This window comes from Mauremys reevesii, linkage group 4 (genome assembly GCF_016161935.1).
Source record: "Mauremys reevesii isolate NIE-2019 linkage group 4, ASM1616193v1, whole genome shotgun sequence".
Classification (NCBI taxonomy): domain Eukaryota; kingdom Metazoa; phylum Chordata; order Testudines; family Geoemydidae; genus Mauremys; species Mauremys reevesii.
Genome location: NC_052626.1, coordinates 79,464,618 through 79,577,065, shown reverse-complemented (window position 1 = coordinate 79,577,065; position 112,448 = coordinate 79,464,618). Strand labels below are relative to the sequence as shown.

Below are 112,448 nucleotides of genomic sequence, written 5' to 3'. Positions count from 1 at the left end.
TGGGTCTTTTAAGAGAACAAGGCAATTTTTCAGTGAAAAATACTCTGAAAATTTTCTACCAGATCTACATTACATTAAAAAAAAAAAAAACAAGATTCACATGTGGCTCAAATAAGCATGTGCACTGATGTCAAAGGGAGTTCTTTGTGAGGCTTGAGATCACAATAAGCAATAGGGACAAGGCCACAGTACAATTTGGAAGGGACATGTGACATTTGCCCTATGGATGTTTATGGTGTAAGCTAATTCACCTTGTCTGATTCCAAGCAGAGATGGCTCTGAACCAACACAACAGTCTAGACTTGAAAATGCACACATTCTGAGGGATTCAAGAATCCAAGCCCAGATACAAATCTCTCAGTGGTTATGTCTCTTGTGATAGAGTAATGACAGGACTCAGCTATAATGAACAAATTCTTTATTGAAGCTTTTGGATACAGACAGAATCTGTGGTTCTCCCTGGCTCTCCAGTTCCCAGACATAGCTTTTGTTGCCCAGAATCACCAAAAGTCCCTAAGACATGTCTATATTGCAATGGGACCTGCCCCTGTACAAAGCTGTTATGCAGGGGAGATTAAGTGGTTTATCTCTCTGTTAATGGGATAGTCATTTCCATTCCAAGAGTGGAGGAATGCAAAGCGATGGCCGTACCTCATTAATTTTCAGCTTGTGGTTCCAGAGCTGGTGAGACTTGTCAGGGCATTGAAGATGTTCTTCCAGGAACCCACACTGGAGTCATATTTCAGGCAGACCAAACAGAATGCGGATTACTGGAATACTCTTCCCTGATACCTGATGCACACAAGGTGCTAAAGGGAGCACTGAGCAAACATACTGGATCTGCCGGCATCTATCTCAGCCAGCCAGGAAGGAAGGGAGGAGAAACACACCACATTCCTTCCCAGACACAAAGGAGATGAGTGAGAGGACATCCTTTGTCAAAAAAAGCCACCGACACACAAAATAATTCTCTTTGGGAGGCACCATTGGTCAGTAGTTGGAGCAGGAGAGTTGGGCTCTCTTTCTGTTGGGTCTCTTTAAATAGTTTGTGAGTCCTCTAATGACCCTTTCTGTCTACTGTATTTCAGAAGGCACCAGAACCCTGCAAGAGCAGCAATACATATAGGTAGTTGTCAGGAGACCAGCTTGTAGATGGTCAGACCTAGTGGTCAGAGTCCAAATGCCAGCACCAAGGGTCAATATAACAACATAAGACCAGCCATACTGGGTCAGATCAATGGTCCAACTAGCCCAGTATCCTGTCTTCCGACAGTGGCCAATGCCAGGTGCTCCAGAGGAAATGAACAGAACAGGTAATCATCAAGTGATCCATCCCCTGTCTCCCATTCCCAGCTTCTGGCAAACAGAGGCTAGGGACACCATCCCTGCCTAGCCTGGCTAATAGCTATCAAGACAGAATTGGAGTTAAGAATAAGAGCCAAGCATCAGAAAAGATTACCAGGAGTCAGAGAAGGCAGGATCAGGGTTGGTTCTGAGACAGGAACAAGGCTGGGTGAAGGCCCGCAGGATCTGAGCTAGAGCTGTGGAGGAGCAGACCAGGGGGAAGAGAGTCTATGGACACATATGTTGAGCACCCAGCAAGCTACTGCTGCTGCTGAGCTTAAGAACTGGCCTGCTACCTTCTGCAGCCAATCAGGCAGGGTGTCAGGAGTACTGAGTGGGTGCAGCTGCAGGGCCTTACTCCTGAAAATGGCTAGGTCTTGTGAGTAATATAGTTTTAATAAACACTGTGATTTGGACATCAACGTGGCCATGGGGTTCTTTCATATTATACTTGTTGTGTAAAGAGAAAAAGACCCAACATGTGCCTCAGTGTGACCTTGGGTAAGTCATTTAGGCTTTTTGTGCCTCAGTCTCCCAATCTGTAAAATGGGAATAATGATACCTTTGTAAAGCGCTTTGAAAGCTTAGGATGGAAAATGCTACATATTTGCAAAGTACTCTTGCTGTTCCTGTAACCCACAAAATAATACTAGTGCAGTGCTCATCCTAGGAATGGGAATATTCAGGATTCTGAAATCCCAGTCAGAGTTTATTCTGACACTTTATTTCAAATTTAGTTTAAAATACCATATTCAGTGCAACCTCCAACTTCTAATGATTTATGAGGCACTGTGGCCCATAGGGGCTGTCCATAAATTACATAACACCCTTTTTGGTGATTTTTTGTGACCCAACCGTTGTAACACCAAAACAAAATGGGCAAAATTAAGGACCTACCCACCCCCTCCTGCATTAGGTAATTTATAGACAGCCCTATAGGTTGTGTCTACACTTGGAGCTGGAAGTGTAAATTGCATTTCAAGGAACATACCCCTGCTAGCTTTGATTGAGCTTGCCCACTAAAAATAGAGTATAGTCCTGGCAGGACGGGTTAGCCACCTTAAAAATGTGCCTAGCACCTTGGATAGGTATGTACTAGGGAAGGCGATCTTCCCCAGCAGGTACACTCTATTTTTAGCATGCTAGTTTGATCAGAGCGCAGACATGTCTCCTCGAGAGGAAATTTAATCTCCTGCTCAAATGTAGACATACCAATTGCTGCCAGATGCCCACCTTGTGACATAAAGTGATGCTGAAACACTGTTCACCACTTGGTGGTGCCAGCTGCATGGGGAAAACAAATACCCATCTGGCTTAACACTGCACACGCTACTGCAGCAATTAGGCTTTGGCTGGGAATTAACCACAGCCGATGCCTAGGCTACTGCAATTCAGGATGAATGAAAACATTTACAAGCTGACTTCTTGAGAAGCAAAGAATTAAACTTCATGCATAAGAACTCAAATGGTTACTGCGATAATTGAGCTATTTCCTAGAGTACCTGATAGTCTGTGCTAAAATCCCTGCAGGGAGACAGAGCAGGCATCCAGCCATCTAGGTGATGTTCTGAGTAAACACCTCAGAGACAGATTTGCTAATTTTCTTACCAAACAGCCCCTCCAACAATCTCCATTGTTAGTGAACTGCATCTGTGCTGCTTCATGTAAGGAAGGAAAGCATAGCCTGTGTCGGTGGAGAGAGATTCTGATTGATACCTGCTATTGCAGCCTGACTTGGAGGGCTTTTGAAATGTTTTCTCCAAGAGCTAGTGGGCGAATAGTTCCACTCAGGTAGGTTACAAGGAAGTCCCGGCAGAAGCGGGATTGGAGAGGCAGCTGGGCCCACCAGAGGCACTCTAGTTAAGGTTCCAACATTTACAGAAATTAACAGTTCAGTTGTGAGATTTCCACTTTCCTGCTGACACTTGGCAGGGACTGTCTTAGGGCTAGTCTACACTTGCGGCGCGGTCGGCGGTGTTCGACGTTTTTTCGAGTTTCTCGATCTAATATAGATCTGGCGTCGAGTTCGAAACTGAAGCCTCTAGTTCGAACTCCGCACCCCGCAGCTGGAGTTAGCAGAGAGAGCTTGGAGACGCGGAGTTCGGTTCCGCGCGCGCCTGATGCCTGACGGTAGTGAACTAGGGTAGTTCGATTCAGCAGCTACGCTATTCACGCTAGCTGAATTTGCACTACTAGTCACCCCCCATTCTTAGTGTAGACCAGGCCTTAGTCTGGGAATAAGCTCTGTGTTTTCTTTTTCACTATGGACCCAATCCTGAAATCCCTGCTAATTTGTTACTCAAGCAGAAATCTAGTGATGTCCTGGCTCCCCCAAACTTCCACTCATTTCAGTGAGAATTTTGCCCGGGTCCAAATTTGAGTCAGGTTATCAGGCCTTGGCTCTGCATTTGGTTTGGATCATTGTGAACAATTTGCTCTGCAGTGGCTCATTAAACCCATTTACTGGGACACGATTAGCATCCATTATGGTACCTGGTGCAAGTTGAACCACTGACTCAGGAGTAGCTGCACTTCTATAGGCCTCATCACTCTTGAAGCAAGTACTCTTTTCTTAAGGGGCACTGGAGTTGGGAAATAGGGAACCCTCCCACCTCTTTCCCCATTAGCAAGAAAGGTGCTACTGTGTCTTGTATGAGAAGATTTAGATAAATAACATTTTAGCGAGCACAGTCTAATCAGAGAGAGGCAAAGTGATCCAGAGGAAAGGGCACCTGACTGTGAATCAGGAAACCTAGGTGTCTCCCTGGCTCTGTCTGCTCTGTGATCTGGGCAAGTCACTTTACCTCTAAGTGCCTCATTTTTCCCATCTGTAAAATGAAAACGGTGATATTTACTCTCATTTATAAAATGCTTTTAGATCTCTGGATGACAAGTGCTATAGAAAAGCTAGGTATTCATAGCTAGAGAAGGAGGTGGGGGTGTTAGACTCTTGGGACCTAATGGCAGTTGTGACACTTTCTCACTATTTGATCTAGAGTACTTTTTTAAGGGCCCAATTCCCGAAAGTGGGTGCCTAAGCAAGATGTCTGAATCCCTTGTTTGGATATATCATTTAATCAGGGATATGTGAACAAAATATGGGATTTTGGGAGTAGATATAACTTTTGCCACCTCTTCTGATTGCTTTCCTCAGTCTGTCAGCATCACTGCAATCTTATCTTGATTCAGCCTCAGCCAGCTAGTCCTCATCCCTGCCCCAGACACCATATAAAGCACTTGATTGCATTAACTGGGAATGATATGGAGACATGGGGCTGTTGGTCTTCAGCATAATGAAAGCATGATAGCCCATGTTTCCTTACTAACCCTCAAACTGTCCCATATTCCTGTTGAATGAGGGTATGTGCAGGGAGGGGGAGAAGGAAGACAAGCTGGAATCTTGTGGAAACACAGTGAGAGCACTCTATGAAAGACGAGGAATTTGCATGTGCAGTCAGGGATGTAGGTGTTTATGTAGTTATGGAAGGAATCACAAGGTAGTGTGTTACACTGAAGCTATGTCTACGCTTGGAGCTGGGGGTGTCATTCTCAGCTTGCCAGACATACATGCACTAGATCTTCTCAAGGTAGCACACTAAAAATAGCAATGTAGCAGAAGTAGCATGGCCAGTGGTGAGTGTGTGTGTGTGTGTGTGGGGGGGGGGTGTTGCACTCAGGGTGGCTAGCTTGTGTTGTTGCTTGCCACTGCCCATGCTGTCACAGCTACAGTACAATTTTTAGCATGCTAGATTGAGCAGAGCTAGCATGGGTACATCTGCATAAGATGGGAATCAAACACCAGCTCCAAGTGTAGATGTAGTCTTAGGCTACGTCTACACTACCCGCCGTATCGGCGGGTAGCGATCGATTTTTCAGGGATCGATATATCGCGTCTCATCTAGACGCGATATATCGATCCCCGAACGCGCTTCTATCGATTCCGGAACTCCACCGCCCCGAACGGCGGTGGCGGCGTCGATATGGAGAGCCCCGGACATCGATCCCGCGCCGTGAGGACGGGTAAGTTATCGATATAAGATACTTCGACTTCAGCTACGTTATTCACGTAGCTGAAGTTGCGTATCTTATATCGATTTTTCCCCTTAGTGTAGACCAGCCCTGTGTCTGCTAACATCCTGTTTTTAGCACATGAGCAAAAGTTCAGTATTGGGAAGACTAACTGGGTGGTTAGATTTTGTTATGCAAGGTTCTGTGTAGGGGACTGGCCCTTGAAGAGCTTACTGTGTGAGCAACAGGAGAGTTTGCTCTCCTCTTTGCTTGTCAGAGTCAATTCTTGAGGCAAAGCTTCTTCCTGGGAACTGGTTATGGTTTGGGGGATGAGATTCCTAAAAAGGGGGATTGTCTGCATGCTTTTTGTGACCACCTCTGTTCCAGACCTGATGTATATCACAGAATCATATATAGGGCTGGAAGGGATCTTGAGAAGTCATCAAGTCCAGCCCCCTGTGCTGTGGCAGGAACAAGTAAACCTAGATCATTGCTAAGGCCTTGGCTACATTTGCAAGTTACAGTGCATTAAATCAGCTCCGGGTGCCCTAACTCCTGAGGTGTCCACACTGGCAAGGCACTTAGAGTGCCTGGACTCTGCAGCTGGCAGGCCCCCGGTAATCCACCTCCACAAGAAGCGCAGAGCTTGCTGCGCCCTCGCTGAAACTCTGGGGTGTCAGTGTGGACGACATATTGCATTACTGTGCTGTGATTGGCCTCCGGAAATGTCCCATAATCCCTTGAAGTCAAGTGGCCACTCTGGTCATTGTTTTGAACTCAGCTGCAGGCATGCGGATATCCCCTTTCAAAGCTCCGTTTCTGACAGCCGACATGCTTATCTGCTCTGGGACAAAGCAAACCATTACTGTGGAATGCTCCTGCTGCAGAGGCAGGCATTTGTGCATGTGTGTGCCTGTGTGTATGAGAGAGTGAGAGAGAGAGAGAGAGAGAAAGAGAGAGAAAGGCAGGGGTGGGGGCTGATGTCGGGGTTTCTCCCTTCCCCCTGCAGCTGTCTGAACTTACAAGACAGCATACTGACACACTCTGCCCCCCAAAACACACTGTCTCTCCCCCCACATACACACAACACATTCCCTGTCACAGTCCCCCTCTCCCCCATTTGAAAAGCACGCTGCAGCTACTTGCACACTGGGATAGCTACCACACTGCACTTCTCTCTGTGGCATTGCAAGAGCTGCTAATGTGGCCACACCACTGAGCTTGCAGCTGACAGTGTGAACACATGGCAGCGTTTTCCTTGCTGCAGTCTCCGAGGGCTGGTTTAACTCCCAGCATCTGCAAATGTAGCCATGCCCTAATAGGTGTGTGTTCAATTTGTTTTTAAAAGCTTCCAATGATGTGGACTCCATGACCTCCCTTGGAAGCCTATTCCAAAGTGTAACTACCCTTCTAGTTAGAAAGTTTTTTCCTAATATATAACCTAAATCTCCCTTGTTGCAGATTAAGCCCCTCACTTCTTGTCCTACCTTCAGGAGACATGGAGAACAATCGATCCCCAACCTCTTTATAACAGCCCTTAACATACTCGAAGACTATCAGGTCCCCTGCCTCAGTCCTCTTTTCTTAAGACTAAACATGCCCAGTTTTTTCAACCTTTCCTCATAGGTCAGATTTTTTAAACCAGGTGTTCTCTAACATCATTGCACCGCGACCCCCTTCTGACAACAAAAATTGCTACACGATCCCAGGGGCGGGGACCAAAACCTGAGCCCGCCCAAGCTCCATCACCCCGGGTAAGGGGGGGTCAAAGCCAAAGCCCAACTGCCCTGGGGCAGGGGGAATGCTGAAGCCCAATGGCTTCAGCCCCAGCCAAGGGGGCCTGCAAGCTGAGCCCTACTGCCCAAGGCTGACACCCTCAGCCTCTGGCCCCAGCAAGTCTAAGCCAGCCCTGGTGACCCCAATAAATGGGACTGTGACCCACTTTGAGGACCCAACCCATAGTTTGAGAACCGCTGTTCTAAACCTTTTATCATTTTCTTGTTCTCCTCTGGATTCTTTCCGATTTGTCCACATCCTTCCTAAATTTGTGGTACCCAGAACTGGACACAATACCTCAGCTGGGGCCTCACCAATGTCGAGTAGAGTGAGCCAACTACCTCCTATGTCTTACATACAACACTTCAGCTAATACACCCCAGAATCATGTTAGCCTTTTTTGCAGCTGCCTCACATTGCTGCCTCACATTTCAGTTTATGGTCCACTCTAACCCCCAGATCCTTTTCAGCAGTACTATCACCTCACCAGTTATTCCCCATTTTGTAGCTGTGCATTTGATTTTTCCTTCCCAAGTGAAGTGCTTTGCACTTGCCTTTATTAAAATTCAGCTTGTTGAATTCAGACCACGTGAACAAGTGAAACAAGTTACACAGAGAATATACCTAGAATCTACATCACTGATTTATCTTCCAGTGGGTAGCTGACCTGCAAGACCCTGGCCATCTGCATTCATCAGAGGGGTAACACTATTGTTAGAATGGGACATTACACTGGTGTCAGAAGAAAGGGCAACAATATGATTCATATTGTCAGCACAAAATTCCAGAAACAAAAATGGAAGCGTGGTTATGTCTGGATTGATAATGTAGGCTTAAATGTCAGGGTCCTTAAAAGGGATTAATCCTGTGGAAAAGGGTGGCATGACTGGGTCCCACATTCTTCTCTCCAATGTGTAACCAAGTGCAGAAATTAGCTCTGGAGCTATAGACATAAAAAAGCAAATACAAAAGTTTAGTCACGTAAAGGTGCAGGCACTCTCCTGGAATGGCTCTGCATGGAATTAAAACTCATCTTAGAGGCCAGGGGTCTCTCAAAGGAGGACCTTGTTTTTATTAACTTCATAGTTAAGCCTCATAAGTTACCAGGTGCCACCTGGAGTAGAGACTTCTGTATTGTGTTGTGGTTGATGGTAACTTGTGGTTAGCACCAGAGCGGTACTGGGAGATGGGAGGGACAGGGATAGGGTGAGACAAACAGCACTGCAGTGAGCTTTAAAAATCAGAGGGGAGAGGGGGAGAGAGAGAGAGATCGAGAGAGATCTTGACGTTTGGAACCAACTGAGCAGACGTACAAACGACTCTACAAACTGGCAGTGAGAGAAAGGTAGGCTAACAGTCTTAACTGCAATAACCCAGCTGCTTGTGAGACATACAAGACTTGATTTAACTATTTCCCTGTATTAATGTACATGTCATTAATCTGATTTTATAAACGCTTTCTCCCAACAAGTAGCACCTCACTCCACAAACAGTCTCCCTCATTTCAGTGGGGCTACTCACAGAGTAAGGTATTACTCAGTGTGAGCATGAGCATGACAATCTGACCCTGTTTTAGAAGGACCTGAGATATTCTGAGGTGGCCAGAAAAGGAATTTTCTTTTTCTTTCCAAGCTAAAAAGAGGTAACATTAAACACAGCTGTCAGATCCAGTTAAATTACGAGTGTATTTAATGGTTGGGGCGTGGGGTTCATGATGGAGGATTGTTCAGTGCAGCCCAATTAGAACAACACAGTAAAGGCAAATTTCTAGTGAATGTCAGCGAAATGTTCCCAGCACTCAGGTCTGTGGAGTAGTCTTCCAAGGGAACAGGTGGAAGCTCCATTGCTTAGGAGCTGGAGAATTAGACTAGATAAAGTATTTGATGAATAGACTGTAGGGAACAATCCTGGACTGGCAGAATGGATGATCAGGTGACCTAACAGGGCTTCTTTGTCTCTCATCTCTTTAGGACATATTTGCTGAAAGGAAACAAATGAATTTTTGAACTTTTTCTCAGTAGGGGGTAAGAGCCATCTGCTATATTTGAGCTGCAGTTTGACAGCAAGGCCATGGGCGTGGGCTCAGGTGTGGTACTAAGATGACACACCATACAAGGGTGGGACAAGGAAAGAAGGTATTAGCTACTTTGCACTGGATTTGGAACCTACCTATTTGCTGGCTGGTTCATCACAATAACTAGTGAGCAAACTCAGGGGTGTCATTTCGGAAAAAATATGGTGGTGGGAAGGCCAAAGTTGTATCAGCATATAGAACATTAGGTGTGATTATATTCTATCCTGCAAAGTCTGTGGGGGGCAAAAAGTGGAAAACATAATAGAGCATATAGACCCTTGAAAAGTTTTTTAGGGGCAAACTAAGGTTTGCAACTGCCCCTCGTGGCCCCCAAGCAAATGATACCCCTGAGGAAACCTTAGGGGGCAAAGCTTGTTGGCTGCTCTCCAGCGCTGGAGAGGTGCTGATGATGCAGTTAGAGACACTGGGACATCTCAATGAAAGTCCCTGTAAACAGGTTTCTGCTTTGGCTGCAAAATCACAAGATCCAGGATCATGTTGAGTGTGTGTGTAATCAGTAAACTGGGAATAATAATACTTCCCTATGTCACAGGTATGCTGAAAAGATAAACTGACTAATGTGTATAAGGTGCTCAGATATCCCACTGACAAATGTTTCGGAAAAGACTATAGGCAAGCAACAGCTTTATATGTTACTTGCAGAATAAATATTGGCCATTTAACTGATGAATAAATACTATGCAGTAGCAGGATAATTAAACAGGAAAGTACTATGTGGTTACAGATTCACTACATGATTATGTCGGTCTTTTATAACACAGACAAGGTGGGTGAGGTAATAGCTTTTATTGGACCAACTTCTGCTGGTGAGAGAGAGAGACAAAGCTTTCCAGCCACACAGAGCTCCTGAATAAGGGCTCAGTGTCACCCAAAAGCTTGTCTCTCTCACCAGCAGAAATTGGTCCAATAAAAGCTATTACCTCACCCACCTTGTCTCTCTCATATCCTGGGATCAGCATGGCTACAACTATAATTTTATAGCACAGTTCAGATACCAAATAATTCACAGGTTAATGGGCCAAATCCTAAAACCTTACTCAGGCAAAACTCCCAGCTTCTGCATTTGACCTTATCAAACGAGGTAGTTCAGTATTCCCAGGTAAAACCTTTGGAGGCACCACACAAGTAACTCTATGCTATTTAGTGCACTGCGAAGTACTCTAACATGAAACAGGCAGGTATTATCTCTGGACTGACAATCACCTAAGGAAAAGATATTTTGTAATATTTATTTTTGTCCTGCTGATTTCACCTCTTCTCCTCCCATTTGAATTCTAGCAAGGCAATAGAGCAGCTCAAAGGACTGTAGGAGAATAGGGTAAAACAGTGAATGAAGGACAAGAAGTCATTCAGTCCCTCTACAGGCAGCAGAGTATAGCTCAATAGGCAAACAGGACTTTTGCGGGGCAAGCAGGACACTGCTCTGCTGGTAGGAGATTTCGACAACTAGGTCAGCAGGGTCCACAGCAGGCCATACATCTGCACCGGATAGTAGGTTACAGTTTTATAGAAAACGGGGTACAAACAAGCAGGACAGCAGGCTATAGCCCAAAGGGACAGCAGGGGATGGCAGTGCAGGCGCTCATATTCAGCATTGTAGGCAGCAGGGCATAGCAGTGCAGGCAGATGGATATAGCAATGCAAGCAACTTGTTCTCAGTGGGATGGAATTAAGAGAAGCTGGAAAGAAAACAAACCCTTAATTTTTTTGCCAAGGTCCACTTGAAGGATTTTGAAGTTAAACTCTTAAAGCAAGAGCTGAGCAGGTTGACATGTCACTCTGGATTTGGAACTTAATCAGAGCCAGTAATCCTTTCCAGCTGGACTTTGGAAGATTGTATTGAAATATTGCTCTATTGAAAGGTTATAATTTTTTAAAAGAGATAATCTCAGAAACATAATGCAGGAAGGACAAATAAAAATTTCAGACACTGAAAGGAACGCAGGCATCCTCAGAATAGATACGGTGGTCTAGAGTTTTAGAGAGCATTATAGCTAAGTGAAGATACAGCCTTTATTTGAAACAAACACTGTAAGGTTAAAATAATATATTCTTAAAATACATTTTACTTTGTTTCTGTTATTAACCAATTTCATTTTCAATTTCATTTTCATTACTAGCCAATTTCATTTTCAGGCTCTCATCCACTAGCACAAAGTTGCAATGTTTGAATTGCAAGCCCCTCAGAGGAATATTTATTTGTATAAAATGTCATGTTTCCACAGCAACAACATCAGTGGTGTATTTGATAATAGATTGTTTTTACAAAATCTAAAATTTGACCAGACATTTTCAATTGTCCAAACCATGTAACTCTTCCAAATAAGGTCGCAGCTCAGCAAGGTATTCAAGCACATGCCCGTCTTTAAGCATGTGAGTTGTCCATTTGGGGCAGTAAATTGTCATGGCTCCATTGACGTCAGCTGAGGATCTGTTCCATTGCATTTAAGTCAGTATGTGGTTAAGTGCCTTCTGAACTGGGCCCCTAAATGAGGTCATGATTCTGCACTGGGATCGGCTAGCATGGAATGCCTTTAAAGGAACCACACACTAATGATCCCACTTCAGGATCAGGGCCTAAAAAGTGAAGTGGTGGTAGTGGTGTTGATGACTTAAAAACATGTATGAGAGTTGTATATTTCCACTTTTCAGCCTCCGGTTTAACTCAATTTCATATAAGCAGTGATCATAAGTCATCAGATATCATAGTCCTTACTCACTGAAGTAGTTCCACTGACTTCAGTAGGACTACCTGTGTGAACATGGATATAGGTGTGAGCAGTTAAGGTTGGAGGATTGGATGCTGCTATCTGTTAGTTGTTCACTGTCCTATGGTGTGTGAAGTGAGTTGGTGGTCTCAGTGCAGTTTTTATGGCCACTTGTCCACATCAGGATCAGGGCTGAGGCACATAGGTAGGGCTGTGTGGGGAAGTGTACAGTGCCCCTACCTATGCTGCTTCTGTCCTGTAGATAAACAGATGGACTGCCAGTTTTAGGGATCTCAATCTAGTACCTTTCATGCACACTCAATAGTTTAATCCCATCCCCTTCTGGATAAAATCAGAGTATGCATATTAATCAGTATTACTGTGTATTCTTATTACACCCAAAATGTGTAAGGTGCTTTACTGACATATAAGTAGATAGAACCCTACCCAAAAGAGTTTATAATCTCAATAGGCAACATACAGGCAAAGGAGTGTTTGGGGTCAGGGGAGTGCAGAAAGCATAGTGCAGCTGCTCTTCATGTGCAAGCATCCTTTACACAGGCCTGCCAGCGTACTTACTTCTCAGTACTCTTCTCTCCTGATTCCATCTCCAGCCTGGGCAAAGGCTACCAATTACGTAGTGTTGTACGGCAACTTTGCAGTGTGGGTAAATATCCTCAGTTTACACTGAAGTCACCAAATTGATTTTACTTGTAACCAGAGGTACTTGAAAACTGGTGAAAATCTATTGCATTTGCACACAGTCCCATCCATACTTTAACATCTCTCCCAGCATCTTTAGTAGTACCAAATGTGTGGCTCTCTAAGGATTAACAGTTGTCACACACCAGGGCCACTCACATCTTTAAAGTAAATGTGGCAATAGAATCAAATCTTTTTCATCCAAAAGCCTAGGCTCCTACCACTTGAACTAAAGGAAACTCTCCTTTAGTTGTTAGCAGTATAGAGCCTATGACACACACTAGATCTGTCCAATTCTGTCCAGTAGAGGGCAATGGCACATACACTAGCCATTTCATTACACTATTATTACCCCCAATTTAAGATGGTACTATGCTGTAGCCTGTGTCTGTTTAATTCAATCATGGAATTTCTTTCATGGAAACATTTGCTTATTTTGCAATATGGGTGAAATTTACTCCTGAGTCCTGAGTAGAGTGGCAGCACACTACAAAGCCTAGGCAGCACATAAGCCTCACTTAAACCCTGATTTGAGGGTTTAAATGGATCTGAAGTGGTGCATAGGTCTTTTGTTGGCCCTCTGCACAAGGGTGAATTTTACTGTTTGTGATTGTCCAGATATCTTATTGGCGTGACATAATTTATATCTACAATGGTATTTCAGACTTTGGGAAAAACTTATTGTCAAAGCATCTACCAGTCATTAATGCCTGTAGACTTATGCCTCTTAAAATCCATACATTTGCACTATTGTTCATTTTGGAGTATTTCACTTACCTACAGTGCTCTCTTTCTCCTCCTCAGGTGATCCAGTTCCCACCAGAATGGACGTGCTGACATCACCAAGCATGGGCCTGCACACTATGCCGGAAGAAATCCAGCACCCATATACTAAATTTTCTGAATGGAAGTTCAAGCTTTTTAAAGTGAGATCATTTGAAAAGGCACCTTCTGGAGACAACCAAGAGGCAAATAAAGAGAAAGCAGAGAAGGTGGCCTCTTTGGACAAAGGCACTACAGTGCAGATGGATGCGGCAGTTCCAGTGGCAGAAAAGCCACTTCTGGCAGATACAGACTTAAATCACAATAAGCAGGCTCTCAAAAAAGATGCTGACAACCTGAAAATGCAAGAGAATGCAGCTCATCAAGCAAACCTGCAGCAGCTCTGCCGCATCTGTGGAGTTTCATTTAAAACTGATCGCTACAAGAGAAGTCATCCTGTGCATGGACCAGTGGACAGTGAAACTCAGGGACTTCTGAGAAAGAAAGAGAAAAGAGCAACATCTTGGCCAGATCTTATTGCCAAGATTTTTAAGATTGACGTGCGAGGAGATATCGACACAATACACCCCACTCGGTTTTGTCACAACTGCTGGAGCATCATCCACAGAAAGTTCAGCAACGCCCCATGTGAAGTGTATTTCCCGAGGAACAGCACCATGGATTGGAAGTCCCACTCCCCAAACTGCACTGTTTGTTATACTGCTCGTCGTGGGGTTAAGAGAAAGAACCAGCCATCCAATTTACAGCTGGGCAAAAGGCTCAAGATCATTGCAGAACGTGCCAGAAAAACTAAAAGTGTAAAAAAACAAGTACAGGTGAACAACAAAAATCTTATGAAAAAGATTGCCAACTGCAAGAAGATACATCTTAGCACCAAACTTCTTGCAGTTGACTACCCTGCAGATTTCGTTAAGTCCATCTCTTGCCAGGTCTGTGAGCATATTCTGGCAGACCCAGTGGAAACGACATGTAGCCACTTATTCTGCAGAACCTGCATCCTTAAGTGCCTCAAAGTTATGGGCAGCTATTGTCCCTCCTGCCGATACCCTTGCTTCCCTACTGACCTGGTGAGTCCAGTGAAATCCTTCCTGAACATCCTCAATTCCCTGACTGTGCGATGCCCAGTGAAAGAATGTGATGAGGAGGTTTTGCTGGGCAAATACTGCCATCATCTGTCCAGCCACAAAGAGGTGAAAAGGAAAGAGATTTACACGCACGTAAATAAAGGCGGCCGACCGAGGCAACACTTACTCTCATTGACCAGGAGAGCGCAAAAGCATCGTCTGAGAGAACTCAAGCTTCAAGTCAAAGCTTTTGCTGAGAAAGAAGAAGGAGGTGATATAAAGGCTGTGTGCCTAACTTTGTTCCTGCTGGCTCTGAGAGCAAGAAATGAACACAGACAAGCAGATGAGTTGGAAGCTATAATGCAAGGGAAGGGATCAGGGCTTCACCCAGCTGTTTGCCTGGCAATCCGAGTCAACACCTTTCTCAGCTGTAGCCAGTACCATAAAATGTACAGAACTGTAAAAGCTATAAGTGGGAGGCAGATCTTCCAGCCATTGCATGCTCTCCGCACTGCTGAGAAGGCACTCTTGCCAGGTTATCATCCATTTGAGTGGAAACCCCCTTTGAAAAATGTGTCCACTAATACAGAAGTGGGAATTATAGATGGGCTGTCAGGGCTGCCACACTCAGTTGATGACTACCCAGTAGACACAATTGCCAAGAGGTTTCGATATGATGCAGCCTTGGTTTCTGCCTTAATGGACCTGGAGGAAGACATTTTGGAAGGCATGAAAGCACAAGACCTGGATGACTATTTGAATGGCCCCTTCACTGTGGTGGTGAAGGAGTCTTGTGATGGGATGGGAGATGTCAGTGAGAAGCATGGAAGTGGACCACCTGTCCCTGAGAAGGCAGTTCGATTTTCTTTCACCCTCATGAACATCAGTATAGCTCATGGTAATGAAAATATAAGGATCTTTGAAGAAGTCAAGCCCAATTCAGAGCTGTGTTGCAAGCCCTTGTGCCTTATGCTGGCTGATGAATCAGACCATGAGACTCTGACAGCCATCCTGAGCCCTCTCATAGCAGAAAGAGAGACAATGAAAAGCAGCGTTTTGCTTCTTGAAATGGGAGGCATCCTCAGAACATTCAAATTCATCTTTAGGGGTACAGGTTATGATGAGAAACTTGTCCGTGAAGTGGAAGGCCTTGAAGCCTCAGGCTCTACTTACATCTGCACTCTTTGTGATGCAACTCGCCTGGAAGCATCTCAGAACTTGGTCCTCCACTCCATAACAAGAAGTCATGCTGAAAACCTGGAGCGCTATGAGGTATGGAGGTCCAACCCATATAATGAATCTGTTGATGAGTTACGTGACAGAGTGAAGGGTGTTTCTGCCAAACCTTTCATTGAGACTGTTCCTTCCATAGATGCACTGCATTGTGACATTGGCAATGCGGCTGAGTTCTACAAGATATTCCAGTTTGAGATAGGTGAGGTGTACAAGAAACCTGACATATCTAAAGAAGAGAGGAAAAGGTGGCAGTCGACTCTTGACAAGCACCTTAGGAAGAAGATGAACCTGAAGCCCATAATGAGGATGAATGGAAACTTTGCTAGAAAGCTTATGACCAAAGAGACAGTGGAAGCAGTATGTGAATTAATAAAGTGTGAGGAAAGGCATGAAGCCCTAAGAGAACTGATGGACCTTTACCTTAAGATGAAACCAGTGTGGAGGTCTTCATGCCCAGCCAAAGAGTGCCCAGAATTGCTGTGTCAGTATAGCTTCAACTCACAACGTTTTGCTGAGCTCCTGTCCACAAAGTTCAAGTACAGATATGAGGGCAAGATTACGAATTACTTTCACAAAACTCTTGCTCATGTTCCTGAAATCATTGAAAGAGATGGCTCCATTGGCGCCTGGGCAAGTGAAGGGAATGAGTCTGGGAACAAATTATTTAGGCGTTTCCGAAAAATGAATGCCAGGCAGTCAAAATGCTATGAAATGGAGGATGTCTTGAAGCACCACTGGCTGTATACCTCTAAGTACCTGCAGAAGTTCATGAATGCCCATAATACATTGAAAAGCCAGGGCTTCACAATCGATCCAGGGCAGAGTTTAGAAGACTCTCTGGCATTGGAAGGCACTTTAGAAATAACTGATTCTATGGAATTCTAAACATAACGATCATTTGAATTGGGTTTGCAATTAAGTCTTCCTAGACGGGGTGCAGTAAGGCCTGCAAATATCACTTTTACACTGAGTGTTAAAGGGAATCTGTCCCTGCTCAGAGGAGTTTGGTAAACATCTGGATGGTAGTTTCCAGCAAATGGTAATACAGAGTAACTGGTTGGTGTCATTTTCCAGCCATTTTGTGAGGTAAAAGTGGAAAGAAAGGTGGTCAATTTACTTTGGTCTCAGATTATTGTTTAATAAATAGCCAAAGTGACCCTAAGTTTTTAGACTATGTGATGTGTGTGAAATGAAGAGGATTCAGAAGATTTATGACAGTTGCAAAGAAAGTGAGGATGGTTTTTTTTTTCCTGTTTGCATCATTGCATTTTACTTACTATTTAAGAATAGTTTTTCTTTTTTTAAATTGATGGTCTCTCATTTCTTAAAACATGGAGACATTTAGACAACCATCCTGAAGTACAGAGTCAGTATTTTTTGTATAACACATTGTATAACACATTGATTCAAAGGGTGACCTCACCAACAGTTTAAAATATTGTTATTTTATTTAACATTTATATTGTGGTAGTGCCTAGAGACCAATCAGGTTTGGGGCTCATTGTGCTAGGTACTGTACAAGCACAGAGAAAAATTAGTCAGCATTTTAAAATAATAATTATAACCTAGTCAAATTGTTCTATAATGCAAGCTTGTGCATAGGCTTTGAAATCAGACCTTAAAATGAATTTTTTTTGTCTTTGTACATTGTATACTTTCAAGCTTTGCTACAAACCTTGCTAACAGCTGGCACCTACAAGGAATTTTGTTCAATAGGCAATCTGTATTTCCAAAATTAGATCCCAAATGGTGTATATCATCTTAGCTCCGTTGGGTGAAATCCAGTGAAGACAATGTCACAATTCATATTGACTTCCAGATGCAGAATTTCCCCTATTGACCTTAGTGAAGCAACACATATACAGCAGCCAAGGATCTGGCCTATAGAGATTCCTCAGTTCTGTATATTGCTATTATGCTCTTCTATAGGGTATATTTCACAGACTATGGGAACCTTTTATTGTGTTCCAGTCCTGGCTCTAATATTGACACTGCTGTCTGGAGCATGTCATTTAATTTCTCTGCCTTAGTTTCCATGCCTATAAAATGGAAATAGTTTTTACCTATCTCACAGGTATGTTGTGAGAATTATTTAGTCAATAATGGTGAACTGCTTTGAAAATGAAATAGCTATTTAAATGCTAAGCATTATTACTTCAAGATTTAGAAAGCTCATAAGAACAGTTTACATTGTACTAGGGGCATCATTAAAATGGTGGCAATTTTCCTGTACAGTGATATTGATAGATGCCTTATATACATAATAGAAATACATAATTTAGCACAGCAAACTTGACTCTTACAGGTGATAAACATCCAGTCTTTAATAGTGACCGTGGGTAAAATGATTTTAACATATTCGTTAAATATTTATTAAAAATGTTGTGAAATTTGGCAACCAAATTATTCCTGAACATACTAATTGAATTAATAGCATAGTTTTATGACCCTGATGTGGCAAAGCACTTAAGCACATGCTTAATTTTAAGCATGTGAATTGTCCCATTAAATTCAGTATGACTACTCAGATGCTTAAAGTTAAGCCCGTGCTTAAGTGCCTTGCTGGTTGGGATTCAAAGTTAAATTACAAAATTAATCCGAATTTTTTTTCAGGAAATATAATTCAAAAGTACCTAAATGACTGGGAGTTATGCTCCTAAACACTTATGCACTTTTGAAAATCCCACACTGAATGCTCATTACGCAATGATTAGCTGAGGTATTTTGATATTTGGAGAATTATACATGACACAGGATTAAATGCACAAATAACTACTGCACGTGTTTTTTTAAAGCAATTCAATTCTGCTTTTATTTTCTGTTTTGATATTGCATTTGGCTCATAGGCAATTAAACTGTAAAGAGCTAATTGTTTTTATCTTTTGTAGTAGTTTTTAGTTTTGATTATATACTGTATCTTTTAGAATTTGGTATTTACCATTTATAGACAATTTATAGGGAGAATTAAGTGCTAGTAATTCCTAAATATATTTTGGTGTTATTCTGACTGATTATTTTGATTTTGTTGGATGCAATATCTACTTCTCATAAAATAATTTTATAATTTAGATTTCACACTTCATATCATTTCCTTAAACAAACTTTAAGCATTACATCAGGGTTGCCAATATTTAATACAAGGTTTTTTGGAACTTACATGCTTCCAAATCATTTTTTCAGAAGCACTGCAAAAATGGTGCCTTTTATATATTTTGCAGCATAATTTTCCATTTATAGCATAGTGCTGATTTTGATCATTTTAATTCTTTTTCTTCCCAGATCAATTTTTTAAACTCTTTATAGACTATAACAGATATTTTCAATAATGTATAAATGTCAGTTTTACATAATGTGGCAAACTTTTCTAATAAATTCAGAAACCAACTCAAACAATATTTTTGGTTTGGTTTGGAAATATTTCATCATGCAAATATGTTGTATCCAGTTTTTTTGTATGTTTATGTGCTGTGATTGTAATATACCATGTTTTTTATACTTGAATCCGTTTCAATACCACAGCGCCCAATCTAGCAACCCTCATTCATGGTGAAATTCATCCCTGTGCTGAGGGTCAGCATAAAGCAAATGCAACATTTAAGACTAGTCTTTAAAGTAGGGTTCAAATGGGATTTAAGTAGTGTATGCTAGCCCTCTGGACAGGAGTGAATTTCACCCACAAGTAGTCCTTACTCACACATGTAGTTCCATCCAAGTCAATGGGCCAAAATCTGCTCCTTTTGCGCAAATTATCTCAGTACTTTTACTGAAATTCTCAAATCAAAAAATGACTTCAACAAACTGCTTATGTAAAAGCAAGTAGGTTTTGACTCACTGACTTCAACAGGACTAAGTAAGGATTACTCATGCACTTAAGGATTTACAAGACTGGGCACATACTCTGGGGAAGTTCAGTACACTGAACAGTACATGGACTGGGACTTAGGAGTGCAATGGAATCCAACATATTCTTTTGTGAAATAACAGTGTGGAAGTTACACTATTAAGCCAGCAAAACACATTACAAGTACTAGCAACTATGTACAGTTTGGCTGGCATTCATCAGAAAGGCAATTGTTATTTTTATTTTTTTTAACAAACTTGAATTTAGTTTCATCTCTTTTTTTCCGTTGTTGTCATATTATTTAAATCAAGAGACTTTCTGCTTGAAAGTTTTGAACTCATTAAACCAAACAATTCAAATGCTAAACACCTGCTGCAAGTGAAGCTTTTGTACACAGAGACTAGAAAAACAATACTACAGACACACAGGCATGCATCTGAATGCAAGTGATTCTTGATTGCTAAAAGGTGCACTGTGTTTTCCCTCCATATTTGAGAAATGATCTATCATTAAGCTGTTTGATTTTGAAGTGGCTTTAAATAAGTGGAGACACTTGTATTCATTTTATGCTTTCAAAAATCACATTTTTTCCTACTCTAATAATTAGTATAAATACCTCAGATGATTACTTTGTGGGCAATGGTTTTCTTGTTGTGAAAATTGTATTGAATTCTTGATGTTTTTATACAATCATACTCTATCTTTCTTTGTTTAAAGTTTCTGTAAGAACTTATTAAAGGCATATTCAATTATTGTGCTGTGAAATGTTGTGTAGCAAGCTAGGGTTCTGATTCTGGTCTCATACCATTTTTTTTCCATAAGGATATCTCCATTGATTTTAATGGAATCAGTCCTGATTTATGCTGGAATAAAGGAGTTTAGAACCAGACCCTAGATATTTACAACACCATAATTTCTAATTTGAATAAGATGTTTTCAGTGCATTGTAACACAGCATTTGTCTAAGGTTTTTATTGTTTCTTATTGTATCCCAGTTTCTTTATTTTTAAAATTGGTTTTAAATAAAGTTCTTATAAATAGACTTTGGATTTGTGTGTCTTGGACAGTTTTTTAGCTGTGCAATTTAATGATAATCATTTTGCATTTATTCAGTACCTTTCATTCAAATGATGAGTATTTGTCAACATTTACAGTTGTGGCAGAGCTCTGACCTTGATCCTGTGGGTCCTGCGCTTCTAGGCGGTTTATGCTAGCCTCAGTGGCTCACTGTGACCCTCCCCGTAGCCCTTCTCTCTCTAGGGCCAGAGTTACAGTCTACTGAGCCCTTTTCATCATAGGCTGCAAGGAGGTTGGTGAGAGAACTCCCACAGTCCCTGTTCAGCCTCCTGTCCTGACAGGGACCTGACTTCCCCTTCCAGGAGCTGTTCCTGTAGTGGTGGGTTGTGGGGGAACCCGGGCCCGCCCTCTACTCCGGGTTCCAGCCCAGGGACCCTAATGGTAGCAGCTGTTGGCAGCCAATCTTTCACTGCCAGAGTTGCTACATTTCCCTGGGCCACTTCCCCACAGCTCTCCTGCTTTTCCCTTCTTCACCCTTACCTTAGGGCTCCTTTAACGATGGTTTGAGGGTGTCTTCAGTAACCAGCCGCACTTCCTCTCTTCTGGCTCCCTGGCTTCCCTGCCTGACTGGAGTGAGCCCTTTTTATAGTAACAGCAGGGCCTTAATTAGAGTCAGGTGGTCACATTAACTGAATGGCCTCACCTGACTCTTTGCAGGTTAATTAGAGTCAGGTGTTCTCATTAGCCTGGAGCAGCCCCTGCTCTGGTCAGTCAGGGAACAGAAAACTGTTAATCCAGTGGCCAGTATATCTGCCTTCTGCTATTCTGCTGTACCCAACCGGCCTGGGTCTATCACACATTATAGTAAAGCCAAAGGCCCCAGGCAGGATCTGGTGCCCAGCTGTGGTAGCCGTTACACAAACACATATGAAGATTCCCCATGAAGCCCAAAAGCCCACTCCAGCCCCTCACTCCATAGGACATTACGTGCACTATAGCACAGTTAAAAACTCTTTTACTTTCCTTGGAATCTCCTACTGCTTCATTTAGAAATGACATCTGGTCTCTGTTTAAATTGATCTACCTTGCTCTGACCATGTCCAGCCCTTCTTCAAGTTTCTCCACTGGCTTCCTCACATCCTCTAAATCAAATTCCAGCTTGCCATCCTTGGCTTTAAAGTCAACTGCAAAAATAACTCACCTACCTCTTAGTTCTTGTCTCCTTTCATTGCCTCCACTCCACCCAAGATATACAATCTCTCTCTCTCTCTCTCTCTCTCTCTCTCTCTCTCTCTCTCTCTCTTTGTGCTCATCACAGTGATAGCTCAAAAATGTTTGTGAAACATCTATCAGTTTTGTGAGCACAAATGACAATGTTTAGTCTTTTCACTATCTGCTTTTCTTGTACAATCAGGTAATTAGACATCTAAATGCTATACTTTGCACCTCCAATGTTATACTTTCAATTGACATTTGACACAAAATGGTGGGTGGAAAAATTGAGACCATGTTAAAAAACATAGCCCAGTGAGTCTCCTGAGATTTTGGATTAGCTTAATTCCTTGGCTCGGTTTCACTTTCCACATATAGCATCAGAATCATGGGGGAACTGGAGGATAAAGAGCACTTGTAAGGAGGTAGAGCCCCTTTCATCTCCAGGGCACTGGTTCAAATCCACCTCTTGATATTTGGTGGCCTGGTTAAATTTGACCTGATTTGCAAAGGTTTTGAGCACCAGCACCTCTCAACAACTCTGGTGCTTATTACCATTGAAATCAGGCCAAATTGTTCTTAGTATTGTTTACATCATACAAATATCAACATCTTAAAACTACAGCATTCAGAAAGCAGTAATTGGCCCCCTTGGCAGTCTCAGGAGTGGGACCAAGAAATGAAGATGCTTGGAGTTTGAACTACCTTTTCATCCCAAAAGGTAGTCATTGTGACAGTATAACATGCTAGCTTTGTGTTTATGAGTACACCACAAAGAGGCTAAGGTACCTACTACTGCTATGAGGTAAAGAAGTTTATTGGCTCACGTGGTATAGAGTTCTGTGTGTCCGCTTCCCCATCCCACCCAACAGATATATGTGTGTGTCAGAGATGGAGGTTTATAAACTAATTGGAGCCTATATTTATCAAAAAGTGACTAGTAAGTTTGGGAGTCTCAATTTTTGAGGCCCAAACTGAGATGCCTTAATGGCAATGGGGCCTGATTTTCAGAGGCCTGGTGCTTAGCAATTTCTCAGAAGTCAGTTCCCTTTAAAAGATAATAGAATCATAGAAATGTAGGGCTGGAAGGAACTTTGAGAGGCAATCTAGTCCAGCCCCCCCCCTCCCCCCCGTGCTGAGGCAGGACCAGGTAAACCTAGACCATCCTTGAGAGGTGTTTGTCCAACCTGTTCTTAAAAGCCTCCAATGACAGGGATTCCGCAACCTCCCTTAGAAGCCTATTCCGGAGTTTAAATATCATTATAGTTGGAAAGTTTTTCCTAAAATCTAACCTAAATCTCCCTTGCTGCAGATTAAGCCCATTACTTCTTGTCCTACCTTCAGTGTACAGAGGGAACAATTGATCATCATCTTCTTTATAACAGCCCTTAACATATTTGAAGACTGTTATCAGGTCCCCCCTCAGTCTTCTTTTCTCAAGACTAAACATGCCCAGTGTTTTTAATCTTTCCCCATAGATCAAGTTTTCTAACCCTTTTATCATTTTTATTGCTCCCCTCTGGCCCCTCTCCAATTTGTCCACATCTTTCTTAAATGTCTCAAGTTAGATACCCAATAGTGGAGGTACCCATAATCTCTAGTCATTTTTTTAAAACTATACCTGATTGTTTTGTCTGTAACACATGGATTCTTTACAGAAGATTTATGACAGAGAGATGTGCCTTGGAAGCCTGCATTACCACTATTTATGCTGTACCTGTTCTATAGATAGAAGACATGTCAGACTCCAGGTCCCTTTCATAATCATTAAAATCCACGAATGAGTCTTTTGAAAGCCAATAGCAAAATCATGTCCCTAAAAGGAGATTGGAGATCATGATATTGCCCATACTTGTTACAAAACACAGAGGTCAGATAGATGCAGATGTGAAAGAGGTTTACTTATCTATACATTAATATCTGCTATATTTTATCTTCTTAACCAACCCTCTGTGAAGAAGGAATATTTTCTATTGATTATACATCTTTTGGAACCAATCAGCACTTTTTCACAACACACGTCTGCTTTCCAGTGGCATTGGAGACACCACAAAATCAATTACTGTATATACTTGTTCATTAGCCTGTTCGTTTATAAGCCGACCCCCCCCAAATGGATAGGTAAAAATAGCAAAAACTGTATGACCCTTTCATAAGCCAAACTTATATTTCAGGGGTTGGAAAATGTTGGCTCCCGGTCCATCAGGGTAAGCCACTGGCGGGTCAGGACATTTTGTTTACTTGGAGCATCTGCAGGCATGGAGCCCCTCAGCTCCCTGTGGCTGCAGTTCGCCGTTCCCAGCCAATGGGAGCTGAGGGGCTTCATGCCTGCAGATGCTCCAGGTAAACAAAACAACAATGTATTAGATATTCAATTCAATGATTCCATAGAGTTTAAAATCATCAAATTTTGGTGTAGACCCATTTATAAGCCGACCCCCGCTCTTTGATGCTTCACTTTTTTTACCAAAAATATTTGGCTTATGAACAAGTATATACAGTATATTCTCTAATCTTGAATGCTATGTTAAGCAGTTTCACAATAATGACTAATGACCACTGATCTCTTATTTCAGTCCATCTGGGATATTATATTTTATACTGCTTATGACTTCCTGCAGTAATTGTATTTTCTGATTTGTGATATGATACCTGTTAAGCGGCCTCTCACATCAAAGCTGGACTCATGGTTTTACTTAGCAATTTTCTTCTCTATTTGAAATAAATGCATATTTTAAAAAGGCAACACAAATATACACTGTATTAGTACAATGGACTGGGCCCCTGGCTGGACACGAGATAAGGCCAGCTTCTGTGCTTTTTTCTCAGAAGGCACATCACAGGAGTGGAGGGACACAGGGCAGTGACTAGACAAAAGGTGGCTGTAAGCCATTTTTTGTGCCTGGTAGATTCTAGTCTTCCATATTATATAGTGGTCTGGAAGCTGATGTAGACCCCAGTGTAAATTTCAGCAACCCCAGGGGCTATTCTAACATATTGAAGCTTCTTCATGTCTGTCAATGGGCTGCTATGTAGTTCAGAATAGCCTGAGCACAGAGAACTTTGGACATGACACCTCCTACCATTAATCATTCCTCTGATGTGATCTCATGCTGCAGGATGTGATGGTGGCAGTGTGGCAAAAGTCACCTATGCCACCCCTGTGCTAGAGTTAGTCCCTGGAGATTATCTCTAGCTTGCTTCTTGCTTGCATATATATACCTGCCCCTGGAAATTTCCACTACTTGCATCCGACGAAGTGGGTATTCACCCACGAAAGCTCATGCTCCAAACGTCTGTTAGTCTATAAGGTGCCACAGGATTCTTTACTGCTTTCCCTGGAGATTGTTTCTGACCCTTTATGTCTCCAGAACAGTGTGGCCTTAGCAGAGTAGAATCTGCCCCACAGAATATGGATTTTGGCAGCCAAATTTCTACCAATTTTAAGGGATATTTTTCATGTTATTTGGAAGAATATATTGAGCTTGATTCTGCTATCATTTATGATGGCATGAAAAAGGAGTAACATCATTGAAACCAATGGACTTACACTAGTGTAAAATTAGTGTGAGAGGAGAATCAGGTTGACTCACTTCTGAGTTACGACCCTTTCTGCACTGCAGCCCCCAACACACTTAGAAGCTGGAAACTGACATTTGTTTATTGGAGATCTTTGTTTTCCTCTATTGCTTATGTGCATACTGAATGTTATTGTAGGATTGGACATGAGTGTGGTGCTGCGAGCATTCCTTGGTGACTATAGGGTTGCTCAGGAATGTTTGACTACATATACTGGTTTGTAAGGGTTGCACGTGGCCAGAGCCGCACAGGTTGCTCAAGAGTACTGGTCTGCTCATGTTGTTTTTCTTTTTTATCCAAGGGCCAGACACACGAGTTGGACTATGAACACACTGCTCTAGTATCATAGGCTCACAAGTGTTGATCTGATTATATTGATATTTTTTTTAAAGTGAATTGGAACAGTAATTCTAACAAAAATAAAATAAAATAAATTAAAGACTTACAGGGACTTTACAAACAGGTAATCCAAGACACCACAAAAAGTTAATAAAATATTCGGCCAGTCAACCTTGACAGTGACTTTTGCAATCCAATCTGCCCATTCTGCTTTGAGCACACAACGGTATTAGTTTCCACCCCTCACAATGGCCCATTGGCAAAATGAACCACTATGAGCTAGAAGTCTACATTTCAATACTTTCACAGACTGCAGAGTCACCCTGGGGTGGGGTGGGGGGCGGGTAAAGAAATAGCCGGGTAGCAGTGGACCCAAGGGAAATGATATAAGTCCTGTTCAATGTGAGGAACTCCTTTTGAAGTCAATGGGAATTCTGGGCATGGAGCAGCTGCAGAATCAGGCTCTTTATCAGACTTCACATAGGCATCTCAGACATATATACTATACCAATTATAGTCATTGTTTGCAAATGAAGACAGAGCTATTTCCAACCTGAGATTCACAGTACTTAGCTACCCACATAATAGGTGGAAACAAACGTAAAGGCCATTTTTATTATAAACTTTATTAGTTCATTATACTTTTTAAAATACAAACACAAATGGCAGGCTGAACAAAGTGATCTTTCTTACATGGGGAGGCCTGTCCATGAGACCCACCTTGAAAAATGAAAACAAAACAAGTATTTCGGCACCTAAATAAATGGCCTGATTTTTTGATGAGCTGAGCTTCCACAACTCCAGCTGGTGCTGATCTGTGGCTGCCCAGCACCTCTCAAAATCAAAATTAGGTCCTAAATTAGTCACCCCAAAATAGAGGCTTCCCAAATTAGAGATCCCTTTTGAAAACTGTCTTCATATTTTTGATACAATGGGCCTGAACTAACATGGCTTTCCTCCAATTTAACATCAGCTTAAGTCATCTGATTTTAATTCATTAGACCAGCGTAAAACTGGAGCAATGCAATCATGAGTTAGATCTGATACTTCTAGTTCTACTGATTGAATAGATTGATTTGCAAAAGCAAAATGGGTAACACTGTGCTTCCTGTGGACCAGAGTCTACATCATTATTCACACAGGGTAGTGCTTTACTCTTCAAATAGTTTCTGTAAAGTCAATGGGGGATATTTATGAAGTAATTGTACTATTCTATTTGAGGAATGCTATCTAAATATGATCCTATGTGTTTGTATAGTGCCCAGCACAATGGGGCACTAATCTTGATTGGGACCACTGACAGCTACTACAATACACATAATAAACATTGATTTGTGAGCTACATTAAACTGAAATAATCTAATAATTAAAATTAATAAAATAAAACACCACTAGGAGCTCTAATATTAAATTCAGCTGCAACCATCATTAACTATCCTTGGTTTGTGATTTCTTCATTTAATCCTAGCAGAACCTTAATCATTAGCTCAAATCTACTCAAATAACCTCCGAAGAAAAGATTTTTTCACTGGAGTTGCTATCTTCATGGATGTTTTTCTGCGCAGTGGTTTCATAGGTTGTTTTTTCACAGGCAGAACCTTCTTTGGTGTTTGCAGCCCTCTAGCAAGATCAACATGCTCATTGCAGAAGTACTTGACATTTGCCTCTGAAAGATGTATGAGCATGCGCTCAGACAGGTCCATACACTGAGCATGGACCCAGTGGCCATTTCCATTGGAACAGTAGATCATAGCTGGCTTGTTCAGTTCAGTCGAATAGAAAGGGACCCAAGTGTTGATGTCAATGTCACAGTTGGCAGAGCAGGTGATCCAGTAGCCTGTTTCTGATTCATCTTCTTCATCATCTTCATTATAGGTGTCAATATCATCATCGTCAAAACTATTGGCTTCAGCACTAAAACAGAACTCCTCTGAATCTTCAAATGGTGTGGAGTCCCCTGGGTCTTCTGTAGATGTCTGACTGCAAGTTTGTGCCGCCTCCTCCTCCTCCTCTCTTGCTCCTCCACATCTCAAAATGTAAAAGTAGTTTGCATCTGAAATTAGTTGCCTGTTGTCCCCTGGTATACCAAACAATATGGCCCCATTACCCATATCACTACCAAACCATATCTTGCAGTGTTTAATATCTGGTGTCCAATCTGGGGTCTCCCTTTCCCCAATCTCTATGTTGTTATCTTCTAAAGTGATTGTATTACAAAACATCCTCTTCTGGTTGTCACACTGGTAGCCTCCAACCATGACAAACTCTTTATCACCAGTCTGAGTCACAAGAGCACTGGAGACAGAGATCCCCCCAGGCAAGATGGTGCAGCTCACAGCTGGGCTGCCTAGTGGCAGGTCAATTTTTAGCCTGTATAGGTTGGGGGGTCTGATGTTATTTTCAAGGGAATGACCCCCTAGGATGTAGATGGTATCATTTCTGGCAATGGAGACATGGAAAGAAACTCCATCCTGAAGCTCTGGAAGGATGTATGAGGTACAGCACCCAAACTCAAAATCAACCAAAAACACATGGGGCATACAGTCTACTACACTATTCCATTTTTCTGTGGTTCTTTGTCCAAGAGGGATATATGACCTTCCCCCAAATATAACACTCATGCTTTTACCTCGGCTATGAACTACATTAATGGTATGGCCATATCTGGCTTCAGGAACATCCCCAACTAACTCTTTCTCAGTGCATTTAAAGGTGATTTTTTTGCTAGACTTGCATACTATAGCCATAACATAAATCTTATCAGATAGTTCATTGTTTGGTGTTTTCCCACCATGGATGACATACTGGCATTTCTCAGACTCTGTTCTGCCCCTGAGAGCGCAGACAGCAGGGTAACGGAGAGGGGGAAGATAGCAGGAATCCTTAGAGAAAAATGCAGGCTTCAATTTGAGCTCATTTTTTTTTAAGTCAAGGAGAAAAACTCCAGTGGGGCAAGATCTCTTTGGCCAGCCTTTCTGTCCAAAAAAGAAAATCTGCCCATCAAAATTCAGCAGAGAAAAGCCTGGCTGAATCAAGGATGAATTATTAATAGCTGATATCATCTGCAGGGACATTATGTCCGGTGATTGCGTCATGGTACTGTCAGTATCTGAAAAAAAAAAAAGATACAGAAAGCCATATCAGGCACGCTTTAAACAATGTCAAGGTGATCAGCTAGGCAACTGACTGACTGTGTGACCTTGGACAAGCCATGTCAATTCTGTACCTCAGTTTCCTCACCTATAAAATGGAATAATGATATTTACTCAGCCTTGTAAAATGCTTTGAGATCTACAAATGAAAAGCACAATATAAGAGCTATTAAGGTCTAAATAAGGAATTATGCCAGAACTGGGTGAATATTGTAAAAAAAAATACCCCTTTGAATATTTGACTGCATTTGTGACCCTTTTTCTGTGAACTTACTAGGTAACAAGTATAACAGAGGGAATGGGGGGAGAATGTTCACTGAAAGGGTGAATAATGCAGAATGTTCAAGAAAGGCAAATTCTGAATTACTAATCATGACTATCTGAACCAGAAATCTGATTCTCAGAGTCGTGCCCAGTCAGAGAACAGAAACATACCATGTGACAATTAAAAGTTTGCATTTTGAATATCAACACTACTTATAGGTGAGCTATAGACCAAGAATTAGTCACAGAAATTATTTGGTGCATTTTAAAAAACAAATTAGCTGAGTAAATCACAATCTACAGAAATCTCCCCTCTCCACCTGAATCTCCTGCAAAATAAATTTGTTATGAATTTATTAGCATGGACTCTAACAAGGGTTGCCACCTGTCCAGGTTTTCCCAGGATCATCCTTTCTTTAATATGGCAGCCCTGGGAAATCTAAAAGGGTGCTCAGTACACACTGCCAACTGTCCAGTTTTATGGGTTCAGGATCATCCCAGGTCTCCTGGTTTTTTTGTACTTAGTGCTACCTACCATATCATGGTTCACTACATCAGCTTCTCCTAGATGTAGGTTCAAGTTGTTCTATAATTTAACAAGGCTGAGCATAAATAAAATATTTCCTTAAAATGTATTCATAGGTTGAATTTGGTGTTTGGATAGTAACTCTGGATTGGACTTCATAACTTTTGCATATGTTAAGTAACATTTACTCCATTGCTTGACACTACTCACTTGAGCAAATACCACTTTTGCGGGTAAAGGTGGGAGAACTAGGCCTTCCCTGAGTTTAGCTTGATCTTTAAATGGCCACCATCTATACTAAGTAACTAATCTCAGCCTGTTGCTTGGTTGGTTGCTGAGGTCAGGTTTTGTTGTATTTAATTACTGCTGGTATTTTAAATGTTAATAAAGAGGGACACTTTCCCCTACCTGTTCACATCCCCATCCCCATCCCCATCCCTTGTAGACCTATATTAGAACCATTCTGCACCTACACTGCCTGCCAGCCGGGATTGCTTTTAAAGGGACACTTGGAATCACGCCCCTCCTGGGAACTGGAGTTTTCTCTCTAGTTAGCGTCAATCTCGCAATAGGGAACTGCCCAGCCGAGGGAACTACATTTCCCAGCAGCTGCCTGAGCCCGAGCGCGTTGCCGATTTGCCGTGATCTCCGCCGAGTGGGTTTCAGGTAGGGGAGTTGTCAGCGCTGGGGTGAAGGGTGAAGCTGCAGGCTCGTTAGGTGCGAGCACAGGTCTGGTGAAAGCCGGGAGATGGGAGAGGGGGGAGGCTGCAGACCGATCTGGGCGCGGGAGATGGGGGTGGGTAAATGGGGGAGGCTCCCTCCATGTGTTTGTCAACATCATGTCAGGGGCAGGGGTGGCCGCCGGGCCGCCTCCCAGCTTCAGATCGCAGCGTGCAGCGTCCCGGAGGCAGGGAGGTCCTGTCTGCCCTGGGCTCTGCGTCTGGCTCTGCCGCTGACCTATTCTGTGACTGGGCGCAAGTCACTTCGCTGCCTTTGTGCCTTAGTTTCCCCAGGGTAGTGTACGTGAAGCTATCGCACGGCAGGCTGCACTCCTGGCCAGGCGGAGCGGGTATCTCCCCTCCATTTCTCTCCTTGACGCTCCTAGTACACTCTGGATGCCACAGAGACTGGTTTATTTTCCTTGCCCTATTTTGCACAGTGTACGGGCTGTGAGGGAAGGGGGCAGAGCACAAGGAACCTCCATGTAGGGTCAGCAGTTCTCAACCAGGGTCTGCCCCTCCTGGGGCAGTTCTCAACCAGGGGCACACAAGCAGGTTTCAGGGGGTCTGCCAACCAGGGCCAGTGTTAGACTTACTAGGGCCCAGGGCAGAAAGCCAAAGTCCAGCCTCATCCCTGCACTGGTTTTTATATGCAGAAAAATAGTTGTGACCATGGAGTTTTTATAGCACGTTGGGGGAGGGGGCTCAGAAAGAAAAAGGTTGAGAATCCCTGGTCTGGGTTACAAAAACTTAAAGACCAATATGCTGGTGGGAAAATCCAGTTGTATATGTTTTTCCTTCTTCCCTCTAGTCATGTTGTTTAGAATATGGACTGAGCTTGCAGATGTGCCCCCATCCAGGCATCAGAAAGATACGTGGCAGAATAAATACAATGGTTGGGCTGTGAATTGTAATCCACAAACCCTGTTCAATAATATGGAGTCTGCGAGTGAGGAAACATTTAAGACCAGGCGGTCCAAAAATGTCTCCCTTCTCCATACACACACAAGACCTGATGTACTGTAATATTTCTCAATGAAAATCCAGTTGAACATTGAGAAATTTGAGAATTCACTATAAAAATACTGTAAAAATTATTTAAATGTATGGGCCAAATTCATGTCAGATTTAATGTCACCATGTGGGTGTTATGAAGTCCTAGAGGATCTGTATCCCGTCGTGCCTACTGGATACAGATCTGCACCTTTAAAATCGTATTGTGGGGATTGTGTTAGAACCTAGGGGAGAGCCTGTGTTACCAACATGTCCAGCACAAATGTCTTTGTTTTTTTCAGAAGTAGCCATTGAAAAGCTTGGGATATATAGTTTTCAGATAACTGTTTTTTTCCCTTAACTGTGTCCTCTTTGACTATAAATGCTGTTTGATTGGTCATCTAAGTCACATGATAATGTTTCTGCTCTCCAGTTGGATGACTGAAGCAATTTAAACAGGAGGATAATGAATAACAAACATCGCTATTTAATATGAATTTTCAAATATATAATCATTTGGCTAAAATTCATAAAATGTTTAGTACCCACAGCTGTTTTCACAAATACCTGGTAGGTGTCTGGATAGTAAATTGCAAGTAATGAATGATATGACCCCATGAATCTAGTGAACCAACTAAGCTTCTGGTCACAAACAGATTCGCAAAGCACTTTATTTGCTATTTGAATAGCTTTTATTAGAATGTTAGACTGCTGACTTTCTAAGAGATCAGATCCCAGGGTAACACTGAGTCTTAATTGGTAAATGCTCCCTCTGCTGTTTCTCGAATTCTCCCATCAGTCTGCAATCACTGGTATCTTGGCAGGAACACAGGTGCTTAGTGCAGGGATTAAAAGCTACTTTGCAAGATTACATTTATTTTCCTCTCTGATGATTCTGCCATTGGAGCATTTTCTTCAAAAAGATTAACCCAGGGCCTTCTGAAGGAGCTGGGGCTAACTCCCCACAGCACATACCCAAGACTTGTAGACTGAGAAGCAAATGTGGCTTCTAAATTCTTTAGGATCAGATTCCCATCTGGACCCCCCCAAGACAGCTCTAGTCTAAACTAGCCAACTATTGAAACATGTAGATAACATTTCTCAAAGCTTTCTCTAACTTTGGCATCCAGGGTTTGTTTGGGTAAAACAATAAACATATTAGACCTACCTGGCTGATGGAGGGTTTTTGCTTCCTCCTGAAACCTTTGTTTGTAACGGGGATTCAAAAGTCAGCACTTGTGGAATCCTCTGTGACTGCACAAAGAGGGGCTGTGGCATGGACAAGCAGGCAGGCAGAAGGTATGTATGCTTAGCTTGCAGATGTGCTCCTTAGTACTCCTCTAATGTGGCTAACTGTCTGTGACCGTTTTTTTTTCTTCAGATGGTGCAAAAAGAAATCCATCTTGCACCTTTAGAAGTTTAACCTGTTCATGCCTAGCCAGCTCAGAGTGACAGTAGACATCTGTCATTTAGATTGCAAATTCATTGGGGTAGATGCTATTTTTTATTTGATATTTGTACAGTGACCAACCCAGTGGGGTCCGATTTTTGCTGTGGCTTTTGGATACTACTGTATAAAGTCACTGCTAAATTCAAAGACAACGTTTGGAATTCTAATTTCTACAAACACTTTGATTGGAATAATTTTTTCCCCTAGGAATTCTTAGGCTATAACTAGATTATGACATTGAAACTGAGTAAAAGAAGTAGTAAGTGTGTGCAATCCAATAAGTGAAGGCTTAAGCTCTGATTCAAAGCCCATTGAAGTGAATAGAAACTTTTCCATTGACTTCAAAGGGCTTTGGATCAGGCTCTAAAAGAATATTAGTACACTGCACACTTCTGTGGCTCTTTTAATCAGAGTTCCTCAGAACCCTTTTCACACAAACCATAATTGAGCCTACTAATTCCCCTGAGAATAGATCCCTTTTACAGATGGAGCAACTGGGGTTCAGGGAGGGTAAGTGACTTGCCTATATGATCACTCAGCAACTCAGTGGAAGAAGCAGGAACAGAGTTCACAGCTGCCTCACCAGCTCCCTTCTGTGGTTGGCAAGGGATCATTTCAGCTACCACTGAAATACAGCAGCCTCTGAAGGTGGGACACAGCAGCTGTTTTATGTCACCGAGCAACTCTGCACAACAGTTAAGAACAATCTGGTATCCAATTAGAGTGACCAGATGTCCAGATTTTATAGGGACAGTCCCGATATTCAGGGCTTTGTCTTATATAGGTGCCTATTACTCCCTACCCGCTGTCCCGATTTTTCACATTTGCTGTCTGGTTACCCTATAGCCAATTGAAAGTGCAGTGGGAATTTAAGGGCTTGGCTACACTTGCAAGTTACAGCGCATTAAAGCAGCCCCAGGCACCCTAATTCATTACGCCTCCACACTGGCAAGTCACGTAGAGTGCCCAGACGCCACGGCTGGAGCGCTCCTGGTAATCCACCTCCACGAGAAGCATAACGCTTGCTCAGCCAGGCATGGAGTGCTCTCAGCAAATCTTTCCAGGTGACCATGCCTACGTGTGCCAGGTGATCCCCAGTATGGAGCAATGGCGAGGTCCTGGACCTCATCAGTGTTTAGGGAGAGGAAGCTGTCCAGTCCCAGCTGTGCTCCAGCTGTAGGAATTACGATACCTTCGGGCAGATATCAAGGGACATGATGGAAAGGGGCTATGACCGGGACGCACGACAGTGCAGCGTTAAAGTGAAGGAGCTGTGGAATGCGTACTGCAAAGTGTGTGAGGCAAACTGCCGCTCTGGTGCTGCACCCGCGACCTGCCGTTTCTACAAAGAGCTGGACGCAATACTTGGGGGCGACCCCACTTCCACTCTGAAGACCACCATGGACACTTCAGAGCCCAGTTCAACAAGGCAGGAGGAGGAGGAAAGTGGGAGTGAGGGTGCTGAGGAGGAGGGAGACAGCCCGGCATCCCTAGATGCATGCAGCCAGGAGCTGTTTTCAAGCCAGGAGCATGGTAGTCAGTTGCAGCGGATGGTGCTTGGGGAAGAACCAACACCAGAGGAGGTGCCTGGTAAGCGGCTTTTATTTTGGGAAGGAAGTTGTTCGGTGCGGGCTCTTGGGGCCAGGAGGATTAGGGCTGCATGCGTACCTAGATGCAGAATAGAGCATTGGTGTGATCTCACATCACGGAAACCGGCTTCAGTGAGCTCTTCAAAGGTCTCATGCAGAAGCTGGGCAATCCGCTTGCGCAGGTTCCTTGGCAGAGCTACTGTGCTACTTGTCCCAGTAAGGCTAACATATCTGCGCCACTGTGCTGTGAGGGGTGGCGGGACCATTGCTGCACACAGGCAAGCTGCATATGGGCCAGGGCGGAAGCCGCATTGTAGAAGACCCTCCCTTGCTTCCCAGGTCACCCTCAGCAGCGAGATATCTTCCAGGACGAACTCATCCTGTGGAAAATGTGTGGACAGTGTTCAGTATGGGGCCCCCTGCAGATGTTGGCTCTCCCCAAGGCACAGCACCCAAGAGGACAATACAGCCGTGAAACAATCAGTCCCCCTTGCCCCTGTGCTCACTCACCATTTTGGGGCTCCTGTGGGTTATGTGCGCTCGCTTTGGGATGGGCAATTTCTGCTATTGTGTACAATGGCTGAATCATTGCTCTGACTAGTGTGAACGATGCTGCCTCTGTTAAGTGTTGCATTTTGGCTTTACAGATGCAACCTTGAGATCCCAGCTGTCCTTGTTATCAACGGCCGAAAGACTCCAAAGAATCAGGAAGCAGACGCATAGAAGGTGGGGAGGAATAGCTCAGTGGTTTGAGCATTGGCCTGCTAAACCCAGGGTTATGAGTTCAATCCTTGAGGGGGCCATTTGGGGATTGGTCCTGCTTTGAGCAGAGGGTTGGACTAGATGATCTCCTGAGGTCCCTTCAAACCCTAATAATCTATGATTCTATGAAAGAGGACATGCTGCAATCTCTTAATGAAAATCAAAAAGTGCAGGAGTGAAAGGAGGGTACGCTAGCTGAATGCGGATCGCCGGCACCAAAGCACGGAGCGGCTGCTAAGCATCATGGAGCATCAAGTGGACTTGATACAGGTGCTTGTAGCAATGTAGGTGGAACACTTCTGTGCCCTCCTCCACCCAGGCCTTGTCCCAAAACTCTTTCCCTTCTGCCCCAATGTCACCGCCAACCCACTTTCCACAACATCCGGGTTCTTATCGCCACCAGCTGCTTCCAACACCTGTAGCTTACCTTACCCACTGCACTCAACCCCCATCACCATGCAATTTAGCCAGCCTGAAGTGCAGCTCTCATTGCAAGGCACTCCAGACAGGAAGGCTGAGCATGATAACAGGACATACGCAAATCTGTGATTGTCCTGTTCCCCACCTCACCCTCTTCCCAAACAGCACAGTTGTGTCATGTCCTTTCTGTTTCCCAAGTAGTTGTGTTTCTTTTCAATAAATGCATTTTTTGGCTTTGAAAACATTCTTTATTATTTCATTAAGAAAAAATTCAACCATATCCAAGGAAAGCAACAGGCAAGTCTGTGCATTATATGTAGCAAACACAGATTCCTACTAACCTTGGAACCACTGCACTTCACTTCACTCCCGTGCAGGGCACCAAACATTACTGGTGGCTTTCAGCCTCAAATTGCTCCCTCAATGCATCCCTAATCCTTGCAGCCCCACGCTGGGCCCCTCTAATAACCCTGCTCTCTGACTGTTCAGATTCAGCCTCCAGGTATTGAACCTCCAAGGTCCATGCCTGAGTGAATCTTTCACCCTTCCCTTCACAAATGTTATGAAGGGTACAGCATATGGATATAAGTGTGGGAATGTTGTCATCGGCCAGGTCCAGCTTCCCATACAGATAGCACCAGCAGCCCTTTAAACGGTGAAAAGCACACTCCACAGTCATTCTGCACCGACTCAGCCTGTTGTTGAACCATTCCTTGCTGCTGTCAAGGCTCCCTGTGTAGGGTTTCATGAGCCACAACATTAAAGGGTAAACAGGGTCTCCAAGGATCCCAATGGGCATTTCGACTTCCCCTATGGTGATTTTCTGGTCTGGGAAGAATGTCCCGGCTTGCAGTTTCCTGAACAGGCCTGTGTTCTGAAAGATGCGTGCATCATGCATCTTTCCGGGCCAAGCTGTGTTAATGTCGATGAAATGCTTACGGTGATCCACAAGTTCCTGGAGAACCATAGAGAAATACCCCTTCCGATTTATGTACTCGGAGGCTAGGTGGGCTGTTGTCAGAATTGGAATATGTGTCCCATCTATCGCCTCCCCGCAGTTAGGGAAACCCATTTGTGCAAAGCCAGCCACAATGTCATACACGTTACCCAAAGTCACGGTTCTTCTGAGCAGGATGCAATTAATGGCCCTGCAAACTTGCATCAGCACGATTCCAATGATCGATTTTCCCACTCCAAACTGGTTAGCGACCAATCGGTAGCTGTCTGGAGTGGCCAGCTTCCAGATTGCAATAGCCGCCTGCATCTCCACCGGCAGGACAGCTCTCAATCTTGTGTCTTTGCGCTGTAGGTGGGGGTGAGCTCAGCACACAGTCCCATGAGAAAAGTGGCTTTTCTCATCAAAAGTTCTGCAGCCACTGCTCGTCATCCCAGACTTGCATGACGATGTGATCCCACCACTCAGTGCTTGTTTCCCAAGCCCAAAAGCGGCGTTCCACTGTCATGAGCACGTCCGTGAATGCCACAAGCAATCTCGTGTTGTATGCGTTATGCAAGTCGACGTAATTGTTGGAGTCCTCACTGTCCGTTTGTAGCTTAAACTGTAACTCGACTGCAATTCGTGACGTGCTGGCGAAACCCATTAGCATATTCCTCAGCAGTTCGGGATCCATTCCCTCAGACCGAAAGGGAAGACAGAGCACACAGTACAAAAACCGTTGAAAGATGGTGCCAAATGTGGACGGAAGCACAGGGATTGTTGGGATGTGAAGCGATGCATCACGGGGCAACGGGACAGGACCCAGAATGACCCACACCTCCCTGCCCCCTTCGCAGAAGCCACAGCGCCAGAATGGAAAGAGGTGCTCTGTGGGATAGCTGCCCATAATGCACCACTCCCAATGCCGCTGCAAGTGCCGCAAATGTGGCCACGCCAGTGGGCTTGCAGCTGACAGTGTGAACACACTGCAGCGCTTTCCCTGATGCGGTCTCCAAGGGCTGGTTTAACTCACAGCGTTCTACATCTGCAAGTGTAGCCAAGCCCTCAATGGAAAGAGCCTGAATTGGAATTTGGCCACGACATCAGGGTGAATACACTCTTGTAAAAAGTGCCAGGAGACCTTTAATGACTGTAATGCAAACATAAGGGTGGCTTTATGTCTCATCTGAAATATGGCATCTCCAGCAGCACAGCGTCCTCTAACACCCGTGTTGGTACATTGCTTCAGTGCTGACACTTGGAGACCATCACATTAATAAAGATGGACTTGAACCACAATGTTCAGATCCAGAATTGAACTTCCCCAATAAATTCTGGGCTGTTCAGATCAGGTTCATTTCTATTTCCAGTAGCACCTAGATGATATCTGTCAGTTTCCCATCCAAGTATTGACCCAGCCTGACCCTCTTTAGTTTGTATGATCAGAGGAAAAGTTGGTCTCACTGCAGAAGTGCTGCACAGATTTCAAAAGAAAATTGACAATTTTTTTCTAGTGCCTCACCTCGAATTTTAGATTCATTTTACTCTCCCTGTGTCACTTAGTGTGTCTTGTCCTTAGAAAATGCTTGTCTTTCTGACATAATTAATTTGGCTCAGAGGAAAGGGAGGTTAAACTTTGCCTGCAACAAAATGCTAATCACAAGTAATGCCCTACTGGATGAGAACAGTGGTCTTCTTAGTCCAGTTGCCTTTCTCCAACAGTGATCAGCTCCTTCAAAGGAAGGGGCATGAAATCCTGCAGTAGGTAGTTTTGGAGTCACCTGTTCACAAGGGAAATCAGAAGAATCCTGTTCACAATTATGTGTGCTCAGAACACTCAGATTCCTAACATGAAAATGTTGGATTCTTCTCCTGAATTTGTTTGGCAGTTAAAGGCATCGCACCATACAAAAACTGTATCCATTTAACAGACCATTATTCTTTAAAAATAATATTTTAATAAAATGAATTTAGGTAGCAGGCCTTTAACTAGTCCCTTGCTATCCTGGGCATATTGTTTCAATTGGTTTATTTCTTCTATGGGAATTCATTTGAAATATATCTCTTACATTTAATACAGGATCCTTCATTCCAAATGATCCCAAATTGCTTTACAAATTTCAGAAAACATGCAGTCACCTCTGAGGTGGACCTCATCAGTTGGCTAACCGTGCACTGCAGTTTGTTATGGAGATGTCTTATTCAATTGCAAGAGGGCTGTAGAGCTGACACTGGCTCTGGTGAAAAGTACCATGGGGTCCTTAATGACCTCAGAACAGTGCCCTTTAACACTATACCTTACTGGGCATCAGAGCCATCCCTCGGGTATGGTGAATTGGGGCGACTGCTCTGGGCCCCGCACTTTGGGCTGCTGGTGTGATTGACTGGCGCCGGGCAGGGTTGGTCCTGGAAGTGACGGGTCGGTCCCGGAAGTAACGGATTCGTCACTTCCGCCCCAGGCCCCTCACCCCTGGGCATTCAGCACTGACATGGACTATGTATATACTGCCTGCAGCAGTGAGTCTCAGAGACAGACTTGGGCTCGCGACGCCTGTGCTATAGCACTAAAATTAGCAGTGTAGACATTTGGGCTCAGGTTCTGAAGCCAAGGGAGGGGGGTTGGCCAAGCTCCAGGCCAAGACACAATGTCTGCATAGCTATTTTTAGCTCTGTAGTGTGAGCTGATGAAACCCACCAGCATTTAGTCCCTGAGATCTGAAAAGATCATGGGATTGTGGCTGCTGGTTTTAGAAAAAGAAATTTACCTTTGTAGCCAGTCCAATTCTTTTCTTTTCCTAAATAATCTTTTAAGTAGGCAGCGCTGTCAGAGCCATTAGGCACTAAACTCAGGTAATATTTCCACAATCAAACGAGAGCAATATGGTTGCTTGCAGTTAAAGTTCTTAGATAGCAGGGCATCTGCAAAGAAGAGATTTAGGGCCAAGTATTATAAAAGCACAAGCAAATCCCAGTCAAGTAAATGGGTGCTGCACACATGTGCTTCTAAAGGCCTGCTCCTTCTCCCACTAAAGTCAGCGGGAAACTTCCGGTGACTTCAGTGGGATCAGGCCCCTAGCTCTTGAAAACAGTTTGAACTAAAACAAGAAGCATCCAAGAATCATTTGAAAGTTTTTCTCCTTCATAACTGAAACATCCATGCTTTGAGTTTGTTCATATAGTTCAGTTGATCTGCACCTGCTCATAACCAGAGGCTTAGGGTCTTCTTTAAAGCTCATTCCAGGAGCTGCTGTCTAGCTGCAGGTGGCTGGGGGTTGGGGGAGGAGGTAGGTAGGGTAGGACTGTAACACAAGGGGGGGAGGGAGTTTTTCTGTACAACTGCAGTGCTGCAATCCAACCAACATGACAAACTGCTATAGAGGAATGTAGTTTTTAAAAAGTTGGTGCTCCTGTCTACAGAAAATTAGGGATCCCCAAGCATCACCCCTCTTATACCTCTTTTATTCTCTGTTCTCTTGAGGTACCATGTTGTAGTGACTTTTCTGATATATGGAATCAATTTAAGCTCTTCTTCAACAGGAAGAAAAAAGCTACAACTACAGACAAAACAGGCTTCCATTCAGCTTGAGTTCCATCTTTGTCTCTATTGTTTACCAGGGACTACACCCTGTTTGGAACTATACAGCACACAGGACCATCTAGAGGCTGAATGATATACTGTGAGTAAACATATTACAGGGACTGCCATTCTGGCCAAGGTGGATGGACCACAGCTTTCTGAGGAGTTTGTCACTGAGGTTCTGAAATGTAGGGTACTTATGACCCATCTGTCAATTGCAACATGTTACGAAGCACACTTGCTTAATTTAGACTCACATTTACTTCTGCCCTACAGAGACCTGATGCTAACTCATTGTTTATTGCAATAATAATAATATTGTAGCAAATCCATAGCCACCTAAGACTTCATGGTGACCTTCATGCTGATCACCATTGTGACAGTGGGGACAGAATTCAGACCCTCTTGCTTCAGAAGCATAGACCCCTACTACTAAGGCTAAGTGAGAAATGGCTGTAGGTGTTAGCAGTATAGGGTCTATGAGACACAGATCAGCTGTCCTAATTCTATGCAATAGAGGATAGTAGTACATTAGCCTCATTAATGAAGTCATTACAATATCTATATCCATCTATCTATCTAATAATCTATGGGATTTCTATGGTATTGATGTCAAAGGGGTAAATTGTGACATTACAGTCTGCCCTGTGTAAGGGACAGCATATTGTTGCACAGTCACTGGAGGAGCCTGGGAGGGTCAGTGTTACTCAGAGAGGTACAATCTCCCTTCTGGTCAGCCTGCTGCTCTGGGGAGGGAGTATTGGGTCTCTACCTGCTACAGTGTATGCGTCCCAATTTGCCAGTATAACTATGTAGCCAAGGCTTCATCTATTTCCCACCCTGCCCCGCCCAACTGCATGAGGAATGGAGGTAACAGACTTTCCTGGCTTGCTTCCCCGCCTACACTGCTGCATGCCTGGCTCTCCCTTAGCCCCTATGCTGCCACCCTAGCCAGGCCACAATTCAGCCCAAAGGAAGTTCCTTGCATGGAGGTTTTGCTGGTGCAAGAGCAAAGTTAGTACATTTTACTGATGAAAGGTGCTACAGAAATGTATGTGGCCTATCACTGTCATCTAGGATGGAAGAGAACAGATTTTGGTTTTATAATCTGGGTATCTCAAGGAGATTTGGAAAACAATGATTTGAGTCCGATATAGTTAGTGGAGTGACTGTGTAGGGGAATGAATCAGGCACTATACAATGAAAACAGAGCAGCTGACGTTAAACTAATACAGTTGTGGAGCCTGAGACATTCAGATTTAGATTATAAACTCTTCAGGACAGTGACTCTGTCTTCCTGTATCTCTACATGCATCTAAATACGGCTCTGAATAAATATACTAATGAATTACCTGTTTTTATTGAGGATGATTGTTGGCAGATCCAAATTCCCAGCATTGGAATGTGACTTTCCCCTTTGTATGATAATCAAAAAGACTATACCACATAATGCAGTAGTGGAATATTTATTTCTGAACAGTAGAATTATGTAGGATTTTTCTATGTGCGGTTAGGCACTGCTGCTTTCTCAGTTTATAAGTTTGTAAGTTCATTTTGCTTTCACTGGTTTAAAAAATATAATGACTTTAAAAAATAATAATGAAGTGCTCAAAAATGCTGTATAAAACAAGAAGTCCATGTTTCATAGCTACTATATTTTTCATTGTTTAATGGAATTAATAACTGTGTAATTGAAATCATGCTAATACTCAGCCAACTTGCCTCTGGGATACACTGCAGACATCTCTGGTTTGGTTTAAACAGCTGAGAGGAAGACTACATTTTGGGAAATAAAATTGATTCTGCACAATCTGCTGATGATCAGCAAGCCTTAATGAATGATAGCCTGAAGTAATCTCATTACTGTAACTTGGATGGATGAGCAGGAGAGGAATGCAAATTTTTCTAAAAGAAAAAATTTGGTTTCTGCTTAAACACATCATTTTCAGAAACTCTTATTCTGTTACTATTCATAAGAATGTAAAAACAACCATACTGGGCCAATGGCCCACCTAGCTCAGTATCCTCTCTTCAGACAGTAGCCAATATAGATACTTCAGAGGGAATGAACAGAACAGGGCAATTATCAACTGATCCATCCCCTGTCATCCAGTCCCAGCTTCCGGCAATTGGAAGTTTAGGGAAACCATAGCATGGGGTTGCATCCCTGATCATCTTGGCTAATAGCCATTGAGGGACCTATCCTCCATGAACTTACCTAATTATTTTTTGAACCCAGGTATACTTTCTCTCCAGTGCTTCTAACAAGTGGAAATGATTCAAGAGTCTTTGACATCTTCTTCCCCCAAGGAGAAACTTCATAACTCCTTTGATGTATTGGAGGGACCTCCTCTGGGGAGAAGAAGGATGATATCAGTCACCATGGTCTATTCAAGCCTTGTTCTCATTATTGAGACTGTTACCAACAGCAGACATCAGATCCACTAGGAAGTGGACTAATTCACCAACATCTTTCACATAGGCAGCCAAACAGCTGTCATATGACAGTGCCTTTTGGCTGATATCAACCTGAGCTAGGTTTGAACTGATGACCTAGCAGTCAAAGTTCCCCCAAGCCAAGGGCTCATCAGGCTGATGCAGTTCAGGCACCTCCAAGTCATAGCTAATAGTACCCAAGGGAACGATGTAGCCAGCATCACGTCCAACTGCCTTTGACTGCCCTAGCCCAATGGATCAGGTATCTGTTTTACAGCTGGGTGAGCTGGAGGGGGCCTTTCGCGGTGAGATTGATCAAGACTCAAACCCAGGTCTTTCAGGACTGTCACTGAGCACCTTACTACTAAGCTATCCTCCTTTGAAAGGCTCTATATGCCCCTTGTCTTCCTTCAGTGTGATTCTCTCCTCTGCAAGACAAAAAATTGACTTCAATCCCTGCCAACTTTCTGGTTCTATATTGTCTCTTTTCCTCTAGCTTTGGGTGGAGGTACCACAGTGTAACGAATCCTTAAAAAGTCGCATTCTGAGAAATATGGCCACATCAAACGTAGAAATCCTGAAGGATTCTCAAGCATTAGGAGATCCAGAATGCTAAGCTAAGAGAAACTCAGTTGCTTTGTTGATGTGAGTTCAGCTAGGGTGCCTCTTGTATATTGTGAATTGCATGAATGTTTCGCTTTTGGAGAGCAGTGTTCAGATATGGGTTAGTTCAAAAACGAAAATGAGAGTTTGCTGGTCAGCCTGGTTTCCCTTGTTTGCACCACAAAACTTCTGCACAGGGCTGACAGTCTGAAACAACTGCTGGTCTTTATTTAAGAGAGACACGGGACTGGTGTAGAAGCGATGCAGCAGGAAGCCACAATGGAGTAAAAATGTGTCAGTATAAGAACGTGGGTAGATAGTGTTGGGACAGTTTTCCTAACACATTTCCAGCCATGTACAACTTGTCAATTTAAAGAATGCTAATAATCCACCAAGTCTCAACCCTTATCATCCAGACCCTTGCAACATAGAGCCCAAAACTTCTCCAGAGTGACTAGAATTAGAATGAATAGACCATTTGGGTGTAGAATCCGCATACAAAGCTATCTGCATATTTCATGGTGTGAAAAACTGGAGGGTTTTTATCAGTGATGAGCTGCCAAAATCTTAACAACCGGTTCCCTATAAAAAGTTCTGATTTAAGGGAGGGGGTAGCGGGGGAGGGGCCATGGGGGGAGACATACCCGTGGGGCCGGGGGCCCCTGCAGGGCCTGGGGCAAATTGCCCCACTTGCCTCTCGGCAACCCTAGAACTTGCAGCCCCCTCCCCCCTTACCTTGCCGGCAGCTCAAAGCAGCAGGATGACTCAGGAGCTCAGCTGAGCTGCCCAGCTGCTGGCCATGCTGCAGCTCTGTGGGGGGCGGGCTGGGGGGAGACATCCTCGTGGGGCCAGGGGCCCAGGGCAAATTGCCCCACTTGCCTCCCCCCTCCACGGCCCCGGAGCTTGCAGCCCCCTTACCTTGCCGGCAGCCCAGAATTCAGCTGAGCTGCCCAGCTGCTGGCCATGCTGCAGCTCTTCGGGGTGGGGGAACCGGGGGAGGGCCCGGGGGAGACATCCTTGTGGAGCCAGGGGCCCTGCAGGGCTTGGGCCAATTGCCCCCTCCCCTCCCCTCTGGCCAGCCCTGGACTTGCAGCAGGACCCCCCCACACACCTTGCCAGGCCTCTCAAAAAGCGGCAGCAGGATGACTCGGGAGCTCAGCTGAGCTGCCCAGCTGGTGCCGGCGGCTGGCCACGCTGCAGCTGAGGGGAAGCAGGCAGAGGGCCGGGGAAGCCTCAGCCTCCCCAGCTGGGAATCCTGGGAGCAACAGGATGGTCCGGCTCATGAACCGGAGTTCTTTGCCCACCTCCTGGCCCTTTAACAACCGGTTCTCCACAGAGGTCTAATTTTAGCAACCGGTTCTTGGGAACCTGTGGGAACCGGCTCCAGCTCACCACTGGTTTTTATGATTGATATAAACTTATGCTTCTATAAAGAAGCCATCTGATTCTTCCTAGTCACCATCTCCTAATGTTATTAGGCCTGCAATAGACCCCTGGAAATTTGGGGAAAGTTTGTATCCAGATTGAAACACTACATCTTGGGCCTATCTTTAGTTTATATTGTTGGATTTCTTGCTCTTGTTTTTTTAAATAAAATAGCAAAACCCTAACACACATCAGCAGGGATAAAATATACATGCGGGTGACAATAAATGAAATGGAGGTGGGTTTTTTATCTCCCATCTCAGGATTTATCAAACGTATAACTAATTATTTTGTTCTGTAATGCGCTTTTGTGGTTTTCAAAAAATATAAAAGGAAATTCACCCTACGAATTATACAGGTTACAGTACTTATTTTATTTCCTTAACCAAGATGAACTATATTTCACTCTTCAGCATAGCTAAGGCCAGACACTGGTCTCATTTACTGGAGCAACTGTAGTAACTCCACTGACTCCACAGAATCTGGTCCATTCTTTTGCAGAGAGACTTTTCAAAACTTGAGAAAGTGACCATTTGCCAAGCCTGGAAAACCACTGGGAAATTTTCTCTCATATCTTTAAGAAGCAGCAGTAGAATCAGTGGGTCTAGAATCAGAATCAGAATCTCCCTATAGTGCATGTATAAATTCCAGTACCCAGGACTGGCTCTTGAAGAGATTAGGGTTCCAGACTTTACCCCTGTTATTTGACTGGACATCCTCACCTGGAGGTCAACATTGCATCTTCTCTCCAACCTTAATTATAAAACCAAGGCCCAGCTTTTTGTGTTGAATCCTGGTGTGCCATTGCTGCCCTGCCTGTTATTCAGCAGGGGATGTTCGCACCTACAACTGAGCTTAGCCAGCTCCAGTTCCAGCATTTAGAGCCTCTCAAGTTCTGTTACAAGTTAGCGAGTACACAAGTGAGTGAGAGATGGGCAGGGGCCTTGGTTGAAAAGCCAGCACGAAGAGCCTCAAGCTGATCATTAAGGAAGGGTGGTTGCAGAGCCTGCTGGATGGGGAAGTCACCGATGAGCACAGCTGGAGTCTTAGTTTGGTAAAGAGTTACAGTTGCCCCCCAAAGTTGGGAACCACTGGTCTAAGTTACTAGAACAGGGATCAACAACCTTTGGCACGCAGCTTGACAGGGAAATCCGCTGGCGGGCCAGGATGATTTGTTTACCTGCAGTGTCTGCAGGTTTGGCTGATCGCAGATCCCACTGGCCGCGGTTCGCCGTTCCATCCCTCGGCCTGCACCGCTTCCCGCAGCCCCCATTGGCCTGGAACAGCGAACCGTGGCCAGTGGGAGCTGCGATTGGCTGAACCTGCAGACGCTGCAGGTAAACAAACCATCCCAGCCCGCCAGCGGATTTCCCTGACGGGCTGCATGCCAAAGGTTGCTGATCTCTGTATTAGCACATAATAGAGCAAATGATCATTAGGAGATCTTGGCTGTATTCCCAACTTTGCCGCTAGCTCACTGGAAAATCACTTTAACGCTCTGTGCCTCAGTTTCACCATTTGTAAAAGGGGGATAATATTTCTTGGCACTTACCACCCAGGAGGGTTGTGAGTTGAATTAATTCATGTTTGTAAAGCTCTTAGAAATCCTTAGCTAGCAGGTGCTGCAGAAGGGCGAAGCATTGTCATTAGTATTTAGATCTTAGATTAACAAATGTGGTTCTTTCATAAATCCTTACAAGTCTTAGCCTTTCACACAGTGAAATTTACTTGGAGTAGTGACACTAATAACTGAACAGTGATGAAAATATAAAACAAAGCATTGCTTCCTCTTGAAAACCACTAGAATTTGCATAAACCACATTGTCCGTCTGGTAAATGATTATCTGCTCGGTCAGTGCCTAGAGTGGTTAATATTAGCTTGTTTTTAGTGAAACTTAAAGTTCTGTGTTTTGGACTCTATGTGTTTTGGTTTATTTTAAACTTCAGAACAATCACCTCCTGTGACAGTCAACATCACGACAGAGTTAGAATTCATGGTTTATTTTGATGCTGTGGTTTGGATGTTCCGGGTTCATTCTGCTTTAGCTGCAAATCCAAAATAAAAGGGTAAATAAACATAGCTCCATTGAGCTCAACGGTAATATTGCCATTGACTTCAGTGGAGCAGGTTTTCACCTCTAAAGTTATTTCTTAGTGCTCCTGTAAATTAAAGACTGCATGTCCAAAAGGCAAGAAGCCCTGTGCAGTGTGAAAACATCTGTGTGTAGCTGCACGCTTAATACGCATACACATCTATAAAAATTGTGTATACACACTGGGTAGTTACACATGCACAGCTCGGCTCCCGCATGGCCACTTGAGTGTGGGACTGCAGTAATGTGTAGAAATTATGCATGTGTGCACGCGAGCCTGGATTCTCTCCGTTAGGTAATCTGGTCCTATAGGTACTGAATTTCCATAATAATAATACATAGCACTTCGAAGCACTGTACAACAACATTAACGATGTAGTTGAAATGCAACTGTCTCAGGGGCCGTCACTTTCCTTATGCCCTATTGAAAGAGTCAAGATCAGTTGGATGCTGCAGCTGTCTAGCCAGAGCGTTAAATTCCTGGAGACAGGCTGAGCATTGTCAGTGGAGGCCCCGTAGTTCTTGGCATTTGTTCTTTGCCTTCCACACTGTGTCCCTTGAGCTGATTGGGGCCTTTGTGTTCTACCTCAATACAAATAAATAATAATGTAATATCGCATTCTTCCAAAGCTTGGGTTTAGTGGCTTTGAGAATATAGTACAAGATGCACCTGTGAAACGAGCTGGTGGATTCAGTCCAAGTTCCCTATGTACATGTGTCCCTATCATAAAATCCAACACCACAACTAGTGCTAAGTGGCACCCTCTCAGGAAAGAAAGCAAGGGTTGGACAGGCAGTGTTACTGAATTACTTAGACATGGTCCCTCCTGAACAGGGTGGAAGCATGTTGGTAGGACCTTCTGGGAGACACAAGCACTGCTGCGCTGCCTACACAGTACCTGTTCTATGGATAGACACCTTCTTTCTCCCAGCATTCAAATAAACCACTTATTTGTCACCTAAATGCACCTGAAATAACTATGGCACTAATCCTACAAATGCCTTCCCCTGTGCCTTCCAAGAACCCCAATGAAGGAATCACGGCCTACAGAAGGAGAGAAATAGCTGATTCTCTGAATTCCAGTGCTCACCTGCACTATGCTAACTAGAGAAACTCCCTCTGAAGTTAAAAGACTCTCTGATTTGTTTTCTGCCTGAAGAATAAAAAAGACTTTGTTATTATATATGGTTCTCTCTTTTTTCATTATACAGGAATCCTCTTAGCATAGGTATGCCTGTTTGACTGCCGTGATCGTGGATGATGGAAAAGCAACCGTCAAACAACAGTATCCTCGATCAGTTTATTAATAGCCAGGAGCAGACATATGAAGAATTTCTCAGCACGTTCACTTATCTTTGGAAAGGTATGTCAGCTTCTAGAGTTTCCCATAACAAATTACATTGAGAAAGAAAGAGTGTAAGCATAAAGAGAGGCAGTGCTATCTACTGGATAGGGCGCTCTACTGGGAGTCAGGACACCTGGTTTTGTCACTGACCTACTGTGTGACCTTGGGCAAGTCACTTCAACTCTCTGTGCCTTAATTTCCCCTGCCACCTTTTGTTTGCTATATCTATTTAGATTATAATCTTTTGGGGGCAGGGACTCTGTCTCTCTCTCTTTGTATGTACAGTGCCTAGCACGATGAGGTCTCAGTGTTGGTTGGGATCTCCAGGTACTAGTGGAATGATAATAGGTTGGCCAGGTTTTTTGCGTTTTTAAGATACAGTACGAGTGGAATTCACAACCACACTGCTATCCACAACTTTACTTCACCTGGTTTATAGGCTGTTGGTCTTGACATAATGCTAGATGTGTATTGTATAAGTAGTTCTGAATCTTTGTTGGGCATGCAGTTCAGTGAGTGTAGGAAGGTGGAAGATTGCAGGCTGCTTGGAAGAGTGCAGGCTAAAATTTCCAACCCTGGGTGATGTCAGTGGAAGCTGTGAGTGTTCAGCACCTCTGAAATCAGATCATTGTTATGTAGATGCCTGAATATGGATTTAGTTTCCCCATGTTTGAAAATGTTGACCACAAAGTATAGTGGATTTCACTGACTTCAATTGCCAATTGATTTGACTTTCTGATTGATTTGATCAACCCCTCAGGAACAATGTTAATAAAAATAGCAAACTTCGTTCCTTTATTTTGATCAATTTTGACCACATTAGTCAGATTTTATTGGGTGATTCAATATCTGTCTTGAGTTTATCACTAATAAGGAGGGGACCAAAAATTTGAATGCGAGAAAGATAAAGAGCCCAAGGAAGATACACAATAATAAAAGATGCCTTGTGGCTCATGGTTAGGGCTGTGATTTTGACATGGAGATTATTCAAATTCATGTTTTCCATGGCCACTGTAAAGTTTGTGAAATCTTGAAAATGGCTGCTAAACACACATTTGATTAGGACCCCAAACCAAATGGCGTTGCGAACTGGTGCACAGGGACACAGGTTCAGCCTGTCTGCCACTCCATCTCCATGTACGGAGGGGTGAGGGTGGGGCCAAACATGGGTGGCGCCGAGACCCAGTAAGACAAGTCACAAGGCTCAGCCCTGTGGTACAAGAGCTGCCGCTGCAGGGTGAATGTGTGGTGAGCTCTCTCTCCAACCCCTCACCCTCCAGGTCTCATCTTTCAGCACCTCCACTTTATTCCTGTGTATGATGTAGAAAAAACTATATTAATTGGTGACCTTTCTGAGACTTACTGTATTTTTCCCCTGCTTCTCTGCCGTGAAATTTACTAAAAATTTCCTTACTCCTGGTTGTGTTATTCAGGCACTCTGATTGGCATTATAAGCGCTGATTACATGTGTTCTGCAATCTCTGCTATGCACTGAGCTGGTCATATGGATAACTTAGATTGATAATTGATAAGGAAGGATTTAAAGTGAAGGAAGACCCTGTAGTGAATGGAAGACTAAAGTATTTCTTTCAGACAGCCATGCTTTCTGAATGAAGTAAGCATAGCAGGTGGAGCTGAAACAGTCTCTGAGATCCAAACACCCACAAACTCTAGCAAAGTTCAGATCTGGTTTCAAAGTCTACAGCTCAGGCTCATCACTGGTAAGAACTGCACCCCTGGGTTCTTTAAATCAGCCTTACAAAATGAATATGTCAATTTAATATTCCACAGTTACATTGCTCTTGGCCACAGCTTTCTATTAAGAGTGATATCTTCATCTTATTCCAGAAGCAGAGTATTTTCCAATTACACCATGTGGCATGCTCTGTTGATTGGCACTCAGAACCCTGCTCTGTCCTTGTCTCTCAGGCACTAGAGCCTTGTCATTCACAGGCACTAGAGTAGAAAAAGCAGTCAGGGGAGTGGAAACGATCTCAGCAGTGCTCCCATGCCAGTCTTACCACTCCCAGAAAACCAGAGAGAAGGTGAGACACTGGGGGGATCAGATAAGAGGGTTAATACTAGGGTCTGGTCTGCAAAAAGCTTCTTTATGTACAGCTGCTACACTGGGGAGAACTCAGATCCAAGACACAGGGTGCATCTCGCTATGCAGCTTGCAGAAAGCCACAGCATGTACTTCATTCACCTTGGTTCTCAACACAGCATCTGGCTCTAAATGTGTGTATAAAACGTATCTGAGGTTCTAGCTGAAATAAATGATTGTACCAGCCCAGGAAACTGCATTTCTAAACAAAATAACTTGGGTTGCTTTTTTTTCCTCTTTCAGAATACCCAAAGGCACCGGTTCACATTATAAACTAATGACCTGCAAAAATTCCACTTAAAGCACAAAGCCTTAAGAGCTGGAACAGTGCAAAAATGCATTTTAAACTATTGGACTCCTATTTTATTTCTTTGGTACTCAAATATCATGAAGAAGAGCCATTTGGATTTGAATGAAAATAATTTAAAAGGGCAACTGAGGTAGCTCAGGGTATATCTGATAATGAAGCTCATAGCTTTTCATGTCTAGGTAAGCACTAGTTCAAGTCCCTTGTATGGCCAGGCGTAAAAATAAAAGACTGCTGATGTTTTGCCCATTTATTTGCATCCTCAAATATCCAATGTGCATATGTCCTGGTGTGTGCAAATTGAGATACTTAGGTATACACACTTTTTTAACATGTGGACTATGGGCATCTTTTTAAAAACAATTTTTCTTGCAAGTGATCCCCATCTAATGGCTCTTCGGTGGTCAAACTGCTGGGAAATTAGGAGAAAAAATCACAGAGTTACTTGGATTCCATTGGTGTGTCAGGGTGTCTGTGTGTTTAGATTCTTACTCATGGTGATTCTTGTTCATGTGCATGGGGTCGAACTGCCTTCCTGATTTGGGGTCAGGAGGAAATTTTCCCTGGAGGTTGTTTTTTTTTATCACTCAAGCATCCTGTAAGGCCCTATCTGCCTATTTTTAACACATTATTTTATCTTTATTTGCTAAGCATCAACAGCTCCAAGAAAACACAGAAGATTGGATGGTCTCTGTCCTAGGGAACTCATGATCTAAACCAGGGGTCGGCAACCTTTCAGAAGTGGTGTGCTGAGTCTTCATTTATTCACTTGAATTTAAGGTCTCGCGTGCCAGTAAAAATTTTAATGTTTTTAGAAGGTCTCTTTCTATAAGTCTATAATATATAACTAAACTATTGTTGTATGTAAAGTAAATAAGGCTTTAAAATGTTTAAGAAGCTTTATTTAAAATTAAATTAAAATGTGGAGCCCCCCGGATTGGTGGCCAGGACCTGGGCAGTGTGAGTGCCACTGAAAATCAGCTCACGTGCCGCCTTCGGCACCCGTGCCATAGGTTGCCTACTCCTGATCTAAACAGACAGGGACAAAATACAATGGGAGATCAGGAGGAAGGGGCCTTTTGGCAGTACAAGTACGTCACCCAGGAGTTTCCCATGGTGTGCATGTAGGGGTCATCTCTTGGTTTTGTATTCCAAAACCTGTTTCTTGGAATTGTAGAAAGCTGAGTATTAATGGAACCTTGGTACTTCCCATTTTCTATGGCTCTGATAAAGGCTCTGATCCCAATAAAACAAAACTATTTTTTTATAGTACTGTCTATATATGAATGTGTGATGTTACCCTCTATTGGCTGCTCTACAGGAAAGGTAGAGGATCTATTACTACTCCTAGTAAGGAAATTCTCCTTTAGCTCAAGTGGTCCAGGTCTATGGTTTTGGAGACGAAGGCTAGGATTCTCGGCCTGTTTCCCCAATTTTGTGTGATTTATCTAATAGTAACTGTGTCTTTTATAAGTAGCCCATGGAGCCATGGTAACTTGGGTGGGGAAAAAGCTGGGTGTTTAGTACAAGAAATTAAAAATTTTTTATTTTGGGATTCCTAAGCAGAGCTAGATTGAGTCGCTATTACTGCATGCATACTACCAGTGGCACTGTGAGCGTTCAAGAAACGAAGTGTTATACCTCACTTCTGCCAGATCTGATAACAATGGCAGATGGTTAATGTCATTTAAAAAAGAATGAATGCAGCATTTTAAAGGTCAGCACTCCTACAAAAGATGACCCAGATTTTTTAAATATATCATCTTTTTAAAAATTGACAGTACATGGCAGCACTCCATGCATAGTTGGTAGAGATTATAATCATTTTTATTGACCCCTATAGTGGATAGACACTTGAAGGCTAAATTGCAGCTCCAGTAAGTCCTGTGGTTTTCCTGTGAATACTGTCCCAGGTATTTCCTTCATCCTTAGGATAGCATTAACAAGGGGCATGTAGTGTTTAGGGTATTGATGGACCTTCAGACTGGCAATATAGTCTAGTGGTACAGTTTGTTTCTGGTAGAAAGAAACTCCTGCATTCTCCTTGAAGGGCTCTCAGAAGCTTCAGCATGGGCAGAATACAACTGCCTGCTTATATAATGGGATTTGGGTAAATCCATAATAAAGGCAGTGGAAAGCAGCGTTCTTTCATAGATCATATTTCTTTCAACATATTCATTTATATTTTTCCCAGTTTCATTGTAACCTATTGTGCTCATGCTAGTATATGCATTTCTTTTTGGTTCGTTTGCGCCTTTACATTTTTAATATAAAATGATGAAATAGAAATAAATAAATAACATTTACTTCCAGGCTCTGGGAAGTTTCAGTGCAGAGCAAATATTAACAAGAATAGTCTGATTGTGCAATTGGACCCATTTGGATGGACTTTCGTGGCTTGGCAAAATCCCCTCGATGTCAGTGGAGCTCTGCGTGGATACAGAGATCCAGTTGCAGGATCAAGGCCTGAGTTAGAAGCCTGGGAAAAGTGGGTTTACAATAGAACTGATGACACGGCTTTATTTAGGTTGGCAGATGAGTGATATTTTCAATACTGACCATTCAGTAGAGCTGATTTATGCCCCACATCTCTTTGATTTGAGCAAAAAAAATCACATATTTTAACTGCCTTTTCCAGCTTTAAAAACATGTTTTGAAATCTGCTGGTACAAAATAATAAGACAGCATCTGCTTGTTTTTCTAACTTCAGAGTGGAATGGGAAGTTCAGTAGAGCATAAAATATCTTCTTCCTCCCTTCCACAGAAACACAGAGAAAAATTAGAAATGGTCCAAGCTGCAAAATTTGCATCTGGATTTTAAATCACCCTTCTGAAAATCTGGAGGTGTTTTGATCCAGCACCTGGATTAGCCTGTTATATAGACAGAGGCTGTCAGTAGTTAAATTCTGATCTGAATTTGAGTTTGAGAGTGTTTGGGTACTGTGCTTAAGTTAGTGTGGCCAGATAGCAAGTGTGAAAAATCGGGACAGAGGGTGGGGTGTAATAGGAGCCCATATAAAAAAAAGCCCCAAATATCAGGACTGTCTCTATAAAATCAGGACATCTGGTCACCTTAATTTAAGTTCAGTCCATTATAGTTATTATATGTTCTATAGTTCACATCTCAAATATAGGGGTTTAGTTTGGATCTTGGATTTTTGATCAGACACATTAAGAAAACGAAGTCCTTTTTGTATGCAGTGCTGTTGTAGCCGTGTTGGTCCCAAGGTATTAGAGAGACAAGGTGGGTGAGGTTTGTCCCTCTTCTCACCAACAGAAGTTGGTCCAATAAAACATATTACTGCACCCACCTTGACCCTCAACGTTGTTGTTTTGATACTTTTGCACCCAGCAGCAGGCTGGCTAGCAGAGGAAGTTGGAAACTGACTGGCCACTTTTGTGCTTCCAGGTGGCATTTAAGAGGCATTTTCTGTGCTGTTGTGATCAGGTTAATTTAATTCCCCAGTGAATGTTGAGTGGTGTAGTTAGTTCACACTCCATTTAGCAATATCTATCTGCTTCCTTTTTTTCGTTAACCACGTTTAAAAAAAAAAACAAGTTTAAATTTCAGCATAAGTGGCTATGAAGGCCCTTTACACATGTGAGTTTAACAGCATGAAGCACGGCTGAAAATAACACAAGGGACAGCAATAAATTTACTTTAATTTAAAAAATGGACCAATAGGATGGTGTTAACCCCAAGAGAAATTTGTAGTAGGCCTCGTATGAGTGGATTTTCCAATAAAAGCAACTAGGCAGTTCAATAAAACTAATTAAATTAATCTGTCATCCCCAGGGAACTTAAGCAGGGCATGAAATAGGGAAACAGCCTCAATTCAGAGCTTTTTATTGATGTGTTTTGCCAGATCATTGGAAAATAATTGGTGGGGAGAAAAAAAGGTTTGCAGTTTTCTATTGATCATAAATTCACTGCCCATCTCTATGTAATCTCTTTTATCATGGTGTAAAAGCAAATATCATACAGAGCCCTGAAGTTAAAAAACAGTTATGTGGATACAATGGACTGTAACAGATTTGTATTGCAATAATAATAGCTTATCTGTCCTCTGAATGATTTTCATCCATAGATCTCAAAATATTTATCAAGGGAGGTAAGTAGCATTATCTCCATTTTACAGATGGGGAAACTGAGGCCAAGAGCAGGGAAGTTATCAGCCCAAGTTTGCAAAGTAGGTCAGGGCAAATTTAGTGTGGCAGCTACTAATAGCCATTGAATGACACTGCCTCTCAAAAGTGCATGTCAGCAAAAGTGCATGTCAGCAATTGTTTCTTGCTGTTGTGTGGGATTTTTACGTATTATAATCAAACAATTTTTTAAAAAAGTTATTATTTTCTTTTAAATTGTAAAAGATAAAACATTGCTAGCTTGGTTGCATAATTGATTTTTTTCTGTTTCCAGAAAGAAAGATTTAGAGCAGATTAAGTCATTTCTGGTTTGGATATTTTGCTGTAAATCTCTTTCTACAGTTTTATACATTGCATGGTTGTGTAGTATGCTTATTTATGAAATCGTAATACACAGTATGTGACAATAGTTTGGGTTGCCAGAGCACTCGTCCACCAATGATACCAAAATGCTTTGTACATATCAGTTAGCTAAGCCTCACAGCACCCAGGTGAGGTAGGGAAATACTATCATTCCCTTTTACACATGGGCAAATAGAGGCACAAGGTAAACAAAATTTCCCAAAGTCATATAGTGGATCTGTGGGAAAGCCAGGAGCATAATCTAAGAGGGCTACATCCCAGTCTTGTGCAGTAGACACTAGACACCCTGACGAAGGTTTCCCAAAATATATCAAAGTGTCTCAAATTGGGCACCTCAAAATTGATGAACTCCAAATCACTAATCGCTTTTTAAAATCTTGTCTGTTTCTTCTTTTTATCCTGTTCCCTGTTTGTCGCATATGTTCTATGATAGTAATTGGTATGGGAGAAAGAAATTGTATGGAACTATTAGTGTCAGGGGAATGGGCCATTTAAATTGCGTCCAATTTCGACAGTACATGCAATGCTTAATGAAACCAGCTGAGATATCTACCAGTTTATTGAATTCCACCTTTATGAGATCTACATACAACTTTTCAAGTCTGTCTCGATCCTTATTTGAATATTGTTAGTGTATCACTCAACCATTCTACTGTCTCTCTCTCCTTGGCAGTTCCCAGTGTATATACATATTTAGCAGCTAGGAATTGTGCTGGGGAAGCAAGAAAGGATTCTGACTTCCCGAGTAGAGCTTAAAAGCTTGTGGTAGGCTTTGTTATAAAACAGAAAAGTTAATATAATGAATGCCTTTAAGAACCAAAGACAAAATACACCAGGCTTCCCTCAGTCAAGGTGAAAGTAAAGGTCTAAACTGTGGCTCTATCAGTCAAGTTCAAGAGAAGAAGTGGTAATTACCTCTAGGTGTCCTTCATCTTCTTCTGAGAGCCTTCTTTTTGATGCTCCCTGACAGACTTGTGCCCAGTTTTCCCTAAAGAATGCCCCTCTTATTGTAAGTTTTTTTGGAAGGAATTAATTATTTCCTCACATCTGGCTCACCTGCGGTCAAGCAACGGTAAGATCACCCTGTAGACAGATGGAGCAGACCAGTTTTCCCCAACCGATTTCTGGAGAGAGTCTATATCCCAACCACATGTGCATATAAACTCTCAAGTCCAATGCAAATTGTACAATATACCGTATACCTTTAAGAAATTGATCCTGGTTTTTTTCACATAGTTACTCACCATTCACTTGATTTTTTTTTAGCCAGAGTTACGTATATGATCTACTGTTTTTACCCTGTCTGGGCCAGATCCTCAGCTGATGTAAATTGATGTAGCTCCATTAATAGAGGAGCTACACCGATTTACATCAGCTGAGGTTCTGACCTTATATTTTTGTCTTGGATGTTTTGGACCTTTACAGAATTATTTTTGGCCATTGTTGTGGCACAGACGTTTGTTTCTGTGTTGGAAAAGGTAGGATCTTGCCCATTCAGGAAGCTGAAATGGTCAGGTGAACATGTGCCTTGTGATTCAACTGAGTGGGTGCATATTCAAATATGGAAAGTTTTTAGCAACATCACCGTTGAACCATGGAAGAAAAATATATTTTTTTAAAAAATGGTCAGCTGGGCAAAAAAGTGGCACAAACAGGAAATGTTTCCTCTACGAAGTCCAAACATTGACAACATGTAAAGCAAAGCATAGACAAGGAATTATTTTTTAAATATTGTATTTAGGTTACATAAGGAAAAAGGAGAAACATTGATACAGTAAGAGAATAGTTAGGCTTCTGCAAATTTAGAGCTGCATTTTGTTACAGGGAAGTAGTGTGGCACACCAAAATAAGGTAGATATGTCAGTAGTAGTTGAATTGTTGAATTGTACCTGCCAGCAGCAATCAGTTTGTTATTGCAGGATGATAAACAAACAAGACAAAGAACCTCAAAAGGAAAGGACTAAACATAAAGCACTTGGACATAACAGTCAAAATCTAATACTTAGGATTTGATTCTTTATTCACAACAGTGTAATCAGAAGTAATTCCAACACAATCAATTGGCCAGATTCATGGAGCACTGATTTACACCAGCTAAGGGTCTGAGACAGTGGAGTTACACCAGAATAAAACTGGCATAAGTGAAAGGAGAATCAGACCCTTATTGGTTGTAGTAGAACTTTTAATGAAAATCTATAGCTAAGCAATCTTTGCAGTTTACCTAGGTCTGGTCTGGGTAAGACCAAAGGAGTATGAGGGAGAGATCTAGAAGGGCCTGATTCTCCTCTGACTTACACCAGTATAAATTGGGAATAACTCCATTGAAGTGAGCAGAGGTACACTGTCTTAAAACAGGTATCAGTGAGAGGAGAATCAGCCCCATAAATGTCCTCGTTATGGAAGGAGGAGATATAATATGATACAGAGGGGAATAGTCGGGAAAGATCCCAGGAAAGATTCCCTACAGTATTATATTGATTGTTGGCTCTAGTCTTGTTTTAAAATATTTCAAGCTATAGGGCTTCTGTCATTCTTCTTTGGCTACTGTTTAATTTAATAGATTTTACTGTTGGGAAATTATCAGATAATCCTGATACCACTCTTCTCTGACTTTGTGATAACTGATTTCACTATTTTTTTAAATAGGTGGGTGACCAGTGGGCATCTCTGAGAGAAGCCAGTCCAAATGGGACGACAAGAACTATTTTAAACAATATAAAGGTTGGATAGATGGACAGAGAAAGCACATCAAGTTGGATACGCTTCTCTGATACTAATGTGTTTATAAAGCCTGCCACCTACTTCTCAGAGACACCTGATTATAATTTATGTACCTCACAGACTCATAGACTTTAAGGCCAGAAGGGATCATCATGATAATCTAGTCAGACTCCTGACCATTGCAGGCCACAGAACCTCACCCACCCACATGACTGTATTAGACCCATAACATCTGGCTGAGTTATTCAAGTCCTCAAATCTTGATTTAAAGACTTCAAGTTATAGAGAATCCACCTTTTACTCTGGGTTAGACTGGCAAGTGGCCCGTGCCCCACTCTGCAGAGAAAGGGAAAATCCCCCAGGGTCTCTACCAGTCTGACCTGGGGGAAATTCCGCCCCAACCCCAAATACAGCCATATGTGGGCAAGACCCAACAGCCAGACACTTGGGAAAGAATTCTCTGTAGTAGTTCAGAGCTCTCCCCACCTCGTGTCCTGTCTCCGGCTGTTGGAGATATTTGCTAGTAGCAGTTGTAGATGGGCCATATGCTATTGTAGGGAACCTCATCATACCTTCCGCCCTATAGACTTTATCAAGACTTCCTTAGAGGTTCATATTTTGCTTTCTCACTCACCCATACCTGTTTGTTTCTTCATTGCTTTAAGATATTGGCAGTGGAAATTATAAAAAGTAAAACCGAGTTTGGAAGACTTTCTGCAAGTCAAATAAATGAATCCCTGTGTTATTTTAGGCGTCCTGCTCTGCTACTTTTTATTGTGTTTGTGTCCTTTATTTTGGGCCTTTGTGACACATTATAAAGGCCAGTGTGGTATATTTGGGTCTTGGCAGGTAGAGAAATATGGCTGTGAATAATGAGTCAATTATTGCTTAGCCAGGAGGAAGGCAGACTGATCCTCCCGCTGGCTGGAATGTGGTCCCTCCTTCTTCCTCCGTGTCCTTCACAAGGAAGGACAAACAGATGGGTAGCTTTCAGACCACTGAGAGAGGAATTTAGCCAAAACATTTGTCTACAAATTGTAGTTTCTTTAGGTTTAGACCAGTTTATGATGGAGTGTTTTTAAATTACTTATTTATAATCTCTACTGCAACCGCTTCAGGGGAGGCCAGTTACTGAGATCCACTTTGTAAGGAAGCTATGGACTGCTTTAGCTAGAATGTACAAATCAAGAGTAAATCTCACTAGCCCAGAGGGACTGTGCCCCAGGCTACCACTGTAATGTTAAAATCAATCCCCAATTTATATGATGTAGCCTCATTACAGACACGATAGCATAGCTTGTATTCCGCTGCAGCATGCATTTTCAACTGCCTTGTATCAGAGGGGTAGCCGTGTTAGTCTGGTTCTGTAGAAGCAGCAAAGAATCCTGTGGCACCTTATAGACTAACAGATGTTTTGCAGCATGAGCTTTCGTGGGTGAATACCCACTTCTTCGGATGCAAGCAGTGGGTATTCACCCACAACTGCCTTGGGTTGCTTGGATTTTTTTCTTCCCTGTGACTTTTGCTTCCTTTCCAGTCGTGAATCTCATTGCTTCTGTGAACATTTCATCAAATGAAATGCTTGGAATTATATAACCCAACAGCCCTGGAAGGATCTTGGCAACAAAAACGTTTCTGACAGTACTTCACGTCTGACCCAAGTGCCTCACCTTTGGCTTGGGGATAGGGAGAGTTCTATTGGTTGGTTTTTTGGGGTTGGGAATACTACCTGTGGAGATGAAAGGCCTGAATCTGTCGAAATGACACTTGATTGCTTATTTGTTCATTTGATCTGAATAGCTTTTCCTTTTGAAATCAAGGAAATAACTGTACCCCGAGAAAATATATAATCGACACAGTATAATGAGCTTGTGTGTGTGTTTCGTGGATGTGTTGAATCAGAACTGCTCTTCTATGTATCATAGGCCCTATAAGGCTAATGAAGACATTCCATTAGCTGAGGTTTTGGAGCTGAAGAATGGGTTCTATCTTCACTGCTGCCATGAAGTTCTGAATGGCTATGCTCTACAGCAGGGATCAGCAACCTTTGGCACGCGGCCTGTCAGGGAAATCTGCTAGCGGGCCAGGGCGGTTTGTTTACCTGCAGCGTCCGCAGATTCGGCCGATAACAGCTCCCACTGGCTGTGGTTCGCCTTTCCAGTCCAATGATGGCTGCAGGAAATGGTGTGGGCTGAGGGATGTGCTGGCTGCCGCTTCCTGCAGCCCCCATTGGCCTGGAATGGCAACTGCGGCCAGTGGGTGCTGCGATCGGCCGAACCTGCAGATGCCGCAGGTAAACAAACCGTCCTGGCCCACCAGTGGATTTCCCTGTTGAGCTGCGTGCCAAAGGTTGCCGATCCCTGCTCGACAGTATAGTAGTAATACCTTTTATTACTCATATAGTGCTTTTAATCAGCACATCTTAAAGTGCTTTACAAATAGAGGTCAGTATTATTATCCCCATTTTACAGATGGGGAAACAGAGGCACAGAATGATGAAATGACTTGCCCAGGGTCATCTAGAGGCCAGTGACAGAGCCAGGAATAGAATCCAGGTTTCCTGAGTTACAGCTCTATGCACTAGGCCACCATGCAGTTTTGTACGTTGATATGGATTTGTACCAGGAGGATCATAGAATGTCAGCTTTACATAGCATGGGCTTGATTCTTCTTCCATTGAAATCACTGAGATTCTTCTTCATTGACTTCACTGAGAATTGGATTGGACCCCCTACTTTTCCAGTGTTACATTTGTTGCATTTCTGAAACAAGATACCAGTTGCCCTGGTGGCCTGGTAAGGGCGATCAGCTGGAAGTTTGCCTGGTATCAAAATAAACTGAGATACCATTCCTGCAGAGTAATGAAACATTAAAAAAACCTTTGGAAAAACTTTTGTTTCATGTGTATTAAAATTGTGACTTAAAAAATGCCAAAAGAAAGCTCTCTTTCAGGTGGTGGAGCCTTGTTGTTCCATGAAACACTGGTAGATTTTTTAAAACATATGTCTGACACTTATTGCAAAGCAAGAAATATTAGGGGTGGGATGAAAGAGTGGCACAAAGCTCTGATGAAAAATAGAAACGAAAATGAGATGAGACAGACATTTATGTATCAAATTTATGTTGCCAAATGAATAGACATGGGAAGCATCTGGCTAACAACGTAATCAGAGCTTCAGGCCAAACTCTATTCTGGGGCTCACAAACATCCTTTTGTGACTTGATAGCTCTGAAAATGACCTTTTCTCTTTCGGTCCTTAAAGCAGGCTGCTTAACTTTTGATCTTTAAAAAAAAAAAAAATTCAAGCTTTTCCAATGACTCAGTTTGCTGTTTCTGTTATTTTGGGGAAAAAGAAGGATGCCTTCAGATAGAAACCAACCATCTCATCTGAAGGGTATTTAGGAGAGGTCTTCTAGTCAGGGCCGGCTCCAGGCACCAGCCGAGCAAGCAGTTGCATGAGGGGCGGCACGTCCAGGTCTTTGGCGGCAATTCGGCGGCGGGTCCCTCACTCCCCCTCGGGGCGAAGGACCAGCCACTGAATTGCCGCCAAAGACTGAAGCAGCAGCGGTAGAGCTGCAGATCGCGATCACGGCTTTTTTTGTTTTTTCTTTTTGCTGCTTGGGGCGGCAAAAACCTTGGAGCCAGTACTGCTTCTAGTGAGATACAAAGTTGTTTCATTGGCTTGAAAAAAGGGATGGTGATGAGGGGAATAAGTGGCGAATGCCCTTGTGTCGTTTTCATTTTGTCTTCTTTTAAAAAAGAAGCCTGTGGAGTTGTAAAAAAGCAGTGCAAAGTCCAGTGTTCAAGTGGGATATCTAGGAGGTAGGAAATGCTCAGAGAATCTTGAGCCATATATTAGCGGAGAGAGAAACCTTTCTGTTATTTTACTCTGACCTGTAAAGTGCATCTTACTTCCTTAATTCCTAGTAATATAGGCCTACTACTGCAGCCTTTACTTATATGAGTGAGGACTGCAGGGCTGTGGCCATAGTATTGTCATGATTTGTATACAATAATGACTGGAGCACAGAGGTGCCCCTGGGGATTAATAATTAACCCTGGGAGAGTTGATTTCTGAGGATACTAATCCTGAAACTGTCATTAAATTCTTGGAAAATGCTCCATCCACATTGTACATTGAGTGGTGTTATAATGCATGAGTGACTTTAAATGCATGAGACATGTAATCGTGCCTTAGAAATGCATTGCAGATTGCTTCTTGTTGTTATTAGAAAATGTAATTTTCAAATTAAAAATAAGGCAGATAGACTTGTGCATTTATTATGCATTATGAGCATAGGTGTGCTCTTGGCATGAAGTCAGACATCCATTTGTGCCTGTTCCTCTAAAGCCATTTAATAATTTACAATGTAATTCTTTTTTATAGAAAAAAACAAAGTCACACTTTACTATTTTCCTCTTGGCATCCTCGAAAATATTTTTTATAGTGCTGCAGGGAGAAAACCCTCCTATTGTTCAATGCTTGGTCAGTAATCAATAAGCCAGTTATTAAACATGTCCTGATTGGTCAGGAATGCCTAGACTGAGCTTACATTGCTGAAATCTGGTTAGGTGACACTGCTATCTAAGTCCCATCTCAGCAGGTACACCACAGATACTGGTGTTGGGATTTTCAGAAGCACTCACAGTGGTCCTAACTCTGCTTCTATTGAAGTTGGGGAGATTTTCAAAAGCACAAAGGGCCATTAGGTGTCACCCATCTACTAATGAAAGTCATTTGTGTCTTTGAAAATCTTGCCCATTACGGTAAAACTTCAGTGGGTGCAGAGTGAGGCCAGTACTGAGTACTTTTGAAAATCCAAACTAGAAGTCAGAGTAGCTGTACTATTCTAATCTAACCTTCAGTGCCAGAGAAGTCCTCCAAGAGAACCAACCTTGTTTGAATGCATCCACTTAATCTTTGCACTCAGGAACAAGACCAATACTGGCATCCTATTGACAGTTGTCTACCAAACAGCAAGTGTTTCCTAGTGTAATTGCCCCCATCCAGTGGGTTTTCAGGAATGCTTTGGAAAACCAAACCAGGAACATGCCAGTGCAGAGGGTGATCTGCACTCTGCCCTGTAAGCTATCTTGGAGGGATCCCAATAAGCACTCATGCATGGCTCAAATGAGAGGATTCTTTACTAGGGCTGCCAAGAACGAAAGGATACAGATAAACTAGTACAACAGCTTAGTTGCATACAGACAGGGATGAATATAGTAATTCCCAATTTAGCCTTTAGGTGGGTGTCCAATACAGGGTAGAATGCTAACCTTGTCCCATGGGGTTCACATAATACCTTTGGTGTCTCTTCTAGTCTGTTCCTTTGTGAGAGGGCTTGTAGATTGCTGTGGCCAGATCTCAGTCCCTGAGATATGTCACTGAGGCCCCTCCACATTGTACCCCTGTTATCCAGTTATAGCATTTGCCTCCTGCCTCCTTCCTGCCAGCTGCTGCAGTGTGGGTGACAATAGGCTACAAGTCCACCCCAGAATCTCTTGTCTGTATGTCCTAGGACCTAGACAAGCAGAGCTAGCAGAAACATTGTCCATAAAGGTGCTTGAGTTCCCCAATCCTGTTGTCCTGGGAGACTTCAAACACCCACAGTAGCAATGACTCTGACGAAGAAACCTCAGTGCCATATTTCTTCTTTATCCACCATGGGATTCTCCCAGATGGTCTCCATATCCACATACATAAGGGTAGAAGCTTGACCTGGCCTTCACGCTAGAGGAGGAGATAGGAGGTACAAGAACTACTCCTATTTTGTATGGCAAGAAGATGCTCCCACAGTATAGGAATATGAAGGAGGAGAGGGAAGTTACTTAGTACAGTGGTTCTCAAACTAGGGCCGCCGCTTGTTCAGGGAAAGCCCCTGGCGGGCCGGACTGATTTGTTTACCCACCACGTCTGCAGGTTTGGGCGATCGCAGCTCCCACTGGCCGTGGTTTGCCGCTCCAGGCCAATGGAGCCCTAGTTTGAGAACCACGGACTTAGTACATTGCGTGGGAGATAGCCTTCTGGGTGCAGGGAGCAGCATGAGAAATGGCCAGTGGGATTTTGTGAATACAGCTTCCACAGCTGTGTATGCAAATGTGTTAGATTATTGAAAGTAGACATATAGTTGCTGGAGTGTGTTCTGGTGTTGAGGAGCAGGAGTCACATTCTGGTTGGAGTTATATTGGTGTAAATCTGACGTAACTCTGTTAAATGCAGTTACTCCAGATTTCACTGGTATCACAGAAGATTCTGGTTCTGTCTGCACTGGTGTTTACTTGTCAAGTGAGGGCACATGCACAAGTGCGTGCCATTTTGCACAGCATATACATGGTGGCCAACCCATGAACAAGTACCCCAAAGTGTTTAAATGAAGAACAAAGTAGCAACCTTCATTAGGAACTGGGCTTTTGTCTTTCTGTTTTTCATTCATTGTGTTATTTTATCTAGTTTTCTGTACAACATATGAGACTGCATGACAGCAGTGAGTACTTGAAGAACAAGGGCAAAGGGGACTTACTGTGTTTTGCATATTCAAATTGTTTATTCAATTTTATGAAAAAGACCACACAATACATGCCACAAAACACATGCATGTATCTTAAGCTCCAAGTATGAATGGAAAACGACATTGAATAGACAAAAGAAGCACTTATAGTAATAATGCTTGTTCCAACAAGATACAATGTGCATTTGTTATGCATCTTTCTTTTTTCTTGGAGGGTGTATTATGGTTTCTAATGCACTATGATTTCTCCCTGCAGAAGAGGTGAAAATGAAAAGCCGAGTATCTGAAATGGATTCCATAGAAAATACATTTTCAATGCTTGAGTTGTCAAACAGAAATAAACAGAATGTCTCTCCTGTAAGAAACAAAGAGCCATCAGTGTCTCTCTCATCACAGACTGTGGATGAAGACCAGGTAACGAGACTGGCATCAGTCCACAGAGGCAAACATTAAATTAAAGAGAAGACAGGCAAAAATATTCATTCATGGAGAGGAAGAGGCTCTCTTCTGGCTCTAAATGCCCTTAGAGAGTGAAGTAGAGGAGATGCACTGGCTGAGTGGTAGTGACTGAAGGCAATATCTGATCTGAAGCAGATTCTGTAGAATTCTATATAAGGTGTGGGAGGGAGGGAACACGAGATGCACTTGAGGGGAACACGCCAGCCATTTGCTCTACCTGTAGAGCAGCTGTAGTATACAGGGGTGGTCAGGCTCCTGCAGGGATCATAGTCCTGTGTGAATGAAACTCAGATAAGAGTTTTAAAAGAATCACAGCCTTTCAGACTCTTGTATAATACTACTGATAACAGAAACTTTGTGCTGTTTCTCTCATCAAGAATATGGTTCCATCTTTGGATAAACTGCCTTTCGGTCTCTTGTCTTAGCCACTTGGGAACTGGCTTTGTGCCTTGTAAAGCACGATGAGACCTCCACTATCTCTTAGTTAACAGAATAGCCTAATATTTATCATTGTTGCTATAGAACTAAAGTTTCAGGAACGATTGCACGTTTTTATCACAGTAGTAGTTTAAGAAACAAATCCAGTAATAACTGGATGCACTGGAAACATTGCTCCAGTAATAGCAAAAAGCATTCGTAATGCAATGAATTGGCTGCTGTAACCTTTACACCTGCCTTTGGGATAAGAATAGAGAGAACAACTGCCATTGAAACTATTGCTTCTGTTCTAAACACTGCTGTTGTGCTTATTTTGATTGCGCATTGTGTTTCTCCATTGGACCTAGTTTGGATATATTTATGATGATATTCCCTAACCTCTGTTCAGAAACCATTTCATTCACTTTTTTTTTTATTCCACATACATTTTAAAGGACCCAAACATGCAGCCCTTTTGCAAATGTAAATCAGTGAGAGCTTTGAATGTGATCTGTATTCTTGCTTCATTTTAATGCACGTAAATATCTCTGCAGATAATGATGGGTGAAGGCTGGAAAGTTGGCTGCTCTAACCAAGGTGACCTCAGTCTGGCAAGAAGACTGAAGGTAAGATTTGCTTCAGTGCTTTTCAGGGTAGGAATTATAAGCAGAACACATCTAATCTCTGTCTCATGCACTGATTTACAAATTATTTTACTTGGGGGTGGGGAAAGTGTCTGGAAATACAGTGTTTGCTTCCACAATTATTCTGAGGGAAGGAAGAACTCTAGCAGCACCATCTAACCAGTTTTTTTCTGTTAACAAGTTTGTACCTTTAATATGATATAAAAGTGTTCTCTTTGTAAGGGCTTAAATTGCAAGGGGCTGGTTGGAGGGATTGGTCTTGAACTGGATGAGATGATTAAACCTTCTGTATCTCTAATTTCTCTGTGGTTCTGTGCTGTAAACTCAGTGCAATATGGGGCAAGTCTCCAACTCAGCAGTGCTACTTCAAAGGAGAATAGTACAGCTGTGCTCCGATGTTTGCTCTGGTTCCACCAGTTCACTTCCAGGTGTAGTTCAAGATGCTCATTTTGACCTACAAATCCCATTCGGGATTGTGTCTCCTCCCTTCTTTTAACCTAGGACCTGAGATCAGTTGAGATGCTCTACCTGACAATCCCTGAATATGTTTGTCTGCGAGTTGGGGGAAAGGCATTCCCAATGTACGGTTTCGACTGTGAAAGTTACTCCCCACTTCGCTCTTACTGAGCTCAGATTCATTGACCTTCATCCCATGTTGCCAGGGCAATCCATTTTTCCAGGCTTTTTTCTAAAGGGATTTGGTTGAGTGGAATGGGTGGGGAAGGTCTCATTTTTTTAGCATGAGGTTGAGTCATTTTGAGATTTTTTTGTAATGTGTGTGTAGAGACCAGACTGTTCATATGTTCAGAGTTGCAGATAGGCACATTGTTTATTAGCATAGTTTTCTACATCTCTCCTCTAAGAAAAGCAAGTTCCAAGCCCAAGGAGGAAAAGTTTCCTGTCATTTCTCTTGTATATGTTATGTATTTAATCAATGAACTCATTTTATCATTTATAGGCACTTAGAAGGGAATTCTATTTTGAATTGTTAAGAAGGTCTCATATGGGACAGAGGACTTTTTCTGGCCCTCTATACCCATCAGCACAGAGGGTGACTTTAGTGAGTGAAATTTTGTCAGGCCTTATGCAGGCAACACTTGTGGGGAGAATCTTTGTGCCCGCTCCCACTATGCACCCGTGGAGAATTTTAATGATAAAGCAGTATTCTTACAAAGCACTTTAAATACGCCTAAGACATTTTAAAACTACCATTGTTAAGGCTAAAAAAAATAACAAAAAACCTCCTGATTTAAGTCTGAAAAAAATTCAAGTAAGTTGTTTCTTTGCTTTTTTCACTTAAATCGCTTGAAAAATGAAACTATAGTGGTCAGTTTCTCTTTTGTTTAGAGTCAGTTTCACTTTCTGGGTCTCAGGCAGTGGATTCCCAAGACTGCAGAGTAACATTTGTCTCTTATTCCATTTACAAAGAAAAATGTTTTTACATTATTGTAAGTTATGAAAACATTGCTATTCAAATTAGGCATAGTAGAATTTATGAAATCTATTTTTCTCCTCCCCAAAACCTAAAGTTGATACTAAACTATTTGTCAGTGTTTCTTTAACTACTTTTAAAAATACAGGAAGTATACCAAACATTTCTTTTTTTCAAATAATAATAATAATTTTAATAAACTTTCAAACTCCTGTAAAAGCTACAAAGGGAACGGAGAAACTGATGTTAAGTCATAATTTTTGCTTTGCCAAGTTGTAGTGAGAACAATGGAAAGAATAGACTTAATTTTATTTGTTCAATCTTTTGGTTTTGGGTCTTTTCACAGGTGGACAATTACTTGGAGTTGGAAGATTTTGACACAGATGATGAATTCGGTCAAGGGACATATAGTGGTATGTTCCTTTTCTTTCACTCTTGTGCTTGCTCTCTGTCCCTAACTCCAAATGTATGAATTTTCCTTCCTCTTTAGATTCTGAATCAGGCTGTGGTTAGGAAAAAATAACTCATGCCTTCACTCTGGAAGAGAATATTGAAATAATTTCTTTATCCAAGGTTGTGAGGAGTTCAGTACAAGTAACAGCCTAAGATTTATGATTCTGGCTCCTGGTGAACGGTATTTTTTGATAATTGTTCCTGAATTTTTGTCCACATTTTTATTTTAATCATTCTAATTCTTGCAAAAATTCTCAATAAGGCTACCAAGAGATGCAGAATCCTGAAGTTCTGTCTGTTTTTACTGTGGAAAAACAGTTTCACTCAAATGTGGACCCATGTTCACTATAAATATTTCATTATAGTGTTAACATTTCACAAAGTTGGACCCATTTTGAATTTGTAGAGATGTGCCCCACAAAATTGCAAATATTTCATTGCAGATATTTCATACTCCTATAGTAATTTTAACCTCCTCCCCTCAAAAAAAATCCTACGGGTGAAATTCTGCCAGAGTGTATCCTAGATATTTGTGTGTCCCCTACCACCCACCATTACCACTGTGCTTCAGAGCACCTTACACAGTCTTTAACAGATTTATCCTCACAACACACCTGTGAAATAGGAAAGTGCAGATGGGAAACTGAGGCACAGATAGACTACACAGCAATTAAACACTTGTGGCTGGCTCAGGCCAGCTGACTCAGAGTCATGTGGCTGCAAAATTGCTGTGTATAGACATTAAGGTTTGGGCTGGAACCTGAGTTCTGGGGCCACAAGAGGGAGGAGGGTCGCAGAGCCCAGGCTCCATCCCAAGCCCGAACATCAAAAATTGTTTAGCCCTGCAGCCTGAGCCCTGTGAGCCTGAGTCAACTGACCCCAAGCCAGCTGTGTCTGTCCAATGGCTCTTTTATTCCAGGGTAGGGGTACCTTAAGTGTCTTGCCTAAGATCACACAAAGAATCTGTGGCAGAGTATGGAATTGAATGGAGGGCTCTGAGTCCACAGTGAGTGCTCTAACTGCTTGACTACCCTTCACTTCTCTGTGGGTACAGAGCTTCCATTGAAGCCAGAGAGCCTGCAGGAGACTATTCAAAGTCTGGCTTTAATTCGCAGAAGAAAGCAAATAGAGAGTTAATGTTTTGTTCTTCACCCCTGGCATTTCAGAACACAGGCTATGAGATTGCACTCCTATATTAGGCCCGGACAGCAAAGGTTTCTATTCAGTGTGATGGTCCTTAGTTCCCTCATTTTTCCTTTTATAGATTTCCAGGACTCAGGTCTGAGTACACCTCTCAAATTCTAAGTATATCTGTTAAAGAATTAAAGGTTCCATAGGTGCAGTGAGTTTACTCTCTAGGCTGCCTTTTGACTGGAAACCTGAATTCAGATCTGGTTTATATCACTAGCGAAATGAATTAAGTGATCTTAATCTAATCCATAGTGAACACCTGTTCCTATTTCAGAACAGGTGACAAGGTGATAAGTCTGAAATAATTGGCAGTAGGGCTGTTGATTAATCGCCGTTAACTCACACAATTAACTCAAAAAAAATTTTATCTCACTTGTAAACATTAGAATACTAATTGAAATTTATTAAATATTTTGGGATGTTTTTCTACATTTTCAAATATATTGATTTCTATTACAACACAGAATACAAAGTGTACAGTGCTAACTTTATACTATTATTTTTATTACAAATATTTGCACTGTAAAAAAAGTGTATTTTTCAATTAATCTCATACAAGTACTGTAGTGCAATCTCTTTATTGTGAAAGTGTAATTTACAAATATAGAGTTTTTTTGTTACATAACTGCATTCAAAAATAAAATAATGTAAAATTTTAGAGCCTACAAATCCACTCAGTCCTACTTCTTGTTCAGCCAATTGCTAAGACAAATGTTTATTTACATTTATGGGAGTTACTGCTGCCTGCGTCTTATTTACAATGTCATCTGAAAGTGAGAACAGGCTTTCGCATGGAACTTTTGCCATCATTGCAAGGTATTTACATGTTAGATATACTAAACATTTGTATGCCTCTTCCATGTTTCAGCCACCATTCCAGAGGACATGCTTCCATGCTGACGATGCTTGTTAAAAAAATAATGTGTTAATGTGTTAATTAAATTTGTGACTGAACTCCTTATGGGAGGATTGTATGTCTCCTGTTCTGTTTTACCTGCAGTCTGCCATATATTTCATGTTATAGGAGTCTCGGATGATGACCCAGCACATGTTCATTTTAAAAACACTTCCACTGCGGTTTTGACAAAATGCAAAGAAGGTACCAATGTGAGATTTCTAAAAATAGCTACAGCACTAAACCCAAGGTTTAAGAATCTGAAGTGCCGTCCAAAATCTGAGAGGGACGAGGTATGGAGCATGCTTTCAGAAGTCTTAAAAGAGCAACTCTCAGATGTGGAAACTACAGAACTCAAACCACAAAAAAGAAAATCAACCTTCTGCTGGGGGCATCTGACTCAGATGATGAAAATGACCATGTGTCGGTCTGCTCTGCTTTGGATCGTTATCAAGCAGAACCCATCATCAGCATGGACACGTGTCCTCTGCAATGGTGGTTGAAGCATGAAGGGACATATGAATCTTTAGTGCATCTGGCATGTAAATACCATGCGACTCTGGCTACAATAGTGCCATCTGAATGCCTCTTCTCACTTTCAGGTGATATTGTAAACAAGAAGCGGGCAGCTTTATCTCCTGCAAATTTTAACCAAACTTTGTCTGAGTGATTGGCTGAAGTAGGAATAGGTGGACTTGTAGGCTCTAAAGTTTTACATTGTTTTATTTTTGAATGCAGTTATTTTTTTGTACATAATTCTACATTTGTAAGTTCAACTTTCATTGTAAAGAGATTGCACTACAGTACTTGTATTAGGTGAATTGAAAAATACTATTTCTTTTGTTTTTTACAGTCAAATATTTGTAATAAAAAATTAAATATAAAGTGAGCACTGTACACTTTGTATTCTGTGTTTTAATTGAAATAATACATTTGAAAATGTAGAAAACATCCACAAATATTTAAATAAATGATACTCCATTATTGCTTAACAGTGCAATTAATCGCACGATTAATCGTGATTAATTATTTTAATCACCTGACAGCCCTAATTGGCAGTTCTCACTCATGGCAGGTCTGGCACTAGAATAGCACAGATGATGGTCAGGAGTGAAGAGCACTGGCAAAGGTGTATAATAGCTTACACTGAAGCTTCCCACTCTTGTCTAGCTGTATGATGCACTATCAGTCATTTTTGTGAGCATTAATATTAATCACATACATTTAAAAACACCAAGTTAAACAGATTGCATTTAAAGAGGTTGAAAACTACAAAAATGATCATCTGCTTGCCCTGCCTAAATACAGATTTATGGTAGGAATGCAAACCATATTGGGTTAATCTGGCAATTGCTGCTTTTATGGGTGATTATAAAATAATCGTAACGGTCTACCTTCACTACTGCAGATTATCACTGAGCTAACTACTATCCTTTTATGTGACACTTGATTTGCAATAGCTGCTCTCCTCGGCTTGTCCCATGAGAAAACCTTCATTGCCCCTTCATGCAGGAGTAATCCTTATCAACTCTCAGCAATCTACAGTGTACATAACAACACTAAGGGTTTATATAGTGTATTATAGCCTTGAAAGTGCTGCACAGATATGAACTAATTCCTCATAATCCCCTGTGAATAAGGCAAATAGCATCCAAAGTTACAGATGGGGAAACTGAGGCACGGGAGTTAGCTGTATATTGCCTGTGGCAACAGTGGAGACAGTTGCAAAGCTGAGATAGAATTCAGGAGTTCTGGGCTCCTGGTCCAGTGCTCCGACTACTAGACTTCACTGACTGGTTTGTATCTTGTATGGTAAAACCATCATAATAAGCCTAATGAGAATGAAGGTACTGTCCTCTATACTGTAGAGTACACACTTGTAAAAAGTGTAAATCTTAAACATTAATGAACACAAGCATAATTGATCACAGGTGTTAAAATGTCCCAGTTGAACTAATACTTTTTTCGGGTGTGTCCTGGAGGAAATCACACTCTTTTCTTTCCTTTTTAAAATTCTGTGTCCAACTAACCTGTCCTTTCAGGGCCGGTTGTAGCTGCTGCTTATGAACAAAAGAATTCATAGAAATACAATGGTCTCTATAAATCAGATCGCCAATATACAAATAAATTGTAGTTATTTTAGTTAGACAGCAGTCTTGCAACTAAAAGCTGAAACTAGTCTTTGAATTGTGGGAATTTGGCATAATAACTCTAGTTAGCCATGAAAATCTGATTCCCCAAACCAGAGCTTTAACCCACAGTGTACAGACAGCACGTGCATGGTGCACGCCATTTAATCTCTCTCTTTCTCATTAAATTTAATCTCTGACTGTAAGTAGCTTAAGGCAACAATACAAAGGATCATGAATTCTCATGGGACGTTGAGAAATACCTGGTTTCCACACTGTGGCAGTATGATTAATTTTACATCTAACCTTTTTCAAGAGTGTTGACAAATCATTTTCTGCACTGCTCCAAGAATGGCTCAATTACTGGGTCTTCTCTAAGTAAAATGTAAAATAAAATTAAAAAATCCTATACGCATAACTTCTATAAACATCTCAAAATGTGTTAAGGACACAAGTAAATATAAATTCAAAATGATTCTGAGTGCTGGGTGAGGGGAAGAGCATCAGAAATAATACCACTTAGCACTTATTTTGCACTTTTCATCTGTAGCTCTCAAATGCTTACTCATTTCCCCCATTTTACTGATGGGGAAATGGAAGCACAAAGAGGGGCTTGAGAGATTTGTCCAAAGTCACTGTCAGAGTTGCAAACAGAACCCTCCTGACTAGTTTTTTTTAAAGTTTAATTAATATGTCAGTGCTACATAACTACCTAAGAAACTGGCTTATTTAACAGTGTTCACTGATTTAGCAACCACTTGCTGCTGATCCATCATAACACCAAAAACTAAAGATAAGAGAATTGCTCAGTTTCCGAATCTGCCCTGCTATGCTGTGTTGTATGTTACTAGAATCCCAGGATTTCACAACCACCTCGTCCAGGAAGGTGATTCTCCATAGTATTAAGAAAGGTGCATTCCAAATCCTTCTTGCTTTTCTGATATCAGTACGTCCTCAATTATCTCTATCTATATGATGTCATTGGCAGTGTCCAAGGCAATCCTGTTGCTAATTAATCACCACCAGTAACAATGTAATTAGCAGCTTAATTAGGATCATCATCTTCCACTAGTGCTATAGCATTGGGCTAAGCCAGCTGTGAGGTACTGGCTAGATCTTACAGAACCCTACAGTTCCTGTGGAACCTCCCACTGAGAAGGAAGGCTGTCAAGACTCCCTAATTTTAATCTCCGAAGGAGTTTCTTGATGAAACATTACCAAGGAAAGCAGCATTTACTGATTAGGCTCTCATTTGCTGTCGCACAGCCAGGGTACAGAGAAAATGCTCATTTCTGACATGTCTACTGGCAAACAAAGGTTGATTACCACATTCTTATGGATTGAAAGAAATCTGAAACATTGTTTGTATTACTAACAAGCTTTAAAAAATTAGAACTGACATCCTGAGTATGACAAAGCACTTCTTGCTGAAAGCAAAAATACATTTTCTTCTGTTATCCTAATTTTTAAGTGTTGTCTTTTGGAGATTTTGCCAGATGGTTTCATTATGGGGGTCCCCCTCCCCTCCACAAATTGGTCTATTGGGAATAAACAGTGACATATTTGTTCTTTATACAGAAATGATCAACGATTTACATCAGGAGGGAATGCTCAGGCGTACCTCCTGCAATAAGTACATTGAGCAAGTGAATTTGAAACAAGTTGGGGGAGATCCCACCATATTTAGATGTTGGCCCACTTCTTCCTTCTGTAGCAAAGGAATAGTTTTGATCCCTATGAGTCATAAACGAATGGGTGTGTTCTAGTGAGGTCCGGCAGGGATTGGTTCTTGGTCCTACACAAAAATATAGCTAAATGTAAGTGTATACATCTAGGAACAAAGAATGTAGGCCATTATTACAGGATGGGGTGGGGGGATTGTATCTTGGGAAGCAGTGACTCTAAAAAAGATTTAGCCATCAGGCCCCTCAATCAGCTGAACACGAGCTCCCAGTGTGATGCTGTGGCCAAAAGGGCTAATGCAATCCTTGGATGCATAAACAGGGGAAGCTGAAGTAGGAGTAGAGAGGTTATTTTACCTCTGTATTTGGCATTAATGGTTACTAGTACCACTGTATTTGCTGCTGAATAATATGTCCAGTTGTGGTGTCCACAATTCAAGGATGTTGCTAAATTGGAGAGATTTCAGAGAAGGATCATGAGAATGATTAAAGAATTAGAAAACAAGCCTTACAGTGATAGACTCAAGGAGTTTAGTCTATTTAACAAAGAAAAGGTCAAAGGTTGACTTGATTACAGTCTATAAGTACCTATTGTCACAGTTCAGGACAAATTCAACTGTATCTCCCCTCCATGATCCAGCAAGGGCACTAACTTTTAGGTTTCTAGCTCACAGGTATCACGTCTCTTGGGTGGAGACCATGTCTGTCTCCCTTCTGACCAGAGTTTTTCTAGGCTGCATGGTTCCCTGCCTTCATTGTGAATTCCCCAGCAAGCCAGACTGCCTAGACAGACCAGCACTGCACTTTGCTTTATCTTCAGAGGCCACACAACCCTTTATAAGCAAACACAGTTATTCTTAATATAAAAGTATTGCAGAGAAAATATTACAAACAACAAAAATACCTACATGCATGCTAATAAGTTTACCAGAGATCATCCCCAATTCCAGTAAGGGCTCTGGCAGGTGTCAGTCCTTCCAACCCTTCCCTAAAACTTGCTCCCCGCCCCCTGGGGAGAAGGTTCTGTCTGTTTGCTGGATCAGGAAGAAGACCCTGAGACAGTGTAAACTCCGGCTATTTATCCAAAAGTCCTTTCTTTGTCTGTTGGTCTCTGGAGAATCCAATTTGACCCAATATATGTGAGCCACTCCGGATGGTGGTACCTCTCTGCAGGTGTTACAACATGAATAAATTGGTCTAACCAGCCCACCCACCTCCCCACTGTTCTTAATTCCTGGAAGACTGTGGTCACCCTCCTTCATGGAATTATATACAATCCCTGGCCCAAAATGATACATATACTTAATATAGTAAGATCTCCCAAAGATCCCACAGAAAATGGCCATATCTATTACACCTACATGGGAACAAACATTTAAAAATCGGCTCTTCAATGTAGCAGACAAAGGTAAAACTTGATCCAATGGCTCAAAGTTGAAGTTAGATAAATTCAGACTGGGAATAAGGCATACTTTTTAAATAGTGACAGTAATTAACCACTGAAACCATTTACTAAGAGTCATAGTGGATTCTCCATCACTCACCATTTTAAAGTTAAGGTTGGCTCTTTTCCTAAACTATATGCTCTGGGAAGTTCCATGGCCTGTGTGATGCAGGAGGGTAGACTAGATGATCAGAGTGGTCCTTTCTGGCCTTGGAATTGACGAATAATGGAAGGAGCTTCCTTTGCAGCATGGGGCATGGGTCACTTGAAGGTTTAAACTAGTGTAAATGGTGGAGTCTCTGTAACTTAAAATCTTTGAATCATGATTTGAGGACTTCAGTAACTCAGCCAGAGGTTGGGGTCTATGACAGGAGTGGGTGGGTGTGGTTCTGTGGCAATGTGCAGGAGGTCAGACTAGATCATCATGATGGTTTCGTGGCCTTAAAGTCTATGAGTGGTTGAACATGTCAAGGCTTAGCACACACCTATTAGCAAGCTTACCCAGGTTCTTTCTACGTTCAAAAGGCTTTGCCTATCTAATTGACCTGGAAGATGCTCAAATATTATGGAAATGAGAGCCAATACAAGCCCCTAAGATACAAAGATTTATGGAGCAAACTACAAAGAAATTAGGCTGAAAGGTGAAAACTTTAATTCCTCAACTTTCATCTTCTGGCTCATGATTTGAACCTAATTTGAGATCCCAGGGGGGATGAGCTTCAGCTCTTTAATAAAGAAGAGTCCCTTTTACAAAGCCACTGTGAATAATCTTGCTGACTTTGACACAATAAACAATCTTCGGAGGAGAAGCTAGATGAAGCTAGGCCTCCCTGGGACATCCATAACCTAAATGGAACAATGGGACTATGTAAATTCATCTCCTGTCAGCAAAACTGGGAAGTGAAGAGATGTGGCTGGATCATTGCTCTCTTGTGAACTTCCCAGGTGCCCCACCACACCCACAAGTCACCCCAAGAAGTCTCTGTCTCCAGGGTCCACAGGGACAGGCTCCATCCTGTCTAGTTTACAGATGAAGAAACTGAAGTGAAGTGATTTGCCAAAGGTCACCCAGCAGGTCAGAGTTGGGGATAGAACTCATGTTTCCTGTCTCCCAGTCCACTGACCTCTGCACTGGCCCTTGCCTCCTCTTTTGAATAGAGGGGCATCCAGACCTAAACTTCCCAAGAGTTTGGGGGTCTCCACGATCTATGGTTTTGATTTAACTTATTTGAGAAATTGGGGCCAGCCATCAAGTTCAAATCCAATTTGACTTCCCCAAAGTACAGGCATTTTTTTGAGCTGGCTTTTGGTTCAGGACTGCATCTGCTCTAAAGATAAGTACCTGTATTATATTTTGTACAACAAGAAAAGTATAATACAAGTGCTACCAAGCTTCTGAGTTCTGCGAGATTTTAGAGTATGATTTTGCTAAATTATACATTGAGTGGAAAGATTGAGTCAAGTATTTTGTTTTCAGCAGGGTCATTAGTGCTTCCAGGAGAGGTGGAACAGACAGCAACTTGCTATACACCTTCCTTTGATCAGCCTACTAATCTGGAGTTTGGGACCTTGTCAATTACACAACCATCAATCAGCAGAACACAAGAGGTATGAGGTCAGATTTATTTAAACATTGTTTTCTTTTTCCCGAGTGGATTTTAATGCTATTTCCATGCAGGAACAGAGGGATGTAGAGAGAGCTTTGTGATCCTTGAACTGAGTTAGCAATTCATTTTTAAATATATTAAAAAAAATAACAAGTTAAAGTAATTATGCTCTTTGATGGAACAGCTCCTGATTTGTGATGCACACTGCTGTTGTATAATAAAGGAGCCAGTGAAATATATCACTTTTTTGCTTACCTGTAAGTTTAGCCAATACATTTTTTATAATTGGTAACGCTCACATGCTATTCAAGTAAACCTTTGTAGCTCCTGACCTTTTAACAAAACATTAGATTACATAAAATGAGGGACCATTTAATTTCCTGATGGCTTTGACAGTATTACACTACACAAATTCTTGCTGGAGTGAGTGCAGAAATCCATGTCCCAAATTGCAGCTAGCAAACAATTCCTTTAATGCCACATTAAAACCAAAACAAAACAAAAAAGAAAAAAACAAAACAAAAAAGAATCCCTAGAACATATCTTGATCACAGAATTTATCTTTTGGAAATTAGTGTCACTGAGATGCAATTCAGTATTAGCACTGTCTACCAGGTGAAGTGCAGAGGACTGGACCATGGCATGTCAGCAATCAGTATATGTTTTAATTTAAATTGCCCCTTTCTCTCAGAATTTCAGCCCCACTCAAATCAGAAATGTAGGTCTAGAATACTTTCTGGCTTATTTTAAGTCTTTAAACCTCCCGACAAATCAGCCAGTGTGAACATTAACTTTAGAATAAGGAATTTTTCTGTTGCAGAGGTGATGTGTTGTTGTTGGTTTTTTGTTTTGTTTTGTTCTGGGTTTTTTTTGGTTAATCATTATAATAGACGCTGAAATGTTAAGATTACTTCTGGCTAAAATCAGGCAGCTTTGCTAGTTTCATTTGGTTATTGATATTCTATGAGGCTTAAATCAAGAAGATAAAGATGTTTGACCAATGAAGGATTGATGCTACTGAATTGCATATGCAGTTTTGCCTGCTGAGCTTAAATGTATTTGATTCTTTGCAATCAGCACTAGAAAATATACGGTTAACAATTCTGCATTGGCAGGGAGATGGACTAGATGCTCTAATAGGTCTTTTCCAGTTCTGACCCATATGGTTCTCTGATTAAAACAAAAACCTCTGAATGACGTATAACATGGTAGTTAACCTCCATCTTTATATCTTTAGAAATATACTTTTTTACACAAAAATACTATGACATATTGAAATGCATATCCCAGGAGATTAATGTGTGAGGACATAAAGAAGAATGGGGTTGCAAAAATCTCACATGTTAACAAATAAGTGCACATGATACTGGAAGCTACAGCTTGTGAGAAGTGGATGAAAATCCCATTCACTGCAGCATTTATTTCTATGAGAGGAACAGTTTGATCATACGGTAGAACCTTGGAGTTACGAACGCCAGAGTTATGAACTGACCAGTCAACCACATACCTCATTCGGAACCAGAAGTACACAATCAGGCAGCAGCAGAGACCGCTCCCTCGCCCCAAACAAATACAGTACAGTACTGTGTTAAAAGTAAACTATTTAAAAAAAAAAGGGAAGGCAACATTTTTCTTCTGCATAGTAAAATTTCAAAGCTGTATTAAGATAATGTTCAGTTGTAAACTTTGAAAGAACCATAACATTTTGTTCAGAGTTATGAACATTTCAGAGTTACGAACAACCTTCATTCCTGATGTGTTCTAACTCTGAGGTTTTACTGTTCATAAAATAAACGGAGTGTTATAGGGGACAATGGAAGGATGTGAAGGTGTGCCAACATGCTCAATACTTTACCGGATACAAAATGAAGCTAGTTCCTACCTTAAATTATACAAGTGTTTATGGCCATCCACTTAGACAATATAGTTAGGGGCTAATTTTCAGAGTTGCTGGGCTCCCACAATTCCAGTTGAAGTCAATGGGTGATGTGAGTGCTCAATACCTTGATAAACAAGTCCTAAGCTCTTCAGGGCAGGGACCCTGCCATGGGACATGAGAGAAGATTATTTCCAGAGGCTCAAAAGAGCACAAAATCATCCCCATCCCTTCTTTCAACCCAAACATGTCCCAGCCCATCAAAACAGCTGTTGGAGGAGGGCAATAAAATAATGGCTATCTATGCTGTGTTACTGGGATTTGGCTTTTCCATGCCCCACCCCCTAAAAATACTCCAAACCACTAGTATGCTACAGGATGCTGAAGGAGAGACCATGTCCCTGACATACTGTGTGAGGGATTTGGGAGAACGTGTAGTTTTCATCAAATGGCACAGTTAATGTGTTTACTGAGGGGAAATTAGATGCAAGTGTGCCTAATTGTTAAAGAGACGCTCATCTTCCTGAAGTTTATCCCTCGCTCAGATGCAATGAGAACAAGGATGAGCGACTCAGTAACTTGTTCATTTTGGCTAGCAACTTAGCTTCCACTTTCTCTAGTGGTTTTAGGCATGTGTGCGTCCCCTTATAGTAAAAGTACCATGTGCTGTATGAATGCTGTCACAAACTGCAGCTTGTGACAGTGTTACTGCAGGATTTGAGTCCATTACCCTAGAATACTCATATCTCTAGCCCAGACAGCCATCCCTTTCTTGACTCCTACTCATGCCTTTCTTTCAACCCAGCCATCCTTTTTCTCCACCCCGTGTATTCATTTCTGCTTCCCCAGTTCCCTCCTTTCTTGCTCTCTTCCCCCCCATGTTCTCTAGATGAACATAAACTTTCCATCCCATGATACATATATGCTTTCTTCCCTCATCACCTATCTCTGTCCAGTTAAAGTATTTATATAGTGCCAATCACTGTGTCATTGTTAATTGTTGTTGTTATTATTATTATTTGTATTATGGTAGCACCTGCAAGATAAAATCCTGTCCCCACTGAAGTCAGTAGCAAAACTCCCATTGATTTCAATAGGTTCACAATTTTACCTGTAGTCTTGTACCAAGATCAGGATCCTATTGTGTTAAGTGCTGTACATACCCATAGTAAAAGCAAGGGCTTGCCTCAAAGAACCTCTAGTCTCAAGACAAGACAGACAAAGGGTGAGAGGAAGAAAATGCCGTACGTCTATGCTGCAAACCCCCCCTGCGGCAGCAAGTCTCATAGCCCAGGTCACCTGACTCAGGATCGCGTGGCTCCTGCTACAGTGCTAAAAATAGCATTGCAGATGTTCCCGCTCGAATTGGAGCTTGGCTTCTGAGATCCACCCTTCTCTCTGGTTTCAGAGCCCGGGCTCCAGAGTGGGGAATATCTACACTGCTATGTTTAGCCCCATAGTGTGAGCTACATGAGCCCGGATCCATTAAGCTGGGGTCTGAGAATCGTTGCCATGGGTTTGGGGTTTTTCTCCAGTGTAGACGTACCTATAGGTTAAGTGACAAGTCCAGTGTCACACAGGAAATCTATGGCAAAAGTGTGAATTGAAGCTAGGTTTTCTGATTCCCACCTCAGTGTCTTAACATCCAGACAATCCTTTCTTTCTCCAAGTATCTTAGCTCAACATTACGTGTACTCTGCCTACACACATTTTTTCTATCTTTTCCACATGGGTATTGAGCTGATCAGTTTTCCCTTGAACGTACAATACATTCAGCAGTGTTTATCTGTGGGGAAAACCCTTTACATAATTTAAACAAGAGAACTGTAGATTGCCCCGAGTTATGCAAAAATAGAGGTTAGGAAGGACAGAATCAAGGCTTTTAGTTCAATGTATCTGCACAGAGATTAAATAAAAAGACACTGAATTGCCAACTATTAATAGGCTTTTGAAACTCTCAATTTAGGGTGTTTTATTTACAACATTACTTTGCAAAGTGGCCTCCAGCAAAATGCTCCAGTTATTAATCTGAACATTACATTCTTTCCTCTTTAATTTGGACTTGTGGTAGCTGTGAATGAAAATGATTCTTCCTTCAGAGGTGTCTCCGTTTGAGTAAATCACATGGGCAATCTTAAGAAAATTGGCAGTTCTCTAATAGAGCACAAATTCTATTCCCAGAGAGCTTCCAGAAAAGATTTCAATTAGATGTTAAATTAGACATACACATATTTCTCTCAGCTCCTTAGGCAAAAATAACAAGATAATAACTTGATTGACTGTTGTTTTTGTTCAGCTGTGAGGGATTCAGTGGTCCGTAGCAGAATTTTTTCCTTTTGAAATAAATCAGAATTTCAGTTTGCAATCTAAAAGCCTTTGGACTGATTTCCTTCATACGAGGCTGAAATGAACTAATACTTGGGAGAAGATAAAAACCAACCAAACCCACTGCTTTCAACGCTTGCCTGAGAGATGAAGCACACAAATAGACATACAGCTGAACTAGACTTTTTGAAACTTGCAATGAGGAAATAACAGAGTGAAGTCTGGTGTGGTCTACTCTTATATCCAATTTCATTTGGAATTACTTGTACATTTTTCTTTGTTACAAACACTTTTCCATTACACATCTGCATGTTCATGAAATGGTTTAGTTAAATGCAAATCAAGACAAGGTCATAGTGGCTGAATGTGTATTCTCAATACCATAATAGCTTTGGTGCAGAGGTGACAGATTTGATTTTGTAGAACTGCTACAAAGGTTTACGGCAATCTGAAGTTTTCTTAATTTAATTACCTATAATCATGGTATCAGACACTATTACAGCTACAGCAAATGGAAATACATTTTGAGATTAAATAATACTTTATAGGGTTTGTTTTTGGATTTTTCTCTTAAGTGAACACTTAGACAATTAAGATAGATCACTGTTAGATCTTAAGGGCATCCTCCATGGCATGGTATTTTAACAGGCTTCTCCTGGGAGAATTAGTGGAATGGGTACTGAGTGGGTTGAGGGAGTAGGGTTTTAGTTTTGGTGGGTCAAGAGAGCTTGTTTGTGGATATTGACTCAATTGAGCTTTATTTGAATGTTATTTATAAAAAAAACATTCTGCACCTAAGATTTGACCCAAAGCACACTTAAATCAATAGAAAGACTTTCAGGAATTAGACAGGTTCAGCTGATGAAAGGAATTAAACAAATCAAGACACATAAATACCATCCATGCAGTCTGTTCAGTTCTAGAGTCAGTAGTTTTAGCTTTTGCAGAGAACAAGGTTTTTGGCGGCAACACTAATCCTTGCAGCGGAGCCACAGTTACTGACCTCCTGCAGATCCGGAATCTGATCCATTCCTTACCGAAGTCAGTGGGACGACTCACATGCAGGATCAGACTCTTATTTCCTAACTGTAAGTCTGTTCAGCACCAGAAGGGTGATGAAATTTAAGCTGTTTGCATAGAACAGAAATATAGAAATTAAACTTCTGAAAGTGCATCCAAAAAGTGAAGGGAAAGCATTCTAATTCTTCCAAAGAGACTTAAAGCTAAGTTAATACTGGTCAGACTCATTGAGACCTGGAAGATTCTACTCCCACATATTTAATGTTGTGCATTTCCTTTGGGTTTTTTCCCAGCAGATTTTGCAAACTGGAGGGTAAATATTTTTGGTTGTAAGCCATCCCCTCCTCCTCCTGCCACCAAAACAAAACAAAACAAGAGTCATGCTTCAACATAATGAGGGTACACTCATTGCTGCATTGTTAGCTCTGCACCATCAAAAAAACCTCATTAAAATTATAATGATTGCTTTTTAGCCTTGTGACTAAAATCAAGTGTAGAGTATGATCAGTTTAATATCTACTGTATGATCAAAACCTACTCTTGCAGGAGGTGGATCTAGTGATTTTACAGATCTTTTCTATATCTAACTCTAGTGTCTATGATTTATTATGTGAGATTCATTGTGGCAATATGACCTCTTGCATAATCTCAGCAGAAATCCCATGGCATAATGTGACTCCTAAATTGAGTAGCTAATGAACACAAGTGTGAATTTTAAATATGGGCTAGAGTGATTTCCTCTTCTTTTGAGGAAGCCTCTTTTTTCCAGGATTATCCCCGAAGTGATGAAGTGATCCTATGTTTTTAATCCTAGCTCACTGATGGATGTTTGTGAGTCTCAAAATAAATTTCAGAGACTCCTAAATATTGTTGAACTATGACCTAATGACATTTTGACACAACAGGATGACTCACTACTTTGTCATTGCGCTATGATTTAAATGTCAATTTCCCTTGATGCACAAGCCTGTTCCATTGTACAGTCCTGATTGGAAATTCCAGTTAGCTCCATATGAACCCTTCAATAGGTCTTGATTGAATTCTGCTGGACTCTGTTGAAACTAGTAGTCCACTACACCTGTTACTGTGTTTCAAAACTTTGTTGCCAACTAGAATGAATAGGAAGCAGGAGTCTTCTGAACAGGAATTTCCACTAGATGGCAATTCCTAATAAGACTGTGAGGATTTTACAGCTTTCATCCGTATGCAAGAAACAAAAAAGAGCTGAGATTGGATTTCATGCTATGGCATAGAATTCTTAGCAGTTTTCTCACACCAGCTTCCATGCCTGCTTTCACTTCTGCAGCCTGAAAAGCTGTTCATCCTGCAAAGACATTGATGTAAGATCTTTAAATGCCATGATAATCAAAATCAATTTTCATCCCAAAAGGTAGAAAACTGATGCAAAAGGTCATCAATTTAGGTGGTCCTGTGAACTTCAAGGGAATATGGGGGCGGAGGGGGGGGGAAGAGGTGGGGCGAACACTTCTGCACCAGGATTCTGTACTGTAAGAGATCTAAGGTAAAGGCTAGTTATTTCCTTCCACAGACTACAATTTAATGAACTTGTTTGAGGAAAAATAGGTGGATTATAATAGAAAACCTATGTGTGCCTGCTTCAAGTTACATTTTACTGCTCCTGCCAAGGTCTTTGTTGATACCAGATTTTCTGTCATGAAAGTGCGAGTGACAAAAGTTAATAATAGTATCACAGGAATTAGAAATAGGAAAGATCTATGACTCTGAGGTCATCAGGCCAACCCTCTCACCAGTACAAAATTATTCTCCAGTGCTTTATTTAAACTGACTCAAGAGATGGGGCAGTCCCCATGGGAGACTAGTTGGCAGTGTAACAGAGCTCATGCTCAGGAAATTGTTCCTGATATTCCACTCACATTTTCCCATTAATTTTATCCCATTGCCCCTTGTTACACCTCCCTTGAACAATCCAAGGTGTTACTAATTGATGAAAAAACCTCAACCCCAGTGTGCAAATAGTAAGATGTTGAGCATCTGGCACAAATCTGCATGTTACACAAACTCAAGTGGAAAACAGAAAACAGAGCAAAACAAGTCTAGGCTAAGATTTTCAAAGGTGCTCAGGGGATTAAGGCACACATCTTTTCTCTGTTTTGCACTCAAAGTGGTGTAAAATGCTGATTTGTGCCACACTCTTGATATTTTCAACTTATGAATTCTGAAGTGTCCCATCACATGCAAAGCATTTGGGGCTCAATCTTGCAAAATGATCTTATCCAGTACAGCACCTAAAGTGCTTAACTTTAAGCACATGAGTAGCCTCATTGACTTCAGTGGGATTAACTACATGCGTGACATTAAGTATGTTTAAATGCTTTGCTGGAGTGTGGCTGGAGTGTTCAGCACTGTGTAGCATAGATTTCTTGATGCTCAAGAAAAAAACATCTTACTAATAATGAATTGTCTATGATTATTGAAGCCCCATAGGGTTGTCTGCACTGTGCACGGAGGCCCGGCTCTGACTCAGGTTAGAGTCCAAGCCCCACTTCTGTCCGCACACAAATCAGTCTGATTTGGGTCAGCAAGCACTCAGGTCCTGAGAACTAGGGCCCTGCCTGTTGGGTGGATCAGAGCCTGAGTCCCACTGTGACTTGGGTTGAAGCCCTGTCATTTAGCAGTGTGGATGCAGCTTGAACCACAGTCTCGAGTCAGAAGGTCTGTGTAGTACAGTATGGATATGTTAGACCAACTGTGAGACCCAGGTCCAGCAACTATAAACCCAGGTTTACAAAGCAGTGTGGACGCTCAGGCATGGGGTTGGAAACAACAAGTCCACAAACAAACCTAGGTGCCACACACCCGAGTTTACAGTGCAATGTAGACCTACCCATAGACATATTATGCTAAACTGAGCAAAGCACAGGGAACAATCCTGTACTGGTGGATAGCAGGGAGGATGTAAAAGATGTGCTAACAAGATGTCCCCATCTGTAATTTCTAGGATTAATTTTATCTAGTGTCTTATTGAAAACATATTATGCTATGGTCCCTCTGCTTGTCCTTATTAATATGCAGCCTTTAAAATATTATGATTTACTTATTTATCCTATTTATAAATTGTGCCAACTGAAGTCTTTTCCAAACACATTTATAATTAAAAATATTCAATGCAGCATATGTCAGCTGACCCAATACTGACTAATTCTGCAATACTGTACCTCCCATCGACCAAATAATCCATTGCACACCTCTGCAAGCAACTTCTTTGGTTAAAGGAAACAGACCTTGCAGTGATTGAATAACTGAAAATTGATTATGCTTTTTTGCTCCTTATAGGCATTCCCGTTGCTACAAAATGCAGTATCAGTTGAGTAAACAGCACTTAAAACTAGCCAAAATCTTAAAGTTGTGGGACCTATCCTTGCAACTTAATGTAGCTCTACCTATTTTTTCCGTATCCTCACAACCCTGCTGCTACAAGTGGTGGAAATGTAATAGATGTGTGCAAGGGAGGTTTTTTGATTCCTTGCCTTGAGCAAAAATTAGTTAATGGTATTCATTCCGATACAGTATGGTACAAATGGGGCACATTAAATGGCTTAAATTAGGTCAAACTGAATAATTGAATTTGTTCTTTTACTTAAAAACAGCTTAATCAGCTGAGAGTGCTGGAGTCTAAAAAGTAGTTTAATTAAATATTAATCAGGAGTTTATGTTTTGAGCTTCTTTATCGTTACTTGCTGCTGTTTTATTTATATTTCTGTATTTTTCCCTGTTGCAGCTATGTGGGGATGAAGTTCAGCTGTTCTCCCTTGATGAAGAATTTGACTATGACAGTGTGCCATTGACCCCCAAGTTCTCTGAGGCTGAGATGAAGGCCATTATAAACTTGTCTGAACAGAAAAAAGTAAGGATTGGCCTTAAGTCTGAAGACTGAAGCTGATGGACCTTGCTGGGCATTCTCTGTTATTCAGCTGGAAAAATATTTGTAAGGGGAAAAATCCAACTCCCTCTTCTGCAATCATAGAGGGCTCTTTTGCAATGAAGCCAGCGTGGGTCTGTCATAGAGCCTGTGGGATGTTCATATACTCCAGTGTCTCTCAAAATTTTGTCCTGGTGACCCCTTTCACATAGCAAGCCTCTGTGTGCGACCCCCCCTTATACATTAAAACACTTTTTAATATATTTAACACCATTATAAATGCTGGAGGCAAAGTGGGGTTTGGGGTGGAGGCTGACAGCTCACGACCCCCCATGTAATAACCTTGCGACCCCCTGAGGGGTCCCGACTCCCAGTTTGAGAACCCCTGATAAACCCTGCGCAGCACTGGGCTGAAGTAGCCTCTGCGTAGTAGTAGTATATATTATTTGTATTACTGTAGGGCCTAGGAGCTCTAATCATAGATCAGGACCCCATTGTGCTAGCTGCTCTTCAAACACAGAACCAAAAGGTGATCCCTGCTCCAAAGAGCTTACAACCTAAGCATAGCAGCTCCACCGCCTGGAGGGTAGATGCCTCTCTCTCTGCCCCCTTTACATATCCCTAGAGCAACTTGCCTAGGTACTCATACTGGATGCTAGGGTCTGGATTGATTCCTATATGCATACAATTCCTACATATATCAGTGGGTTTCGAAAGACTTAAGCCCTGGTTCTCAGCCCCAGTTCCAGTTGCTTTGTTGTTCTCTGGCAGCACGAAGCGACAGGAATGGTTCCTTAAAAGACAGCTAGGAATTCCTGTGTTGAAGAAAAAATCTGTGAGTGGCATATAATGTGTGCAGTGCTAGAATAATGACTCCTTAGGGGTCAGTATAAACCGGTGTAAATTAGACTATGTTTTGTGCTGGCTTCAGCCCCCAACCAGCCCAGAGTTGTCTCAGGGCCATTTTTGCCTGGCTCCCTCAGGAGTGTAAACATTAGCTTGTGGCAACTGAGCATTCAGCCTTTAGTCTCTTTTTCTGGCATTATAAGGTGAAAAGATACAGAAGTGTGGACCAATGATCAAACCCAGGAAGGATTTTGATACCTTCTGTGTGATTTCAGTTCTTCAGACCAGTAATAGTCCAATTTTTTCAATGTTTTTTCCTTATGTGGGTTTGAATTAAGTGTGTATAATTCCTGAAAATCACAGTAACGTCTTTTCTCTTTTTTTTGGCCACAAAAAAGTCTTCAGGGCAGGAGAAGCAGAATAGCAGTGATTTAACCCATTACCTAACTTGACAAGCAAAAATTTAGACTGTAAAGACGCACATTTCATACATTTATATAGGAAATGGTCCCAAGGTTTTTCATCATGTGACATACATTCAGCACCACTGAAATGCAGCAACCTTGGGGTGGAGAATGAAAAGTGCATACATCATACTGCATAGCATGTGAGGAAAGGAGACCATGTGGCCAAAGGCCCTGGGGAAGATGCTTACTCTTACACAGAGAGTCATGAGATATATAGGACTCAGTCCTTCTTACTTTTCATGAGACACTGGGGCTATTGCATGAGTAAAAGTACCAACACCTGGTCCATAATGGGTCAGATACATACTGTGTAATTCCATTAATTTTAGTTTGTGAACCAACAATTCGTCGTTGGCATAACACCATTACCTTTGCGATAGAAGATTACAGTGATGAGTGTGGTAAGAATGCCTGGTTAGATAGCTTTGGGATTGAACAACATGCAGTTTAAATACTTTGAATGAAATCCGTAAGGCTGGATGGCTGCTCCAAAGCCAACAGTTTCCATGAGTGAAAAAGGGGCATCCTCGTTCCAAAGGAAATGATTTGTTTCAATTATATGGCAAATTATAAACAGGCACCACTGACAGCAGGATATTTTTTGTTTTGATTGATTAGACAACATCATTTGAGGTAGGGTTAATAAACAGGGGAAAGGAAGAAGAGAGTGCCCAGATACTAAGCAGATAGGCAGTCATATAAAACCCTAAGATAGGCTAGGTAGAGAAGGTAAACAGTATAGAACCAACCTGGTGGGAGAACGTGAGAACATTTTTTAAAACTGTCTTTAAAACTATGCTAAAGCTGTGGTAAAAATGGACTGAAAACACTGTCCTTAATTCATTTTGTTTTGCCAGGTGTTTTGCTAGATCCCTGTGTATAAAATGAGGGGGTGGCAGCAGGGGAGCCATAGCTAGATTTCAGCTGGATGAGAAGGGAGACCTGGAAGGGCATTGAGATCTCCCTTGAGATCCAGTGTATTAAGACATCCAGGCCTCCCTTAAAAACATTAACCATGGCTCACTGCATCCCTGTTATGTAAGTTCAGTGAAGCTGGACTACCTCTAGTAGGCAACCCTCTGTTTAAGAGACCACTATGAAACATCCCCATAGTTTCCAGACTTTGTTCAACCCCAAGCTGAAGAACCAACACTATTCGGAAACAGAGTTTTTCAGGTCCATGGGATGATTTGTTTAAGCCGTGTATCATTGCATTTGTTGCCCTATTTTTCAGAAGGGCAAACTCAGGCACAGCGAAGTTAAGGGTCAGTTCCACTTTCATTGAGGTCAATGACAAAACTTGGCCAAACTTGCATAATGTATCAGTAGGCCAAATCTAGCCCTGGTAAATGTAAGCACATCTACTATTGACTCCAGTAACAGTTGTGTCCCCGACCCTAGGGATGAAGTTAGCCACTCCCTTCCCTTTCTTTCAGATGGATGCACTTCTCTTACCTACTTCTCAGGGTCTATATTATGTTCTATACACTGTCATTCAGACGGATCATTACATGGTTCAGTTTGGGATAAAGAAATACACCTCATTGGTTAATGCTGAACAATTGTTAAACTCTGGTGCACCATTCATCTTGTGCAGAGAGGCGGGATACTTCACTTAGGCCTCTCATGAGTTATCCGTTCTCCCTCTGCTTATAGAGATAAATATCATAATGGAGAGCAGGCACAGTAAGTTAGACTTGCTGGTCAGCTCATTTTATTGACCTGCTTAGATGTAATTGAGTTGTTAATGTACCGTTTCATTGCTTGTCTGCTGCTGGGAAATCATATTTCCTATCCTGTAATTATTCATCAAGTCTTTATTCAGTTGATATTGATACCTAGATAGATATAGATAGATAGATATCTGGTATTGTTTAATTGTCTGCGTAATAAGACTTTGGGGCCTGACTGGTAGATTCCTTCCTCCCCACCCAGTAATTAGCATTTGGCTGGGGGAGGGGAAGGGGAGAGGAAGGAGAAGGGAAAGAGGGGGAGAGAATGACCTACCTAACACACACACACACACACACTCTCTCTCTCTCTAACTTTTTATTTGCAGCCAATTGTACTAAATTAATTTTCCTCTCCTCCAGAATCAGTTCTCCTGTACATGGCAAAAATCCACACAAGGGACAAGAAACAGTTCAAGGTTCCCCCTTGAGTTTTTCTCCGGATTGTTCCTTCACTGTGGGGTTTTCCCCCCTCCCAAAATGACCAGGATTTTGAACTGGAAATCTCACGGATCTTGGAGGATTCATCAGAATGCAGAAACTTTAGAGGGAAAATGTAGAAAACAGAGCTTAAATTGTTCATTTGTTAGTTTCAACACAAAGTCCTCTTGCACTCCTTCTCTACCTACAGACACTTCAGAACACCAAATTTGTTATATTTAACAAAAAAAATCTAATACATTTTCAAATCATGTTTAGAGCAGTTATTTTCCCAATACAAGTTAGTGTTAATTATAATAAAGATTAATAATTTTTTAAGAGGATAACTTGCTGGCAAGTGGTGCTAAAACAGATAGACAGACAGACACACCCACACCCACCCATTTCTTTTAAAGTCTTTTAATCTAACCTATCTATATGAGGATTGGGAAAACCTAGGGCAAAATTGGGCCTTATGTACACTTTGGAATTGTTTTTAGAAGTCCCCACATTACTCAGAAATAGTGACAGGTTGTTGAAGAGGTTCAGATATTGGGCTCAGAGCCAAACCTTTGTGGTACAGAAATCAACATGGAACTAAATTCCATGTATGGCACAAATCCAACAACCCCATATGTTGCACAGTTTGACTAACCAACAGCTTGGATGTCAAAATATCCACTTGGCTAGCAGGATGAACTATGCCCACTATGGTTTTTACCACTCATTTTCAGTAGCACTCAGTGATAGCATGATTTTCACTTTGGCCCAGATTCTTCAGTCCAAGTGAGGGCAGGAAAGGCCAAGCAGAGAGTGGAACCTGTTCAGTTTCACTTCACCAGGGGCCTGCAGCCTCTTTCAGGCTGCACCACGAAGGGTCCTAAGCCCTAGTTCAGTTGCATGCAGGTATGCACATCTGCTGGTCAAAACTCCCTGCATAAAGAATTGTGGTGGAGCAGCTGTGGCTGCTACTGCAGCCCTGAAGCTGTAGTATTGGATGCAGAGTGGCAACTGAAAAGGGTTGGGCAAAGATTCATTTGCTCTGATCCCAGCAGACCTCATCAGCACATAGTTCATTTACTGAGGCTGACTGCTGCCGAGAGGGCTTGAAAATGTTGGCTTCACAAACCGCAAAAATTCAGCTCACGATAGTTCAAGTGACACATGAAAGATGAGGAAACCCTTGATAATGATTCTTGACAGCCTCACGAGATGAGTTCCCTGCACCACAGAGATGAGCACTTGTGATAAGTAAGGGCATTCCCACCAATATGAACTTTCTTGTGGTGAACTGGCAGTTAGCACAGGTGGGCGTGAGGTGCCACATGTACCTTGGGGGTTCTCTTGAAGGGAATGTATCCTTTTCACGGATTGGTTGGTTGCTTTGGCCAATCCCTGGCATCTGAAATTCTACCAGGTGTTAAATGTCTGCCTGTCCTTTCTGAAAACAAAAAGGGCGTTTTCTCTTAAAGGGCTTTAATTAAGTTCTAAACTCCTCAAATGATTATGAGTTTGGTAAAGCCGCTTGAGGAGACATCTTGTTCTGTGTTGGCAGGACTTTTGTACAGCCATATCACATGTTTATGATACTGTCAGATACTAAGGAAGTAAAGTGGAGATATTTTAGCTTTACCACTTGTTTATGAAATATTTGCAAGAAGAAAAGCAAGGGTTAAGATGTACTGTCATTCTTATAGTCAAGCTAATTTATATGAGATCACATGGACTCACAGCTAAAAGGAAATCAATTGTAATAAATTCTGAGAAAGCTAAATGGTTGTCTTATTTACGTAATCTCTGACAAAGACAATGGCAATGAAAAGTCCCCAGAGCAATCAATTGCGATCTTATACAAGATATTGGGTATCTTCTTCAGAACAACTATTCACATACTCATGTTTCAAAATAGCATGTAAGGATAGATGTAAACCAACCCCCGGGTCTGATTTCAAGCTGAGCTGCAGGGGCTAACCCCACTCACTATATCAAGGGCCAAATCACACTCCCAGGTATGAACACCCCAAACTTGGGAAGTTCAAACTTGGACCTGTATCCAAATGTTTCTTAGTGCTGTTTCTAAGGGCCCATCTGTACTACAAAAATAACGGAGTAAGGGGACCTGCCCGTGTGGAAAAGTCCCATGGAATTTAATAATAATGAAAACAATTGGGTTCTATAGAAATGTAATAGTGGTCTATAGAAATTATTGTAAAAACAGAGAAATTACACGGAAAATTATCTTTTCTGTAAGTTGAATCAGCCTATAATACTTCTACAGCATGGATATAATTCTCTAGTTAATTTTATAGAATGGTTCAAAAACCTATAGGAAGTTTATGATTTTGTCATGAAGATGATTACAACACAGCTGTCCTTTGACCCCATTACAATAAGGTTAAAATTTGTAGGCAGGACTTAATTGTGCTTCATAACTATGCTAAAGTCGAAGGCTTTTTCTTGGTTGCATGCGGTGATTACAACAGAGTTAGAGCCCATCAGCACAACATTTTTGAACTATGTTGTAACCGGGCCTTCAGACATGGTTGTTTTTGTCGTGCAAACAGGCCCTAGCAGTAAATAAACCTCAAGATTCATAGGTATTGTAGAACACATCGGCTATTCTGTTCCTATGAATAAAACCTTAGAATATCTAATATGCATAACTTTCAGAAAGATGCAAGTGTCATCCATCATATTACTCCTGTTTCTCAGAATAAATCAGCTAGAGGACAAATTCCACCCATTACTTAGAAGTGTTGACGCTGCCATTTAGATTCGCTGCAAATTGCACATTCACTCTTTAAAAGATGGAAGCTGAGATGCATTTTTTTGGTTTGTGTCAGATTTACAACTAGCTTCCCTAAACATGACAAGACAATACATTTGTCCAATGAGCTATTTTCCTGCTGGATACATTTTTACAGTAAAAGAAGATGGAAGGCTAGTGTCTGTCACAGGCACCATCGATTCTGTGTTAGTATTTTTATGCATAAGCTTATTATTTACAAAGCTTTCAAAAACAAAGAATCAGGAAAGTACAAATTATGGTCAGACTGTTTATTGAAAATGTAATGCAGGATTGTCCTTTTTTAAAGTTAGATGCTTAGACTTAGTTTCCCAGCCTACCAAAAGTTCTGTTAACTAGTCTAGTTCAAAATCCAGGCTGTCAAAACACTGACAGCTAGCACTAGCTGAATAGTATTCACTGAATCAAAAATGTGACCAATTTAAGGCCTTTTTGTTTGGTTTATGTAACACTTGCAAACAGTTCCTGAATTCAGCAGATGTCTGTCACTCATAAGCTTTCATCAGATAGACTGGATGAATAATTTCCTGACTTCCGCTTGTATAAGGACTGGATGCAGAAAGATTTACTTTTACTGTTTGTGGCATGTGATTTGTCACATGGCATATTTTTTGCTCTCTGAGTCATTGGAAGACTGAAACTCTTTAATCAGGAGAATATGAACGAGGGATAGTAGATAACGAGTAGACAATAATGGAAATGAGATGTGAATAGTGAATAATGCATCTCTGGTGCAAATTTGTGGAAATTTTGCTGTCACTAACACCACCATGAATACTTACAATGATATTAGTATTCACAAACAAGGCCTCATCCTACAAGATGTTGCATACCCTCACCTTCCATTGTTTTTAATGAGAGTGCCTTGTAGAATGGGGCGCATAATGAAGGACCCCATGAATAGCTGCAAATTGCTTGACAAGATGTTCAGTGACCTGTTTTTTCATTATTCATGCAGCTGTATTGACACCCAGGACTGATATTGATATTTTAAAGGATCAAAAACTGGACATCAAACTTCTGCAAATCATATTTGCAACTCAGTCAGTATTGTGCTTTGCAACCCATTCCATATGCTCCCTTCTCCTAAGCCACAGCAGCAAAGTAGATATCTACCAGGCCATTACTTTTTCATAAGTAGATGTTTGGCGCAGTCCAACAAGGATCAGATCAAATGGCCACATAGCCTGAATAATTTCAGGTGGTTTGAACAGAAGTAATGGATGAAATTAAGCAAAGTTAGGCAGCAGGTCCAAACCCATCCTTGCCAGTGATGAGTGGCTGATACTGCAGTCTGCCCCAGTGAACGGAGGCTAGATGGAGACTGGGCAGTAGCTAAAATGGAGGCAAAGTGGGGATAGTGGGTTGGAGGTTCCCCAGGGAGGGGAGACCTAGATTGATGGGGTACTGCCATGGGGCAGCACCCCAGTTAAAAGGGCACCGGGGTCCAGGGAGAGACACAGGGCCAAGAGGATAGGCAGATCACCGGCCCACAGAGGGCGCTCCTGGCTGGAAAAAGCGCTAATTCCCGAAGACAACCAGCAGGAGGCGCTGCAGGGGTGAGTCTGCATGTCTACAACCCCCTACAAAGAAAAGTATGATTGGAAAGTGCCCACCATTGCTATTGTAAGGGGCATATCCCAAATACTTTAGACAGCTCATTCAGCATATGCGTCTGCTTTTACTCAGTTTTCAATTTTGCTTTGCAGATCACCTTTCCCAACCTTTTGTTTCTACATGGAATTTACATAACCCACAAGCACAGGGGAAACAAAAAGTTGTGAGTCTTTCAAACCATCACCATCTTATTAGCACTCTGAAAGATGTTTGCTGAAGAATTCAGTAAAAGAGGATGCTGATTGCTACCTCATGTTAAAGTTTCTCTGTTTTAAATATTAATTGTTGTATGCACTCGAGATTTCAGAGGCCTCTGAGTCACATTTTTTATGATGGTTGATGCAATCTGTCACAAGATGGGAAGAAAAAGGTAGCTTGATGGTCTAATTTGAAGTAACCTCTAAGAGCTCAAGAGGACTGATTACACATAAAAGCACCACAACTTTTATAAAGCTTCATTTGAATGCCACAGGAAAAAATGTTAGAAATTCAATTAACTTTCCACATGAAAAAATGCCTCATATGGTGGCTAAGCTCACCTTGCATAGTTTTTTGATTATGTTTGGAAGCAAATTGCTTTGATTATATGTTTGATGGGAAGGGAAGCCTGTTAATTAATTGCTACATGCTATAGTGGTGCTAAACTGTATCATGGAACGATTAAATTAGCCTTCACCGATATTTGTCTCCTGTAGAAAATAAATATTGCTCACTCAGTCAGTCTCACTTTTTGCTGAGTTGGCACAACTAGCTGTTCATTACCATGCATGTTAAAACAAAAATTATTACTGTTATATTCAGAAAGGTAGAAGTAGTAAACAAATTGCCTACATAGTTGAAATGAGATTGAAACAAATCTCCCTGGTTCAGAGCACCTCTGAATTTTAGAGAAGTTTGGATTTGAACTTCAGAGCTGGCTTGTATCACTGCAGGTGCTGAACCAGAGCCCCAGATTCAAACACACCAGAGTTTTGGAAACATTCAGGTTTGGATCTAAATTCTTATTTCTACTGGTCAGTGGCTGAACATGATTCAAGTGAGAAGTCAAATTGGTTTCTAAATTTGTCCTGTCACTACATAAGAAAAAAAATTCTCCCAAAATTGCACAATTATTATTTTTAAAATAATATGATTAATACTATTATGATTTTATTAGTTTCTGGTAGCATATACAATATTGTAGGTACTTTCCAAACACAACAGAAAGTATGGTCCCTGACCCAAGGTGTTAATAATTTGAAAGATTTACATATTGTCAATTCCTTATGTTCAAAATGTGACTTACACGTAGAGACAATGCCAAGAGTAAAATGCTATATTAAAAAAAAATATGTCCTGTGTTATTAATATCATAGCAGATTATTAAAACAAAAAGAATGTAAAGAATCTCCTTTAGTTGTCTCCACTGTTTGTTTTCACATTTTGTTCAGTTAGGGTAGTGAAACCAGACTGGTCAGTTTCACTTTCTGGTTCTTATGAATTGGTGCTATAATCATCTGCACAATCTCAAAGTGCAGTTGTGGGGGCTTTCCTGCTGTACTGTGGGATTAAATATTCTGAGAACCAACTAGCGGGATTAAATGTTTGGAGAGGCAGATTCCCCACGAGAACATTTCTCTGTTTTATGAAATTGTCCGCAGAAGTCAAAGCTAGGAGAACTCATTATCTCAGCATGTCTAATATCCCAGAGCAGACACCTTTATATAATCTAGCTGGAAAAATAAAATACTTCACAGTTAGGGAACAATACTCTGACTGTAGCCCACTATTATCAACCATTTCTGCTTTCTTACAGATGAGCAAACCAGGGTGAGAGTTGAAAGGGAAGCTAATATTCATAGCTGGGGGAAAATCCTGAAGAGAGAGAGGTTTCTTGCAGCATGCTCTCAAGGTGAATCTTTGGCAGGAATGAACTCTAGAGCTGAAGAACCACGACTGCAAAGGCCTAACCTTTGGTCCTTAACACAGTCACACAGGGACAAATTAATTCCTGGCGTAACTCAAATGTAATCACAATAGAGTTACACTAGGGATGAATTTGGGTCAGAGTTTTAGGCAGTGTGAGGGGCAGCTCCAGGCGTGCCTGGGGGGTGGCCTGCTGGTCGCTGTGAGGGCGGCAGTCAGGCAGCATTTGGCGGGAGGTCCGCCAGTCCCGCAGCCTCGGTGGCAATTTGGCGGTGGGTACGCCGAAGACACAGGACCGGGCGATCACCCGCAGAAACGCTGCTGCAGGGATGTTGCCGAAGGCCGCCTGACTGCCGAGCTTGGGGTGGTAAAAAACATAGAGCCGCTTCAGGGCAGTGTCCTTTTATTTGTTTGTTTGTTTTGGGAATTTAGGATGTAGTATATTTTGATTTATGAGTTTCCCACCCAGATCAGGGATCATTAATTAATAACTCAAATTGTGCCCTGAGAATAGAGGAAACCAGAAAGAGACTATGAAGTGTGATTCTAGTGTTGTTGAACTTCCATAAGAGATTAAAGGATGATGGACAGGCTTTCAGGGAAGGTTGATTAAGAGAGGGTAGCACAATGGCTACTAACTAGGAAGCTATTGTCTGTGGAGGAAGAAAGATTAAATGAATGACAGCAAAAATGTGAGTTTGAGTGTGGAAAACTTGATTACAAAATTAATATTGGGCTCCTTTGATTGGCATCATTTTGCAGTCCTAGGACACTGCTTTGATATTTCTGTGCACTGATTTTCTGCTTCCAAGTTCAAAATAATCATCTACATTGTAATGGAAAAAACACATCCTTTGGAAGCACTTAGTTTTTTTAAACTACATATGATGGAAAACAGGAAAAAGTCATCTCAAAAAAATTCTCATTTGAGAACATATGGTGGCAGTGTTGCACCATTTCTGACTATATAGTAGTTCAGAGTACTTACCCAACCAATATTAATTTACTAAGCAATAAATAGGGAGATGCACAGTGGTGCTTTAACCAGGGAACATTATGCTTGTGCTTGGTAGCACTGACTACGTTTTCTAATAAAATATAGAGTATGGTATGGGAAAAATACATTTTTGTCTTTTTATAACTCTTATATAATTCAAATGCATAATAAACACAGATACAGCTTGAATTCCAGAGCAATAATATACCCAGTTTTGCAGAAAAGATCTGACTAATTAATTTTATTCCACCAAACCAACAGTACTTGCCTGAGAGGAACATTTAATGTAATAAAACAAACCACCCACCAACCACACAAAGAAACCAGCAGATGCATCGCGCCAATGTTACAAGGCAGAGTTCTTTTACCTCTCGGAAGAAAGATTTACTGCTCTGATGTGCTTACCGTGAACTCTCTCTCTTTCTCTCTCTCTCTCTGTCAGAAAGCTCTCTATTCTAAATATAAACTTCCCCCTTAACTTGAATACCCAAAAACATCTTTGAAAAAATGGTGCCACTGCAAAATGTTTCACAGAGCTCAACAGGAAAATCTTCAAGAGGGACGTTAGCATGAGTTTGCTGGTCCAGTTGCCAGCACACAAGTGTCCACATCACTAAACCTACCACCCGTGGTATTATAATTGACCTTCCTTGTTGACAAGCTCAGCATAGCAGCCAAAGAGTTGATGGGCCATGGATCTTCACTACCCTCTCAGCCCTGCAGAAAGTTCCTCCAAAGCCAAAGCTGACACCAGAGGTGAAAGTAAGCCAGTACGGGCTGGTACAGCCAACTGGTGAGAAAGTGGCCCCCGGTACGGGCCGGTACACAGCCGACATTAAAGCTCTGCCATGGCAGCGCTTTAAGCACCATACCAGCAGGCCTGTTGATGGGGAGGGGAGGATGGAGGGGAAAGGGGCAGCTGCCCCAGGGCCCAGGGATTTAAAAGGGCCCAGAGCTCCTGGCAGCACTGGAGCCCTGGACCCTTTAAGTCGCCACTGGAGCCCTGGGCGGTGCGGACCAGGCAGCACTGAAGGACTGGCTGGGGGAGTCTGGCCGCGGCCCCGCCCCTTCCTTCTGAGGCCCCGCCCCCTTCGGGGGGCTCAAAGCCACCCCCCCACCTTGCTCAGCATGGGAGAAGCTCGCACTGCCATCGCCAGTGCTGTCTAGAGGATTTCAGTCTCCAGGACTGTCAATCTAACACTCTTCATGATGTCCTGCTCTGTTATTGTACCTCTGACTTTACACCTGTGCCTGTCCCTTGTTTGGTTGTCTCCCATATTAGCTGACCTCTATGTCTTTGTGGCCCCTTCCCTCTCGCAAAAAGGAGGACATTGCTTTTCCTGTAGCTCCATGCCCTGCTTAGATGTCAGATAAACTGATATCTTCCACCACCACTAAATTAACATTTCAAGGGGGCATTTTTTAAGGCTGTTAGGCTCTAGGGGAGAGCTACCACCTGTCACCATTGGGTTATCGCGATAGCCCTTCACTTCTATAGAAGTGAATTCAAATCCTGAATTCAGGGATGACTTATACCAGGGATGACTTTGGACCAATTGGTTTATAAAAATAATGTAAAAGGTACGTTGCCTATGCCTGTTTAAGGTGAAGACTGGTAACCCTAGAACTCTTAAATTATCTCTTTATCTACAGAACAAGCAAAGCATTAGCAGTAATAGGGAAATGTTCCTCATTTATCACTGCCTCAAATTTTAGATGGAGAGGCCACTTTGACTGCTAATCAGGAGTTCAGTATCTATAGTCACTGGTCTCAGTTCTGAGAAAGAAAACTAGAAATATATCTCTGAACTTGCCAACTCCAAAAAATATTCTTCATGCAGGAAACCTAAAATGTCATTCCTTTGGGTGTAGATACCAATCTATGTAACCTGAGTTTTAGGATTCTTTATTTCTGACATCAATAACTTTGAACAAGAGAAGTGAAAAGCCAAATTTGTGTGGAATGGTGGTAACTTTGGGACTAAAATGAGTAACATTCCTTGAAATGAACTGTACTTGAGAGGTATGACTAGAAATTGAACAGAGACCATCACATTCATTTCACATAGGCCAACAAATAGCCTTCAGATGGCACTATTTACCAGGGTTGATTGATACTGGTTATTATCTTTGTACCCAGCTACTAATCCCAACAGATATCTTGTTCTTTGATTAAGGGACTGTAAGAAGTGTTTGTTTTTTTGAAGGAGCTGAGAAGGTACGTTTCAAAGGTATTTTTTCTTTTATTTCCTGTATTCAACCTCTTCCAAGTTCCCATCTGCGCTATATCTCCTTAAATACTACCTTTCAATTGCACTATACTGTGCAAGTTTCAACATCTATTGCCTCTCAGACTGTTCTTTTGGTCTTGTGAGAATTACAAATGAGTGGGATTTTCATTATGTGCTGTTGACCCTAATCTGGACAGGCATGAGGCAAGGAAATATACAACTTCTGTATTTCCAAACAATTTGACTTACATGCTTCCTCTTCTTCTTCTTTTTTTTAAAAATAAAGTAAGCTTGAATTGAAAATGAAGTGGAACACATTTATCCCCATTATTAAGAAAATAATAATTTCCCTTTTGTAAAAATTACTACCTGTGATCTACAGAGAAGATGTGAGGCCTAATATTTTTATTTGTAAAAGGGACATTAAGATTCCTTCCTTACTACTTCCACTTCTCTTCTCCTCCTTTTTAAAAAAAGGCTTTGGGCTCTCTCTCTCCCCGCCAGTACACACTGATAAAATATAGTAGTTCTCTAGTCTCAAACAAGCACTAAGAAAAGTAGCTTTGATATTGATTAAGAAAACAAATTGCGCCCTCAGGGCTTTATATTAATGGCATGATGATCCTTTGCAGTGGTCTCTGCCCATCTTGCTTAAAGGATGGTGTGAGTAATGTTAGGCAACAAGTCCCTAGAATCCCTTGCAAGGATTCCTTAGCATGCAGATTTATTTCCACTATGCAGCTGGAAATACTTCAGGATGTGAAATATACTGTAGAGAAATACAGTAGTTACAGATAGCTTTGAGGGCAGGTTCTGTAAAAGCATTGCCCGAGGGATAGAAAATTACTGAGATTGTTGAGTCTGGTCCTGGCCATTATTTCACATCTGAGGTAACCTCCCGTCCCACAGTGGTACTATTTTACTTGGGTGTTGTTTGAAAAAAAATGTCTTTGCTTTGTGTGATTTTTCTTTTTGAGACTAATACACAGAAAAGAGTGTGAAGATTACTAGAGTCTTCTGGATCTATCATCTTGTTTTTATGGAAGCAGAGACTATCTAAGCCTGTGCAGGGATGCATTGCTTTGGTTTGAGAACTTGATTTTCCAGGGAGTCCACAAATGGTTTTTGAAGCATAGGGCCAAATTCCTTCTCAGCAGGTAGAGGGGATGAAAACCTAGTAAATTCCCAGTTGGGGGGCAAAGAAATAGAGTCATCCACCTTTGCACCAACATAATCCCCTTTGCTCCCATACAGGAAGTAGATCCAGACTAGGAAGGGATGGGGTCAGGAGAGAAAGAGCTGGTGGAGATATGGCTGTGCCATATGGATTATCATTCTCATCCCCCATCCTCAATGCCCTCGAACCACTAGGCCATCCACTTTGAAGTTAATACCAGTTGAGGCTGTATTAATGTTTGTGCACCTCCATCCTGCACTAAGAGGGTTCTGGAGGCAGCTATCTGCATTGGAAGCCCTGTCAGCATGCTCCATGGGAATCATGCTCAGAGGGAGCGGAAGAAGGCTGGAGTAGGATGTGTGGACAGCCCTGGCCTCCCATAGACCTGCACCTTTGGGGTGGTTAGATTTCCCCTTCCCCCCATTCAGCAGGGGGAAAGCTTCCTTTCCTGATGCAGTGATCAGATGGAAATACAGTGAGGGGAACCTCATGGTATTTCCTGAGTCCTATATTGGGGCAGGGGAACAAAGAACATAAAGATGAACAGGTGAATAAGTGATAACAGATGCATTGCAGCACTGGAACAATTCTCATCGGTTGATCAGTGTCCTGCCTTCAGGACACTGTTTCTTAGTCACTTTTGGTTAGCCCGTCTCCTCACCCTCCCAGGATGGGAAAAGCCATCTCCTGTCATCAGGTGGTTTCAGAAGCAGCAGGTGGGAGGTATAGGGGTATAACTGGAGAAACAAAGGGATCCTTTGCTTGAATCAGGTGTCATGGCCCCATTTGAAGCAATGTTAGGAGTAAATTCACCACCTCCCTAAGGGAGGCTCTACTGCAGCAAGCTCTGCCACCTGCACTACATGTTAACCTGGCCTTTCCAGAAGGTATAATATGGAGAAGAGGCATGTGAAGATGCTACTAACACTGGTGCACATGTGCACCTAAAGGTGAGACTGGGCATGTGCTACATCGCAATGACACCAGAGTCCAGTGCTGGGCTCAGGGCTGTCATATCATAAGAACTATACTCTCTGCCTTTCCCTCATATATCTTAGGTTGTTTAATTCTGTGGACAGATTTCAACACTAGGTAAAACACCAGTGTTTCCTTTCACCCTTTTGACCAAATACCTGAAAGTTTAAACTATTTGTCCAAATGAAATGGAGATTTTTGACCAAATGGCTGAATGTCTTGTTTGACAGAGCAAGTGCAACAGAAATGCACCACAGATTACAGGTTACAACCCTGTCCTGCTCCTTTCATGTGTCATGTGGCATCTTAACAGAACATTCTGGGATATGCCGGTCCCATGATGGAATGCCTGTTATTTTCCTTTCTATGATGGGTGCATGGTGTTATTGCTACCAAGGATTTTTTGCTGTTCTAGACATTTGTAGGAGAGAAATGGAAAGAAAAAACTATCCCAATGGGGGAAAAAAAACCTTCTTGCCCAACTTTTGTTTCATTTAAATGTTATCCCTTTGGGTGAATGAGGATGTTTGAAAAAAAATTAACAAAACATCACTACACTGTTTTCAGTTTTTATGCTGCCTGGATTTCAGGGATAAAGGCACTAATGTTGCTAGTAAACTTTGGCCTAGAACTACTGTCCTTTTCAGTTTCTAACTCCTCATTACGTAAGGAGCATTTCTTTCTAGCCTACAGCAGCAAGAGTTCACACTGATTTATTGCCCCCCCACCACTTATATCACATGAAGTCTCAGATGCTTTATGATTAACTAGTCTAATTGGCTTCTAAAAAATCAAAGAATTCAAATGGGAAAAGCCATGTTATAAAATAAAGCCTGGATTTTATCCAGATTTCAGGTAGGAAAAGGAAGAAATAGGCCTCTAATACCATGAATAAAGGCAATCGGTGACAAAAAATGGCACCCCGAGTTGTTGAACAGGGAGACAGAGGGGTCTAATATCACTAAACAGTATGGAGAATGTAAGTAAACACAGAATGATCAAGTCATCGATGAAATCCAGGAACTGGCTGGATAGCGAAGTGTTGTCAAAATAAGCAATAAGACTGCTGTATTCAGGAAGCACGGAATAACTCTTACGAGTCATTTGCCCCAGCCTTTTGCTGCTCAGGACGTAAGCTTACTGATGACAGTCCATTCCACTCTGGAAATGTATCTTCCTCATAAATTCTCCTCGCAGTTGGCTGCATTGCTGCGTGGCTGCCAGTCTTTGTTCAGAAAAAGCCCAGGAGTAGTCACCATAGGTAGGGACTGTGCAACATTGCCAACTTGAGCCTGAAATTGTACAGGTAGGTGCTGCATGCTGTGCCTTTTGCTCTAACCAGTGCTCTGAGTCACTATCATTAATTAATAGTAAAATTCAAGATACAAACATGGTTAGTCAGTCACTATCTACACCAGTGTTAATAATATGGCTCAGAACCATTCAAATATAAAGGAGCTTAACAGCTGCAGAATTTTGCAGGAGCTGTATTCATGGGAATCCAGCATGGTGGAAAATATCAGCATCAGCATGCACCCAGACAACAGTATAAGTGCAGTAGATAAGCTGTTAAATGTTAATGGCTTAGTCATTAAACATCTTCTCTGAGACACCTAAAATCCCTAGAATCACAGCTTCAAAACCTTCTAAAGCAGATAGAGTGCAGTTTACTCTGGGCTGTATTTGGGGGGAGGGGGATGAGTCCTTAAAATAGTACTCTGTCTGCTCTGCTTGGATATTTAAGATCCTGTGGCAGTTTTTGTAAGACTAGAGGTTTTCCCTAGTGTCCTAACTAGAAGTCTTCCCCTGCTACTCTTCAACTACTATGCAGTGTACTTTTCCCAGCCACTGTAGAAGTGGGTAGATTTTCTAATTGCTCAGTAACAAAAGACCTTAAAATTAATCCTGGTCTTCAGGAATACAAAGTCTTTTAAATGTTTTTTTAGAGGAACTCAATGTTATTCAATGAAATTCACACTACAGAAGAGAAGGAGTTGTAAGGTTTTTGGAATATATACAGAGTAGGAGTCAAGTAAGTGTGATTTGGGTGGGGGGGAGCACAGCTCCTTCTCTGCTTAGAGTATAGGGCAATGGTGGGCAACCTGCGGCCCATCAGGGTAATCCGCCGGCAGGCCATAAGACAGTGTTTACATTGACCGTCACAGGCATGGCTGCCCACAGCTCCCAGTGGCCCACAGCTTCCAGGGATGTGCTGCCTGCCGCTTCCTGCAGTTCCCATTGGTTGGGAACAGCAAACTGCGGCCACTGGAGCTGCGGGCGGCTGTGCCTGCAGACGGTCAATGTAAACACTGTCTTGCGGCCCGCCGGCGGATTACACTGGCAGGTTACGGGCGGCCCACAGGCCACAGGTTGCCCTCCACTGGTATAGGGCATATCTACATTGCAGTTGTGAGCGTGTTTCTCAGTGTGGGTAGATAGACACGTGCTAGCTCTGTTTGAGCTATATGCTGAAAATAGCAGTATAGCCATGGCTAGCGTAGACAGCAAGTTGGGCTAGCTGCCTGAGCACAAACCTGTTTGGGCTAGCCTGCGCACACCCCCCCGCTACCCCAGCTATGCTGCTATTTTTAGCACGCTAGCTCAAGCAGAGATAGTATATGTCCATCTACCACTCTGGGAAGCAGCCTCCCAGCTGCAGTGTAGACGTATCCATAGGGAGCGCATGCACTCCTCTTTCATGGTGTGGTGATGAGAGCTCCCCCTCCTGCTTCAATCCATTCTACCCAGTAATGGACTTTGGAGCGATGGACTTTGGTGAACTCCAGCCAGTTGTTGTTTTTTTTAACTACAGAGCTGCATTTTAGAGATGAGAAACAAATAATAATACGACAGGGTCTGAAGAAACCTGATGATGTTCTCTTGTTAATAAAAGAAAATTGAATAGAGAAAGGGATAAGACAGAGGAGATTAAATGACTCCTTACCTCACAGTGCACTGACATTTTCTCATGATTAGAATTCTAGACCACATCTAAGAATTGTGTTAGTAAATGTGTATATTAAAATTCAAAACTACTTGCTGAACTTTAAATTTTTTTCTCTAATACTCATTAGATTGAAAATTGAAAAAAAACAACTTTGCATTGCTTCTTTATTTGTGAATAAAGCTGCCTTCAGCTGGCTTTATTTTGTGAGTTGCTAGTAGCTGAAGTCTTGCTTTACCTATATTTAGAATGGCTAGACTTACAGAGTGATACATAACATATTGTGAATTAAATAATAATTTGTGAATAGGTGTACAGTATGCAAAAATGTCAAAGAGTTTGCAGAGATTAATGCATGAGCCAAGTGCAAATATATTAACTTAACCAACTATCTGGAAAAACAGGTTAATGAAAACTGGAAATTAATGCAACTGGGGGAGAAAAAAGCATTATGGTGACAGAATATTTTATGTAGAATATATAACCTAACATGGGGACGTGTATGACGTAAGGGCTCATCTGTGCCCTCAAGTATGCAGACATGTATCACGAGCAGGAGAGGACATATGGTCTGGGATAAGCCAACTGCATCTGACTGACAAACACAACTCTGATGCTGGAGGTTTGGAGCTAGGTCTTTTAAATGGTTGTGCCATGGCAACATGACATCACATCTGCAGGTACTGATTCATTGTTGCGCAACATTTTCAAGCAAATACCCACGTCTCATGCCACCAGCTCCCATTCTACAATGCAGGAAAGTTTAAAAGGCTGGGCCACAGCTGAATGTCTCCAGATCTGAACATCTCTAGTAAATTACTTCATACTGAAAGTTTGGCTCATCTTCTCCTGCAGACAGGTGTAGATTGCACAACTGAGGTCAGTATTGAAGCCAATTCCAAGGTCTTCAGGTGTCTGGGTTACCCTTTAACACATGTGTAACACTGACAGATCCCAGTTGGCTGTGGGCAGAATCAAACCTTGGACCTCTGGAGCTAAATGCATGAGCCTCTACTGCATGAACTAAAAGCCATATGCCTTTTAGCTAAAGCTCTAGAGCAAACTCATTAATCTCTCTGTAAGTGGTCTCAGGGCCACTAGATGAGACAGAGCACCACACCCAGGAGGTGTGTGGGTTATACATCGAGGTTATTTTCATGACACTTTTCTCTACATTAATGGAATTTGCCATGCAAAAATTCCTGAACTATTTTGTTGATATCAGGAAGGTGGGTTATGTGGGCTATTTTGTGCCTATACTTGGCATGGAATGACACACTGTGATTGTAACCTTTTCTGGTAACAGGAAATAGTTATGCTTAGGCTAATCAAGACTACAGCTACCTGGGAATGCTACCATCAAGGGAAAAAGTCCCGACTCAATATCCCACATATTTTTTCTATGGTGTGAGGCCAGTTAGCCTAATTTTCTCCAATACTTTTTGATTTCAGGTATTATAGATGGATTGTGCTACAGGAGAGACCAGACTACACTTCAGTGTCTTACCACAACTATAGACCCAGTGCTCCCCTTTCCTTATGACAGTATAGGAAAGACATTCAAGGTGGACTGGAGGATGTCTGGTTAGATGGGAGCAATGACTCTGGCTGATGCTCTCCTCCTCAAAGGGGAGGAGAAGCTGGGGAGCAGCACTCTAACTGGCATGGTTTTCTAAAGCTCATAGTAAATTGCCCTGGATGACAATATTGGCCAGAAATGTATTAACTCCCACATTTCTGTATTAACTGCCTGTGAAGATAGCCTAAAGTAGCATGGCACATGAGCTAGCCATGTTGTCAGAGGGAAAGGAATTTCCTGAGGATCCCTGGCCTAAGTGCCACCCCACATAGGGGAATAATGCAGTAGAGAAACCATCCCAGGGTTCTCACATTGACGTATTTAGCTAAATAACTGTAATGATCCTGTTTTCTGCCGATGGCTCCATTACATTTACGGGATCTTGCTGTGTACAGAACCAGCTACTATTTTGTGAGGTAGAACAGATGCAGCATGTTACAGAGAGACATACACTGTGCTTCGTTATGAAGACTTTTTATTTTTTCTTGTTTTGCTGGTTACCATAATCTAAAATAAATCACCCAGACGCAACTACCACTTGAGACATGGAAAAACAAACCATACACTCTTGCTAGACTAACTCTTCTCCTTCTAAGGGGGTTAGATTGGAAACTATGGGTTCATGTTCCTCAGACATCATAATGTTTCCCCACATGACATTTTGTCTCTGTTTACAATTTTATTTGCAGATTTCCATTTAAGGAAAAATCTCATCCTGCTCCATTTACATATATCCTGCATTTTTTTTATAATATTTTTTTCTAAGATCCTTTATGTAGAAAGACTACTACCAATTTTGCCATAGTAATATTAAGGTATTGTTAACTCAAATATGCACATCACTAAGTAAACACTGCACACAGTAATTACTCATATGTTTCTTGAAAACAGTTTTAAACTTTGATATGTGTGATTTCTTAAAATGATACTGAAGAAATCAAATACTGTCTATTTTAGTTAACAATTTTGTATGGAAGATAAAACAGAACTGTTGACAATAAAAGCTATTTTCTACATAAGCAGCCAATGTGTGGTTGTAGATGTAAGGGTGTACTGTAGAGTTGAATATATATGGGTTATAGTAAGCATGCCTGCTTTTAGAAAAGTTGTTAATTATTATTTAGTATTTGCCAAGCAAAACAAAATGTGATTGGTTTATTTTTTAATCAGCTCTTCTGTCTTGGGCCATTCTTTTCTCCAATAGTATTAAGAAGAGAATGAAGCCATTTTGTTTAATCCTTTTATTCTTGCCTACCACATTTCTATAGTAGGTATTAGTTATTTGAAGCCAAGGGGCAAGATTGTCCCTTTGCTTCCAGCCATGATTAGAGGGTGGTGTGTTCTACTTTAGAAGCAATATATGGAAAGAACTGTGCCTCCCCTGCTGTCCCCTTGCTCCAAGGGAATAGTAAAATGCTACTGGAATGGACCACCAGTATAGTACTATTCCATCATGTACTGGCTCAGTTGCACTGGCTGGTGTGTTGGAGGGGCAGAGCCCAGGTTCTGCATATTGCCCACTCACCTGCTCAGAGAAAGGTGGGTACATAGTGTCCAGTTACCTCTGCACACCTGGACCCAAGGTCTGACTCCCTCTTATGCATGCAGTGAGCTCCATATTCTGGCCTGTTGCTATGAAATATGTGGATTGGCTTGCCCACACCATCAGGTTCCTTCCAGCGTTTTGCTATGAATTCCGTGTCTATTTTCTTTTGTAAGACTGATGTGTGATAATATCTAATGAAATTTTTCTACTGGTATTCACCTCATGAGGGATCATAGTGCTATGCATTATATTCTTCCAATACTCCAGAGAGATTTGTTGGTTCATTTCCTTCCCCCAACCTAGCTGCACAATATCAATATGACCTTATAGTTCTGCAGAGAAATGTGAAAACAATGTACCTATTTTTAATTTATTTTTCACTAGAGACCTTATTATCTTCTAATTTCTGCACATAGCTCTCTACTAAGGATAAATCTGATTCAAACTGCCTCCAGGTCTTATGATTTTGTAAATAATGGGTATGGTTCTGATTTTACCCCAGAAAATGTCCATTGACTTCAGTGGAGTTACTCCTCATTTACACTTGCGTGTGGGGAGAAACAGGCCTAATATCTTCACCGTAAGAAGATGGAAAAGTCCTGCTTTAGGAACATATTTCTCTTGCCATTCTATGTTTTGTCAAAACATTTCCTAGGGCTGGATTCTGTCACCATTAACCACTGGTTTTAATGGGAGAGATTGCCATTTACACTAAACCCCATTAGTACTCCCCATGCAACATAATTGAGTTCTGCAATAAAACCCCTTTACACTACCAGACTGGTGTAAAGGGCCCTTAGTGTAAATGAGAATTTGGTACAATATATCTATGCACTGAGTAAAGTACTACAAAATGAATCTGATCCAAAGTCCATTGAAATCGATGACAATCTTTCCATTGATGTCAATAGGCTAAGGACCAGTCCCTAGGTAAGGGTAGCAGGGTCTGAGTCTTGTATATTCTAATCATTCTGTGTCCATTTTTCCCTTACATCTCTTGTGAAATTAAGTATCAATCATATGAGACATTATAAAAGGTGATCAAAAGCACTAGTGTTTTCTTACATTGTCTGCCCAATGGAAATCCACAAATTGTTTCCTGAGATTTTGTGTTTGTTTCTGATTTAGTTGACCAATACATACCTCTTTCAATGTTATTAATTGGGTCTCATCTTTTCCAATCTGGTAACCATTTTGATCTCATCATCTTTGACCGAGTCTACCATAAACTTGAAGTGAGATATGCAATAGCATAATCATACATTTGACCCAGATACTCTCCCATAATTTCTGGTTCATATGAATCTTTACATGTGCTTATCAATTAATTCTGTCTCTGAGGTATTGTTAGTAGAAAATATTGGAAGAAACCCAATATTTCTAGGCCCTTTGATTATTTCTATTAGATCTAGTAAAGATAAGGGCAGACTATCCCATCTATTTAAATAATCTTTTATTCCTTGGAATAATTTACTGTAATGTTCTTTAAATGAATCAATGAGAGCTAGCTTTATTTGTGCTTCCTATGTACTCCAGTCCTCTTTGGTTCCATTTAAATATATCCATAATACCAGTATTATCTGTTTACCTGTTGTTTAGCATCATAGCTGCTGTTTTCTTGTCATTTATCTTATAGCCAGAAATCGGGTCATATTCCTTTATTGTTCTGAATAGCTCTGGAATTGATTTTGAAGGGTTTCAAATAGACTATAAATCATCATCTGCATAAAAGGGAATTTTTATGTAAGACTTTTCCTATTATTATCCCCTTTATTTTTTTCTCTCTCTAATATTTGTCACAGTTAAGGGCAACTGCACCTGTATTCCCTCTCTGTAGTCCAGCAAGGACACCCATTCCAGGTTCCTGCCTTCTCAGCCACTACCTCTCTTGGGCAGAGACCCACATCTTTCTCCCTCGTGAATGGGGATTTTCCAGGCTGCAGATTTCCCTGCCTACACTGTGTTATTCTCAAGCTAGACTGACTAAACAGGCCAGCATATGCTCTTTGCTCTGTCTCCAAAGGCTATAAACAGTCTAATTGCCCACCATTATCAGTTACCACACAGTTCTTTCTAAGCAAGCACATTTATTCTTAAAATGAAAGCATTACTGAGAAAATATATCAAAAACAACTAAAGAATCTACACACATGCTAATAAGCTTACCAGAGAGTGCACCCTCAGCTCCAGCAGGGGCTCTGGTAGGAGCAGTCCTTCAACCCCATAAAGGGTTATTTTCTGTGGTTACAAGTTCATAATAGCCTCTGCTCAGAACAAGCGCATCCATTTGGTTAATCTTTCCTTTATACAGCTTAGGCCTTTGATCTTCAGATTCCGGGAACAGGTAATCAGTAGTCAATGGTCCCTTCCTCAGGGCATAGCTTCAAAAAATTGGGCTTTTGCTTTTGGAAGGGGGAATTTGCATCCACATCCCCCTAGAGACCTCCCAGGCAAATACTGTTGGTTCAAATGTCCATTGTTGTCTGGCCCTTGCTCAATATAGTCAAATAGCAAAAACAAACAAAACAAAACAAAACAAACAAAAAAAGGCAAAAGCTGGTATGTACCCCCAGTGGATGGCGCTCAGAATAAATGAAGGCACTGCAGGTGGCCTGCTCCCCTCTGCCACTCCTAACATCCTTCCTTCTGCTGCAGGTAGATCTTAGTTTCAAAGAGAAAAACTGTAGTTGGAGACAAGGGAGGCTGTGTCAGTGGGAGCCCTTTCCCATCCCCCATGCTCTTCCACTTTCAGAATGAAAAACTGGGACACCTGAGAAAAATCCTTAGCTCAGAGTCTCTCCTGGTGATGGAACTAATGTGGTTCTACTATACAAAAAGGCAGATGGGGGTACATAGTCTTGGAGAGATGACATGATTTGAATGACCAGATATTTAGCAAATGAACTTGTATGGTACCCTTGTATGGTTCCCTGTGCAGGAGAGCACTGGTACGGGTGAGCCCAGATCTGCCACTAGCTCAGTCCTCCACCTTGTGGAAAGAGCAAATAGAAAGTAGGCTAAAGAAGACTGCATGGAGGAGGGCTCTGTTGATTTCAATGGGAATTCCACATGCAGAGCAATTACAGGATCAGGCACAGTTGAAAGGGTGAAATAGATTTCACTGTTTTATTTATATCTTCACTTCATTATATTTGCCACTCAAATATGTTTATTTTTTTTTAAAAGAGAGACAGTTAAATATAATAATAATAAGAAAGAAAGCAAACCTTGTTCCAAGCAGGTGTCAGGCCAGCTGGTGTTCTTACGTGTTTTACAGTATATTACAGTCTAGTGTACTTTAATGTTAGAGTGCAAAAGAAGTCTTTATGTGATGGCCATTAAACACTGTGATTTTTTCTCAGTGTATCAAAGTTACAGAAACACCCTCACTAAATAACTATGTTCAATGACTTTCAACATTTCTCATTTCATACCTGTGGTGTGATGGTCTAATTGGTACACTGGGTGGATGTATAAATCATGAACAGAGATGGGAATCACTAAAGTTATGTATTTAAACAGCCTACAGGTTAGACCAGACATTTCTTATTTTCTCTCTCTCTCTCGTCTCTCTCTTTGCCCTCTCTTTCTGATATGTCTGGTTCAACCCTAGACTAAATTTATGATGGATCTCTCTGGATCCAGATCTGATTACTGCTTCATTGATCCATCTCTAATATGAACTTTTGTTGGACATTACCGGGTGACCTGTGAATATCCATACACAGCCCTTGTAATCTTGCCTGAATTCTCAGAAAGGAAGTCTCAATTGTATTTATAATATAATGGTTAAGTGTGTATGATTATGGCCTCCCCTACTGGCTGGTCAATGTATAGAGGATAACAGTTTAATATTGCTACCAGTTAATAGATTTATTCCTTTAGCTCAAGTGCTAGAGGCCTACACTGAAAGCTGCATGTTAAGTACCCACTTATAATCCATGGTAAGTGTTATTTCATGTGGGAAATGAATATGAAGTTGGAGTTTACCATTTGCGATTGGAAAAATAATTATAGACAACATACAATCTTATTTATTACTCAAAGTTGAATAGAAGCTCAGGATTTTATTGTTTGGAAATGGTTTATTTCCCAAATTATACAGCAGATCTAACAGACTATTACCAAATATACTGGTGTTTAGAAACCACACTAGCTTTCTGTCAGTACTTTTGGGAATGTATTATAATCTAGACAATTTGGGTAAAAATATAGGAGGATCTGTCAACCATGATTCAAGTCATTACCCCACTCTGTCCATCTCTAATGGCCCAGAATGAAGGATCACACTTTCAAAAACAGAAGCTCAGATGTTTTGGATGACATGGGTACATAAGATATTTGGATGGTCTGGACAGCTGAAATGTAATCCATTTTCATCAGAGGGGGTTACACTGGGAGTGGACTGGTCATGGGCATGCTGGTACTTAGGTGGGGAGGTGCTGAAGAGTCTGAGGGAGGGCATGGTGAATGGATGACAGCTGGTGCTGGGAAGGGTCAGAAGGTGCTTGTGGAGGGGGTCATACTGGTGCAGCAAGATGGTGGTGCTGCTGAGTGGTGATATTGATGAAAGAGGTTGGGTTGAGACTAATAGTTGCTTCCTCTCCTCCCTCCCCCACTTCATATTGCAGTCAGCTCCAAGGAAGTACCCTTTAAAACATGGTAATGAGCTGACTGAGAGCAGTAGAGACTGGCGTCAGTGAAGTGACTCCAGGGATATATTTGGCCCTAAGACATGAAATCATTTCCAGCCATGTTTGTAATATAACTGTACAGTTACAAACCCCATCACAATTGTGATCAGAAGGTACCTCAGGCTCTAGTAACATGGCTGTTCTCTATAAGAGAAAAATCCCTTTTGAGGTAGGTATGGAGAATGAAAGAGATATCTCTATTTTTGATAAATATTATATGTGCCTCAGTTTACTTGCTTGATACTATTATTCTGAAAAAAAATGGAATTGAATTAAAAAGGGCTGTTAGGAAGAGCAAACAGAAAAGAAAACAACAGTCAGAGATAGGATAGAAGAGCAAAGGGAACAATAGCTGAGCCGTTAATTGGGAAGGTGCTCTTTCCAGGCATCAGCCAAAGAGATGCTTGGTCTTTTTTTCATCCTCCTCATAGCATACTATCTGGAGATTTCAAAAGAGTTGTTTAGGTCAGCTTGAAATTTTCACATGGCTAAACCTACAAGGCCATTAATACCCTTTCTGTAGCCTTCACATCAATATACCCTGCTGAGTTAATGTTTTGGATTCATTCATAGGCTCTCAAGGGCACGTGTAGACACATAAGAACCTAAAAGGCGGTGAAGTAGTGAATCTGAAAAGATGAGATGCAGTGAACATAAGACAGTAAATGTGCTTCATTTTTAGTTTCCTGGATAATCACAGCTTGGAACAGAGCTGTTGAAATATTTTAAAATGTTCTGTAGATTGAAAGCATAGCTTGTGAAGCATAGACAATCATATTTAAAGAAGTTGGCTGAGATCTGCCATATTTTGTAGCAAACCAATGATGATATGATACAAATAGAACCCTTTATGCTACCTTAAGAAAAGGAGAGCAATGCAAAGATAACACAC

The 112,448-nt window shown here is 41.7% G+C and overlaps 3 protein-coding genes and 1 long non-coding RNA gene across 9 annotated transcripts in view; 2 read left to right on the top strand and 2 right to left on the bottom strand.

Moving 5' to 3' along the window:
• The first annotated feature begins 13,457 nt into the window (after positions 1-13,457).
• RAG1 (recombination activating 1) lies at positions 13,458-16,601 on the top strand. Its single transcript, XM_039535976.1, has one exon. The coding sequence runs from the start codon at positions 13,458-13,460 to the stop codon at positions 16,599-16,601; it is 3,144 nt and encodes a 1,047-aa protein (XP_039391910.1).
• A 10,509-nt stretch (positions 16,602-27,110) lies between these two features.
• Positions 27,111-30,083, bottom strand: RAG2 (recombination activating 2). 2 transcript variants are annotated; one of them, XM_039538782.1, is made up of 2 exons: positions 30,055-30,083; positions 27,111-28,813 (listed from the first exon to the last, which is right to left on the bottom strand). In XM_039538782.1, the coding sequence occupies exon 2, from the start codon at positions 28,797-28,799 to the stop codon at positions 27,198-27,200; it is 1,602 nt and encodes a 533-aa protein (XP_039394716.1). In that variant the 5' UTR covers positions 28,800-28,813; positions 30,055-30,083; the 3' UTR covers positions 27,111-27,197. The 2 variants fall into 2 exon arrangements, with proteins under 2 accessions (XP_039394716.1, XP_039394715.1); XM_039538781.1 differs by lacking the exon at positions 30,055-30,083 and adding an exon at positions 29,857-29,952.
• Positions 30,084-30,234: 151 nt separating this feature from the next.
• LOC120405392 (intraflagellar transport associated protein) lies at positions 30,235-90,849 on the top strand. 5 transcript variants are annotated; one of them, XM_039538983.1, is made up of 9 exons: positions 30,274-30,312; positions 40,054-40,193; positions 47,863-48,014; positions 64,404-64,561; positions 65,578-65,649; positions 67,446-67,512; positions 76,371-76,501; positions 85,482-85,607; positions 89,029-90,849. In XM_039538983.1, the coding sequence occupies exons 3-9, from the start codon at positions 47,909-47,911 to the stop codon at positions 89,326-89,328; spliced, it is 960 nt and encodes a 319-aa protein (XP_039394917.1). In that variant the 5' UTR covers positions 30,274-30,312; positions 40,054-40,193; positions 47,863-47,908; the 3' UTR covers positions 89,329-90,849. The 5 variants fall into 5 exon arrangements, with proteins under 5 accessions (XP_039394920.1, XP_039394917.1, XP_039394921.1 ...); XM_039538984.1 differs by lacking the exon at positions 30,274-30,312 and adding an exon at positions 30,342-30,363; XM_039538985.1 differs by lacking the exon at positions 30,274-30,312 and adding an exon at positions 30,342-30,375 and having other exon boundaries at positions 40,132-40,193.
• Positions 90,850-112,067: 21,218 nt separating this feature from the next.
• Positions 112,068-112,448, bottom strand: part of LOC120405379 — a 6,140-nt gene continuing 5,759 nt past the window's right edge. Inside the window, exon 5 of the long non-coding RNA XR_005598531.1 lies at positions 112,068-112,185. This is a non-coding gene — a long non-coding RNA (uncharacterized LOC120405379). The remainder of the gene's footprint in view (positions 112,186-112,448) is intronic.

Bases quoted from the DNA above. Each gene is read 5' to 3' on its own strand.
- RAG2 (XM_039538782.1), bottom strand. From the start codon at position 28,799: ATGACGCAATCACCGGACATAATGTCCCTGCAGATGATATCAGCTATT.
- RAG1 (XM_039535976.1), top strand. From the start codon at position 13,458: ATGGACGTGCTGACATCACCAAGCATGGGCCTGCACACTATGCCGGAA.
- LOC120405392 (XM_039538986.1), top strand. From the start codon at position 47,909: ATGATGGAAAAGCAACCGTCAAACAACAGTATCCTCGATCAGTTTATT. The intron at 48,015-64,403 runs GTATGTCAGCTT...TTCTCCCTGCAG, and splicing joins GTTCACTTATCTTTGGAAAG to AAGAGGTGAAAATGAAAAGC. The intron at 85,608-89,028 runs GTAAGGATTGGC...CCTCTCCTCCAG, and splicing joins ACTTGTCTGAACAGAAAAAA to AATCAGTTCTCCTGTACATG.